This window comes from Pelophylax lessonae (genome assembly GCF_965119305.1).
Source record: "Pelophylax lessonae genome assembly, chromosome: 4".
In the NCBI taxonomy this organism is placed as follows: domain Eukaryota; kingdom Metazoa; phylum Chordata; class Amphibia; order Anura; family Ranidae; genus Pelophylax; species Pelophylax lessonae.
Genome location: NC_138771.1, coordinates 479,338,318 through 479,482,496, shown reverse-complemented (window position 1 = coordinate 479,482,496; position 144,179 = coordinate 479,338,318). Strand labels below are relative to the sequence as shown.

General features: G+C 45.0%; 1 protein-coding gene across 1 annotated transcript; it reads left to right on the top strand.

Moving 5' to 3' along the window:
* The first annotated feature begins 30,651 nt into the window (after nucleotides 1-30,651).
* On the top strand, nucleotides 30,652-95,636 carry CD9 (CD9 molecule). The gene is made up of 8 exons (XM_082254263.1): nucleotides 30,652-30,844; nucleotides 72,134-72,236; nucleotides 73,454-73,551; nucleotides 74,390-74,464; nucleotides 76,097-76,198; nucleotides 76,697-76,774; nucleotides 81,908-81,991; nucleotides 95,461-95,636. The coding sequence occupies exons 1-8, from the start codon at nucleotides 30,779-30,781 to the stop codon at nucleotides 95,524-95,526; spliced, it is 672 nt and encodes a 223-aa protein (XP_082110389.1). The 5' UTR covers nucleotides 30,652-30,778; the 3' UTR covers nucleotides 95,527-95,636.
* Nucleotides 95,637-144,179: the final 48,543 nt, after the last annotated feature.

Sequence of the window (144,179 nt, the reverse complement as noted above, 5' to 3'; positions counted from 1 at the left end):
GCAAGTCTTTTTGGGGATGTCTCTACAAGCTTTGCACATCTAGAGAGTGACATTTTTGCCCATTCATCTTTGCAACATAGCTCAAGCTCTGTCATATTGGATGGAGAGAGTCTGTGAACAGCAATTTTCAAGTCTTGCCACAGATTCTCAGTCGGATTTAGGTCTGGACTTTGACTGGGCCATTCTAACACATAAATATACTTTCATCTAAACCATTCCATTGTAGTCCTGGCTGTATGTTTAGGGTCGTTGTCCTGATGCAAAGTGATCCTCTGCCCCAGTCTCAAGTCTTTTGCAGACTCTAACGGGTTTTCTTCTAAGATTGCCCTGTATTTGGCTCCATCCACCTTCCCATCAACTCTGACCAGTTTCCCTGTCCTTGTTAAAGAAAAGCATCCCCACACTATGGTGCTGCCACCATCATGTGTCACGGTGAAGATGGTGTGTTCAGAATGATGTGCAGGAGTTGTGGCAGGGTGTGTCTTTGGCTTGCATACTTTGTACTAAGGGTCGGTTCACAGAAATGTGCAATTCACATGCAATCCGGTTTACAGTGCGATTTCAGCCTATTCATTTGCATAGGCTGAAATTGCACCGGACCGCACCAAATGTAGTGCATGTACTACTTTATAAAATGCACAGCAACCGGATTGCATGGTCTAGTCTAGTGTACCATGCATTCCAGTGCAGGCAAACATATTGCATTTGTGGCCTGCTTTTGGGTTGTCGTTAAGGTAACTCTGACACCCGCTGCAGAACACAAGTGCAGTGCGTTTTAAACGTGGTGCGGGAAATGCGCACTCATTGTGGGTTTCCCGAACCACGTTCTGTTGTGAACTGCCCACGTTTTCTTTCACATCGCCAGAAGTTGAGGGAATTGTTTTATTAAATAAAGTCAATTGTTTATGATAATATAAGAATTATAGCAAATAAAAAATGAATCCAGTTTGGAGTTAGATCAAATTATAGCGACACTAAACTCTGGTTTAAAGAGAAATAATTATACTCAAATATATAACGTATTCTTAAATAAAAAAAAAGTACCTTCTATTGTTCTCAGCTTCCTCCTAATCTACAAATGTATTTTTTTGCTGAAGTGATCTGACTTTCTTATAGAGCAGAGGTCTCCAAGCTTTCTAAACAAAAGGGCCGGTTTACTTTCCATCAGACTTTAGAAGGGTTGGACTGTGGCCAGTGAGGGAAGAAAATTCCCCATTGTCAGTGGGTGTGGGCATGGTGTTCAGTGGGACTAAAAAAATTATATAGCGCCTGGTCAGTAGGAAGAGGAATGGTGCCCCATCATTGGTGTCAATAGAAAGAGTAATGGTGCCCCATCATTAGTGTCAGAGGGAGGAATGGTGTCCCATCATTGGTGTTAGTAGGAAGAGTAATGGTGCCCCATCGTTAGCGTCAGAGGGAGGAATGGTGTCCCATCATTGGTGTTAGTAGGAAGAGGAATGGTGCCCCATCATTGGTGTCAGTGGAAGGAATGGTGCCCCAACAGTGGTGTTAGTAGGAAGAGGAATGTTGCCCCATCATTGGTGCTAGTAGGAAGATGAGTGGTGCCCCATCATTGGTGTTAGTAGGTAGAGGAATGGTGCCCCATCATTGGTGTTAGTAGGAAGAGGAATGGTGCCCCATCATTGGTGTTAGTAGGAAGAGGAATGGTGCCCCATCATTGGTGTTAGTAGGAAGATGAGTGGTGCCCCATCATTGGTGTTAGTAGGTAGAGGAATGGTGCCCCATCATTGGTGTTAGTAGGAAGATGAGTGGTGCCCCATCATTGGTGTTAGTAGGAAGAGGAATGGTGCCCCATCATTAGTGTTAGTAGGAAGAGGAGTGGTTGCCCATCATTGGTGTTAATAGGAAGAGGAATGGTGCCCCATCATTGGTGTTAGTAGGAAGAGGAATGGTGCCCCATCGTTGGTGTTAATAGGAAGAGGAATGGTGCCCCATCATTGGTGTTAGTAGGAAGAGGAATGGTGCTCCATCATTGGTGTTAGTAGGAAGAGGAATGGTGCCCCATCATTGGTGTTAGTAGGAAGAGGAATGGTGCCCCATCATTGGTGTTAGTAGGAAGAGGAATGGTGCCCCATCATTGGTGTCAGTAGTGGGGACTAGTGACCCATCACTGTGGCAGTGGAAGGATTAGTGCCCCATTATTGGTGTCAGTGGAAGTAAGAATGCCCCATCATTGGTGTCAGTGGAAGCCATAGTGCCTCGTATCAGAGGGGTAACATTGCCCCAAGGGCCGTATACAGGCAAGCAAAGGGCTACATTCAGCCCACAGCCACAGTTTGGAGACCACTGTATTAGAGGGGAGCTATATTTGTTCTCCATGGTCCAACTGTATATTGGAACGTAGCCCCTGAGATGGATTATGGACTATGGGATTTGCAGTGCACATAACCGCAACTAACATGCACTACTTGTTCCAAACAAATGGAAGTGTGGGGGGAAAGCAGAGGTTTGGGAGCTCAGAGAGGACATTATAAGAAGGCAGATTACAGGGTCATTAGATTGGGTGAGTATGGGTTATTTTCGGATATTGAGGATATTAGTCTCACTTAAAGTTCTTCCACTCCGAAAATGAAGATTTTACAATATTGCTGGTACCAGTGCAAATTTTGGACCTGAACCCCTCTTTCTTCCCTTTCTTCTAAGCAGAAAGATGTGATCCTGAAAGCTCCAAAAACCAATAGGGTGTGACCACCCTCCTCCTGCGCTTGGTATCCAAACCCCTCGACCACACTCCTCACGGGACTCACAACTGGCTTCTCAAATGGCTTAAGTCTTGCTGCCCATATCGGACTGGGGTAGTCCACCGGTACTAGAATCAAAGAAAACAAAAAGGGCGCACCGACCTAGCGCATTATCCTCAGTAGAAGGCTTTATTTATGTAACAATAAAAAATGGCTACTCACAGACGTAGATGAAAATACATCATATCAAGCTAGATTGCTCCAATGTCCGGGTGTAGTCCATACAATCGTTCATAATCGATATGATGACGGCTGACGCGTTTCGAGGCCTAGCCTCTTCCTCAGAGCCACTGTGTCATGGCTATCTCCTTGGTTTAAGTAGTGGTGTACTGATCTAGTCCCTACCCCCAGGTGGGAGTGTCCTTCCCCCGGGGGGGTGGCTAGAGCACCACGACACTCCCTCTCATTACATCATTAGTGGTATACAGTGGCATACATCGATCATGTAAGTACAATACAATATTAAAAGTGTATATACGTATAATTAAAACCATATGCATAAAAATAAAAATAAAAACCATATACTTAAAAACAATACAATTAAAACCCATCATAAGCAAATATCAAAGACTGATGAGATTGCTTACTCAGTGCACATAGGGACACTGTGGAAGCTCCTCGGACCGACAATGGAGGGCAGCTAGTATGATCACTGTTTGATAGTGACCCCCATATTTTTCCTTTTTTACCTTTGCCGGTCTAATGTGGTCTGGGCCATGGTCCTGTCCATATATGGTAATCCCCTCTCCATGCCTTTCCCAAATTGCTTCCATCATACAGGAGGGAGGGGGGGGGGCCGTGGGGGGGATCTATACCAGACTGGGGGAGTTAGAGAGGGGGTAGGGAGCCGATCGGTCATAGTTCACCGAACCTCGGCTCCGTGGAGTGCCAATAGAGGGACGTTAGTGGTGGAATATGGAGCCGATCGGTCCCTGTATGCCGATCACCGGCTCCGTGGAACGCACGCTGCTACACAACTTCCGGGTTGTCGCGTCGTGCGTTCCACCTGGCGTCACTTCCGCTGACCTCACTTCCGCTGACGTCACTTCCCGTAGAGAGAGATTCTACGTACAGCGAGCTAGTTTGTTTCCACGGTGACTCTACCTAACCCTCCACTGGTCCGACGAGCACCAACACTGCCCCTATTACACAGCGCCATACCTTACTTATTTGCATATAGGCGATTTCAACGATCTTGTATTCAAACCTCAATTCTATCACTGTCCCTTGTTAGAAGATCTCAACCTACAATTGGGAGCCACTTGGGGCCACAATGTATCATTGATGGACTCAAAAGAGTTGTATACATACATGTGTGTATTTTACTTGCTTATTCTTACTATTGATACCGATGTGGTCATATTGCATACATGCGGGGGCGCACACGCATACATACGCACATAAACCCACAAGGGGAATGTAAGCACATGCACATACGCACTCACGCATGCATGCAACACCACATCTGCACCATATGTATATAAGGTAGACGGAACCCTCCTCTATGTTGATATGGGTCCAAAGATTGTTAATATGGACATCTATTTGCACATGTATATAAATATAAATATGCTGCACTGTATATTTAGATTAATACTCGATCTGGTCACAGTATGAAAGCGACAAATAAAACCAATATAAGGAATAATTAATATATGGAATAATTACTCACCGAGGAGAATGTGCAGGTGTACACTTATGTACGTATATATAAACATTTACATGTAAGCACCTTCTTTTGGAGGTTGACCCAAGGATGGACTATATCGTTCCTCCAGGGGAGAAGAGAACCCCTGTCCTCTAGACTGGGTGAACCGATGTCATCATTCACTGACAGTCGCAGGTTCATGCTGGACCTGCGACTGCACGGCTTTTTGCAAACTGGGTGGGACCATAATTTATAATATAGTTCCGAAACTCTGGAACAACATCCGTGGATGCCGCTCCAGAAATTCGAACTGAAACGTGATCAAAGTACAATTTAGAAGAATTAACATAAACTGTAATCAAAAAGCAGAGAAAGAACAGGCCGAATACAGGGTAGCCACGGCACAAACAGGCCAACGGACCCGGCATCCGACCTGAAAATAGAAAGTGCATGATGGTCAATGGAGCTGACCAAATAGGTGTACCTATTGGCCTTATAGAGCCCCATGGATCTCTAGATCCTCATTTATGCCCCCTGGTGCTAAGGACCCCAGAGTGAATATCCAGTACGATTCTCTCTTGCAGAGTTTCTGGAATCTCACCCCATCATCCTGATCCTTACTGATGGCTTCAATCCCAAACACCCTTAGCCCTGTAGGGTCTCCATCATGGAACTGGCTGAAATGGCGGGGTACCGAGTAGTTGTTACGATCTCTCGGTCCCTCCTTGGTCTTTTTGTTGAGTATGCTGCACTTGTGCTCCCCGAATCTGACTCTCAGGGGTCGTATGGTGCGTCCGATGTATAATAGACCACATGGGCAGATTAAGGCATATATAAGGTAGCTCGTGCCACAATTGATGAACTGTTTGATCACGTGGCTTCGCCCATCTGTGCCAGCTACTTCCTTCTTCCGGTGCCACATGAAGGAGCAGGCTCCACAATTTTTGACCCCACACCTGAAGTTACCCTTCTGGTCAAAGGCTGAGAACCACGGGTTAGATGTTGGTGCCCCTCGAGAGATTTTAAGTTTACGAACCCTACTGGGTGCGATTTGGCTCCTCAAATCCTTTGGCTTCCTAAACACTATTTCTGGTCTTGGTGGCAGCACACTTCCCAAAACTGGATCTTGTTTAAGGATTTTCCAATTGCGCTGAATCACGCGTTGGATATCAAAGGCTTTGTTACTATAAACGGTACTGAACCTGACTGATCCTGTGCTCATAACCTTGGGGGGCTTATTCTTGAAGTTGCTGGTATGCTGGAGGCTATCTATCGGGGATGGATGTTCGACAGAGCTGTCACTCCCATACATTAACCAATATTTAGCATATGCCTCCTCAATATGTTCTACTTTATAGCCCTTCTCCACGAATCTTTCTTTAAGGATTGCACCTTGTTCTTCGTAATCAGTCCTTTTTGTACAGGTCCTGTGCAATCTACAGAACTGTCCAAAGGGGATATTTCTTATCCATCTGGGATGGTGATTACTGGTTGCATGGAGGTAGGCATTGCCCCCACTCGGCTTAAAATGAGTTTTAGAGACTATGTTTCCATCTGAGTCAGCTCGCAGCTCTAGATCTAGAAAGACTAGGCGGGTTTCATCAGTTACTTGAGTAAAGGAGATCCCGAAAGGGTTGTTCGCACAGTGTTGTACAAAGCCCGCCAGATCCTCCTGTGTGCCATCCCAGATAATGAGTATATCATCGATATACCTGGCGTACATGGCTAGATTCGCCCTAAAGGGGTTATTCTTCCAAATGAATAGGTCCTCCCAGTATCCCATAAAAAGATTGGCGTAACTGGGAGCGAATCTCGCCCCCATTGCTGTTCCTCTAATCTGCCTGTAGTATTCCCCTATATATGAAAAATAATTGTGATTCAATACATAACTGATCGAATCAACCAGAAATGTAGTTTGGAGGGGATGCAAGTTGCTGAGGTTCAGATAATGTTCAACCGCCTTCAGGCCATACATGTGTTCAATGGACGTGTACAATGAGGACACGTCCAAAGACAACCATTTGAATCGGGGGGACCATTTCACTGGAGTCAAAATATCCAGCATGTGACTCGAGTCTCTAACATAGGATGGAAGAGTGACCACCAAATCTTGCAAGAAATGGTCTATGTAACAGCCTAGGTTACTAGTTAGGCTGTCAATGCCAGCTATTATCGGCCTACCAGGGGGGTTCTCCAGGTCCTTATGGACCTTGGGCATGTGGTAAAAATGTGGGGTTTTTGGATGTTGCTTAAATAAAAAGTGATATTCATTCTTTGTAATCACTTTATTCCCCAACGCGTTGTCCAACAATAATTTCAATGATGTTGTATACTCCACTAGGGGATCCTTCTTTAGCTTCTCATACGTCTCTTGATCATTCAGAAGTCTATAGGCCTCTGCCAGGTATGCAGATCGATCCTGTATGACCAAGCCCCCTCCCTTGTCGGCCTGCCTGATAATAATCTCCTCATTGTTCTTCAATCTCTTGATTGTGTCCGTCATACTTTCACCAGTTTCGGATCCCTTTGCTTGGTGCTTTTGCTTGTTGGGCATCCCATTCTTATTCTGACAGACCTGTTTGATTTCCTCCAACACCACCTCATAAAAAGTAGGTATGAAGTTGCCCTTTGCCCAATGAGGGAAAAAGCAAGACTTGGGTTTAAAGGGGGTGTGTATCAGGGCTTTATCCATTCCAATTAGTTCCGGATCTACAAAAAGATCATCAGAACCCCCCTCCTCGAAAAGACTCTCGAGGATGGTTAGTGCGTCTTTTTCCCTAACACTATTGTGGGTCAATACATCCGGGATAACGGGTCCAGAGCCAGGGTTCTTTTTAAGGGCATAAAATCTTTTGACCGTAAGTCCTCTGACATATTTATTCAAATCAATGAATAGCTCAAAGAGATTCGGATAACTGGGGGGGGCGAAATTGAGCCCCTTTCTTAGCAGGTCTAACTCTGTTTCCGTAAACACCGTTCCAGAAAGGTTGTAAATTTTAATGGTGGAGTAAGTCCCACCTATCTCCGCCCTCTTTTTGGTCTTTTTTCCTCCTCTTTTCCCTCTCTTTCCCTTTCTCCCCTTTTTCTTGTGGGATATCTCTGAGGGAGGGAGTTGAGATGTCTCGAGGCCGTGGGGGTGAATCCCCCCACAGCCCCCTGCCCTAAAAAAGTGAGGGTTTGGGACTGTGCTCCTTTGCTCTGGGCATCGCTCCCAACCACATCCGCCGCACTGGTTTGTGTGGGAGTGGTGTCCAGAGTTCTACCCTCCACCATTCCACTGTAGGAGGGGTTGGCGGCAGGTTCAGCCCCATCATTTGAACTCCTACTCGGGGGGTCCCTGCAGGGGTTTTTTGAGTTTGATTTAGTTGCTGCATTTATCCCAAACTGCGATCTATCTTTCCTGATGTTATTAGTATGGCTGTTGTTCCTTGGGTTTCCTTTATTTTTATTGTTATAATTATAGAGGCGCTTCTTAGCTCTTCCAGACCTGGCTTCCCCTTGACTGGTATGTCCAGTTCTTGGGGAGTTATTCTGTTCGACCCACCTGGACCCCCTCGTATTCCTGGATAGTGAGCGCGGACTGGGGCCTTTTTTCCAGTTAAATTCCCGTCCCTCTTGATAATCCTGCCTGTCTCTTTCAAATTTGCCCGATTTTCTGCTGATAAGCTCAGTCTCAAAGCTCACCACCTGTTCATTTACATTCCCATCCCATGTGTTAAATGAAGCTATATCTACAAATTCAGCTAGTTGTTCCTGTATGTCTTTAACATCTGTACGAATCTTTTCTAAATATCTCTGTCTCTGCTTTATGATTGATTCTAATAAAAGTTTATTACACTCTCTCATTTTAGCTAACCATTCGGTTTGCAAGTCCTCGTCCAGCCAGAGGCACATTTTAGTGAGTCTCAACCCTCTTGGAATCCGATCGACCTCGAGGTACTTCTCCAAAAGCAGAATGTCCCACCACTGGGTCATCTCTTTTTCCAAGGTTCGTCTCAATCTATAGAAGAGGGACACCATAGTGTCTTCCCTGTCCACAGTGTCTGTCTCATCAATGCGGATGCTGTCTGCAGTGGTCCGCTATTTGTCGCTTTCATACTGTGACCAGATCGAGTATTAATCTAAATATACAGTGCAGCATATTTATATTTATATACATGTGCAAATAGATGTCCATATTAACAATCTTTGGACCCATATCAACATAGAGGAGGGTTCCGTCTACCTTATATACATATGGTGCAGATGTGGTGTTGCATGCATGCGTGAGTGCGTATGTGCATGTGCTTACATTCCCCTTGTGGGTTTATGTGCGTATGTATGCGTGTGCGCCCCCGCATGTATGCAATATGACCACATCGGTATCAATAGTAAGAATAAGCAAGTAAAATACACACATGTATGTATACAACTCTTTTGAGTCCATCAATGATACATTGTGGCCCCAAGTGGCTCCCAATTGTAGGTTGAGATCTTCTAACAAGGGACAGTGATAGAATTGAGGTTTGAATACAAGATCGTTGAAATCGCCTATATGCAAATAAGTAAGGTATGGCGCTGTGTAATAGGGGCAGTGTTGGTGCTCGTCGGACCAGTGGAGGGTTAGGTAGAGTCACCGTGGAAACAAACTAGCTCGCTGTACGTAGAATCTCTCTCTACGGGAAGTGACGTCAGCGGAAGTGAGGTCAGCGGAAGTGACGCCAGGTGGAACGCACGACGCGACAACCCGGAAGTTGTGTAGCAGCGTGCGTTCCACGGAGCCGGTGATCGGCATACAGGGACCGATCGGCTCCATATTCCACCACTAACGTCCCTCTATTGGCACTCCACGGAGCCGAGGTTCGGTGAACTATGACCGATCGGCTCCCTACCCCCTCTCTAACTCCCCCAGTCTGGTATAGATCCCCCCCACGGCCCCCCCCCTCCCTCCTGTATGATGGAAGCAATTTGGGAAAGGCATGGAGAGGGGATTACCATATATGGACAGGACCATGGCCCAGACCACATTAGACCGGCAAAGGTAAAAAAGGAAAAATATGGGGGTCACTATCAAACAGTGATCATACTAGCTGCCCTCCATTGTCGGTCCGAGGAGCTTCCACAGTGTCCCTATGTGCACTGAGTAAGCAATCTCATCAGTCTTTGATATTTGCTTATGATGGGTTTTAATTGTATTGTTTTTAAGTATATGGTTTTTATTTTTATTTTTATGCATATGGTTTTAATTATACGTATATACACTTTTAATATTGTATTGTACTTACATGATCGATGTATGCCACTGTATACCACTAATGATGTAATGAGAGGGAGTGTCGTGGTGCTCTAGCCACCCCCCCGGGGGAAGGACACTCCCACCTGGGGGTAGGGACTAGATCAGTACACCACTACTTAAACCAAGGAGATAGCCATGACACAGTGGCTCTGAGGAAGAGGCTAGGCCTCGAAACGCGTCAGCCGTCATCATATCGATTATGAACGATTGTATGGACTACACCCGGACATTGGAGCAATCTAGCTTGATATGATGTATTTTCATCTACGTCTGTGAGTAGCCATTTTTTATTGTTACATAAATAAAGCCTTCTACTGAGGATAATGCGCTAGGTCGGTGCGCCCTTTTTGTTTTCTTTGATTCTAGTACCGGTGGACTACCCCAGTCCGATATGGGCAGCAAGACTTAAGCCATTTGAGAAGCCAGTTGTGAGTCCCGTGAGGAGTGTGGTCGAGGGGTTTGGATACCAAGCGCAGGAGGAGGGTGGTCACACCCTATTGGTTTTTGGAGCTTTCACAAGTGGGGACTCCAGCAGCAGTGGTAGGACCAGCTCCTGTAAGTGGCTAACTGTGTGTCACGGACCACTTCTAACAAAGGTGAAATTATGGTTTTATCCATTGAAGAGCGGGAACTTAGGAGACTTTCTCTGGCCAAAGGCTTCAGTAACAGTATTGATACGTATGAGCAGCGGACCACTGCAGACAGCATCCGCATTGATGAGACAGACACTGTGGACAGGGAAGACACTATGGTGTCCCTCTTCTATAGATTGAGACGAACCTTGGAAAAAGAGATGACCCAGTGGTGGGACATTCTGCTTTTGGAGAAGTACCTCGAGGTCGATCGGATTCCAAGAGGGTTGAGACTCACTAAAATGTGCCTCTGGCTGGACGAGGACTTGCAAACCGAATGGTTAGCTAAAATGAGAGAGTGTAATAAACTTTTATTAGAATCAATCATAAAGCAGAGACAGAGATATTTAGAAAAGATTCGTACAGATGTTAAAGACATACAGGAACAACTAGCTGAATTTGTAGATATAGCTTCATTTAACACATGGGATGGGAATGTAAATGAACAGGTGGTGAGCTTTGAGACTGAGCTTATCAGCAGAAAATCGGGCAAATTTGAAAGAGACAGGCAGGATTATCAAGAGGGACGGGAATTTAACTGGAAAAAAGGCCCCAGTCCGCGCTCACTATCCAGGAATACGAGGGGGTCCAGGTGGGTCGAACAGAATAACTCCCCAAGAACTGGACATACCAGTCAAGGGGAAGCCAGGTCTGGAAGAGCTAAGAAGCGCCTCTATAATTATAACAATAAAAATAAAGGAAACCCAAGGAACAACAGCCATACTAATAACATCAGGAAAGATAGATCGCAGTTTGGGATAAATGCAGCAACTAAATCAAACTCAAAAAACCCCTGCAGGGACCCCCCGAGTAGGAGTTCAAATGATGGGGCTGAACCTGCCGCCAACCCCTCCTACAGTGGAATGGTGGAGGGTAGAACTCTGGACACCACTCCCACACAAACCAGTGCGGCGGATGTGGTTGGGAGCGATGCCCAGAGCAAAGGAGCACAGTCCCAAACCCTCACTTTTTTAGGGCAGGGGGCTGTGGGGGGATTCACCCCCACGGCCTCGAGACATCTCAACTCCCTCCCTCAGAGATATCCCACAAGAAAAAGGGGAGAAAGGGAAAGAGAGGGAAAAGAGGAGGAAAAAAGACCAAAAAGAGGGCGGAGATAGGTGGGACTTACTCCACCATTAAAATTTACAACCTTTCTGGAACGGTGTTTACGGAAACAGAGTTAGACCTGCTAAGAAAGGGGCTCAATTTCGCCCCCCCCAGTTATCCGAATCTCTTTGAGCTATTCATTGATTTGAATAAATATGTCAGAGGACTTACGGTCAAAAGATTTTATGCCCTTAAAAAGAACCCTGGCTCTGGACCCGTTATCCCGGATGTATTGACCCACAATAGTGTTAGGGAAAAAGACGCACTAACCATCCTCGAGAGTCTTTTCGAGGAGGGGGGTTCTGATGATCTTTTTGTAGATCCGGAACTAATTGGAATGGATAAAGCCCTGATACAAACCCCCTTTAAACCCAAGTCTTGCTTTTTCCCTCATTGGGCAAAGGGCAACTTCATACCTACTTTTTATGAGGTGGTGTTGGAGGAAATCAAACAGGTCTGTCAGAATAAGAATGGGATGCCCAACAAGCAAAAGCACCAAGCAAAGGGATCCGAAACTGGTGAAAGTATGACGGACACAATCAAGAGATTGAAGAACAATGAGGAGATTATTATCAGGCAGGCCGACAAGGGAGGGGGCTTGGTCATACAGGATCGATCTGCATACCTGGCAGAGGCCTATAGACTTCTGAATGATCAAGAGACGTATGAGAAGCTAAAGAAGGATCCCCTAGTGGAGTATACAACATCATTGAAATTATTGTTGGACAACGCGTTGGGGAATAAAGTGATTACAAAGAATGAATATCACTTTTTATTTAAGCAACATCCAAAAACCCCACATTTTTACCACATGCCCAAGGTCCATAAGGACCTGGAGAACCCCCCTGGTAGGCCGATAATAGCTGGCATTGACAGCCTAACTAGTAACCTAGGCTGTTACATAGACCATTTCTTGCAAGATTTGGTGGTCACTCTTCCATCCTATGTTAGAGACTCGAGTCACATGCTGGATATTTTGACTCCAGTGAAATGGTCCCCCCGATTCAAATGGTTGTCTTTGGACGTGTCCTCATTGTACACGTCCATTGAACACATGTATGGCCTGAAGGCGGTTGAACATTATCTGAACCTCAGCAACTTGCATCCCCTCCAAACTACATTTCTGGTTGATTCGATCAGTTATGTATTGAATCACAATTATTTTTCATATATAGGGGAATACTACAGGCAGATTAGAGGAACAGCAATGGGGGCGAGATTCGCTCCCAGTTACGCCAATCTTTTTATGGGATACTGGGAGGACCTATTCATTTGGAAGAATAACCCCTTTAGGGCGAATCTAGCCATGTACGCCAGGTATATCGATGATATACTCATTATCTGGGATGGCACACAGGAGGATCTGGCGGGCTTTGTACAACACTGTGCGAACAACCCTTTCGGGATCTCCTTTACTCAAGTAACTGATGAAACCCGCCTAGTCTTTCTAGATCTAGAGCTGCGAGCTGACTCAGATGGAAACATAGTCTCTAAAACTCATTTTAAGCCGAGTGGGGGCAATGCCTACCTCCATGCAACCAGTAATCACCATCCCAGATGGATAAGAAATATCCCCTTTGGACAGTTCTGTAGATTGCACAGGACCTGTACAAAAAGGACTGATTACGAAGAACAAGGTGCAATCCTTAAAGAAAGATTCGTGGAGAAGGGCTATAAAGTAGAACATATTGAGGAGGCATATGCTAAATATTGGTTAATGTATGGGAGTGACAGCTCTGTCGAACATCCATCCCCGATAGATAGCCTCCAGCATACCAGCAACTTCAAGAATAAGCCCCCCAAGGTTATGAGCACAGGATCAGTCAGGTTCAGTACCGTTTATAGTAACAAAGCCTTTGATATCCAACGCGTGATTCAGCGCAATTGGAAAATCCTTAAACAAGATCCAGTTTTGGGAAGTGTGCTGCCACCAAGACCAGAAATAGTGTTTAGGAAGCCAAAGGATTTGAGGAGCCAAATCGCACCCAGTAGGGTTCGTAAACTTAAAATCTCTCGAGGGGCACCAACATCTAACCCGTGGTTCTCAGCCTTTGACCAGAAGGGTAACTTCAGGTGTGGGGTCAAAAATTGTGGAGCCTGCTCCTTCATGTGGCACCGGAAGAAGGAAGTAGCTGGCACAGATGGGCGAAGCCACGTGATCAAACAGTTCATCAATTGTGGCACGAGCTACCTTATATATGCCTTAATCTGCCCATGTGGTCTATTATACATCGGACGCACCATACGACCCCTGAGAGTCAGATTCGGGGAGCACAAGTGCAGCATACTCAACAAAAAGACCAAGGAGGGACCGAGAGATCGTAACAACTACTCGGTACCCCGCCATTTCAGCCAGTTCCATGATGGAGACCCTACAGGGCTAAGGGTGTTTGGGATTGAAGCCATCAGTAAGGATCAGGATGATGGGGTGAGATTCCAGAAACTCTGCAAGAGAGAATCGTACTGGATATTCACTCTGGGGTCCTTAGCACCAGGGGGCATAAATGAGGATCTAGAGATCCATGGGGCTCTATAAGGCCAATAGGTACACCTATTTGGTCAGCTCCATTGACCATCATGCACTTTCTATTTTCAGGTCGGATGCCGGGTCCGTTGGCCTGTTTGTGCCGTGGCTACCCTGTATTCGGCCTGTTCTTTCTCTGCTTTTTGATTACAGTTTATGTTAATTCTTCTAAATTGTACTTTGATCACGTTTCAGTTCGAATTTCTGGAGCGGCATCCACGGATGTTGTTCCAGAGTTTCGGAACTATATTATAAATTATGGTCCCACCCAGTTTGCAAAAAGCCGTGCAGTCGCAGGTCCAGCATGAACCTGCGACTGTCAGTGAATGATGACATCGGTTCACCCAGTCTAGAGGACAGGGGTTCTCTTCTCCCCTGGAGGAACGATATAGTCCATCCTTGGGTCAACCTCCAAAAGAAGGTGCTTATATGTAAATGTTTATATATACGTACATAAGTGTACACCTGCACATTCTCCTCGGTGAGTAATTATTCCATATATTAATTATTCCTTATATTGGTTTTATTTGTCGCTTTCATACTGTGACCAGATCGAGTATTAATCTAAATATACAGTGCAGCATATTTATATTTATATACATGTGCAAATAGATGTCCATATTAACAATCTTTGGACCCATATCAACATAGAGGAGGGTTCCGTCTACCTTATATACATATGGTGCAGATGTGGTGTTGCATGCATGCGTGAGTGCGTATGTGCATGTGCTTACATTCCCCTTGTGGGTTTATGTGCGTATGTATGCGTGTGCGCCCCCGCATGTATGCAATATGACCACATCGGTATCAATAGTAAGAATAAGCAAGTAAAATACACACATGTATGTATACAACTCTTTTGAGTCCATCAATGATACATTGTGGCCCCAAGTGGCTCCCAATTGTAGGTTGAGATCTTCTAACAAGGGACAGTGATAGAATTGAGGTTTGAATACAAGATCGTTGAAATCGCCTATATGCAAATAAGTAAGGTATGGCGCTGTGTAATAGGGGCAGTGTTGGTGCTCGTCGGACCAGTGGAGGGTTAGGTAGAGTCACCGTGGAAACAAACTAGCTCGCTGTACGTAGAATCTCTCTCTACGGGAAGTGACGTCAGCGGAAGTGAGGTCAGCGGAAGTGACGCCAGGTGGAACGCACGACGCGACAACCCGGAAGTTGTGTAGCAGCGTGCGTTCCACGGAGCCGGTGATCGGCATACAGGGACCGATCGGCTCCATATTCCACCACTAACGTCCCTCTATTGGCACTCCACGGAGCCGAGGTTCGGTGAACTATGACCGATCGGCTCCCTACCCCCTCTCTAACTCCCCCAGTCTGGTATAGATCCCCCCCACGGCCCCCCCCCCTCCCTCCTGTATGATGGAAGCAATTTGGGAAAGGCATGGAGAGGGGATTACCATATATGGACAGGACCATGGCCCAGACCACATTAGACCGGCAAAGGTAAAAAAGGAAAAATATGGGGGTCACTATCAAACAGTGATCATACTAGCTGCCCTCCATTGTCGGTCCGAGGAGCTTCCACAGTGTCCCTATGTGCACTGAGTAAGCAATCTCATCAGTCTTTGATATTTGCTTATGATGGGTTTTAATTGTATTGTTTTTAAGTATATGGTTTTTATTTTTATTTTTATGCATATGGTTTTAATTATACGTATATACACTTTTAATATTGTATTGTACTTACATGATCGATGTATGCCACTGTATACCACTAATGATGTAATGAGAGGGAGTGTCGTGGTGCTCTAGCCACCCCCCCGGGGGAAGGACACTCCCACCTGGGGGTAGGGACTAGATCAGTACACCACTACTTAAACCAAGGAGATAGCCATGACACAGTGGCTCTGAGGAAGAGGCTAGGCCTCGAAACGCGTCAGCCGTCATCATATCGATTATGAACGATTGTATGGACTACACCCGGACATTGGAGCAATCTAGCTTGATATGATGTATTTTCATCTACGTCTGTGAGTAGCCATTTTTTATTGTTACATAAATAAAGCCTTCTACTGAGGATAATGCGCTAGGTCGGTGCGCCCTTTTTGTTTTCTAAGATGTGATCCTGACCCTGCTGAGGCCCAGGGACAACATATGTTCTTTGCTTCAGAAAAATAAACAAATGTGAAGTGTCTGCAAACATTTAGCAGCGTGATATTCCTAAAAAATGTGAACATTTTGGGATTTTGGCAACTCTGTGCCAGAATTCTTCCACAGCAACACCCCGCAGTGTCAGGGAAGTGCCTGAATTTTTTTGGCCTTTGTCTACGATGTGAACACACTGACAACATAGTGCGGGTATGTAAACTGTGTGAACACAGCAAGGATTTTGTTGCTGAGCTATAAACTGTACCAGCAGCCTTTGCAGGAAAGAATTTGGAGGAGATTTATTGAAAAGAGTCGAACAATGTATTCCTCTGGGTCCTATCATCTGAAACTGTTCTGTAAATCTAGAGGTGGAGGGGAGGAGTCTGCGGATTTCCAAGTCGTTTCCTAAACAGCTGCAGCTTCAATCAGACACAGGTTGGTGACCCCCTGCTCTCCTGACCTAAGAATATTGATATTCTGACACAAAGTCATATTTATGCTAAACCCGCAGCTGTAATATAAAGTCTGTAATAAATAAATTGAGAATAGAAAGAAAGACTGACTGAGGCTATGCAATCGTCTCTGGAATATAGAGCAGTGGTTCTCAACCTTCCTAATGCTGCGACCCTTTAATACAGTTCCTCATGTTGTGGTGACCCCCAACCATAAAATTATTGTTGTTGCTACTTCATAACTGTAATTTTGCTACCGTTATGAATCGTAATGTAAATATCTGATATGCAGGATGTATTTTCATTGTTACAAATTGATGCAGGGGCTGCGGGCATGGTACAGGAGATGCAGGGGCTGCAGGCATGGTGTAGGAGATGCAGGGGCTGCAGGCATGGTGCAGGAGAGGCAGGGGCCGCGGGCATGGTGCAGGAGAGGCAGGGGCCGTGGGCATGGTGCAGGAGATGCAGGGGCCGCGGGCATGGTGCAGGAGATGCAGGGGCCTCGGGCATGGTGCAAGAGATGCAGGGGCTGCGGGCATGGTGCAGGGGCTGCAGGCATGGTGTAGGAGATGCAGGGCTGTGGGCATGATGCAGGGCTGTGGACATGGTACATGCAGAGCTGTGGGCATAGTACAGGAGATACAGTGCTGCGGGCATGGTACAGGAGATTCTCCTGGAGCATTTAAAAATGTCCCTGCCCAGCACCAATACGTCACCGCACATGCGTCGTCTGCCCGAGAATAGCCGAGCATTTACAGGCATTCCTAAGCAGCGGCGCGCATGCACATAGTACCTGTCGGGCAGGCCGCGGCAATTTTTTTTAGGTGCCAGTGCCGCAGTGCGTTCCCTGCCTAAGACCATCGGAAATATGTGTTTTTCGATGGTCTTAGGCGACCCCTGTGAAAGTGTCGTTTGACCCCCCCAAAGGGGTCCTGACCCACAGGTTGAGAACTGCTGGGTTAGAGGAATAACAGTTTTTTCAGGAACCCATGTTTATCAGTGCAACATCTCTTTGGCACGGACAGTTCTGGCATTCTTAACGGCCTTGGTTACACCCGCAATTGGAGGAGTGGTAAAAACAGGTAGCTGAGCCGTGTTTTTACCTGCCCCTTAACCACTCCTTCCCCTAATCTGGAAAGGTAGATGTATAGGGGTATACACATGCCATGATACATAGCAGAAAATATTTCCCTCTCTGTTGTGTTTGGCAGGCAGCACTGCCCATCAAATGCTACCCATTCAAGTATACCTACATTCACAAACCAACGGACACTGCTCGACACCTAGAACTGGCCTTTGCTGCAAGGAGCACATGGAAGGGCGACGCATGTCATACAAAACCAAAATAAAATTCCCAGCTCAACTTACTGACCAGCCTGCAACCAGGCTGGCTGGCAAGTTAAGCTGGGAATTTTTTTGGGGTTTTTTTTTTGCATGTGTTGCCCTTCCATGTGCTCCTTGCAGCAAAGGCCAGTTATAAGTGGGTGCAGTGGCCATTTGTTTGCACTGTTGAAATACTGGGGAGGGGACAGACTGGACACCTTTGCTATTTGCTGGGTTTTCAGTGCACCCCTGTGCCTTTAAGGAGGGGTAGGCTCCCTTCAGGCTCACCTGCCCTCTGCATATCCATTATAATGCATGTGCTTCTACTTTGGAGGCTCTCAAAATTTAGAGTCAAGACTGCAGATAATACTGGGGTTCCACGAAGTGGCTCTGCAGCGTACCCATGTATTTGCAAATGTTTGCAAACAAAACCCTTGTTTTTAATGCATACTGTTAGACAGGATAATTTGGTTGGTTGCAGGCTGGTCAGTAATGCCTCGTACACACGCATTGATTATTGGCTGGGAATTTTCGGCCAACGTCCGATCGGTCGATTTTCGGCTTGATAGTATGATGCTTCCGACAACCGACTCTGACTTTTCGGCCGAAAAAAATCTGGTGTGCAGGCTATAAAATTTTTGTTGGCCGTCAACACAACAGCCGATTTTCTGTCAGTCAGTACAGATTTCGGCAGACAAAAATCTGATGAGCAAGACTGGGCATGCTCAGAGAAGAAAAAACACACGGAAAGTAAACCAGCACATGACAGTAGATTTTTGTTGGCCGAGAAAATTCATGTGCAGTCTAGAGCACATTTCAACCAACAAAACACCACTCTGGACAAAAGTCGGCCGATCGGTCGGCCGATAATCGTTGCGTGTGTACGAGGCATAAGTTTAGCTGGGAATTTTTTCTTGGTTTTGTCTACATTCACACCTGTGAATGGGCCAGAATCTGATTACATGCAAGAACCCCAGCAGGGTTTTCGGTAATTAGCTGTTGGAGGCAGCCCCATTAAAAGGAATGGAAGCCTGTTGGATCCTGCAGCTAATCGCTACCCCTCGCATTTAATTGCTCATGCAGAGATCATCTGCAAGTGATTGGCCCCAGATGCAGAGTGCATCCAGAGTGCACCTGTTACACAGTTCTTATGTTTTAGGTCTTGTATTCAGACCATTAGTGTGCTGCTGTTTATAATTTTTTTATTTTTTTTCTTAAAGGTACACTTAGCGCTTGAATTATAATTTTTTTTTTTTTGCAATTACTGTATAAGTATAGCTATGATGTGTATGTGAGACATAATTTATTAAAACAATAACCCGGTGAGAAAAAAAAAAATCTAATTTTATTTAATTTCTCAATTTTCCCCAAAAATGGTGCCAAAAATTTACAAAAAATTTCAAACAAATGCCTCTTAACTGAACATAACATGCTAGGAGGGGCTTGGTGACATCTCATCCACCGAAAGTACTGCTGTGCCCTTTTTAGATTTTCTTCTGCGGACTTTTGTGCCCTTTTATGTACATATGAGTGGCCTTTTAATAAATTCTTTGTTTCTATTTGGAATTGCTACACTTTTGTATGTATCTTTGTGTTCCTCTTCCATTACGTGTGTTTGTGATTACGTGTGTTTGTGAACTCAAACGGGTGTTACTAGATACTACAGGTTGTCAAGGCTGTGTTCATAAGCACATATAGTTTATGATTGTTAGCACAATTTTTTTATAGCTGTTTGGGATTGTTATTAGCGCAACTGTTTCACAATACTTATAATTGCACTGCAAAACACATTCTGCTATGCCTCCTGGTGATGTGAGAACTGTGACTGGTTGCACTATTAAGGCTAGTTAACACATGAGTTTGGCGGCGGTAAATCCTCGCGGTTGAGCCATGGTTTTACCACCCCACGGTTTTACCACCCATAGCCAGCGGCTGGGGGTGTACACATACCACGGCTGCGATGTGATGCTTTACAACTGTTCTTGACCCAATCAAGTGAATAGGGTTGCTTGTGCGGGGTCCAAGGGGTTAAAGCAGGTGGTGAGGAGGTGAGAGCATTTGACAGGCAGAGCCATAATTGGTCAAAGGCAGGGTGTCTTTTTAGCCAATCATGGCTCAGGAGCTAAGTCCACGCCCAACAATATATATGGCTGCTTACACGGCAACCCTGTGTAGTGTGTTAGGAGTGGAGATTAGGCAGGTAGTTAGTGGATTGTAATTTCAGTCAGTTTAATGCAGTAAGTGCAGTGTAGTGTAGGGCTGATTCTTGTGTAACACACTGTAGTGCAGTCCTGTGCTGATTCTTGTGTAACACAGTGTGGTGCAGTCAGTGTAGTGCTGTGCTGATTCTTGTGTAACACAGTGTAGTGGTGCCACTGAAGTGTTGGTGTATACAACACGTCTGTGTCACCCCACTGATCCCATTTTATTAATTTTGTTCATTGATATATATTTTTTAATTTATGTACTTATTTTTTTGCAGCATCGGGTTCTGTTGCTGCAATAAAAGTACTACCCTTTCTTTGTCGCAGGTGCTATTCCTTCTGCATCAGCAGTGATTTTAATATTTAATTTTAATATTCAGGGCTTAATTGCTGTCCCCCCTTCTGCATCGCAGATGCTTCTGAGGCAGCGGTGTGTTTTTTTTTTTTTTTTTTTTACGTAGCACAACAGCACTAATAATATTCAGGGCATAATTGCTGTCCCCCCTTCTGCGTCGCAGGCGCTATTCCTTCTGCATCAGCAGGGTTATTTTTTGTGGCACAGCAGCACTAATAATATTTAGGGCATAATTGCTGTCCTCCCTTCTGCATTGCAGGTGCTATTCCTTCTTAATAAGCAGTGTGGTTTTTTTTTGAGGCACAGCAGTACTAAAAATATTTAGGGCATAATTGCTGTCCCCCCTTCTGCATCGCAGGTGCCATTCCTTCTGCATCAGCAGGGGTTTTCTTTTTTTTCTGTGGCGCAGCAGCACTAATATTATTAAGAGCATAAATGCTGTCTGCCCTTGTGCGTCGCAGGTGCTATTCCTACTGCATCAGCAGGGGTTTTCTTTTTTTTGGCTTTATGAATTTTTCTTTATTAAAAAAAAAAAACTATAATAAAACCAACTGTCAGGGTCCGGACTGGCGGCAGATGAAGACACTAGGGGTGGATCCTCTGTGTCTGTGAGGGAATGGCGTGGACCGCACCAGAAGACCGGTTCTAAGTGGCTACTGGTTTTTTACCAGAGCCCGCCGCAAGGCGGGATGGACTTGCTGCGGCGGTAGCAACCAGATCGTATCCTCCGGTAGCGGCTCAACCTCACAGACAGCTGAAAACCGGCGTGGTACAATAGGACAAGGCAAAGGCAAGGTCAGACGTAGCAGAAGGTCAAGGCAGGCGGCAAAGGTTCGAAGTCAGGGGCAACGGCAGAAGGTCAGATACACAGGCAGGGCAATACACAAACGCTTTTTCAGGGCACTAAGGCAACAAGATCCGGCAAGGACAGGAAGGGGAAGTGGGTTTATATAAGAAACAGGAAACAGGTCACAGGAACAGGAAACAGGTCACAGGAAACAGGTCACAGGAAACAGGTCACAGGAAACAGGAAACAGGTCACAGGAAACAGGAAGGGAGGTTTGGGCCAGACACCAATTACTGGTGCACAGGCCCCTTAAATTTCAAACAACCGGCGCAGGGGCGCACGCGCCGGGAACCACGTGAGCGGGGAGCGGAGGAGGGAGCCGGAGCGGGCACAGGTGAGTGGATCTGGAACGAACGCTGTGAGCGCTCCGGTCCAGAAGCAGGGACCGGAGCGCTCAGCGTTACACCAACCAAACACAAAAGTATTGCACCCTAGCACCATATTCCCTCCCCACACTCTATAATAAAAAGTTATAAAAATCCCATCTAGAAAAAAAAAAAACAATAATAAAACGGTTTATAGTGCACCAAACACAAAAGTATTGCACTCAAACACCATATTTGCATCCCACAATTTAATCTCATCATGTTCAAAAGGCTAACAAGGAGAGGCAGACGCAAACAGGCCACTAAAAGTGGGAAAGCAGCTTCTGTGTCCACAGTGAAAAGTGGTGGTCGCGGACATGGTGCATCCTCTGCAGGCAGGGCACGCTTTTTTCCGGTGCTGGCTATGTTATCGAGTCACAACATTCGGAAGAGTTGGTGGAGTGGATAACTAAGCCATGTTCATCCTCCTCATCCTTTGTCATCCAGGCTAATACTAGTTTGCCTTCCACCGCAGCTGCCAAAACAGCCTATTCCACAGGCTCCTTGTCCACACCTACTCCTTCTGTAGCCCCACCATCATGCACGGAAGAGTCGTAATTTGGATGATTTCGGGGAGGCACTGGGCATTGTTGTTGAAATGTAAAAATCGCATTATCATTTCGTAACGGGTTCTGGGCATCAAAGAGGAGTAGACTGGCATATGATGGCAAGGTAGGGTAGAACAGTAGGAATTGAGTTAATTTTTTTTTGTCAGACCCATGTTGAGGGTCAGTCCAAGGAAAAGTTTAAATTCTTCCACGGTGAGGGGTTTCCAAACAAAAGGGCGGGCATAGGATGAATTAGGATTGCTGGCAATATGTTGGCTGGCGTACAGATTACACTGCTTCACGATATAGTTCAGCAGATCATCCGTGAAAAACAAATGAAAATAATAAAGTGGGGTTACATTATCCGATTGGATTTGAGGGCCTGGCTGTGCTGTAAAAGGGGGAATTACAAGTTCTGCTGAAGTATGGGCAGCCATGTAGGATACAATAGAACATCCGGAAGGCTAGTATGGGCCCTGTCTCGTTGTGGGTGGGACGCCCCACTACCAGCAGCTGGCCTGTCATGTAGGAATAATGCCCTGCTTGAGCTTTCCACTGCACAAGGACTTGCAGAACTGCTGGTGGATGCCTGTGTATAATCGTGGGTGTGGAGTGCTGCGCTGCTGGTGGATGCCTCAGGAGTTGTTGTGCTGCTGGTGGATGCCTCAGGATGTGTTGCGCTGCTGGTGGATGTCTCAGGATGTGTTGCCCTGTTGGTGGAAGCCTGCACCTGCTCAAATCTCCTGAGCCTCTTTGTTAGGATTCTGTCATCCTCCGTATCCATTTCAGAGCCACTGCTTTCTACTGGCTCATACTCGCTATCTGAGTCTGACGGAGAGAGTTCCCCACTACTCTCATCCGACATACTCTGGAGAATATGGAGAGCCTCCTCGCAGCTATAACATTTTTTAGCTATGTGGACAGATGTGCACAGATGATTTCTGGGACAGATGTGTGAAAGACGCTGAACTGAGATGCCGCAGATGTTCACTGGGACAGGTGTGTCAGATCATGGACAGATGTGTCAGATCACAGACAGGTGTGGCAGATCACAGACAGGCTTGGCAGATCAGACAGGTGACGATGTGTGCCAGATGTGTACGGACAGATGTGCGCTGGATGATCAGACAGATATGCGCTGGGTGATCACGGACAGATGTGCGCTGGATGATCACGGACAGATGTGCGCTGGATGATCACGGACAGATGTGCACTGAATGATCACGGACAGATGTGCACTGAATGATCACGGACAGATGTGCGCTGGATGATCACAGACAGATGTGCGCTGGATGATCACAGACAGATGTGCGCCTGATGATCACGGACAGACGTTTATATCGGTGTTGGTGACACTATTTTGGGGACACTGTGTTTGGGAACACTGTGTTTTGGGGACACCAGCAGGGTGATCAGTGTGTAATCAGCAAAAAAAATGCTTCAAACTCACTGATCCCCTGGCTGCAGCACAGATTGTCTCTTCTTCTCCTCACTGACAGGATCTGTGTGAGGAGAAGAAGAGATCAAAGCCATTACAATGGCTGTATTTACATTACATGACGGCTGTGATTGGACACAGCCGTTATGTGATCGGGAGGGCCAATCACAGGGCCCTCCTGCCGCAACTTGTTGCTATGTGTCCGAGGGACACAGGCACATCGAGAAAGTCCGATCAGAAGGACGAGACTCCCACCCTGCCGTATATGTACAGTGGCCGGGTGGGAGGTGGTTAAACATTTCTTTGGTCCTCAGTGCCCAGGGCTGTTAGGTTTAAGCAACCATCAGCAGCGTCTGCATCATATGGTGCAGGATTATCTAGGGGCAAGAGCAGACTTGGAGACCTTTCCAACTGAGCATTCACTGGGTTACTGGGTCTTCAGGATGAACCACTGGCCAGAATAGGGCTGGGCGATATGGCTGAAAACTGTATCACGATATCAGTGTTTCATATCGGTCGATATCGATAATTATTGATATTTTTTATTACCCATTTAAAATAAGGACCAGGAGAAAAATGTTACATTTAAACATTTTTATTTTAAACTTAACCTTCCTCTGATCATAATCCCCTCAGTTCTTAAGACAATAAAATGTCAACACAACCATACTTGCTTCGCGTCCTCTGTTTGCTTCCGACGAAGAAGAAAAAATGAAAACAGAAGTATGCAGCGCTTGATGGAAAACACAAAAACAGACAATCACTGATATATATATATAGATGAATTTCCACAATGTATCAGAGTGTACTGAAAAAACAGTAAAAGGAGAGTCCGCGGAGAGGAAAAAGTCCAATAAGAAGCTCAGGTGATAAGTTGAAAAGATGTGACCTCCACATCCAGGTAAAATCCTGCGGGGATCTCTGAATGGATGGTGCGGTAGCTGCAGCCCGGTCTCCTGCGATGTAAAACAGGAGGACACTACAGGGTATACACAGGGCGGACGATCACCGGTCCCCTACCGGTTTCGTCAAAGTGTGACGTCATCAGGGGGCGGGGTTCAGGACCGCCGATTAAATGGCTGCAAGAGTCGGAAAGGGAGGAGCGGCGTCTGATCCAGCCAAATACCTCCCCCACCGCTAGCGCCAACCGCACATTGCTAAGGACAGAGGAAGCGTACCTCGGATGAACCGGAAATGAATCCAGGACCAATCGAAAAACGCCTCCAAAGTCCCAATGAAAATCAATCAGTACCTAACCACTATCCAATCATAGCCTCCGAGCAAGTAGGCGGCAACTTCCAACTGTAAAAAAGAGAAAAAGCAGGGGGAATAGAAGCCGACTTGCAGCGCTATGAGTGAGACTGCTTTTGTGACGGATAAAAGAGTGCGTCTGTCCACAGACTCCGTTGACCGGCTGACATTTATCAAAATAAAAAAGGAGTATGCAAAGAAAAATGGGTATTGGCGCTGCTCTAATTGTTCTTAAGTATATATATATATATATATATATATATACTGTATAACAAAAAACTGTGCTTATATGAAAAATACATAAATACAAATATATGTCACCCAAAAATACCATGCCGCTTGCCTTCAACATGGAGAGGGTGCTTTGGGGTGCCCCCAAAAGCACCTTGTCTTCATGTTGATGGGAACAAGGGCCTCTTCCCAACAACCCTGGGCTGTGGTTGTGGGGGTCTGCGGGTGGGGAGCTTATCCGAATCTGGAAAGCCCCCTTTAACAAGGGGGCCCCCAGATCCCGGCCCCCCACCCTATGTGAATGGGTATTGTACCCTTACCCTTTCACCCAAAAAGTGTACAAAAAATAAACACACAAGACTGTTTTTGACAAGTCCTTTATTCAAAAATAAAAAAATTGTGTCCCCCAATGTAAATCCATCATCAATGATGCAAGCCGCCGCACCTGCCGACCCGAAAGAAAAAAAAAGCTCCGCTCTTGGTGAATGTTGCCCGCGGACTGCCTATTAGCGGTTTGACAGTTCTTATATAGAGAATAGGTGGAGCCACACTGCTGATGTGACGTCACCTACCCAGCATGCACTGAAACGTGATGTCATGAGGGGTGGGACCACCCAGGTGATGTCACCAGCGTGGCCCCACCCATTCTCTATATAAGAACTGTCAAATGGCAAATAGGCAGACTGCGGGAAGCATTCACCAAGAGCTTTTTTTTTCCGGATAGGCGGGTGCGGCGGATCGTGTGATTGATGATGGATTTACTTCAGGGGACACTATGTTTTTATTTTTATTTTTGAATAAAGGACTTGTCAAAAACTGTCTTATGTTTTTTTTTTTGTACATTTTTTTGGTGAATGGGTACGACGTACCTGATACCCATTCACATGGGGGGAATATGGGGCCCCCCTTGTTAACTCCCTTAGCGGTATCCCTGAGCGTGACTCGGGGTGGTTTTTTCATGCTAGGATTGGTATCCCCGAGTCACGCTCGGGGTAGATGTGCAGAGCCTGCAGCGGTGTTCCTTACCTTCTCCTGGCGATCCAGCGATGATCTCCCATTGCTGTGTTCGCCGCCGAGATCCCCGCCGCTCGTCCGTCGCTCTGATGACTCCCTGGTTCCGTTCCCTGCAGCAGCAATGGTGCATGGGAGCGGAACTGGGAGGGAAATTCAAAAGTTGCACCAACACAAACACGTAAAAAGGAGGTGATACAATGTAATCTGAAATTATATATAATACATTTATATTATATATATATATATATATATATATATAATATATATATATATATATATATATAAATAATATATATATATATATATAATATAAATGTATTATATATAATTTCAGATTACATTGTATCACCTCCTTTTTATATATATATATATATATATATATATATATATATATATATATATATTATATAATAAAATTATATTATTGATTAGATTATAATTCATGCGTTTGTGTTTCAAATTTATCACATCTGGGATGTCTACTAGAGTCTTGTTTTGGTCAGGTTTAAGTCATTACTAAGAATTGTAGGCCTTTAATACATAACGACAAATTTCCATGCAAAAAATTGTACCGCTTTTGGTACATAATTCCTGACATAATCATACCCCCAGGGAGGTTAAAGGGAGCTTCCAGGTTCTGATAAGCCCCCACCCGCAGACCCCAGCAACCATAGCCCAGGGTTGCCAGGAAAAGGCCCTTGTCCCTATCAACATGGGGGCAGGGTGCTTTGGAGTGGGGTGGTCTAGCATGGTTCAGGAGAGGAGGTGCTTGCTCCCCCCCCCTTCCTGACCTGCCAAGCTGCATGCCCAGATAAGGGTCTGGTATGGATTTTGGGGGGCCCTACGCTGTTTTTTAAAAAATTTTGGCGTGGGGTTACCCTTAAAATCTATACCAGACCAGAAGAGCCTGTTATGGACTTGGGGATTGGCCCTGTGAGGTTTTTTCATTTTTTTATCTGTATTGCCAGGACCAGACAACACATTACAGCCGTGAGCAAGTTTAAATTACATTTTTTCCTTTAGAAATGTCAGTATTGCCACAGCAGGCTCCATACATTGTACAGATGCCCCACATCAAGGGAACCCCCCAGGCACGATATTTAAAGGAACTTTTCATTTTTATTGTTTCACATTAAGCATCCTTAAAATCACTGCTCTTTTAAAAGTGATAATTATGAAAAAAAATTTGATATACTGTATGTTCCCCAGGGCAGAACCCGGACCCCATACACTTTTTTATGGCAATAACTTGCATTTAAGCCTTTAAAATGAGGACTTTTGACTTTTCATGTTCGTGTCCCATAGACTTTAATAGAGTTTGCATGTTTGCTAGAACTTTTTACTTGTTTGAGATGTTCTGGTGCGAACAGGAGGGTGTTCGGCCCATCACTAGATGGCAGGAAGGGGCAGTAACGTCAATAATGTAACTATGCTGGAGCAATGTAACGATGCAATTGGGTTCATACCTGGGGTTGAACCTTAAGAAAAATCTTTTTCTGGCTTATAAATTTTGCCAAAATTACTCAATTAATCCTTAGCCTTAACCCTCCTCTTGTGTTGGGGGCAGAACCGACCCGTTTTCAGGTTTTGAATGTCTATAAGTATCACATAAATTTGTTTATTGCATCAAGATTTTTTTACTTTGTCAGGAACCTCTATTTAAACAATGTAATAGAAAAAGAATCCTTTTCACTAAATTATAAAATACTGTGGTGAAAATTAAGACGTTTATGGTGTTAGGGTCAATTCTGACCCAGTTATAATATAGGATAATAGGACGCTAATAAGTGCCAAAACTGAAATCATAAACACTCTCTCTGCTTAGTAACACTGACAGCCAATCACCTCTCAACCCTGTGAGCTGTAGTTAGGGAGGGGCCTATCTCTTTGCCTGCTTGTCTGCTTCTCTAAATAAAGTAAAGAAATATAGGAGCAATACATTTCAAAGTTGCTGGTTTATTTTACCATTTTTTAAATTTGAAAATGAGAGGTATGCTATCAAAAGAAAGGTCTAAGGGGTCACACCAAAAATATTAAAACCAATCTTTTCGAAGGATAAAGAAGCCTAACAAGGTAACCAAGAGGTAAGAAACAAATTGGATGATAAATAATTGTTCAGAGGGTATTTTATGGCTGATTTAAGACACGGATCAAAACCGACCCGTTAACATCATGGATAGTAACAGAAAGCTAACATAAGTGGAGGGTTAAACTCAAGACTCAAGCACAGTGATTGATAGTTCCATTCTTCCCTGCAAAATATTGGTACCATTTTTAGCTTTCTGAACACGATATTTAGAAATTTTTGTTTCATTTGTTCAGGGCCAAGAAGGAAGCATGTATTGTAATTAGTATAACAATCAACTTGTCATATGAACCCTTTATCATTTTCTATACCATTCTTACATCATAGAAACCTCTTTTACTGTTGAAATGAAGAAATACCACCAGTTCTTGTAAATTTGAGACTAGAAACTGAGATAGGAGTGGAGGTGCTACATTCCCGGAAAGAAGACCTATTAGATTTAACAATACTGGTAATCTTAACAGATAAGGCTTTCTGCATCAACATTGTCTAGGACGGATTGAGATTTATTTGCTGCAATTCAGACAATAGAAGAAGTGTACAAATAGCCAAAACTTTACACAAATATCAGTGGGTCTAACAATAGCCATAGAAACCCACAAGGCTGCTATGGGACGTGTGGGTGGAAAAGGACCCCATTAAAGGCTTTTGATGCAAATTAAATACAGAAAATCTGTGTGCATGCAAAGATAAAACAGATGCAGATCTGTATCATTAATCTGAACTTCAAAAGGGAAGTTCCCCTTTTCGTCCTCCTCGCCTACACTTTTTGCCCTTTATTTTGGGGAGGGGGGGGAGCGGGTATCTGGTTTTGACAAGTACCCGCTCCCACTTCGGGTCATGTTGAAGTCAGTGAAGTTCTCATCCCCCCTTCCTGCCTGCAACCTTCCGGGAAATGTGGCTTGTCCATTCACAGAGCACGACGCGGCTCACGCATGCACAGTGGGCAGCTGTCTGTAAAGCCACAAAGAATCACAGCTGGCTGCCCACAGTAACCAGCCACCGCAAAAACTCATACATGGAGGAAGAAAAAAATAATCATAAAACCAGACTGAGCTCTACCTTCATATGGAAAAGTGTAATGTATCCTTACATGGATATATATATATATATATATATATATATATATATATATAATATATATATATATATGTAAGAGATCCAGCAAAATAGCCTGACACATGTAACAATTAGGGAAAAAAACTTTAAACAAAGAAAATGCATTACTCAGAACATTGGAGCCATGGTGTGTGGTTAGAAGCAATGTTCCAGGTGCTGGATTCCATTTACAGGAGGGGGCACGAGCTTACAATAAAGATGATCGGAGACCGGATTTTCTCTGATCACCTCTATGATCTAGGAGAGTGGAAATGATAAGCATTTTTTTTACTTCCGGTTCCCCTGGTTGTAAACAGCACCATTTTTAGATAAGGAAAGCATCTGATCACACTGATCTTAGTGTGATCAGATACTTTTAAGGGCAGAAGAGAAAGAAAGAAAGAAAGAAAGAAAGAAAGAAAGAAAGAAAGAAAGAAAGAAAGAAAGAAAGAAAGAAAGAAAGAAAGAAAGAAAGGAAAAGGAAGGAAGGAAGGAAGGAAGGAAGGAAGGAAGGAAGGAAGGAAGGAAGGAAGGAAGGAAGGAAGGAAGGAAGGAAGGAAGGAAGGAAGGAAGGAAAAGGAGGAAAGAAAGAAAGTGAGGAAGGATGGAAGGAAGAAAAGAAAGAGAAAGAAAGGAAAAGGAGGAAAGAAATAAAGAAAGAACGAGAAAAAGGAAGGAAGGAAAGAAAGAAATGAAAAGGAGGAAATAAAGAAAGAGAGGAAGGAAGGAAAGAAAGGAAAAGGAGGAAGGAAGGAAGGAAAGAAAGGAAAAGGAGGAAGGAAAAAAAGGAAAAGGAGGAAAGAAAGAAAGAAAGAAAGAAAGAAAGAAAGAAAGAAAGAAAGAAAGAAAGAAAGAAAGAAAGAAAGAGAGAAAGAAAGAAAGGAAAAGGAGGAAAGAAAGAAAGAAAGGAAAGAAAGGAAAGAAAGAAAGAAAAAGAAAGAAAGAAAGAAAGAAAGAAAGAAAGAAAGAGGAGGAAAGAAAGAAAGGAAAAGGAGGAAAAGGAAGAAAGAAAGAAAGAAAGAAAGAAAGAAAGAAAGAAAGAAAGAAAGAAAGAAAGAAAGAAAGAAAGAAAAATGATGGGTGGCTGAGTTGCTTTCTCCATGACAACATGAGATAACTATATGATAGCAGGTCACACTTTCAGATTATGATTCAGATAAATTACTATTTATAAACAACTGGGAAAAAGAGCAGCAAATGTGAAGTTTCCAACAGTGACTGCCCAGTGAGGTATAAAAAAAAAAAACTAGCTGAAAGCTGATTGGCCAGCCAACAGCTCCACTTCTGTTCTAACTCTTTTCATAAACAGCCCTGTATAGGTTGGGAGGGGGGAGACAGTAGGTGTGGTGCGTGGCTGCAGTCTAGAGTGTACCGCTAGAGGGCGCTGTGCCGAGCGGTTGATAGGCTGCGAAGGCTGGGCACAGGAGAGTCCGTCACACCCTGTGCGGAGTTGTTCGCTGTGTGTCCAACAAGTTCTTCACTCTTCTCCGCTGTACGAGCTCCGGCACCATGCCTGTCAAAGGAGGGACCAAGTGCATCAAATATCTGCTCTTCGCCTTCAACTTCATTTTCTGGGTGAGTGCGACCCCAGAGACGGAGGGGGTGTGAGGGGGGACACCGAGCTACAGGACTGAGCGGGGCTGGGGCTCAGTGCTGCCCCCATAGAGGGGAGTGGGTCTCTCAGTGCTGCCCCCATAGAGGGGAGTGGGTCTGTCAGTGCTGCCCCCCCTATAGAGGAGAGTGGGTCTGTCAGTGCTGCCCCCCCCCCCTATAGAGGAGAGTGGGTCTGTCAGTGCTGCCCCCCCCCCCCCTATAGAGGAGAGTGGGTCTGTCAGTGCTGCCCCCCCCCCCCCTATAGAGGAGAGTGGGTCTGTCAGTGCTGCCCCCCCCCCTATAGAGGAGAGTGGGTCTGTCAGTGCTGCCCCCCCCCCCCTATAGAGGAGAGTGGGTCTGTCAGTGCTGCCCCCCCCCCCTATAGAGGAGAGTGGGTCTGTCAGTGCTGCCCCCCCTATAGAGGAGAGTGGGGCTCTCAGTGCTGCCCCCCCTTATAGAGGAGAGTGGGGCTCTCAGTGCTGCCCCCCCCTATAGAGGAGAGTGGGGCTCAGTGCTGCCTCCATGGAGAGTGGGTCTGTCAGTGCTCCCCCCCCCCTTATAGAGGAGAGTGGGTCTCTCAGTGTTGCCCCCCCCCCTTATAGAGGAGAGTGAGTCTCTCAGTGTTGCTGCCCCCCCCCCCTTATAGAGGAGAGTGGGTCTCTCAGTGCTGCCCCCCCCCCCCTGTAGAGGAGAGTGGGTCTCTCAGTGCTGCCCCCCCCCCCCCCCCTGTAGAGGAGAGTGGGTGTCTCTGTGCTGCCCCACCCCATAGAGGAGAGTGGGTGTCTCTGTGCTGCCCCCCCTATAGAGAGTGGGTCTCTCAGTGCTGCCCCCCCCCTATAGAGGAGAATGGGTGTCTCTGTGCTGCCCCCCCACCCCATAGAGGAGAGTGGGTGTCTCTGTGCTGCCCCCCCCCTATAGAGGAGAGTGGGGCTCTCAGTGCTGCCCCCCCCCCTTTAGAGGAGAGTGGGGCTCCCAGTGCTGCCCCCTGGAGAGGAGAGTGGGGGGGGGGGGGGGTCAGTGCTGCCTCAATAGAGGGGGTGGGGTGTCAGTGCTACCTCCAGCCACCATAGATCTTATCTTTGTCATATTGGGTTTTGGTAGCAGTTTAATTGTATTAGTAAAACAAAATAAAAACACTTTGTAAACTGTAGGTTTAGGGTCATGGAAACTAAGTGGCAGTGGTTGGGGTTCAGAGAGTGGCAACTGATTTCTCTCTATACGGGGTACCACAAATGAGCAGAGGATGTGAGTTCCTGCAGTGTGGCAGATGGTTTGAAGTATTTGTACATTACAGGTGGAAAAGATTGGACCAAAGGATGGTCCTAGCATTGGTAAAGGTTGGCTGCCTTTCTGTCTTGTTTCAATGGGGATTGCTGAGAACCCCAAAACTTCGCTCTCAAAGTATTTTGGGACCCCAGACATTGAGTCCTATGTATCATCTGGGGACTCCAAAGATTTAATTCTAGCCTGTCCCTTTTTATTGTTTCATAGTCTACTTTAGTGTTTCTGAGCGAGGGTTCCAAAGATGAATAAGAGGACTCTGTGATTTGGAGACTCGGATGTATATTGGGGGGGGGGGGGGGGGGGGTGCGCTCACTATGATGTGAAGTTATCTTCATTATCGCTTCCCATTGATAAGTAACATTTTTGTTTTGCACTGGGTTGCCTTGAGATTTTGCATACTTTTAAAGGGTGTGGCCACAGAAAAAATTGAGACATGCTGGTCTACTTTTTATATCCTTATATTATTACTGTTTACTTAGTATTTTTTTTTTTTTAAGCAAGCCTATCATTAGAAAACTAAAAATACAAAAAATTTGTTTGAATAATATGGATCTGTTCTCCAGTTGAAACATTTTTAAAAGTAGTCTTACCTAGGATTTGACACCATGGGATACGTGTTGTTACAGTTGATTGGCTTTATTACTGGGGCCTCATTTTCACTCACTCAATGGTTAATAACTGCCCTTCCACTTTAAGCTTAGGGGGGACAAGACCTATGTCACCTTGACTTTTAAGGTTTCATTCACACTTGTCATGTGACTTTTGATACAAATTTGCATGACCAGTCCCAGCCCATTGTTTTCAATGGCACCTGATCAGATCTGTACGACTTTTAAAAGGTTCCTGCACTATTTTGGCGCGACGAGTGCCAGAGAGTGTAAAGTTGCATTAATGTCACACTAGAAATTGTGTGACTTTCAATCCTTAGTCTTTTGAAAGCTCACCCATGACCCACTTATACTTGCCTTCAAAGTGCTACCCCATCACTCCATTCCTCCATCAAAGTAGGGAAGTACAGCCCTGTGTAAACTCTATTTCTAATCCTGGTGCTTCCAGAGGTGACAGTGTTCAGTGATTGGCTGCTCGGGTCTGGGAGCTCCATGCCTTTCCATATGGGAGGCATTGGATATTTTCAGGTTTAACAGCGAGAGAGCTCTGCTAGGGGAGTAGAATTGTATCCGAGATTGGGAATGGAAGAGATTGTCCATTTTACCCAGAATAGTATCCGTATTTAATAAGTGAAAATGAGGATTGCTTCTTCCACTTGGTTCAGGAAGTGTCACACCGTGTGCGGACACGGCTCTCGGCAGGGGTCACACCGTGTGCGGACACGGCTCTCGGCAGGGGTCACACCGTGTGCGGACACGGCTCTCGGCAGGGGTCAGGTGCGTCCCTGTTCACCATTTCAGGGACGAATCGGGCCTGAATTTGTCTGAATTGGGACCTGAAACCGAGTGAAAGACGCACTATACACCTGTGCAATGCGCTTTGTGGCCACCCCGGAGATGTGTTAATCGGCTCTATTGAGAGCTGATCAGTCTCCTGATTGGATTCGGGGAAACCCATCATTGTGAGCCCAGCCTAAGGCCCCTTTCACACATACGGTCCGTTCAGTTCATCAGTTCAGTCACGTCAAAATGTATCCGTTTTCCATCTGATCCGTTTTTTTGATGGATGAAAAATAGAGCATTCATCCGTTCAAAAAAACGGACATTGACGGAAGCGGATGAAAATGGATGTTAACTGATGATCATCCGTTGTCATCCGTTTTTACATAGAGATACATTGATGTCCGTTTTTCATCCGTCAACGGATGGATGAAAAACGGACAAATGGACTGTATGTGTGAAAGGGGCCTTAAACTACTTGTTGACCCCACCATTTCAGTACACTTAGGGCTGTTTCAAATCTCTGTGGTGCGAATTTCAAATTGTTTTTGTTTGCGGTTCGAAATTACAGTGCGATCTTATGTCAAGTGCAAATTTGCCACAGCTGCAATTTTATGTCTGGCCAATAGAACCCCCTCCAAAAAAGCTGGATTCACAGCAATGTGAACATAGGATTGTGATTTAAACCTGGACCTATTGAAGTCTATGGACCTGAATTTGCACCAAATCCAAATCACACATGACCCTTATTTTTAGCCGCATCAGAATCGTACCACATTGATGTGAACGGCCTTCATTGAAAGCAATCTTATTTCATATGACATGCCAATCTATGCATTCGGAATGTATCAAAACTGCATCAGAATTCACTTCAGCATGAACCGGGCCTAAAAGTAGCATTTTTCAATAGCTTAGCACTTCCATTTGGATTGACCAATTTTTGCAGGATCAGAACTGAGCTGAAAATTGGACAGATTTTAAAATTCCAGCCAATTTTATAACCAATTTGTGGTGTTTGCTGCAATTGGAGATGATGAGAATTGTTTCAACAGTCCAATTCAACAGAAGTCAATTGTTTAGAATGCCTTTTGTCAAACGGGAACAGCCAAATTCAAATCAAAATTATGAGCTGGCTGATTTGTGATCCACCTATGAGCAGTGTAATTTGAGGTTCTGCACAGGTGTGATTAGAGCCGGAAGTTTCTGGCTGGAGGAAGAACCTACTGTCAGAAAGGTAAGTACAAACCTGGGTTGAGTGGTTCCTGGTTAGATTTGGTTAGGGGCTAGGTGGGTTGGTCATCCTTCTTCCCCCCCCCCCCCCTTTTTTTTTTTTTTTGTTATTGCTTTAAATTTCTTATTTTCCTTGGCTGGCGTCTAATTTCAGAGTTGCCAAATTGTGTAATAGCAAGTAAAAAAAGCTTCTAAAATAGCATTGGGGTTTTTTATGTGGCCATGTTGGATGCAGATGGTCGTCGGAGGAGTGCAGTAATGTGATAGCAAAATGTTTTGGGGAAAATCCTGTTCGCTGTAACACGGAATCGTCACGCTGAGAACGAAGAGCCAAATCAAAACACGTCTGTTGTGCTGGGAAGAAGCAGTGTATCGCACACAACTGCTGAGAAATCCCCGGTGTCTGTGCTCAGCCATGGGATCGGCGCTATTTCTGTCTATTTCACATAATTAGGAGCATTGGTGCTTGGCAGTAATTTGCCAGGGCGTGTTGCTGTTTTGCTGGCCCTCCCACAGGTCTGTTCATTGTTTCGCAAACATTGGCACAAGCGTAACCTCATAAAGGCTGGATTGTGCAGGCAGAACCGGCTGCCTTTTGTGTCTTAAAGGGCAAAGGAGGCTGTACATGTGGCTGATGTGCAGAAACTGGCGTAATGGTGGGGAGGTTGCCCCTAGTAACCAGTCAGGTTGCTCCTTTTTAAGCAGATCTGGAATTGTGTGGGAGGAATTGAAGACCACTAATGGATCTGCATACATGGTTTTTCATGCCTTGTTTATGCATTGTATGTTTTTTTACGTTTGTGCTCCCATTTAGGTATATTTGGCCAAAAAAGCACCAAAGTTGTGTGTTGCATGGGTGTGAATGGACCTCATAAACCATAATGGGGATTTCTATTGTGTGACAGCGCACAGGTGTGAATAGTGAACCAACACCCTTTAGGCCCCTTTCACACGTACGGTCCATTCAGTTCATCAGTTCAGTCACGTCAAAATGTATCAGTTTTTCATCAGTTGTCATCCATTTTTTGTCAGTTTTTCGTCCGCTGTCATCCGTTTTTCGTCCGATCCGTTTTTTTGACGGATGAAAAATAGGGCATTCATATGTTCAAAAAAACGGACATTGAAGGAAGCGGATGAAAACGGATGTTAACTGATGATCATCCGTTGTCATCCGTTTTTACATAGAGATACATTGATGTCCGTTTTTCATTCGTCAACGGATGGATGAAAAACGGACAAACGGACAGCATGTGTGAAAGGGGCCTTACCCTCCCAGTCCCCTTTGCACTTCTGTAGTTGGTACAATTTCACTGTCTGAACAACTCACTAAATTTGTTCGGTGGTCTCAAAAAAAAAAAAAAAAAACTGTAAAGGGTTGGTTAATGTAATGTAAGTACCTAAACCCTGTCTGCATATGATCGTCCTGTACAGCAGGCTGGCTCTCATTGCTGCCTTTTTCCTCTAATCAGTGCTTGTACATGGCAGGAGAGAGCCGAAGGAGTGACTAGTCCTGCTGCTCCCTTCACTGCCCACTTCACTGTATAGATACAGTGATGGCGAACCTTGGCATCCCAGATGCTGTGGAACTACAGTTCTCATGTTCTCTGCAATGTAGTTGAGCATAGCGGGAAGTGTAGTTCTAAAACATCTGGGGTGCCAAGGTTCGCCATCACTGGTATAGGGGAAGCAAGGAGGGGTGACCAGGCTGTATTGCATAACTGCTGTAGAGAAAATCTGACTTCTCTGTCTGGGGCTGCAAGCAGTGATCCTTGTATTTTGATGGCTGGGAAACCTCCCACTGTCAGAACACAATAGCTCAGCAGAAGGGATTCCCCCATCAACACTGACTGTATTGATGGGGGAATCTAGCAATTTTCTCTCCTTCAGCTTATGGCTGAAGTAAGGAAAATTTTGATTAATGCATGGATACGTATTACACATCAGTACAGTTGTCCCAAAAAACAATACAACTTGAATGCAATACATAGTGTGTGCCTGGCATTATTCTTCACCCCCCAGAATTAACAAGCATTTAACCTTTGAAATTTTGGGGGGGAGGGGGGATTTGTTGTAGGCTATCAAAGATCATAATTCCCGGATACATGAGTAGTGATCATCAAGTCGTATGACTGACACAAGGATAACAAAAGCTAAACTGAAAATATGCAGTAGCAGTTCGTATAATGAAAATTGGCCAATCATATAGAATTGGGGAAGCTGAGCCCCAAAGGAAGTGGTGTGTCTGGTTGAAAAGATAAAGAATGAGGTGTCCGGTGTTGGGAAGATGTAGGAGGTGATAAAAGGTTTCATAACCCAAAGTTACATTTTAATTAAAAACATTATGTAAATCATACGCTAGCCCTGATGTAGCTGTACTCAGCCTCTGCTTAGTTGTTATAAGATTTAAGTAGCCAAGAATATACAGTATCTCACAAAAGTGAGTACACCCCTCACATTTTTGTAAATTTTTTATTATATCTTTGCATGTGACATCACTGAGACCCCATTCACACTGGGGCGACCTGATCGCCTGACAGGTCGCCTGCCATAGCGAAGCTGTAGCCCCGTGGCCCCGTTCTAATAGGAGCGACACAAGTCGCTCCGACCTAGAAAAAGGGTCCGGAGCTTCTTTGGGGCGACCCAGAGCGACCTGCATTGACTTCAATGATATGAAGTCCGTGCCGGCCGCTCCAAGGTCGCGCTGTGAGGTCGCCCTGGCAAGTAGCGTCGCCCCAGTGTAAACGGGGTCTGAAGAAATGACATTTTGCTACAATGTAAAGTAGTAAATGGACAGCTTGTATAACAGTGTAAATTTGCTGTCCCCTCAAAATAACTAAATTAAACTAATAAATTACCAGCCATTAATGTCTAAACTGCTGGCAACACCCCTAAATGTCTAAATTGGGCCAAAAAAAATTAATTTTGTGTGGCCACCATTATTTTCCAGCACTGCCTTCACCCTCTTGGGTATGGAGTTCACCAGAGCTTCACAGGTTGCCACTGGAGTCCTCTTCCACTCCTGAGGGGTGTACTCACTTTTGTGATATACTGTACTATACAATAGGATTGTACAGTCTCCTTTCAGTAAGTATGTAGTTGTAGTACAAGATACTGCCTAATGTGTTTACAAATTGAATGGATTGTTTAGGTTTGTCCTCCTACTACAAAAGTTTTGGTAAATTTTATTTGTATGGTGACTTTATGGGAGATTGTACAGTTGGATTGGAACGTATGTGGTCGTCTTTGGCCTAATGAACTTTTTAACGCTATACTACCGGTTTCATCAGGCTTATGTCTGCTCTAGCCTATTTGTCCAAAAACGTTTGTATGCCTTGCAGTATGGTAGATGTTGGGCTTAAGCTAGCCATAGCGGGATCAAAGCTAGGCCAGTTCAGCAGGAACCAGCCAAATTTTGATCCATCTATGACTGTTTGCGTTTGAGAGGAGTTGAGCGTTTATATTTTTGTTTGATCAGCACTTGCAGCAGGTTGGCTGCAGTTTTTACCGACATGGAGTCCCCGCTGTCCAGAATACAATGGCGCAGTGGGGAGGATGTCTTTATCCACCTAGATTGTGTGGATAGGGGAATCTGTTCTTTCTTTCTTTTTCTTTCTTTTTTTCTTTCTTTTTTTCTTTTTCTTTCTTTTTTTCTTTTTCTTTCTTTCTTTCTTTTTCTTTCTTTTTCTTTCTTTTTCTTTCTTTTTCTTTCTTTTTCTTTCTTTTTCTTTCTTTTTCTTTCTTTTTCTTTCTTTTTCTTTCTTTCTTTTTCTTTCTTTCTTTTTCTTTCTTTCTTTTTCTTTCTTTCTTTTTCTTTCTTTCTTTTTCTTTCTTTCTTTTTTTTTTTTTTTACTATTTGTGTACCGTTGTGAAGTTAGAGACAATCTCTGCAAATTAAGGGAATTCCTTTGGGACCCCCAGGTCACCAGAACTAGTGTCCCCATTAGAAGATTTCCCCTCTTACTCTTTTGGGGACAGCCCAAAAGTTTAGTTTTACTTTCACTTTGAATGATAATGGTAATCAGGATAAATAGAGAGGTGAATCTCCTTAACAGGGGCACAGAGGCACAGACAACAATAAAAACTGACAGGCGTTCTAAACCATCTCCATGCTATATCCAAAACCTTTAAAAAAAAAAAAAAATTTGCCTTTGTAGTTCTACTTTTAAAGCAGAGCTCCACCAAAAAGGGGAAGCTCTGCTTGTTCACACCCTAACTGGTTTTGATGGGTACCCGCTTCCATTTCCGGGTAATATCGCCGCAGCTATCTTTAAATATGTCCCCCGCCGCTGCCTTTTCAGACAGGTCCCAAAAGACGGTGGGACCATTCATGCATGCGCAGTAGGAAACTGGCTGTGAAGTCTGAAGGCTTCACTGCCAACTTCCCTTAGTGAAGATGCCGGCTTCTGAAGAATCAGCTCAGGGTGCCGACATTATTTGTAGCTGACTCCTACATTTTTTTTTTTTTAAATTTTTTTTTTTTTTTTTTTTTTTTTACCTAGACTGGAACTCCTCTTTTAAGTCAATCTATCGACCAACCAAAACCAGCCTGATGGTTGTGGGTTTATTTTTTTTTATTTTATTTTTTTTTAACGATCACTGGTACTGGCTATTAAATAATAATTATTGTATCATTGGGGAAATATTCCACTGTACAATAGCGAGAAAATTGCCTAAAAATACATTGCATCCCATAATTTTTCTTCTGTCGTAGGAGAATTTTCATACTTTAGTACCCTCTAAATTTTTGATATGGAGTCTAGCATGCAAAAAAGAGACCACACTGGCCCTCTTGGCCCTCTTTCAGACAATTTTTCAGATAAAGGTGTGAACTCCCAGCCGGTTTTCTTTAAAAAGTAAATATTGGCATAGTCTGACTTGTCGTGGTCTCTGCCCTTCCTTCAGAATACTTGCATTCTTCCTTTGTTGACTTCAAAAGACTATTGTAGTTCAGTAATTACTGGGAGAGGAGGCGTCACAGGATTACCGCACCTTTAAACAGCCTGAATGCCTTTTTATGCAGTTTACACATTCTCTCAAGCCAATGGGTTAGCGCTTGATTTACATTGGCCATAGATGGCTTGAAACTCAGACTGCACAAATTTAGATCTGTGTGGCTGTTCCCATTCAACAGAACTCCCTCAGGAAATTTTTCTCGATCGGAGGCTGCCGCTGCTGATCTGTATTGTGACGGCAGAGTGTACCACTGTCAGAACACAAATGTCCCAGCTACGAGGATTCCTTCATCCCCCTTGTTTGAGTGGATGGAGGAATCCGTTCCCCCTTCTTCTTACCCCCCCCCCCTTTTTTTTTTTTTAGCCCATTGGCTGATTTGAGAGGGGTGGGGGGGGAGGGAATAACTTGACATTTTAGACAAATTGTCATTTGTATACACACTATATTTTCAAAAGTATTAGGACGCCTGCCTTTACACGCACATGAACTTTAATGGCATCCCAGTCTTAGTCTGTAGGGTTCAATATTGAGTTGGCCCACCCTTTGCAGCTATAACAATTTCAACTCTTCTGGAAAGGGTGTCCACAAGGATTAGGAGTGTCTATGGGAATGTTTGACCATTCTTCCAGGAATGCATTTGTGAGGTCAGGCACTGATGTTGGACGAGAAGGCCTGGCTCGCAGTCTTCGCTCTAATTCATCCCCAAGGTGTTCCGTTGGGTTGAGGTCAGGACTCTGCAGGCCAGTCAAAGTTCCTGCACCCATACTCGCTTATCCATGTCTTTATGGACCTTGCTTTGTGTGCTGGTCCAAATTATTCAATGGAGGAGGGATTATGGCGTGGAGTTGTTTTCATGGGTTGGGCTTGGCCCCTTAGTTTAAGTGAAGGGAACTCCTAAGGCGTCGGCATACCAAGACATTTTGGACAATCTCATGCACCCAACTTTGTAGGCTCAGTTTGGGGATGGCCCCTTCCTATTCCAACATGACTGCGCACCACTGCACAAAGCAAGGTCCATAAAGACATGGATGAGCGAGTCGCGTGTCAGTTCGAGACCAGAAGTTTGGATGTATTAGCGTCTTTCTCGTTTGTGTGTGACCCCCGCAGTCTCAATTGATTGCAAACTCGCTCATCCATGTCTTTATGGACCTTGCTTTGTGCACTGGTGTGCAGTCATGGTGGAACAGGAAGGGGCCATCCAGACATGAATGAGTGAGTTTGGGGTGGAAGAACTTGACTGGCCTGCACAGAGTCCTGACCTCAACCCGATGGAACACCTTTGGGATGAATTAAAAAAGAAACTGCGAGCCAGGCCTTCTCATCCAACATCAGTGCCTGACCTCACAAATGTGCTTCTGAAAGAACGGTCAAACATTCCCATAGACTCACTCCTAATCCTTGTAGACAGCCTTCCTAGAATAGTTGAAGCTGTTCTAGCTGCAAAGGGTGGGCCAACTCATCATTGAACCCTACAAACTAAGACTGAGATGCCATTAAAGTTCATGTAAAGGCAGGGGTTCCAATACTTTTGACAATAGTGTACGCTGGCAGACGTTTTACATACAGTACAGAAGAATCCATTACTATGACCTGATCTGTAAGCAGTCACATTTACCACGTACATTGGATCTTTAATAGAGATTCATCATTTTTAATGATTCAGGGCAAAGTGACCAGAACTCCCCCCTAGACTTGTATATTTACCAACCACTCTCCCTCACTGCCTTCCTGCACTACTGACCCCCCCCCCCCCGCCCCGCCCCCAAGTGGCTATTAGTTCTCCTAACCATTAGGAAATGAACCATTTTGAACAAAAGCTTGAGCAGCCAGGCCAGGCCAGAACACTGTAATGTGGGGGGTGTAGTGACCTCATCCCCCGAGTGAAAGCTCTACCAATGGAGTTTATACTGGTGACTATCAGTCACGAGGGGGTGTAGTTGGATAAAGCTGCCCATACACTCAGAAATTTCTCTCATTCGTCTGCTGTTCATTACATTTTGGCTGGTGACTCCTTTGCTGTCAGAATACTCAAACAGTAACGGCATCTGATTGGATGCAGTCGCTGCTTGGCTGACAATTTTCCCCTCCGTTACTTTGGTTTGTAGATAAAAGGATGTTGGCCGACCAAAACCACCCACGGCTTGACTTTCAACCAATTACTGATAAAAGCCTTGCAATTGTTCTCAGAAATATAAGTAAGCTCTTTGTATGTTAGACGATTTCTCTGGCCCCAAGTAATGTAAACACGTGGTGGTACATGCTGCACATGTCCTTTTAATCACCCACCTCCCCACCAACAATGCACGTTTATTGGTATTTTGTTGAGGAGAACTTGGCACTGGCAGGGTTCATAACGACTGTATGTACTCATATTGGAGCTTGTGCCTGGCTCTACTCCCACTGAGCATGTTAAAAGGATACCATCTACAGCCTTCCACTTTGACAACTGCTAAAGAAAAGAGGACCAGTCCTCTGTCTAGCATACCCTTACGCCTCGTACACACGCATCGATTATTGGCTGTGTATTTTCGGCCAACGTCCGATCGGCCGATTGTCGGCTTTTTAGTATGATGCTTCCGACAACCGACTGCGACTTTTCGGCTGAAAAAATCTGGTGCGCATGCTATAAAATTTTGTTGGCCGTCAACACAACGGCCGATTTTTCCATCAGTCAGTACAGATTTCGGCAGACCAAAATCTGATGAGCAAGACTGGGCATGCTCAGAGAAGAAAAAACACACGGAAAGTAAACCAGCACATGACATCACTTCTGAAGTTGGTTTTTGTTGGCCGACAAAATTTGTGTGCAGTCTAGAGCACATTTCAACCAACACAACAACACTGGACAAAAGACGGCCAAACGGTCGGCTGATAATCGTTGCGTGTGTACTAGGCATTAGTCTGTTTGCACTTTTTTGTGTGTGTTCAGTTTTATCATGGTCAGGCTGCGTAATTCTGTGACGCCTGTAGCTCTTAAGCCCCGTACACACGTACCGATCGTCGGCATACAAACGTCGGTGGACGAAGGATCTGCCGATTGTACGCGTGTTAGTATGGTGCCTCCGACAGATGTCTGCGCACAATCCGCGGACAAAAGTCTTTCTTGCAAACATGAAAATTTTTGTATGCCGACACCAGAACGGACGATTGTTCGCCTGTCAGTACACAATTCGGCCGACAGACCGCAGATTTGCAAGACTGGGCATGCTCAGAAAATAGAAAACACAGGGAAAGTTAACCATTACATGACATCACTTCTGCAGTCGGCGGACAAAATTCTTGTGCTGTCCTTGTGCTGTCTTTGCACTTTTCAGCAGACACCGACATCCCGGGGAGAAAAGAGGAACATTTGTATGCCGACCATCGGTACGTGTGTACGGGGCTTTACTCTGATTGGACCACTTCTTTGCTCCTCTCTGATGCCTCTCGTATTCCTCCCCCCAACCTTGTTGTGGCTGTGACTTGAATTTCTGGTTTTCACCAATTAGCCACCATGCTTACATTTTTCTCATCGTCACTAATGCTGGCCATACACGCACAGAATTTCAACCGTTTGCAGACTGAACGATTATTCGGTCGAAAGCGAGTTGGCCACTAACTTGCAGAGTAATCTCTTTTACATAATCGTTTTCATGATCATAATGATCGTTCAATAACATGCACAATATGAGTCAGAATATTATTTTCGTTTCAATTTTACCATACACATAAAAACTTTTTTAGAAACGATAAAAGTTTTCGCTATGGATCCATCGACATTAGCCGGGCACATGATCGAAATGGTCAGTAAACTTGTGTTCACTAACGGCCCGATTTTCGAACGATCTTTCCTAAAACAACCATTTTCGGCCGAAATTCTGTGCGTGTATGGCCAGCATAAGGTATTGGACTGATCCTCGGCTCCCTGAACAGGTCATGGGACTCCAGGAAACGATTCAATTTGTGATCTCAGCTTGGATCACACAGGTTTGCTTTAACATAAATGTAAAAAATGTGTGGGTAGCTTTTGCTGACCGAATGGTTTCAAAAGGAGAGGTCAGCAGCCTACATGTTTTTGTCTCATAAAGTGTGTACCCTGAGGGAATTTTAAAGTAAACTCATCTGCTGAGTGGCTCTTATTTTTATCCAAACATCTCATCACCCCAACCACTAAGTCCCAGCGTGTTCTTCATTTCTGAAAGGGAAAAGTCCTGCATCCATAGCTGCTAAAATGGGTGTTCTCTGGTTCTCACATGTACTTCTGCTTCATACTGAGGGCGGCTGCTCCAATGGGGATCTGACATTCTATCAGACAGGTAAGTGGAACTCTCAAGCAGGAAAACAGAACGAAAAAAAGGTTTTAGTACAGGGGGTAGGCAACCAGAGGTTGAGATCTACCTTGACAACATGGTGGAAATGTAAAGATCTGGGGGGGAGGGGGAGGATCAAGCTCCAGAATGAAAAGACAGCATGAAGAACACAGTGTCCCAGTAATAACCTCTGTCCCATTCACATCCACACCACTGCCCCCTCCCCCACCCAAATCCAACAGTGTCCTCTCTCCCCTTCCTGTCATTTCTCCCCACCCCCAAACACACACAGCACTGAATAGAATAGGTAGCACTCTCCTACCTGACAGCCTGTGTACTGCAGAACAGAGAGCGGGAGGCAGCATAGTGCTGAATGCAGGGCAGGAGCTGCCAGAGTTATTTTTCATAATAAGCTGGTGGTGATTATGAAAGACTAGATTGTTATGAAGATTGCCTGACATCCAGCACCCAGTCATCTGCTGGGTAACTGAGGCAGATCCTGCCCCTGCCCTCCATTCCAGCACAATGCTGACTCCCGCTCTCCAATCTGCAGTGAACATGAAAGCGGTTAGGGGAAGCAGAGCCGCGTTCACGATGTACATGACGGCTGCCTGTTGTCAACCAGTTGCTTGCCGATCCCCAGTTTAGTGGAATGGGGGAGGCTGGAACTCCTTGTCAGATTTGTTTTTTGTCTTTGTTGCTGTTGCAGACTTTTCTCCACTTCCTGTCTGGTAAAACCGTTGTCAGAGTGTAAAAACCGTTGTCAGAGTGTAATCTATTAAATGGAGACTTGGATAGCAGTAAAAACCTGACTGAAGTTCTAATTCTTCCCCACTGTTCCCAAAAGTTTACAAAATGTTTTGGACTAAACCTCCAGTAAACTAGTGAAAACTGACTGGTAAGAAGTAAATTATTTTATTTTCAAAGTATTATGCCTCCTTCACAAGGGCTGTTACTACGGGCTGTTTTTGCCCGCACGGGGATTTGCAGGTGTTCCATGCAGGCAGTCCCATTCATGTCAAATGGGATGCAGTGATTGAATGTATTTTTGTGTTTATCAGTTTAGGCCAATTTGTATTCTGCTACATAGTTTTGGTAAAAAAAAAAAATCCCAAAAAGCGTATTTTTAATGGATTTGCGCAAAAAGTTATAGTTTACAAACTATGAAATAGATTTTTGGACTTTATTTTTTTTTTTATTAGTAAGGCGGCGATCAGTGATTTTTTTTTTTTTTTTTTTTTTTTAAATCAGGCAAAAACTTTATTAAAGATGTCAAACAGAACATCAACACACAAAAAAAAAGAACAGAAATACAGAGTCCAGAACACGTACAGTACTCAAGTGCATGAAAAAGCTTGCAGTAATAGCATACATATTTACCAACATAAATCCCCATATGTGACAGGAAAATATACAATAGTCCGACCCATCTGCCCCGCACCCCCACCAGATACAACAACCACAAGCAGAGCAGACAGTGATCTCTCGTGTAACAATGGTCCCCGGGCCTCACCTCACCCCTGCCAGAAGATTGTTCAGGACCAACTCCACCGGGGCAAGCCCCGGCACAGCCAGCCACGGAGCCCACAGGCAGTCAAATTTACCCACGCTGCCCCTATGTTGATATATATACTTCTCTAATCTAAGTGTGTCACCCATAGCCGCAACCCATTCCTTAACCAGTGGGGCCCTTGGTGAAATCCATCGCCTCAGTATCAATTTCCTTGCCTGAAACAGAGCTCGCCCGATGGCCCGCAGGACCAGCTCCGGGGCCTGAACTCCACCAAGAACACCCAACAGACAAACCTTAGGGTCCTCCGGTATCGTAACCCCGAAGGCCCCCGAGAGCGTCGAGAGTACTCCCCTCCAATAGACATGAAGTTTGGGGCAGCGCCATAGAAGATGCATTAAGTCTCCGTGGTCCCGCATACATCGACCACAGGTGGGAGAGTCTCTCCTCCCCATCCTGAACAGCCGGGCTGGTGTGTAATGAGTCCTGTACAAAATGTAGAGTTGAGACAATCTCTGAGCCACATTCAGAGAGCTCAGCTGCACAGCCTGTAGAGCCTCCTCCCATTGTTCATCCTCAAATACCCCCACATCCGCCTCCCACCGGGGAACCACTCGAAGAGGGTGCCGATCCATGAAGGAGCTCATTAGGAGGGAATAGCAATGGGAAATAAACCCCTTAAAATCAGAAACCGTAGACATAAAGTGAAATATCGGGGCGGGAAAGTGAGTCCAAAGATCATCCCCCCCCCCGGGCCTTAACGGCATGCGCCAACTGTACATAATAAAAGTGCATGGACCTGGGGAGACGAAATTCCTCCCGAAGTGCAGCAAAAGGTCTGAGCACCCCACCGTTGAATATATGGGTCATATGAGAGATGCCATGTCCCAGCCACTTAGCCCCGTACGGCAATCCAGCCAGCTCCGGGTATCTGGCATTCTTCCAGATAGGGCTATAGTCCGTATATCCCAGTACCTGCTGCAGCTGACGAGCCTTGTTCCAGGTCTTTTGCATAAGGACATAGGTTGGATAGCGCTTACTAGACTTCCCGAATCGCAAGGATTCCAATTGGGCCGCCACATCTCCCCTGCCCACAATGTGGGCCACAAGGCCTGCAATTGACCCCTCTCCCTTCTCACTCATAACCCGTGCAATATGCTGAAGTTGGGAGGCTAAGTAGTACAGCCAGGGATTTGGAACTGCTAGACCCCCAAGCTCCTTAGGTCGCTGAAGGTGCTCCAACTTTATACGAGGGCTCTTGCTCAGCCACAGAAATGATCTAAAAATGGTGTTGACAATCTGGAACAGCCTCAGGGGGACCACGACCGGGGAGTTGTGAAGGGCGTAGAGCAGCTGGGGCATGAGAATCATTTTTATGAGGTTGGCCCTGCCCACCAGTGACATGCGCAACCTCGACCAGACCTTTATCTTATCCCTAAAGCGGGCGAGGAGGGGAGATAGGTTAAGACGGGCAAAGTCTAAGGGCTGTGGGGTCACCTGCACCCCCAAGTAACGAAACTCAGTGGAGACAGGAATCCCCGTTACCCCCACTTCCTGGGAACCCTCGGGATCATCGAGCAGCATCAAGGAGGATTTGGACCAATTAATAAGCAGGCCCGAAAACGAGCCAAACGTAGTAATAACCTCCATAGCCTCCTTCAGAGAACCAGAGGTATCACCTAACAGAAGCATGGTATCATCCGCGTATAGCATGATCTTTTCCTCCAAGGGGCCGTATCGGAATCCCACTATGTTCTGATTGGACCTAATCAGGGCAGCTAGAGGCTCTATCGCCAGGGCAAAGATTAAGGGGGACAGGGGGCACCCCTGCCTAGTTCCCCTAAACAGGGAGAAGGGATGGGACACCCTACCACCCTCCCGGATAGCGGCCACCGGGGCCTGGTACAACAGTTTTACCCATGAAATAAAGTTCTCACCAAAGCCAAACTTGGACATGACCACCCACAAGTAGTCCCACTCTACACTGTCAAATGCCTTTTGCGCATCGAGTGATAGCAATGCCCTACTGCCCCCATTGTCCGCCGGGGATTGTATGTTCAGGAATAAGCGGCGCAGGTTAATGGACGTCGACTTGTGCGGCATAAAGCCCGATTGATCAGCATGTACAATGGAAGCAACTACCCGGTTGAGTCGTAGCGCAAGAGCCTTCGCCAGGATCTTAATGTCACTCTGCAGGAGCGAGATAGGACGGTAGGACCCGGGGTCCAGACCGTCCTTCCCCGGCTTCAAGAGGAGGATAACATTAGCCCTACACATAGAAGGCGGCAACCTCATATTCCGCTTGGCCTCCAAAAAGGCCTCCAGAAGATGCGGCAACGTCTCCCCTGCATACTCCTTGTATACCTCCATTGGCAGCCCATCCTCCCCCGGAGCTTTACAGTTAGGGAAGGAAGCCGACGCAGTCTGAAGCTCCTTCAGGGTAAGGGGAGCCTCCAGTTCAGCTCTCTCCAGATCTGACAGGCAGGGCAGGGAGATGGCATCTACATACTCCGAGAGTTCAGCAGCAGTGTGTCCCTGTCTAGACTGGTATAGGGTAGCGTAAAATGCCCTCAACACCTCCATAACCCGATCCGGGGTGTTCACAACCCGGCCCCCATCACCCATGAGTGCCCCAATGGACGGCGACGTTTGATGAGAGTGGGCAATCCTGGCCAACAACCTGCCCGTGGTTTCCCCCTCCTCATAGTACGCCTGCCGTTGAAAGAACCTCCTACGTTCAGCCCCAGAGGAATTAATACGAACCAGAGCCTCCTGAGCAGCCAGCCAGCCCTCTCGGTTAGTCTCAGATGGGTCCGCAATATAGCGGGCCTCCAGCTGAGTCGCCAAACCCTCAGCCTGCTCCCCCAGAGCCGCCGTGTTCCTCTTGATGGCCTGTACCTCCCTGATGAATAAACCCCGTAGATAGGCCTTAAAAGCTTCCCACTGTACACCCCGCCCCCCCGCAGCATCATGTACCTGCCAGAACTCCCGCATAGCCTCTCTAAGCCTATCATGTGAGGGGAACAAGTGCAACCAGAAGGCATTAAGTTTCCACGGCGCCCTCTGCAGGGTAGCGTAGGGGCGCACAGCTAGACACAGCACCAGAGGGGAATGATCTGAGACACCCCTGGGGGCATATTCAACCTTGTCAACATATCTAATGGCAGAGGAGGAGCAGAGGCACAAATCGATACGTGATAAAGAGGTGTGGGTTTTGGAAAAGCAGGAGAAGACCCTGGTCCCCTGGTTGCGGAGTCGCCAGATGTCCGTCCAACCCACTTCCTCAGCGAATTTCGCCAAGGCCGATCGGCCCATGCCTCCACTCCCCAGTGCAGAAGAATGTCGGTCCAGCTGAGCGTCCAATACACAGTTAAAGTCCCCCAGTACATAGACCGGAACCTCCGGGTGGCTCAGAGTATAGGATACAAGCTGGCGAAGGACCTCCCCATGGAACGGGGGAGGAATATAAATAAAGGCCAGAATACAGTGTAAGGTATACAATTTACAGTATATAAATACAAACCGTCCCTCCGTCAACTAGACTATGATGTTCCTGAAAGTCAAGGGACCGATGGACTAACACACTCACCCCACGAGAGTAAGAGGTGTGCGTGGAGTGGTATTCCCAGCCCGCCCAGGCATAATGCAACCAGGATCGCGACTCAGCATCCAAGTGAGTCTCCTGTAACGAACAGATGGCTGGAAAATGCCTGCGCAGGGTCGAGGAAACCATGGAACGCTTAAGTGGGTCCCTCAGCCCCCTAACATTCCAGGAAATAACCGGGACAGCCGTCATGGTGGGCGACAGAGCAGCACAAGCCCTGGTGGGGCTGGGACACCGATCAGCGTACATCGCACAAGATAGGGTACAAAACAGGGATCTTGGCTGTCACCAGGTAAACATACAGTAAAGGTACAATTCGGACTCCAATTCAGGGAGGTCAACAGGACCATCCAACTAAACAGTGCAAAAAACCGAGCACCGTGCCGAGGGCGCCCCAACCAGCCACACAGAGTCCAACTGCCAAGGCCCTCGGACACCGGTGTCGCAGACATAGTCCCTGGGGAGCACCCCAGCTCAGCCTCCCCTCCCGTGTAGAGGACAACAGGTCTCATCCACACTGGTGAGGAAGTCAAATACTGTCCAAGAGGGGATGAGAAAAATTACCCCCCACAGAAAAATAAAGGGAGGTGAGGGAGAAGGAAAAAAAAAAAAACATCCAAAAAGGGGGAAAGAAGTCACAAGTACTTACAGGAACCCAAGTTTCTGCGGAATGGACAGAACCTTACAGCTCCAAGCTAGCAAACAGTAGTTCGAGTCCCAACGGTCTCCAGGATATTAGCACCTGCAAAACAGGGGTAGAACAGGGGAAGGAAAAAACAAAAACAGGGGGTAGCAGGAGAGAGGAAAAAATCACAGGTACTTCCATCTCCAGGCTGGGGGCAGGGCCCCCCAAACAGCATCCACCGGGTCATCATCGCAAAAGGGCACCGGAGAAGAATCCTCAGGCCACACATCTTCCGGAGGCAGCTGACGAGGACGAAGGGAATGCTCATTGTGGTCAATCCACGAGGAAGCCTCCGACGGATCCTCAAAGAAATGATGTTGACCCCCAGCAATAATTCGGAGCTTCGCAGGATACAGCATGGCATAAGAGGCATGTAGTTTCTGCAGACGCTGTTTGACCGCGAAGAATTTCGCCCTGCTCCTCTGCACTTCAGCGGAGAAATCCGGGTAAAACGAGACCCGCACCCCATTGTACTGTATATCCCGCCGCTCTCTCGCCAGTCTCAGGATAGTCTCCTTGTCTCTATAATTAAGCAAGCGGGCCAGCATGGTCCTTGGCGGGCGGCCCGGTTGTAGGGGACGAGGGGGAACCCTGTGGGCCCTCTCAACGGCATAAAGAGGGGAGAAGGCATCCCCACCAAAGGTTTCTTTGAGCCAAGAGTCCACAAAGTCCGTGGGGTCTCTCCCCTCCACTTTCTCAGGCAGACCCACAATGCGAACATTGTTCCGCCGAAGGCGGTTCTCAACATCCTCAGCCCGCTGTTCTAGGGCCCTGGTCATGCCAGCAGTATGGCGGGACTCCCTGGTCAGGGGGGGTAGCTGGTCCTCCAAGTCACTCACTCTCCCCTCCACAGCCGTGGTGCGCTCCCTGACCTTCTGGAGGTCTTGCCGAAGAAGGGACACCGCTTCTGTCAGGCCCCCAAATTGCTTTTTGAGGTGGTCTACATTGTTGTTGCATCTGTTAACTGCCCGCAGGATATCTGCAAGGGTGGGCTGCTCCTCCACTTCCCCGTCACCCTGCTCCATCTCCTCCTCACCCTCAACAGCACAGTCTTCCACTCCAGGGCCGCCCACACCCGGGCTGACAGGGCCAGAAGCACCCGCACTGGTACTGGCGTCCGGGGGTCTCCCTTTCCCCACCGAGCCAGGGGACTTCTGTGCATAGTAGCGCATATCGCGTTGCGGCTCTTTGGGTGGATTTTTCGGGGGCTTGGTGGACTTACTGGAGGTGGCGGGCTTCTCGGAGCCTCTCGTCCGCTGCGGCAGGCCGTGCGCGGCGCCATCTTGGGGCCCAGACATCCCGGAGTTCTCCCGCAATTTGCGGCGGTGCATCGCCCGAAGGCCAGCCGGAGGGATCACAGGCGTGTGCCCGACGGTACAAGGATGCTGTCGGTACCCGGCGAGCAGCTTAGGAGACCGGGGAAAGGATCGGTGTACGGATCAGAGCGGGAGCTCAGTGAGATGCGTCCTCTCACATGCCGTTCCTGGCCACGCCCCCGCGATCAGTGATTTTTAGTGGGACTGCGACATTGCGGCCGAAAAATCTGACACTAAGTGACACTTTTTGGGGACCAGGGACATTAATACAGTAATTGGTGCTAAATAATATGCACGGTTACTGTATAAATGACACTGGCAGGGAAGGAGTTAATGCTGGGGGTGATCAAGGGGTTAAGTGTGAGCCTAATTGTGCTTGCTAACTGTGGTGGGGGGAGGGCTCTGTGAAAGGCACACAGATCGGTGTTTCAGCTTAGCTGAGACACGCAATCTCACTGTGCCTGTCTGACAGGAGAGATGTCTGCTTTGTTTACATAGGCAGGCGGCTCTGCTGTCAGTTTCTCTGAAGATCACGGGAGGCCAGCAGCGTGCCGCCGAGACCCCTTGCACATAATCATGTAGATCTACATGATTATGCGTAGCTGATGCCGCCCTGCCACAGTAAATCTGCGTGGGGAGGTCGACAAGTGGTTAAGGCCTCATATACACTGCTGCTGATAAACGGACGTTCAGGAGCAGTTTTTTTTTCAGGACCCTCTGTACTCTCCTCTGTTATCTTAGCTGCACATTATAGTCATTTAGAACCAGTTTAGTGGCATTTTTAAAAGCAAAAAAAAAAAAAAAATGCGTTCAGACAGAAGTTTTTATTGGCATTTGAAACGCCAATGCTTGTAACAGCGTGTAAACATGGTAACTTGCGTTATAAGCGTTTCGTTTATAGGTATACATTATAGAGATACATTTTTGACCATTTTACAATATAAAAATGCTTCTAAATGCAAATGCTGCTAAACGCACATAAACGTGGCATGTAAACGCAGCAAAACGAATGGTTTTTAACCGTCGGTTACTAGCTGTCAAGTTCCAGCGTTCAGAAGAGGTTTTCAAACATCCCATTTTATATGAAGCCTAAGGCCCCTTTCACACAAGGGAGTCCATCGGCGGACTCTGTTTATCTCGGCGGGGGAACGATCCGCCAATCCCCTGCTGAGCAGGTGGGTGGCAGCTGTGTCTCCACGCTGTGTGCGGAGACAGAGCTGTCAGGTCCCCGCTCTTCTCTATGGGGGAATCATGTGAGAACAGACCATTTGTCCGTTCTCATCTGATCCTCTGGACAGATGGAAAATAGGGTTTCCATCCATCCAGATTTGACGGATCGGATGTCAACGGACATGTCTCCGCTGACATCCGATGCCCCATAGAGATGCATGGGGCATCCGTTCAGATCTGCCTGAAAAACTGAGTGTCGGTTCACACTGATCCAACACGACTTCGGGCGACTAATGCCGTCGCCCGTGCACCGCGACTTTGGCGCGGCTTGCAACAACTTCACATAATGGAAGTCAATGCAAGTCGCTCTGACTTTGCAAAAAAAAGGTACAGGAACCTTTTTCTAAATCGGAGCGACTGGAGTCGCTCCTATTAGGACGGGAACCATTGCACAGCATGGACCGCTACTTGTCAGGCGACCTGACAAGTCGGAACAGTGTGGACCGGCAGTGACAGATCTGAACGGTCCCCCAAGTGTGAAAGGGGCCTTAGAGATACAAAAGTGAAACTTAGAATGTGTGAAATGACTTTGTAAACAGGAACCTTGAACCAACCAGGTTATCTACAGAGTGAAAGCTATGTCTAGGTCACCGCTGTTTGTTTTGTGTCCAAAGTTCAGATTTGTATTTCTCTTCCTGTTTAGATATAAGTAAAATAATAAATAAAGTGCATTACTTTACAGTGGTCTTTAGTCTGTTGTAATAGATTCGGACAAAGCCACGTCATTTAACTCCATACCTCACAGCGGTTCCTGGTATAATGAAGGACCTTATTTTTGGACCCTGAAATAGGCTGACATTGAAATATATTCATGTGTTAACTAAATAGTGCCATGTTTCAATGTCTGGAGCAAGGCTGAAAGAGTATTTAACCCCAGCATTTTATTTTCCTGATATGTGACTGCTGTACCATGTACTTGTATGAAAAAGTATCTTGTTCTTGCATTGCTTCCTTTGTGTGAAATCTCTGGTGTTCCTGCCAGTTGCTCAGCTTTCGTTTTAAAAACTGACTACACTAAGCACGAGAGCACGACATGGTCAGTTCTCTAGTTGTGTTGGGAAGGCCCCTTTCACACGGGGTGGACTCCGCTAGAAGTCAGCCTGGGAATCTGTCTGCTGATCCCTGCTGAGCAGGCGGATGACAGGTCCACGCTCTTCGTCTTTGCAGGGCAGACACAGCCCACTAGTCTCTATGGGCAGACGAATGGAAATGAACTGCTTGTCCATTTACATCCGATGGCCGCTAGATGGACAGGGAATGGATCCTCATCTGTGTTTTTAGCATACAGGATCGGATGTTTAGGAGGGGGGGGGGGGTAAATAGACAGATGTTTAACACCCGCCACTCAAAAACATTTTCTGATTGGGTCTGACTGCAAAAACTGGTTGGCCCGTGTGAGAGGGCCAAACTCTGCCTGATCTCCTCCAGTGATCAAACTCAATCAAAGGGATGAAAAAAGTTTATTTTCTTTGTCGTGTTTTTTTTTTTTTTTTTTTTTTCATGGTGTGTGTTTTTGTTTTTATTCTAGACCCAGTAATATTTTCACTGGGTCTCTGTGCTTCTCTATGCAATGCAGACAGATTGTGGCTGGTGAAAGCTTTTACATAGTTACCTGAAAAAGTCACCTTGCATCAGTACTCCTTTCAAGCCATTAGTTCTGATGCGGGCAGTTTTGGGGAGAGAGAGAGAGAGAGAGAGAGGGCGAATAGGATCTTCTGCTACTGTAGCTGGTCCTCGGCAAGGTTCATTGCTTCCAGAGAAGGCCTCCCGCATACTTCTTCTGTAAGGCCTCATGCTCCCATGCTCTGCTCTTCTCTTCTGAATGCTTTTTTTCTGAACGCCTGCACGGACGGTAGAAGTCGCATATTGCACAGGCATTTATGTGCTGCATTCTGTTGGCCAGAATTTACATTTATTCTGCCCATTAGAATGCATTAAAGTGGTTGTAGCCCTAAAAAAAATATCCTGTTTCTTGAAAGCAGGATGTTCTAAATAACCTTGTTGATCCTGCCTGTTCCTGCATCCCCCTATGTAAACTGACCACGGTAATCATGGCTTGCAATCCATGATATCGTGGTTAGTTTTTGTGCCTCTGTCATCTTGCTGCTCTCCCTCCTTTCCTGCCTGTCGGTTCCTGTGTCTCAGCCGATAAACACACAAATCTGACGATTTTAGTAGCGGGCAATAAAATCATAGAAGGGTTATTGCCAGCCCCTCTATTCTACAAAGCTTTACAACACGGTTTACATTTTTGTTTAAAATGCATGCCTCTAACTACCTTTTTGATCAGTTCTTTTCGATCACGTGACCTTACGGCTGATGCCAGGGGGATCTCCACCCCCCCCCCCCCCCCCCGAGATTACGGCAGTATTGCCAACTGCCAGGCCGGGAGTGACGTCATGTCACGCCCGGGCCTCTGAGAGCCATAGAGACTGCCAGGGACCATCTGGTCCTCGGTATTTTCTATGGCGGAATCTGGCGGCGGCAGAAGTACTTCTCCAGCTCGCCGATTGCACAGTAGAAGCACTGAGGGGCTGGCGGCAGGGGGGGGGGGGGTGTCACCTGTAAGAACGATCAAGCGGTTATGATTGTTCTTGCTGTGCAGGGAATCGCCGGCTAAAAAAATATCTGAATGATGCCTGCGGCTGAAGGCATCATTCAGATAGCCGCCCTTAAAGCCCAGGACATCATATGAAGTCAAATAAACAAGTACAGCATGTTGTATAGCCTTGAAGAACAGAGGGACTAGAAATAATCTCTCTTTGACTTTACAGCCACTTTAGGAAACATACACATTAAGCATTTTATCCCCAATTACTCCTCTAATGAAGGCACTGCTGGTGCGTTTTTTGCTTTATTTTGTTTATTTTTTTACACTCTAAATGCTACTCTTCTAATACACCTGTAAACGCCTATGTGTGTATGGTCACATAGACTAACCTAGAGGTGCGTTTTACTGGCTGTAAAAAAAAAAGTGACATCCGGAACAACTGTAGATGTCTGTTAACTTGAAATAGTCTAGTGACTCTTCTATAACCAGGTGTTCTACAGTTGAGTACTCGACTTTTTGTCTTTAACCACTTGCCGTCTGCGTACGGTAATAGTACTGCGGCAAAGTGGCTCGTTATCGTCTGACGACATAGATCTACGTCGTCAGACACTAACTCCCCTTTCTCGGCGGCGCTTGTGCGCCGCCGGAGGCTCGATTGTCGGGAATCGAGTGTGGAGATCCGCCTGCTTGTGTAAACACAAGCGGGCAGATCTCCCAAGTGACAGGCAGGGTCAGATTGCAGGGTTCAGCGTAGCTGAACCCTGGATCTGTCCTTGTCACATAGTCACCTCCCCCCACACACGTCAGTAAGCACCAGGCATACATTAACCCCTCCCTCTCCAATAAAAGTAACCCCTTCCCTGCCAGTGTCATGTTTACAGTAACAGTGCATATTTATAGCACTGATTACTGCAGTAATGTCACTGGTACCCCCAAAAGTGTCAAAAATGTCAGTCAAGGGTCCGATCTGTCCGCCCGAATGTCGCAGTCCCGCAAAAAAAAATCGCAGATCGCCGCCATTACGCGTTAAAAAAAAAACACCAAAAATGACAGAAATCTTTCCCTTTGTTAGTAAACGCAATAACTTTTGCGCAAACCAATCAAAATATCAAATACCAAACATAGCAGAAAACAAATTGGCCAAAAATTTTAAAAAATTTTGATTTTTTTTACATTTTTTGGGGGGGAATTTCATTTAAAAAAAAAAAATTTGAAAAATATTGTTGTTTTTCAAAATTTACGCTCTTTTTTTTTTGTTTATAGCGCAAAAAGTAAAAATCGCACAGGTGATCAAATACCACCAAAAGAAAGCTCTGTTTGTGAAAAAAAAAGGACGTAAATTTCATTTGGGTATGGCGTCGCACGACCGCGCACTTGTCAGTTAGTCGCACAGCGCAGAATCGCAAAAAGTGGCCCAGACGTAAGACAGCAAAATCTTCCGGTGGTAAAGTGGTTAAGCTCCTTAGACAGCAGTCTGAGTACCCCAGGAGGGTAACACTTTGAGATTCTGGTCTCCTCAATCATTGTGTTGTCAAGGTTGCTTAGATGGAACATCATACCCATTCTGATCGTTGAATAAAAACTGAACCAGTTAACCATATTTGCATGCTTAATGCAATGTTTTGCAGCCTCAGAATTTGTTTCCTGTTTTAGTGTCGTAGCTAACAAAGCGGCCACTGAGCATATATGCAATTGTGTAGGTTGCAGTTCTGGTCTATCTATCGCCACTACCAGTGTATTTCCATGTTACCATTCTAATGTTGTGTTGTAGATACTGAAGGACAATTGTGCTTTACGCAGACGTTACTTAGTAGGTCCCTTTTTAGGAGGTTATAATTATCTGCGCTCCAATGCTTGTTGGTCTTCTACCCATTGCTAAGTATGCAGTAAGTGGTGTAAAAAAAAAAAAAAGATGGCCTAGCGGTCTGCCTGTTGCCACCCTCTGTTTCATACCACAAAAACCGCACTCCAGATGCATTTCTGTATGCGCATTTTTAAATAAATTTCCAGATGCATTCCAGATGCTGCTGCTTCTTCCTTTTTTTTTTTTTTTTTTTTTTTTTTTTTTTTTTTTTTGGTGCTTGTGGTGCGACCTGGCCTAAAAAGCCAATCCTTCGATTGGGTGGCTGCATTAAAGGAAAACTCCAGTCAAAAAATAATTTTTTCATTTTCTGGCTAGCTGCTTGTGTAGCTTAGAAAGTCTTTTCTAAACTAGACCAACAGCTTCTTCCTGTTCTTCACCGACAATGCGATCTCCCTTTTATCAGAATTTGCTAAGCTGACTTCCTGAAAAGGTTGTTGGTCTTTCTTAGACAGGCATGCCTAGACCTTTCCAGCCCCATCCCTCCTATCCTTCACAGAACATGATCTTCCCCTCTCTGCATAGGCTCGTTTAGGCCAGCAGCTTCTCCTGAGGGGGCGGGGGGGGGGGGGGGGGACCATTGCAATATATGAAAGAAATGGGTATAAACATCTGTGAAAGTTTAGAAGGATAGAGATCCATTTCTATTGCTCATGACATGTGAGTAATGAGTTTTAGGCTTTGTTTTTACTAGTGCGACTTTGGACGCAGTCGCATGACAAGTCACAGCCCATTGGTTTCAATAGCACCCGTTCCCATCTGTGCGACTTTGAAAAGGTGCCTTCATTACTTTGATGTGACTTTGATCCAGAGTGTAAAGTTATATCAAAGTTGCACTCGAGTCGCACTAGTGGAAACTTCGCCGCTAGGCTGGAGTGTGGCTTTGAAGTGCAGCATCAAAGTAGCTCATAACAAGTCCCATTAGTGGAAACCTAGACTAAGAGCCGGTTCACACTTATGCGGCTGCGGCGTTCGCATGTAATGTCGGAAGCGCACTTCTCCTTCATTACATGCGATCGGCTGTGCGGTGCGAGTTTAGCCATATACTTTGTATGGCTAAATTTGCACTGCAGCCACAGCAAACACGCACAGGACCCTTTTTTGCAGCCGCATCAGGATCGGATCGCACAGCGGTTCACACTTGTGCGATCCGATCCTGTGCGAACTGCAAGATCGCACTGCGATATGCGATCAAACTGGGGGTGTCGTTAAGATTACATTGACACCCCCAGCGTATCGCATATGGCAGTGTGAACTGCCGGGGGTGCGTTTGCGATGCGGGAACAGGCTGCGGATTCGCAGCCTTCCCGCATCGCATAAGTGTGAACCGGGGCTTAGTGTGGTTGCCTGTGCTTATTTCTTTATTTTCTCATTAAATTAGAATGTACAGTGCATCCTTACTGATGAGAACACTGGGCAGAAACCTATAATCAGCTCCTCCCATTCTGTATACGCCCACTGGCTAGAAAGGAACAGTGTCCCTCCCTGAAAGTGATGTCACTAGCTTTCAGTAACCACACCCACTTGCTGTTCTTGGACTCAGCAGGAAGAGGAATTAAAAATTCCTTGGGGTGTCTACTGCCCTGCCATTTTAGCACTTCAAGAAATGAGATAGGCAGTCAAAGTAAAAGCTGTGTAAATTCCAGTATATACAGCATATTTTGTAGCTGCTATAAATTTTGCGCAAGCAAATATAAACTTAAGGTTTTATTATCAGACATGTTGCTAAATACATTTTGACCTAAATGTATGACAAAAATTGAGTTTGTTGGATATTTTTAATAAGCAAGTAGAAAATTGTGTTTTTTTTTTTTATCAAAGTTTTCGGTCTTTTTTCGTTTTATCGCAAAAAATAAAAATCAGTATCGTATACCACCAAAAGAAAGCTCTATTTGTTGGGGGGAAAAAAGGACATAAATTTCATTTGGGTACAGCATTGCATGCATGCGCAATTACCAGGTAAAGTCACGCAGTGCCAAATTGCATAAAATGGCTTGGTCATTAAGGGGGTAAAACCTTCTGGTCATTAAGGTCCTGTTTACACCTGAGCGTTTTTCAGTTTGTAAAACGCTCCTCTCTGAATTCTCAAAATGCCCAACAAGCAAAATCCCATTCATTTCAATGGCCCCTGTTCACATATGAGCGCTTTGTCACCTGAAGCAAAACGCCTGAAGCTCAAAAAAGTACATGAGCTTCTTTTGTTGGCAGATTACAGGCGTTTTTGTTAGATGTCAATGCCTGCCTCCAAACACCTGCAAAAAACGCCTGAAAAAAGTCAGAAAAAACGCCTGAAAACCTTACGCTCAGGTGTGAATGGAGCCTAAGTGGTTACCTGATGCATTCTGCTAGAGCGCTTGTTCTTTTGAAAAACAGACTTGGCTGGCTGTATCACCAGATTGAGGGGGGGGGGGGACAAAGAGCCTAAAATAGGGGGAAAGAAATCACTTCTAAGAAATGAATTGGTAAGCTGCAATAAGTTTGCTTTTGCGTTTTTAATACTGCTACAATTCTTGGGAAAGGTAGGCCAATTGATTTGAGACCCTTCTTTTGGGGGGAGGGAAGTATCGCCTACTTTGATATTAGGACAGCCTTCCAATCGCTTCCACCTTATAGCTTATGAGATTTGTGAGTGTGTTAAGAAAAGACAAAACCCTGAATTATGGCCTTATGTTTGCGGCAGCAAAAGGGTTAAAGCATAGCTAAAGTCCGGATAGTGTCTTTAACGAGGGAAAAAAAATTGTAGCACCTATACAACTTAGGCCCCTTTCACACTTGTCATGCAACTTTGCAGTCCCAAGTCACTGGACAAGTTGCACAAGTCATGCTCCATGATTTACGAGTACCATTCATATCTGTGGGACATCAAAGTAGTCACTGCACTACTTTGGTCTGAATGTGATTGGTTTTGAGGTCCATAGACCTCAATATTACACAGGCATTGCTTCAAGTCAAAATTGTGTAACTTTTAGGTCGCACAGTGTGAATGGGGCCTAAAGCAGTGTGTGTTTGAGAGATTTCCCTTCATTTCTTGTTCTTTACCAGTGATGGCGAACCTTGGCACCCCCCAGATGTTTTGGAACTACATTTCCCATGATGTTAATGCACTCTGCAGTGTAGTTGGGCATCATGGGAAATATAGTTCCAATCTGGCGTGCCAAGGTTCACTATTACTGCTCTATACAGACAACAAGAAGTGAGAGGGAATCTCTCCCAAAGTTAGGAAGATACCCTCTTGGACTGGATCACTGGAACAGGTGTCCCCATTGGAAGATTTCCACTCCGTTTTTTTTTTTTTTTTCTATTTTTGTTGGCTCAAAATGTTGGTTCCTCCCTCAACGTCATTCCTAGTGATGGGTGTCTCCAGGAGAAATGGAGTGAAATCCTCTATAAAAATTAACCCTTTTGTCTGATACACACTAGAAAGTTGCTTCCTGGATACAAATTCTCAGTTGTCCTCGGAGTGAACTAATTTCTTATGTGTCACGGTTGCCATAATCGAACGGCTGTGTTTATAAATGGCACTTAGATACGGCGCAAATTATTTTAACAGCAAACAGGTGTGGCTGCAAAACCTCCACACCCAAAATAGACTATTTTCCTTAGCAGGTCATTTTATGCAGTTGTCTGGGGCCAGAAAATGATTTATGGAGGCCGTTTTAAAGAGAATTTGTGTTTTCAAGGCCGGCCAACAGCTGTGTTGTGTTTGTGAGCAGATAGGATTGCAGAGGGGGCAGACAAGTATGATGGAGTGACTTGAAGCAATCCTACAGAGCTGTTCAGGTGCCTCGTCCTTCCTTAGAGGAACAAAAGGGACAGCGCTTTCCTCCCTGGTGTATTGAGAATTAAGCTGCTCATACACTAGCAGATTTTTGAGCGTTTTGTATAAAAATGCTCAGTACATTCAATGAGTTGACGAATGTCGTTCTAAGATACTCTAAAATTCTGTTTTTAAAATTTTGATTGACTTTCCGAGGTGAAAACCACAAACGCTGTTAAATTCATTTGAAAGTTGTGAAATTTTCTTATCACTGTGGTCAAAAACGAACTGTATGCTGTGCTGGAACGACGACCAGTAACTACTATCTTTCGCAATATTGGTCACATGCACAATATCAGGGCAACATAATTTCTTGGGAGATGAGGCTGCCCACAAAAACCGCTGAGGGGCTCATGAAAGATGGCACTAGATCCAGGAACAGAGGGTATACATTGTCTAAAGGGTTTTTTTTTTAATTTTTATGCAATTTAAACTAAATTGGAGACCTTTTTTTATAGTTAACTTTCATTAATAGGTTGGGTAATAACTTAAAGTGGACCTTTCGCGATTGATGTCTTTTCCTCATTTCAGATTTTCCCTCTCCCCTCTAAAGCTGATCACTCTACAATCTGATTGTACATTCTCCTTTAGAACTACCATCAACTATAGTTTTGGTAACTTTAAGGCTGGCCATAGATGGTGCAAATTTATTTCCTGCAGCCAAAGGAAAGAAACTCCCGTGATTTCCCCCCCATCAGCACAGACAGTGTTGACAGGGGAATCGCTCCCTGCTGAGCTGTTGTTTATTGTAAACCCTCGCCTATGCTCAGCGATTGTAAACCCTCGCCTATGCTCAGCGATTGTAAACCCTCGCATTTATATCCATTGAAGTGACTGGCCTGTGATACACAGGGATGAAACCAATCTTCCTACATAAGTAGTAGTCTGCTGTCTTCTATTCTCTACATCTATTCAAAGTGCTGAATTTTTTTAAAGCTTGTCTGAGAGTTCAGAAAAAGGAGCAGAGATCTAAAGTTCCACTCTGCAGAGCTCAGTGAGGAGAGCTCTGAGAGCTGATTGGAAGGAAGGGACATCGCCCGCGGCCCCCCCCACCCTTCACACAGCACACGGGAACAGAGCTGAGGCTGTCCAGCTGCTGGAGATCCCTCCCCTGTCACCTTTTTTCTCTGGGTGTCAGGAAAACTTGTGAGAAGTGATTCATGCTGATGGCAAAGGATGGAGGATGCAGACAGAAATGGCACAAAATGCTCTGTATTGGAACAAGTACACACTATAGAGGGATTTGCTTTGTTCATAGTTCATGTCTGAGGTTTACAACCACTTTAAGCCTAATTCTAGCTTTTCTCTCATTTTAAATAGTTTTAAAGTGATAGTTTGGCCTATTTCCTTAACTAAACAAGGCAGCTGCTGTCAGCGCTGTATAAACCATATGTCGCATCCGCTATATACAGTATACAGCTCTGTGTGCCGACCGCAGTATGGGGACACTCTGTCCTGTTCCTGGAACAAAATGGAGTCGGGCTGCACGCCACTGCTATTTTTATCAGTCAATACAAGGCTTCCTCTGAATGGCTGAGGTGGAGAGGTGGTTGGATGACTACATGACCTTCACCATTCAGGGATTTTCCACCCCTACCTTATGCGTTGGTTACAGTGTTCACCAGGACAAGTTGGGTGCATCTCTCCAATGGGGGAGACAGTTTGCATCATAGTTCTGGGCTTCTGAGCCCTCGGCAGTTCATTCAGAATATTTTTTTTTGGGGGGGGGGGGGGGGGAAGGTGTGTTTTGTTTGTTTGTTTTTTTATGAAATCCAGTCAGACGTGTGTGCAATTTCCTGTGAGCGGGTGTGTTCGGCACAGCACCAGGCTGTGACCTGCCAACAACCATTGCTTGACACCTATGCCAATCTTGTCTGCACAGCACTGTCCCCCCCCCCCCCCCCCCCCCCATAGCACAGCTCTGGTCACATATATTACATGGTTTTCCCCATTAAATTATGGTAAATGTATTGGTTATTTCCCCCTGTGGATATAATGTATAGCATTAACTTACAGTACATCCTGCCCCCTGGATCCTGGGAGCAAAGCATTTTTTCAGTGGTGCTGCTATAACCAGGATTACAACCTTTTCATTGAAAAGAAAAAATTCCCCCAAAAAATAACCAATAAACAAAGTGCGGGGCATAAAATCAAAATGTATATCTAAATCTCGTTAGTATGTGACAATAAGGCTCCATTCACATATAGGTGTCTCAAATCGCAGGCAGAATTGCCGCGATTCTGCCCACAATCCCCAAATTATTGCAAATCGCGGGACACCTGTGTGATTCCCGTGAATTGCAATGGCACCCCAAACACGGCGTGGTTTTGCTGTGATTGTCGCTCAAAAAAATCACCCAAACAGAATCGCGGGACGCCTGTCGCCCAAAAAAAGTACAAGGTGACTCTACCCATGTATAATAATATATATGTATAATATATAACCATATTCATTGCATCAGCAAAATCTAACATTGAAGTTCAATTTGGATATAACACATACATATTGGAAAGAACGAATATAAACTAATGGAGCTCTATAATCTATATTGGCATAGCTGCTACCATTAAGAGAGACACACAGCATTTGCATTTTGGTTTTGTACTAGGCACATTTATTTACACACCTGCACTTTTCTTTTTATTATTGATCAACTGAATTTCACATTTTATTTATTTTATCACATATAAAATCAGTTATATTTTTTAGGAGTCCAGTACTCATGCCGCACTAATAACATAGAGCATGGATTAACCTACGGAAATTGCGCTAATTTTATTTATAAATGATTCTACCCATTTTCTGGGACACCTATATGTGAATGGAGCCTAATAGTGATCCTATATTAAGTGAGTAATGTCCATAAATCCAAAAAAGTACCCTGCGAAATGTACTAATATCTGCTCCTCAAAAAATATTGTGAAGTATATAAAAGAACAGTCCCAAATGAAATTCCGTGCTAGAATGGGAAGTGATCCAAAGAAACCACGGAATATCCACACAGAATGCCAATGACCCCCTTACTCAGGGTGGTCAGAAAATGCTCAGCCAGATGAGGATAAACTCTGTGTCAGGAACCAGGACGTCCACCTCGGTAACATCTGGCAAACTATGAGACGAATCCCCTGCCCGCACTCAGTAGATCATATAGATCAGATATACAAAATAAGGACTTGGCATAGCGAAGTATTGTAAAGCATATGAGTTTATTAAAAGGTATCACACTTACTTTTTATAAAAGATGCAAGACAGCATATAAAAAAACGCCAAGATAAGATTTTATTTTTTTTTTGCCAGAAACCAAGATGGCCGACACTCGACTGCGCATGCGAGATCGGTTGTGCGCATGGCTCCACCCAAAAAACCAGTGTTTAATTGAGCATGAGGAGCGAGATCAAGGAGTACAAGATGGACAGAGTCCTAGAGTTCAGGGTTAAAGAGGAAGAAAACTCTCCTCAAAAAAAGAAAACCCTGTAAGTCAAAGGCATAATGAGCTAGTATGCATTGCATACTGGCTCATTATGAAATACTTTCCTTAGAACAAAGCCCCCGCAGTGCCGCCCACTCAGCGACAGGATGGTCGACATGTTCAGCCTTCCTGGTTCGTGTCCTCCTGCCATCTGATTGGCCGGAGGCGTTATTGCGTCACGGCACAGGGCTCTGAAGGAACGGCACGGGGGGCTGTTCCTTCAGAGCGCATGCGCCAATGACGTCATCAGCTGCATTAAAAGTAAATATCTCCTAAACAGTGCAAGTTTAGGAGATATTTACAGTACCTATAGGTAAGCCTTATTAAAGGCTGACCTATAGGTACAAGTTCAAAGAGAGGGTTTACAACCTCTTTAAAGTGGAGCTAAACCTTTTTAATACTTCCCCCTACAGTGATGCAACATCTTATCCCTGGCTTCTCCTAGGGTACTTCTAGCAACCTGCATTAGTGCCCTTGCACAGCCCTTCTGCAGGCAGCCTGTCAAGTCTATGGTGGGCTTCAGCTAGGGATCAACCGATTATCGGTGGGGCCGATACTCACTTTTTTTGAAGCATCGGTATCAGCCACTAACTTGCCAATATGACCGATATTTCTTCAAGTAGTTATACAGGAGTGATGCCTACAGCTAGGGGCATCACCCCAATACAGTCATTCAGAGCCGACAGTCAACTTTCTTGTAATGACAAGTCGCTCGGGAGGGGGGCGTTCCCCCCCCTCCCGCCGCCTTCAAGTTGGCACGTCCGCTGGCTGGCCAAAGACCCGAACAAAGCCGCATTCAGCTCTGATCGGGTCTCCGATGTAAAAACCCAGAAGTGATGTCATGACATCACTTCCAGGTACTGGAGCCTTAAAGGAGCCAGATTTATAAAAAAAAAAAAAAAACTTGGCGTTGTGAATGCTTTTAAGTGCAGAGAAGGGGTTTGGGGTATTTTAGACCCGAGATCCCTCCATAAAGGGCACTTGTCACTGCCTATTACTGTCACAAGGGAGGTTTACATTTCTTGTGACTGCAATAAAAGTGATAAAAGAAAAAAAATCTTTAAATGTGCAGAATATCGGCACCTAATATAGGCTATCGGCCTAAAGGGTGGCCGGAAAATTGGTATCTGCCTTTAAAAAAAAATAGCCGGTCCCTAGCTTCAGCTGGTGGGAGCTGGATGCTGTTCTGCATTTTACCTTTTTGTTAGGGCCCTTTTGTTAGGCCTTCTGTGTTCCAGAACCTCATCCCTGAAAGGACAGGTCCTAAAGGCCAGTACCATGTTGACAGGCTGCCTGCAGCGGGGCTGAATGGTGCACTGCAGCTGGGACAGTCCCATGTGCAAGTGGCCTTAGGCAACCTATACATTTTTATTTTTTTCGTTCAACCGTCGGGTTAAATGAAAAATTAAATTACCCGAATCGCCCATCAATGTAGTAGGGGAGGAATCCTTCCTGCTGAGTAATTGTATTCTGACAACGAGGATCAGAACTGCCAGCTTTAGCTGGTGGTAGTGCTCGATTGGGGAAAAACCCAAAAGAGTGGTTGTAAAGAAGTCGATCGATTTTTCCGTACAACCAGCCTTGCCCACACATGCATTGGTCCATGCTGATCCGGCTGAATTTTAATCCATGTCTGACCAGCTTTAAAATTTTCTAAATCCAAAATGTGTGTGTGTATATGTGTGTGTGTGTGTGTGTGTATGTATGTATGTATGTATATATGTGTATATATATATATATATATATATATATATATATATATATATATATATATATATATATATATATATATATATATATATATATATATATACAAAAATCACCTGAATACAGTATATGCAAAACAAGTTAATTAATAACAACATGTAAGCAGTCCCCACCTAGTCCACAAACAAGCTGATAGTGAAGAACTGAAAAGTCAAACACTGTAGTTCTGAAATTTAGGGTGCTGCCTATAGCAATCAGATAAAAGCAAGGATTTTCTAATATTCTCTGCAATCTGTTCAGTGGTAGTGCGTGCAGAAAGGTTTGAAGTTTCTAAACTGACTTTTGTGAGTTTCGGCTCCCTATAAAACATTTTCCCATAAACAGATCAGACGTGTGTTTTTATCCAAGTTACGAGCTTGGCAATAATAAAAGGCTGTACTGATGGTAATAATACAGCTGCTGTTGTATACTCTAATGGGCCTTACGTAAACTGTGGCAAAATGTTCCAAGGCTTGTTCAGGCTAGATGGCGGTGATATAAAAAAAAAAAAAAAAAATGATTATATCCACTTTTCCCAACTCTAGTATGGGTCATGTCTTTTGTAGCATTCCGACATTGGTAGGAAAAAATTGTTACTTTGTTTAAAAAAAAAAAAAAAAGTACAGTTAGCAGTCACAATTGTATAAATTGACACCTGGCCTTTAGATCACTTTGCTGTATGGTCTGTTGTGTGTTGGTTGCCATTTTAGGCACAATGGGGGATTTACTAAAACTGGAGCAGCTGTGCATTGTAACCAATCCGCTTTTAGCTTCAGACTGTTCAGTCAAGCTTTAGGCTCCTTTCACACACTCCGTCCGTCGGATGGACTCAGTTTTTCTCAGCGGGGGATCGATCCGCCGATCCCCCGCTGAGCAGGAGGATGACAGCTGTGTCTCCGTTCTGTGTGTGGAGACACAGCTGTCAGTTCCCCATGCATCTCTATGGGGGAAATCGGATGGGAACGGACCGTCTGTCCGTTCTCATCCGATCCGCTGGACGAATGGAAAATAGGGTTTCCATCCGTCCAGATTTGACGGATCGGATCGGATGTCAGCGGACATGTCTCCGCTGACATCCGATGCCCCATAGGAATGCATGGGGGGGACCGTTCAGATCCGCCAAAAAAAAAATGATAGGCGGATCTGAACGATCCGCCTGTGTGAAAGGGGCCTTAAGGGGTGATCTAGCAGCCATTTTGAGTAAGGAAATAAGTTGCAGCAGTAACGTATATACATAAGGCATATGGTGGGCATTTCATTATAACCATTGATTACATCCATTACAACAGATGAAATGCATATCTTAACTGGAGTTCAGATGTAATACTTTGTTTCCCCACTGGCTCTTAAGCCCCGGAAGATTTTACCCCCATTCCGACCAGGGGGTAATTTGCGATTCGGCACTGCATGACTTTAACGGACAATTGAGCGGTCGTGCGACGCTGTACCTAAACGAATTTGGCGTCCTTTTTTTCCCACAAACAGAGCTTTCTTTTGGCGGTATTTGATCACCTGTGCGATTTTTTGATCACGCGCTATAAACAAAAAAAGAGCGTCAATTTTGCAAAAATAACAATATTTTTCACATTTTTTTATATGAAATTCCCCCCAAAAAAAATGTAAAAATCAAAATTTTTTTAATATTTTCGGCCAATTTGTTTTATGCTACCTATGTTTGGTAAAAAAAATCGCAAAAAGCGTATTTTGATTGGTTTGCGCAAAAGTTATCGCGTTTACTAACAAAGGGAAAGATTTTTGTCATTTTTGTTGTTTTTTTTTTTTAACGCGTAATGGCAGCGATCTGCGATTTTTTTTTTTTTTTTTTTTTTTTGCGGTACTGCGACATTGCGGCGGACAGATCGGACCCTTGACTGACACTTTTGGGGTTACCAGTGACATTTCTACAGTAATCAGTGCTATATATATGCACTGTTACTGTAAAAATACACTGGTAGTGAAGGGGTTAACTTTATTTGGGAGGGAGGGGCTGTGTGTGTCCCTAGGGGCGTGCTTTCTACTGTGATTGGCTGTGGCTTCAGCTGTAAGGACACTGATCAACGGATCTACATAGTAGATCCATGTGATCAGTGTCTTTGCAGCGAGGAGAATGACAGGCAGCTTGTTTACACAAGCTGCCTGACATTCTCCCTCTCCCCCGCCGATCGCCGAGTGGGCGGCGGACATCGGGTCCGCTGGTCACACGCGCGGGGGGGGTCCGTGACCACGCGGGAGCGGGAGCGCGCCTCCGGGGGCGCGCGCTCGCTCCCTAGACCCTCACAAGCAAGCAACGTAGCCCTACGTTAGTTTGCCTGTGAGGGGCTGACCGCCGACGTAGATAGTCGTGCGGCGGTCGGCAAGTGGTTAAGATTGGATCAGTGGTGGATGTAGTCAGGGTAGGGCCCCTGTTTAGAAATACACCGCTTCCAATGAGTTCCTGGTGAAGTTAACAGTATGTTGTACTGTCACGCCCCTTCAAACAAATAAATGTCAGGCACTCCCTGAAATTTAAAATCTGGCGGCGTAGATAATGATTTGAGTGGTTTGATATTATATTGTTTTTTACTGTGTAACCATGTATGACTGTGGTGAGGATAATAAAGTGTGAGCCGTTCTGGTGCAGAGAATGTCAGTGGATTAGTTCTCTGTATAGCACGGCGGGATATCAGAGTTATGTTTATTAAAAAAGATGATACAGTAAACCTCCCTCCATTGCGGGGGTTACGTTCCGGACCCAGCCGCGAAAAGTGAAAATCCGCGAAATAGAAAAACCCTATTAAAATGCATTGTAGGCATGTTTGTTTTTTTTACTGTCACTGTACGTGTAAAAGCATTTTAGTGCCGGTTCACACTAGGGCGACCTGTGAGGCGACCTGGTCACCTCACAGGTCGCCGCAGGTCGCCTCCCATAGGGAAGCTACGGACCCGTTCTAATAGGAGCGACACAAGTCGCTCCGACCTAGAAAAAGGGTCCGGAGCTTCTTTGGGGCGACCAGGAGGCGACCGCCATAGACTTCAATGTTATGAAGTCCGTGGTGGCCGCTCCGAGGTCGCGGCGCGCTACTCACAACGCGACCTCGGAGGTCGCCACCTAAAGTAGCGTTGCGGTAGTGTGAACCGGCGCTTAAGGTCTTTTAAACACACTTTTAAAACAATAGAAACTCATTTTAAACACATAAAATACTGAGAGACATAGCAAGAGCTATGGAAAACACAAAAATATTTCATTTTTAATGATTTATATAGTAAAATAACATTATAAAAAAAAAAAAAACGCAATATACCGGGACCGCAAAAACTGAACCGCGATGGAGCGGGGGTTTACTGTATATGGATTTAAATTTTGTGGCTTTGTGGGTGGTACTCTTTAAGGAAACTTGCACTGGTGGAGACACATTACCATGCCATCCAGGCAGTCAGAACTTTCAGAATTTAAGATCAACAGAGGCAGCTTATTTCCGCAGTATGGGTTGCCTTTAAGCCCACAGGGTGTATTGGAATCTGTCAGGCAGTGGTGGTATGTTTAGTAACAATGACAAAGGAGATCTGTTTCCCACAGGCCCAGCATGAACCTGTTGAATGAAAGTGAGTAGAACCAGTTTGTACAGTGATCTGTCCTAACCTTGTAAGAGGAACGTAAGACAGAGAGACATGGCTCCCTTTGTTAAACTGGAGAGTGATGAGTCATCTAGATGGAAAATCTGGGTGGAGAACAGCAATTTGACTCATTGAAACCTCTCCAGCTTGCTCTGGTGTCCTAAGATCCAGCAGCAATCTGAATAATTTCAGTTCACTAGCTTTATATACTTTAACCAAAAATAATGGACCTCCCTTTTTTTTCCTTTATTTTTTTTCCAGCCTTCCTTTTTGTACCTTTCTTCCCTATAATGTAGTGGGGGGTTGCATCTGCATAGCAGGCAGGCTTAGTATAACCTTACACAAGGTGAGGAGGTACGTTCATGGTCTGTGTCCACAGCAGTTTTGGCAGTGAGGCTCTTACCGGGAGCTTCTGTCAATCAACACAGAAGGGCTGGACAGAGTGTGGCTGCAAATTGGACCAATACTGGTACACTTTGCATCAGCATGGGGTCCTGTAACTTCTTGCAGCAATCCCAGAGATGTAGACTAATTACGCCAGCAAAGATCTGCTTCTGTGCTTGGGATGGCTAGTTTAAAAACACCTGATGATCCCACAAATTCCCCTAGGTTACAGTTTCAAAGGATAGGGGTCACCTTTTAGGAATATGGTACTGCGCAGCAGCCCCCTAAGCCTGTGACAGCACCTGGTGGTTCCTCTCTCCCACAGCTGCTATCTCATTTTAAAATCTGCGTGGCTGTTTGCCCGCACAGCCGCATCATTCATTCAGAGATCTATGAATGAAGAAACTATAACAATGTCTACCAACAAAGCAGAAGGCGGCTTGTCTTTTTTCAATTGACAGCAAAGGCGCATATATGCGCCTTTTTGTAGTCCATACACTCTCCCTGCGGCTCTGAAACTGACAACCTGTACAAAGGTATGGGAACAGAGCTGTAGGAAGAGAATGTGGGAGTCTGACACTGATCCCAGACTCGGCGGCCATGTTTTTGGAGTTTCCCATTGGAGTCAATGCGGCATCCATTTTCTTGTAGCCTGTGGTGGGCCTCTACTGACAGTGGCTGCGCTTCCCCCTTCCTTTTTCTGATTTAAGCATGGCAAGCAGCTTGGCGCTCCTGTATCCAGCTCTGAATAGGTGGTGGCGTGTCCCTGCGGGTATACAGCTTCTTCTGCTATAGCAGCACCGCTGGTGCGCTGGGTCTTGCAGTCTCACAGCAGTAGCAGTGGGGGGATTTTTAGTAAAGGGGGAAAACATTTTTTTTTCTCCTTGCAGCGGTCTCCAAATTAACCATGGAGTCTCTGGAGCAGGTATCACCACCTGACCCACTCTCACACTGCAGGACCCTCTGGGTCTCAGTCTGTCCTTGGGACCTTGACAGCGGTCCTACAGTCACTTGTATCAAGGGTTGATATGGCTTTTCAAAAGCGGCCTAGCAAGAAACGCCCTCGCCTGTATTCTGTCTCCTCAGAGTCTGGGGTGGATTTGGCCGCTGCGGACGCGAGCCAACCAACTGGGTCTGCGTCCATGCACCCTAAGTGGTCTGATAGGCTATTAACAGGTTTGGGCTATTCGGGTGTACCTGGCAGCTACGGAGTCTTTAGGAAGTCAAGTCCCTATTTTGTGCATACGGATGGGCCTCGTAAAGGGTTGTCTGCTTCCTCTGCAACCATTTGAATCAGACAGACTGTTACTCGGGCCTATTCGATTAAGGGTCAGGTTCCTCCTTTCCCTATGAAGGCGCACTCTACCTGGGCGTTCAGTGCTTCTTGGGCCTTTCGGCATCAGGCATCAGTAACGCAGGTGTGCAAAGCGGCTATTTTTTCGTCTGTGCACACTTTCACAAAATGTTATAAAGTGGTGTGTTGGTCTCTGTGAATGCCTCTTTTGGCCGAAAGGTTTTGCAGGCTGCTGTTTAGGGGGCTTGTTCCCTCTTTGGGGGTGTAATGTTTTTCAGGTGGGCCCTAGTTGTTTTCGTTGAGCTCCTGTTACCTGGCTGGCTACAGTTTAGCCTTGAGAATTTGTTATTGCAGTTCCCACCCCCCCATGTTTGACACTGCTTTGGGACGTCCCAATGGTCAAGATCAGGAGCTGTCTGTCAATGAATGAAAAAGAAAATGGGATTTTTGACTTACCGTAAAATCAATTCCTCTGCTCTTCATTGATGGACACACCACCCACCCCTCTATGGTGTTTTATTACCGGTACTTCTGACACTGCATGTAACAAAACTGAGTACCTATAGCTGAGAGTGCCGAGTATACCTTCTGGGACTGCTCATATGCGTAGTCCAAGTCCTTTTTCGGCCTAATGTCCTACTCTTCCTGTAGGGGCAGTATAACCCAATGGTCAAGAAGATCAGGAGCTGTGTCCGTCAATGAACACGAGAAAAATATAGATCATATATAAATACATTTTTGCAGGCGTGGCAATGTAGGATAGTCCATATCCATATTACCTACCATGTTCCCTTATTCATGTTATCAAAAACCCTATTTGAAATTTTGCAGTTAGTGTACAACTTTCTATATTTACTCTTGGCCATAGATTATTTGCATGAAAAAACTGTAGGTGGCATTTAGAAAATTCAAACACAGGGTCCTTTTTTTTTCTTCAGATTTGTTTTGGAAAAGTACATCTTTTGTGGCCTTCCTTTTATTGTTTGCCATTTTGTGTGTGGTTTGGTTTTTTTTCTTAAGCAATGAAGAATCAAATCTGATCAAATTTATCTCTCCTTTCCACAGCTGGCGGGCACAGCAGTTCTGGCAATAGGACTATGGCTCCGATTCGATGGCCAGACCAAGCCCATATTTGACGCAGATTCCAGCGCCAGTTCATTTTACACTGGTAAGATTGAATCCAGGACTCCTAGCACGCATTACTTGGCTCAACACTTTCTAGTTATCTAAGGAAGTATGCCTGTTCTGGAGCTTTAGTCAATAACTAACTCCTAATGGGGATACCTGTATAGTACATGCATCCCAAGATTAAGCTTTTCTGATACTTGGACTAACTGAAAGATTCTGAAAGTTGACCACATTCATTAAGTCGGCTTGTGCAGTCTCCTTTGATCTGCCAATAACCATGTGGTAAATGATCCATTCAATTTATAGCCAGTCAGGCTAACCCTCCACTACATAATTATTGGTGGATTTAAAGATTATACAGTCAAATTAAATTGTACATTGCCAAATCTAGAGTGGCTATAAATGGGTAGGCAGCTGTAGATGGGTGGAAATAGACCTTATGTGGGAGATTTACTTAAACTGGTGCACATAGAATCTGCTGCAGCTGTGCATAGTAACCAATCAGCTTGTTCAATTGAGCTTTGACCATAAAATCTAGAAGCTGGTTGGTTACTATGCACAGCTCCACCAGATCCACCCCCACTGTTATATCTAGCGGTTTGGGATAAATGGTTTCAGGGCACTAGGTGAGAAGGACAAAGTGACGCAGTTTGAAGTTGAACAACAATTTGAAAAATCTATGCCATGGTTGGAAATACTCGTCATTGACTTGGGTGGCCCTATACAGTCTCTAGTTCTCACCTGGGTTTCTTGATCCATTATATCGGAACGGGAGGGGAATCAGCCCATAAATGGGAGTCAAGAATCTAAGGCAGTGGTCTTCAACTCCGGTCCTCGGGGCCCACTAACAGGCCAGGTTTGCAAGATAACTAAATTGCATCACAGGTCATCTCATTTGCTGCTCAGTGATTGCAGTATTCTAGTCTGCATCTCCCCAAGGTAATACTTAAAATCTGGCCTCTTAGTGGGCCTCGAGGACCAGAGTTGAGGACCACTGCCCTAAGGGACATATTAGGCCTTATTCTGTAGTGGAATACATTTAGAAGCTATGAATGCAGTAAGCATCCTCTGCTGTTTGCAGTCCGCCTGAATATTTTCACAGTAGGTGGGGCTGTTATTGCTAGTAGGACAAAATGCAAGTTGTATGCTCATAGTAACATTATATATATATATATATATATATATATATATATATATATATATATATATATATATATATATATATATATATATATAATTTTCTTTTTATTCTTACAGGAGTCTACATCCTAATTGGTGCAGGGGCTCTTATGATGTTGGTTGGCTTTCTCGGTTGCTGTGGTGCAATTCAGGAGTCTGAGTGCATGCTGGGATTGGTAATATTTTTATGTTATAAGCAGTGTAAAAATACGGCTTTACCGATTCCCATAGTAGTACATAAAGAGCTTTAAAGTGTTACTAAATCTACAATAGTAAAGTCTGTATATGCAGTAAAGCCTAAGGGGTTAATCCTCAGCACTGTGTAAAATGGCTGTTTGATCCTGTCTTGTCTGATCCTCCCCTTCTTCCAAGTCCCCAATCCATCTGCTGATTGTACAGAGCCTTGGAGGCACTCTGCATATGCCCAGTTTGGTATTTATTGAATGTTATCAGCACTAACCAGACAGAGGGTCAGGGGTCATGCAGTCTCATAGGACAGTCAGAGGAGAATAAAAAGACTACACGCTTTAACCAGTGCTTGGCCAGCCACTGATAGAAGTCACAAGACTGCTATTTACTGCTAATGAGAGGGTATTTAGCAGCTTTTATTTACTAAAATAATGTAATTTCTGTGTACTGTGGGAGACCAGATATAGTGAATGTAGGGTCCTGTGTAGCAAATGTTAGTGTAACTCCTACCAAAGCGGTGTGTGTTTTTTGTTTTTTTTTTGGGGGGGGGGGGGGGTTGTTTTTTGTGCCTTTTTGCTTTTGTCACTGAGGCAGGAAATGCTTAGCAGGCATGTGCAGTATGTCTTTTAGTTTCTCAAGATCCCCTAATGGAAGGCAAGAAGGCACTTTGTCAGGGCTAATCATCACCTGTCCAATACAAGCAAAGCTGTCTGTCAAGGAGGACTACCATGAAAAAATCACTTTGTTAGAACTATAGAGCACATATCGGGCTTATATTAATACCCAAACAATGAAAGACATGTCATATATTTTTCCCCCCCACAGTTCTTTGCTTTCCTCCTGGTTATTTTTGCCATTGAGATTGCTGCTGGAATCTGGGGTTTTGCCAATAAGGACAAGGTATGTACTTGCAATTTTAATTAATATTAGTAATTACGTGGAATGTTAAGAATTGCTAATTAATGTTGGCTTTCATTGCTGTAAATAGAAGGTAGGCAATATGACATGCATATGCCTTCCTTACCTTGTCTCTAGTAGGACTGCCATTTAAAATTCACATAAATAAGAGAACACATTTATTATTGTAGAAAAACCTGCGACTGTTTCTTCCTCATGTGACCTAAATAAAGCCTAGGCAAAGATCATTTTTTTGGCATTCAGGAGGCCGTTTCAAACTGTAGAGTGTTTCGTCTTCAAATGAGACAGACCCTTTCTGCTGAGATAGGAGGAATAGGCCACAATTGGGAACCAAAGCCTACGTATGTAACAAGCCGATATAGCTGCCCCATGATCAAATTGTTTTACATAAAGGTGGAACACCTTTAAGAGCTTTGGTTAGGAAAATGTTAGAGCCTTTGTCTAGTGTTTATTGCTGTCTGTGGAGAGATTTTTATTTCCTCAGTGGCTAGTGAAATTAAAGGAAACTGAAAATCTCTGCAACAAACAGGTAGCAGCAAATATGAAATAGTTTGTAACATTCACCAATTTGTCCAAAACTGAGAACAACATTTTTGCAAGAGTTCACATTAATACATGTGTAAATCTAAAAAAAAAAAAAAGGGGTATTCTTAATTGATTACCAAGGGCTCATTCAGATTGCACTGTTACTACAATATCATGTACAGTATTTTTCACTGTCTTTTTATTTTTCCAGTGCAGCTCACCACAGATGATGTACATTATGAATGCATTAAAATGAATGTATTTTAACCACTTCAGTTCTCACACCCGTCTATCCCGTATGGACCAGACCATATTTTCACAATATTTTTATGATACAGAACTGATGCATATCATTTTTTGGGGGACGAATGGGGCTTCCTTGTGATCCTAAAGTCTTCTGAGATTTGTTATAATTGTTTTGCATTTTTAGGGGAAAAAGGGAAAAAAAATTAGATATAAAAAAACTTGGAAAAAAATATATTTTTAAGCAATATTTATTTATTAGCAAGTCGCATTACAGGGCAGAAAACATAAGTTTTATTCTGCTACTTGTCCTAGTTACCCTAAAGCGGATCCCCCCAGAGCAGGCGGATCCCGCTTAGATGGATCTACGCCACTGTGATTGACTGTCAGTGATCATTCACTTTGGGTGCATTCTGATTGGCTCCCGATCGTAGGGGAGCTTATCTCTCTTCTGACAGTGGGTCTCACGGGGCACGCAGGGGAAGCGAGACAGTACAGGCAGTCTCCTGGACATACAGGAGATGCCTTGTGTACTGTGAAGGGGTTTTTATAGGTGTGTCCAACATGCTTAAAGTAGGCAACTGGGTAAAGTGCACTTGTGTAGCCACACTGGGGTGTCATTCAAAGTAACACCACAATACATGGTAAATGCACATTTTCCAGTGCCTCACTAAAATATGAATGGGGCATGAAGAATTACCCCTATACCAGTTATTCCAGTGGTGGGGGTAAGCCTTTCTGCCATGGCCCTGAAAACTGTGAATAAGAAAAAAATCTTTCCTCCCTTTTTTTTGTGTTCTCCAGATTAGCATGTTTTCACTTTTTCTTTTTGTTTTTAATCTCCAGATTGTACAAGAACTGCAGACTTTTTACAGAGAAACTTACGCCAAGTACTCAGAAAGTAAAGAGCCAGCTTTGAAGGAGACCATAAAGACCATCCAATTTGCTGTATGATTTTTATTTTATTTTTTTTGATTTGCCAGAGATTAACACAAATGATAGAACACACTCTTGATACAGCAATACAATGTGTACATATTGAACTAGTGTGTCTGATCTGGGCAATAACAATGGCCGACTAGGCCTGGAAAAGTGCTTACAGCAGTTGCAAAGGAATTTGGGACATAACGCATAAATAGAGCATTACTCCAGTCAAGATTTGTATGTATTTTTTTTTCCCTTGCATTGGATAGACAATCGTGTTTGTCAAGTTTTTTATATTCCTTCCTTCCGTCCGTCCTTCCTTCCTTCCTTCCTTCCTTCCTTCCTTCCTTCCTTTTTTTTTTTTTTTTTTTTTTATGGCCAGATTTAGAAACTAGGAAGCATCCTAAAATCTCCACACTTTTTTTCAATATTCCCTGTTAATACACAATAGGTAAATGTATTCACTCATATTATGTGTATGGTCTGTATGAAATCAATTATGTTTCCTATTTTATTTTACAGTTGAACTGTTGTGGACTCACTGGGGCTGTGGAAGCTCTTTTTTCAGAAACTTGCCCTACCGCCTCCTTGACTATGGAGGTAATGTACTCCTCATTGTCATAACCTTGCCAGCAAGCAGTAACTTATCTATCTGGATGCCAGTATCTGTACACTTTAAAACATGAACTCCAGGGAAGTTATGAATATGAACTCCAGGGAGTCCAACTTATTTCATGTAAAAATAAACCTGTCCCAAATCTAAGTGGTTTAAATGGAGTATAAGCAAAGGATACAGTGAGTTGATTCAGACATTTGAGCATTTTTCATTAATCCTTGCCAGAGACAGGAAACCCCACCCAAGCAAAACCCCTCCTAGCTCAGCTGAGCCTTTGTTTTTTAGCTAGCTTCCTTAGGTGATTGATATGCCTACTGCTGTCTCTCTGAAGACTTCCTATGGAAGGGCTTAGTTCCAGATCCCCTGGCCCGTTTTGTAACACTCTTGCTTGGGTAGAGGAGGGCCTCATCTGGATCACTACGACCTAGAGGGTCTGTACCCAGACTTGTCGAGCAAGAGCGGGGTCAGACTGTAATGTTGCCAGTCAATTTTGAATTAGCGATATACAGGGTATATTGTATCTGGTGACCATGCTAGCGGTATGCTCTACAGGCCCAGGGAAGTGATCCCTCTGGAGAGGAGTCAGGTCTCTGAAGGTCCTCTGGGGATGTGATCATCTTGATGGGTGTAGATTGGGCCTTCTGGCTTTGCGACTATGGACTGGGGAGTGCCTCTGATATTGGTGGAACATGTGGCAATCCTCTTTGGCAGTGTTCCCTATGCGGGGTCCCGCTTATGGCAGTTTTTCTATGTGTGCTGCATATGGCAGTTTCAGAGCTCAAAAGGAGAAGTACAGCACACTTATGAAATGTCATTACAAACACCATTTTTACTTGCCTCAGGCACACAAATGGATGCATTCAGAGCTCCTGGTAATTCTCCACTAGTTGTACCGCATAGCAGAACAACTTGCCAATCCAGTGGCATACTGCCTCAGCTCTGCACACCTGCAGCTGCCTATACATAAGAATAGCCAGTATTGGGGCACTCAGGTGATTTGGCTAAAGCTGACACTTCTCTCAGATGAGCGGCCACTCCCTTCTGAGTTCTCAGGCATATTATCTCTGAGAACCATGGCTTCTAGCAGGCAGAGAGGTGGTGTTGGCTTCTACCAAATCCCTCAATTAGGTAGCAAGGACCCCTGCACAGCACACCCTGTGCGATTTCCACTGTTTTAGGGGCACAACCCTCCATTTTCTTTCGGTCGCAAATTTTCTGGATTGCATGACGAGCTCTCAGGGGTTCTTACTGGTTTGCACGCCTGAGGCGCAAACATTGGCACACTCTTCTCCACAAAACTTTGTGGAAAGATAAGACATCCAGAGGAAAAAAAGCTGTTGAGGATCAGTAATCCTCTATGGATGAGTCCTCCGAGGTGGAATCTCAAAGTCTGGGCTATGTCCGACAAAAAGACTACAGTGGGCTTCCAGGCAAATGTGGTGCGCACTAACCTAAAGTTGCCTCTACTATAATCCAGTTCTCCAAAGCCTTTGGTTTTGGATCAAAGCAGCCGCCTAGAAGTCTCAAGTCCTTTCCAGTGCACACTCACCAGCAGGAGAGAAGGGTTTTTTTTTTTCACCACCAACGCGTTTCGCTTAGCAGAGGAAAACTACAAGAAGTGGGTGCTCTGGCTTTTGACCTGGCCATTTCTGACTTAAAGTGGAGCTCTACCTCCATGCCACATTTGGCACTTTTTGGGGGATGAGCCGAGTACCTGTTTTTCACAGGTACCTGCTCCCACTTCCATGTAAGATCAGCGATCTATGAGCATTTCTGACCCCCCCCCCCCCCCCAATCCTACCCCGTGCCTGCGCCTATAGGCTTCACTGCCGGTTTCCCCTACTTACGATGTCGACAGCTGATTGACGAATCTGCTCGGGGTGCTGACATCGCGGGATCCCTAGACAGGCAAGTATGCTCATATGAAATCATCAGCTACAGTATTTATAGCTGCTGACTTTTCACTCCCCCCTGACGGTCTCAGTGGATGAAGTCCTGGTCTATAAGGATGCCACTGTTCAAAAGGTTAGAGCCTCTCCTTAAGGTATCTTCTTTAGTAGGCTCTGCAGCCTGTGGTCACTGAGGTTGGTGTTAGCCAAGCCCTTTTTAAAGTTTCGGCAAATGTATGCTCAGTTCACACCTGTGCAGTTTGCTTTGGCAGTTCGTTTTGCGTTTTTGGCACACTCAATCTGTACCACAATTTTTGCCATGATTTGCGTTTTTTTGCATTTGGCGCAATTTCTTGTTGGGCAGACTAAATGCAAATCGCAGCAAAAGCACACTACATGCTTTTCTGCAGCTTTTCCATTGAAGTCCTTTTGAACAAAAAAAGACCCATTTTGCATTTAAAGTCCCTGACCATTTCCAAAAACGCAGCGGCTGAAAAAAGCATAGTTGTGAACGTGTCCCGTAGGACAGTGGTCCTCAACCCTGGCCTACAGGGCCCACCAACAGGCCAGATTTGCAAGATAACTAAAATACATCCCAGGTGATATCATTTGCTGCTCAGTGATTGCAGTACTCTAGGTCTGCATCTCCCCAAGGTAATGCCTAAAATCTGGCCTGTTAGTGGGCCCTGTAGGCCAGGGTTGAGGACCACTGCCGTAGGAGATCATGTTAAACGAACTGTAGTTTGTTTCTGCAAAAAGCACCAAAAAATGCATAGGTGTGAACCAGGCCTTAGTGTCTGACCTAGAGTATCCTACCATCTGGCAGTTCCTGGAAGATTTTCCGAGAGCCTTTAGCTGGATACACACTATACAACTTTTGTTGGTAGATTTACCTTCATCTATGTTGTGCAAGGGCCTGCCTGATTGCATACAAATTGAAAGTGTTTATGTCTGACCTCCAATACGGTTTGGAAAAAAACGTATAGTGTGTATCCAGCTTTAGATTCCATTTTGACAGTTTTTGTTTTGCTTTTTGCAGGGCTGGGCACTATGTCTGTCCACATGAGAAGGATCCTGTGGCTCAAGTGTTAGTCTGCAAAGGTTTTCTGCAAGAAGAAAATTAAAAGCCTGTCCTTTTTAAAAGCAAGTTCCGCAGGCTCCCCTAGACTAAGTAAAACTCAGACGACTGGGTCTGCAGCATGGTGTCCAAAGGCTTTAAGCTGGAGTTTCATTGCTTTCCCCCTTTATGCATACAAAGGGTGTCTTTGGGTCAACACACACGAGTGGTTTGGTTTTCTTTTATAGTCATCGCACCAGATGGGTCATCGCACCAGATGGGTCATCGCACCTGTTTCAGAAGAGTATAGGTCTCATGCCTTCTATTCCAATCTGTTCAGTTCCAAGGGCAAACATATGTAAAGCTTGTTCTTGACCTCAACTGTGTCCAAAACTTCCTGACTGTTGGGAAATTTTCCAGCCTCACTAATGGTTTATGATTTGCAGTGGAATATGTTCACTATCAGTTTATGATTTTGCCCTTTGGCCTATCCAAGGCCCCCAGGAAGTTTACCAAGGTGTTGGCTCCTGTCCTGGGGCTGTTGAGGACCCAGGCTATCCCCATTGTTGGGGTACCTAGGTGGCCTGCCTCTTAGGGAGCAATTGGCTGACGTGACATTGCTTTTATAGCTGATGGTACAGGTCCTGGAACAATTTGTTTGGATGCCGAAACCTTCAAAAGTCACCCTTGGCGCCAACTCCACATTTGAAGTACTTGAGTCCTAGACACCGCACAACAGGTGAAGGGTACTGCTCCTGCAGGAGAAATTACTGTCTCTTCAATCCCAGGTGAAGTCCTTGAGGTAATTGGGAAATGCCTTCTTTTGGGCCGGTGTGAAGATGCTGGGGAAGATGGTAGCTCCCTTTTTGATGTGGTCTCTCCAGAGCTCTTCAGCTCAATGTCCTGTCATCATGGGACAAACATTGGAAGTCCTTGACTTTGACAATGCATTTGACTCACACGACCTGGTCAGCTTTGCTTTCCTTCTGATAAATTGGAAGGACTTGACAATGGATACCAGCCTGGACGGCTGGGGATATGTCTTGGAGAACATCGGTTCAGTAAACGTGGTTGTCAGACGAGCCTAAGTTGCCCATCAACATCCTAGAACTTCAGGTGATTAGGCTCATAATATCACAGGATAGAGAGACTCCTCTTCCTTTCATGTCTGTTTCACAAGGTTTGCTATAAAACTGAGGCTAAGCTGAGCTGGGATGGGTTATGCCTGGGCCGAGTTGTCGTTTTGTCGTTTGTTTTTTTTTTTTGTTTTTTGTTTTTTGTTTTTTTCCTGGGGGGGGGGGGGGGGTCAGGTCAGTGTTCATATTTTTTTTTTTTTTTTTTTTAAGCTGACAGCATTAACCCAAGTTGTCATGAATACGTTCTCTATTATGATGCACTCAAAGAGAATGATTTTAAGGGTGAACAAAAGATCTTAATTTTCCCCTGTAAAAAGTTTGTCCCATCCCTGTCATTTGCTGAGTCTTTTTATTGGTCAGTGAAGTTACCTTTGAAATGAAATGACCAGTAGTGAAGATTGTATGTAGTCAGTACAAAGTTTAAATTGTGTGCGGTTTGTAGGGAATTCATCTTGGAAGAACATGATCGTAGAAAAGTTATCTTCAGGTTTGGCACATTTCTGGCCACTAAATGTGAAACAGTAGCATGTTGGAAGACCTCAGCAAAACAGGACAGACTGGGTTAGGGTGTGGTGTTTCTTCAGATCTACGTGTGTGTTTTGGCAGGGGTGCATTAAAGGGCAAGTTTACATTAAAGTAGCCCAGGAGGTGCAGGGCCAGAGCTGTAGGGAGAGTCTGCAGAAGCCTGACATTGCACCCATATTCCACGGATCACAGGTTTAATGCTCTCAGGCTTCTGAGGAAAACATTTTTTAAATGCACTCCCCCCCCCCCCCCCACCCCCCTGAAAAAAACGTGCATTTATTAATGTTTATATAAGTGAACGTATCCTTTTAACTGTCCGGGTCCTTAATGATATTCCCTTAGCAGGCACTTAGTTAGGACCCTGCCTATGGTAAGATGTGATAGGTGCGCCCTCAAGCAGTTGCTAACAAGCATGTGAAATATCATCATAAGAATTTTGGCACACTGTTTGCATAAAAAAATACTGTATGCAGAAAATTGTTTTTAATTAACTCTTTGTTTTTCTACCAGTCCTGTCCAAAAGCAATCGAAACAGTCTTCAACAGCAAATTTCACATCATTGGAGCTGTTGGAATTGGAATTGCTGCCATCATGGTGAGTAATAAAGTTGACCATACTTTTAAAAAAGGGAAAAAAAAAAAAACATTCTAATTGTATTATTCAGACATTTCAGCTTTTAAAGTATTCAAAGTATAGCAAAATGTTTTTTTGAATTTCTGCGAGTGATGTCAAGCATCTACTTTTTCCACGGTTGGGCTGCATATAACCCGGGAGAAAAAAATGGGCACATTCCTAGTGTAATAAACCCAAATAATAGAGACTAATAAGTAATTGTACTCCCAAAATTATTTGTAACAGATATGCCCGTTAGTGATCGATATCGGTTTTTCGTTGCCGATACCGATATTTGACCAATGCATATCGGGATCGGCTGATATTTTCATACATTTAAATTTTTTTTTTTTTTTTTTTTTTTTAACTTGACAGGTACTCTTGTGGAGGGATATGGGGGTTTAAAATACCCCAAACCCCTCCTCTGCACTTAAAGGCATTCAAAACGCCAAGTTTGGCTCTTTTAAATGCTTTCATTTTTTTAAATCTGGGGACAGTACCCGGAAGTGATGTCATGACATCACTTCCGGGTTTTTGCGGCTTTAATCGGGTCTCCGGCAGCTGTGCAGGCTGGTTGTCCAGGTCTCCCGTTGGGACAAGAGACCCGGGCAAGTCTCGGAAGGCGGCGGGAGGGGAGGGAGTGGGGAACGCCCCCTCCCGCTCCTTGTAATGACAGCTGAGTGGCTTCTCAGCCACATCGGTTGTCATTACAAGACAGCTGACCATCAGGCATCACTCCAGTACATGCACTTTCCCGAAATATCGGCAATATTGGTAACCTCTGGGGCCGATTTCGATATATATGGGGGAAAGTGCATATTGGCCCTCGATATATTGGCTTTGGCGATAATTGGTCGATTCCAAATGCCCATCATAAATAGAAACCTCATTCAACAGGGACCACATCCAGGGCCAGTTCATTATGGTCATTTACCTGGTTGCTATGAAAAACCACATCTGGGTTACTCACGAATGAGATCACTTGGAGTTGCTTCTAACGCGCAATGCACATATGCTACATTAGTGTATTAAATTTTTATTAAAATTTACACAGATTTAGTCATGGTGAAAAGTGGCAGTCTATAGATCGTTGTCATACTGCAGTGAAGAAAAACGGTGCTATTTAACACTACTGGGTAAATATTAATGCATGTCCTTTTGAAAGCCGCCAGTGAACACTTTTTGTAAAGCTGCTGGCTCTCCACATCTGCTGTCACAGATGCCTTCAGTTCCCACTGATGACCAAAAACTATAAAGTGGTTCCCGATCATGTGAACATTGTCAACTGTGAAAACTAGCCAAGAAATCTTAAATTCTGCCAACGTATGTAAACTTATGAGCACAACTGTATGCAGGGCTTTGCTTTTTGAACCAAGCTATAGAACAGGAATGTCCAACCTGCGACCCGCAACCTCAGGTAATTCGGCCCACTGCCCCCTGACAGTTTTTTTTTTTTTTTTGCTGGGAAGGAAGTCAGGTCGGGGGCACGGCCACAGCAGCTGCCAACTAACAGTAGGCAGAGGCTGCCTCAGAGGGGGGGGGGGGGGGGGGAGGGAAGCATGTGCAGTGTTTCTGACTCCTACCACCATGACCACTTCAAATCACTGAAGTGTTCATGGTGGTTAGAGTGTTCCTTTAATATCTCTCAGAACAAGTAAACCTCTGTAAACTGTTTCCATTTAATTTGATCATCCTCTAGTTGTTTTAAATTAATGCGGGGGGCGTGGCGGTGTGGGAAGGGCGCAGCGGCATTTTATTACTTGTATACCTTAACTATAGTATATATTTTATATGTGTCCCGAGAAAATTTCTCTACACTCAATGTGGCCCAGAGAAGCCAAAAGGTTGGACACCCATGCTATAGAAGAAAGTGTAGAACAAGACATCAGCTTATGGCTACCCAGTCATATTTATGTAAATATCATGTATCAAAAAGTAAAACTGCATAATATAATATGTGGCACTCTGTATCCATGCCACATCCGTTTACTTAACCCTCCCTCAGAAAAAAGAAAAACCTCCTGACGCCTCTATACATCCACTCCACCCTAACAGAGCTGTATAAGGTGGTCCTAACGTGACCTACGTGTGTATCCTACGCCACTGATAAAGCACACAAAAATACCATAAACCTTTCCCTAACCCTCCCTCGGGGGGGGGGGGGGGGACACCTCCTGACGCCCCTATATATCCACTCCACCCTAACAAAAATACACCCTAACAAAAATACCTTAAGCCATAATAGACTTTATGCACATCAGGTCTAGGACCATATAAATACTGTATATATGTGTGCTGACACTACACAGACGAAAAAATAAAGAAAATGAAAATAACCGGTTCAGAAAATGCCAAAATGTGTATTTCCCTCCTTGATGCGAGTCCAAGTAAATGGCCTGTGATCCACTAATGATTTGAGGGGGCTGATTCCAACATGCCGGGACTTAATTCACATGTAATGCAATCGTAGAACCCTTGTAAAACAATTTTAAATCCTAATGCAGCACTTTTAAGATCAATCAAAATATACATCTAAACCACTAAATCCACTCCATATCCCTGTATCAAAAACTCATGTGGATTGAGCATATAAATATGTGACCTTGCAATTGTATATAAAACCTACATGCATAAATCAACTGGTAAAAATAAAATGAAACCTGAGTACCAGCAGAATTTTTTTAAACGCTCACCAAAAAATTAACGTGTTTAAAAATGTCAACACCCAGTGAAAAATTCACCCCGCAATAAGCGATTGGTGTCACTACAATGACTTCACTCCTTGCTAAATGGTCAGTGCACACTAATAATACACTTGTGCATAAATAAATTCTTCCCTTTTATGTGTCACACACTCTTCTATCTGTATAGCCTCCCAACTGCCTGTGCTTTAATAGGTGGACGTTCACCTCATCTGATTGGCCCTTGTACTTATAGGCGGTCAAATAAGGCATATGTATAACAACCCAATTCCACATATCTCTTCCACAATCCCCGCAGTGCTAACATCCACATGGTAAAGATAAAGCTCAAAGAACAAACCCTACATAGTGCTCTCCTTCATTCATTTATTATAATAAGCAGTAAAAACACTCACATGTACAAACATTCAATCAAAACAAATCCCCGGGACAGATGTCTGTCATAAATCTCTGTTCAGCATAAGACAAGTGGTACTCGGAAGCTCTGTACTATGTGATGATGTCGCCGGACATGCCCCATCTGCTGCTTTGTGTTCTGATTAGAGTAGACTTAAGTTTAAACATTCCGTTGGTACTTATGTTTCATGTAATCAGTAACAATTGATATTTTATTTATGCATGTCTTGTATATTTATGTAAAATTGCATGGTCACATATTTATGTAAAAACTAATTTCTCTATCGTTCATTGATGGACGCAGTCTATGATCTTCATATCAGTAGGGTTATGCTGCCCCCTACAGGAGTAGGCCACTAGGCAGAATAAAGTTCTGGCTACGCCTATGAGCACTCCCAGGGGTTATACCCTCTCTCTCCCTGCTATAGGATGTCAGTTTTACTCTGCCTAGTCAGGAGTAAGGACCTAGTTCCTTGCTGGGATCTGGCAAAGTTGTTTTTTTTTTTTCTAGATAGCGTTTTTCTCCGGATTTTTTTCCTATGAGAGCTACAAGCAACTATGCTGGATCTGGGCATTGTGCTAGATGTATAGATCCAGTGGTCACCTCAGCCGGCCAACGAGCACGCGCAGACCTTGGCTCCGCACTGGGTCGGCTGCGACATGGTCCCACTGGACAGGGACTGACCCCGCAAGTTAAATGCCTCGCTAGGTTGTGGCTGACAGCCCCCCCCCCCCCCCCCCCCCACTTCGGCAGAGGGAGTTTGTCAGGAGATGGCCGCCTGTTCCGGTATGGTGAGTAAATGTTCCTCTTTCTTCCCCTGGTGTATTTTGGGGTGGACGCGGGCCCCTCCCTGGAATGGTTGGACCCTCACAATCCCTCTGTCCTGTCACGCACCCCACACCTACCTGCCCCCCCCACTACTGGGAATATTAAGAGGTTGGTGACTACTTCTGGGGGCTGGGTCTGAGCTTCAGGCCACAGGTGGGGGGCAGGGGGGGGCGTCCTACCTGTCACTCCAGGGCCCACCTGAATGAGTTCCTGGAGGCATTCTTTGTGTGGGAAGCCCTTCCCTATACCTTGGTGCTGATCTTCAGATCTTTCTTCCTGGATCGAGATCGCTGCTGACACGTGCTGTGCAGACGTTCTGGGCCCCTTTTGTGTAGGGTGGGGAGTCTGGGGGGGGGTCTCTCTCTCTCTCTCTCTCTCTCTCTCTCTCTCTCTCTCTCTCTCTCTCTCTCTCTCTGTCTCTCTCTCTCTCTCTCTGTCTCTGTCTCTCTCTCTGTCTGTCTCTCTCTGTCTCGTTAAGGGATAGAGGTTTCTCTGCTTCGGTAATTCCTACCCTTTTGGGGGGCTATCAAGGGCCAGGTGTCGGCCTTGGCTATTTACTTCCAATGTCCGTTGGCTACTCATAGTTTGGCTCGCACCTTCATTCAGTGGGATCTTAATCTGTTTTTTTTCTGATCAAAAGCCTCCTTTTGAGAATATTAGGGAGATTTCTCTGCTTTCTTTGTTGCAGAAGGTTGCCTTCCTAGTGGCTATCACTTCTGGCCGCAAAGTCTCTTGAGTTGGCATTGTCCTGTCTGCCTTATTTCATGGTCCACAGGGATAAAGTGGTCCTCCATCCTAATCTGTCTTTTCTTCCTAAGGTGTCGGATTTTCACCTGAATGAAGACATTGTGTTGCCTTCCTTATGTCCTAAGCCTACACATCACAAAGAGGTTGCATTGCGCACTCTGTATGTGGTTCGGGCAATAAGAATTTTATCTGTCGGTTACTGAGTCCTTCAGGAAGTCGGACTCTTTTTCTTTTTGTCCTTCCAGACGGTCCTCGCAAAGGTTTGGCCTGCGTCCACTGTGACCATTTCGAGATGGATCAGGCAGACGGTGGTTCAGGCTTATTCAATCAAGGGTCAGGTTCCTCCTTTCCCTGTGAAGGCACATTCTACTAGAGCGCTGAGTGCCTCGTGGGCTTTTTGCCATCAGGCCTCTGTTGTACAAAGTACAAGTTTGCAAGGCAGCGACTTGGTTGTCTGTACACCCCTTTACCAAATTTTACAAGGTGGATTTGTTGGCATCTTCGGATGCCTCTTTTGGCTGCAAGGTTTGGCAGACTGCTGTTTCATAAGGGAATGTGGGGTTGTACATCTCTTCGGGGTCTTTTTTCTGGGTGAGCTCATGTTGCCCAGTTGGCTAAGTTTAGCCTGTTGGAGTTGACGTTACTATCTGGTTGCGTTTTTATCCCACCCCTCATACCTACACTGCTTTGAGACATCCCACTTAACTCCCTATACTACTCCATTGCAGTGGGTCATTTTACCCCGGAGCCTAGAGAAGCCTTTACCAGCCCATAGGACCACAAAAGGGGTATCTATTTGGCCCAGGGGGCCATTAAAGCCTGAATGGTCCTAATGCCATATGGCATATAGGACCCACGAGATCTGGTAAGTGATCCAATTTATTCATTCACTCGGGACAAGAAATCAATGTTATAGCCAATCAAGCCTGAGCACTTGCACCTTCGAATTGTGAAGACTCGCTTTCACTAAGGACATTATCCTGAGCACAAAGTCACCGTTTTATTTTGGACTGTTTTTTAATTCATTATTCAATATTGCCAATTGTAATATTATACCTATTACTTTTATATGTCATACACCAAGTCACTTATGCACTTTATGGCACATATTTAACTATTTATTGGGAATCCTTGGAAATTCATATGTTTATTTATTCATTTTTTTTACATATTTATTTGATTATTTATTTATACCTATCACCGAGATTGGCATGGATATTGCTATATGGTAGATATTCTAACTAGCAAGCGCTGTATTTGGCCTTTCTTAAAGACCGTTCCTTTGTCAGTATACCTTTTAGTGTACAGCAGCTGCTTTATCCATAACTTTCATCCACAATTTATATCTGAGTAACTCATCGGCATATAGGTTGTTTGCATACAATCATACACCTTATCCTTGGCGCGTGGAATATACTTTGTATATATTTTTTTTTACACAAAACTGACATCCTATAGCAGGGAGAGAGAGGGTATACCCCCTGGGACTGCCCATTTGCATAGCCAGAACTTTTTTCTGCCTAGTGTTCCTGTAGGGGGCAGCATAACCCTACTGATATGAAGATTAGAGACTGCGTCCATCAATGAGCTTCAGAGAAAAGGATTTTACGGTAAGACGAAAATCCAATTATTGTGTTGCGCTTTCATTCGTGCATAAGATCATTGTAATGATCATACAATCAAGTGAAAAAGAAATTTGGTGTAAAACCTGTGCAAGTAACAAAATTAATAAATGCTTCAGTGCAAGAAAGGTTCATATATACAAAATCCAGTGCTCCAAAAGTGCGTTAAGGATTCTTCACACCAAGACAATGCACATCCCAATCACTAGCCATTTACCAGCTATTCAGACCCCAGGAGAAGGGTCAGGCTGCGCCTTCTCCCAATATCCCTATAGGATGGATGCAAAAACCCAAGTAAATGGGATGATCCTCAATCAACCGCTGGGTCCCCGGGGTGGCAGTATAACTGCGCCTCAACACAATATCCCTATGGAAGGGATGAATGGATGCAAAGAGCAAAGGTTCCAAGATGGATAGACCATGCAGTCAAAAACTGTCCAGCAGTGCACTCAATGAGCAGGGGAAACAGAGAGAAGGAACTCATAGTGTAGTATTAAAAGACCCAATCCCAAGTTTTTAATAAAAGCTACTTACAACAAGCAGGAGTGAACTCTCATAAAATACAGTTAAACACCTGAAGCACCCTGGCAGGTGTGATGGCATCACTGCTGTAGCTCCTTCCGATGCGTTTCGCTCAAAAGAGCGTTATCAAGGGGTAAAGGCTTTACACGCTCTTGTCACGTGTGTGTTTTTGATATGGCGATATTAGGTGTGATATGGCGATATTAGGTGGTTTATATGTACATTTTGGTTGATATTAGGATTGCAGCACTAGTGGTGTGTTTTTTTTTTTTGTTTTTTTTTAACTCCATTTTCAGTGAGTGAATGACATGTAGTTTGGGGAAGCTCTATGCACAGGGATCCTCAAACTACGGCGGAACTACACATCCCATAAGGCATTGTAAAACTGACATTCTCAGACATGACTAGGCATGATGGGAATTGTAGTTCCTGAACAACTGGAGGGCTGTAGTTGAAGACCCCGGTCTAAGCACATATTTTGGACTCGGTGGTAGTGCAGTGTCTATATATATATATATATATATATATATATATATATAATATATATATATATATATATATATATAATATATATATATATATATATATATATATATATATAATATATATATATATATATATATATATATATACATTTTTCTGTATGTATCTATATATCATTCATGTTTATTGTTTTTTTTTTTTTTTTGTATATTTTCTTTAATAAATATTTAAGTGTATGTCACAAAACAGAGCCTATTGGGCATACCCAGGCTTAGGTAACTGCATACAAAAAACAACCTAAGGGCTCTTTCACACGGCCGCTCCGTGTGAAAGCTCCGCTGCGGTCCTTATTTTTTTTTTTTCCACGGAGCGGATGACATTTCTGTCATCCGCTCCGTATGCCCGCATATCATCCCATCCGTTTGCGGATGATATGCGGACATAATGTAAGTCTATGGGGGTTTGCGGATGACACCGCTGACATCCGATTTTCCTTCCTTTCCGTTTTTTGAACGGAACAAAAATAGGGTTTTCTCTAGCGCTCATTGACAGACGTAGTCCTCGGTGATACACCACCTTCGGGTTATGTTGCCTCCACAGGAGCAGGACTAGACAGGAAATTAAAAAGCTCTGGCCACACCCTAGGGGCAGTCCCAGAGGGTATATCCTCTCTCTCTCTGCCTCAGCAAATCAGTTATTTTCTGTCTAGTTAGGAGTAAGGACCTAGATACCTTGCTGGGATCTTAGGTCCTGGCAAGAATTTTTTTCTTAAAGGATTTTTTAGACAGCTTTTTTTCTCCAGTGTTCCTGTGAGATCTTCAAGCAAGAAAGCTGAACTGGGCGACGGGCTGGATGTTGAGATCCGGTGGTCACCCCAGTTCAGCCTACGAGCGCGTGCAGGCCATAGCTCCGCGCTGGGTCGGCCGCGACAAAGTCCCATTAAAAGGACTGAACCCGCGAGTTAAACGTCTCGCTGAAACGCCAAAGACCATGAGTCACGGCGTCCGTATCGGTCGACAGCCCTCCCGCCCCGGTGGAGAGGGGTACTGTCAGGAGTTGGTGCCCGCCTGGTTCCGGTATGGTGAGTAGTATGTTCCCCCTTTTCCCCTGACGGGTTTTGTGGTGAACGCGGGCCCCTCTCTGTATGGTAAGAAAGAGTCCTTTCTATCCTATAACATGTCACAGATCCTCCTACTTTGAGTGTGATTTTATGTGTGCAAAAGCCAGGAGGCTTGGTTTGGGAGCTAACAATCTATTGTATACATGTTTAAAAGATGTAATCTGTGGCATTCTGGGAATCTTATGGGTTAAGTATAAGCTACCTACCAGTCAGAAGCCACGGACATTTAGACTGCCTTCCAAATCAGATCTCCAGCTATTAGCAGGCCTCCCGAACGGCCATGCGGTCCGCCAGGGCCGGTACCGCCAACCACGCCATATCCCCATGCAGAGAGAGTGTTGTGTGCCCTGCAGCACACCGCTATTCAGTACAGGCCGCCGCCATTTTTTTTGCTGGATCGCACGAGCCGCCATTTTGGCGTAGCCTCGTGTCTCCAGCATGGGGGCGGCCATGTTTGAGGTGATCCTACACCTCGTGGAGCTTGGGGGAGGCGCCGGAAGGCGTGCAGAGGGGCGGAGCCGCCTCCTTTCTTCCTGGGCAGCCAGCCAAAAGACTTCCTGTTTGTCAAGACAGCGCTGTAACCTGTTGCAGTTTAACTCTGAGCATCAAGTGGTGAGCCTGGGGGTCTATCTCTCTCTCTCTCGATCGATAGGGATCCCTAGCAGGTAACACTAAGGGGCTTTTTGTGGCGCTGGGGGTCAGAAAAAAAAAAAAAAAAAGTTTTTTTCTTTACTTTTGAATTATATTATCCAGGAAGTAACTGGAGTTATCATGGACCCTGCCACACAGATTCCCCCACCTGTTTCCCTCGAGGGGGCCTCGGGACCCGCCGGTGCACAGAGTATAGAGTCATTTACAGCAATTTTGGAGTCTATGGTGGCTCGGGTGGAGGCGGCCTGTCAAGGAAGCGACCCCCGCCTACCCCTATACCATCTGACACCTCTGACTCAGATTCAGAGATGGTCACGGCAGTTGCAGGTTCCTCTGCAAGGGCTGTTATCCCAGGTAAAGCCCCCTCAGACAGTGAGGAGGACGCTTCTTCTCCTGCTATAATTCAGGAAGAAGCATTGGTGGACGCACTAGTTGTGGCAGTGCAGGAAACCTTAAAACTTGAGGCTTTACCGGCAGAGGCAACTGAAACAGAGATGCCTTTTGGTACTAATAAGCCCATCAAGACGGCGAAGGCTTTTCCTGTACCTAAATGTTTTGGTAATCAGATTAAAGGAGAATGGGAGCATTCTAAACGTACCTTTACTATTTCCAAGCGTATTGCTAGACGCTATCCGTTTGAGGAATCCATCATTAAGAAATGGACGGTACCACCAGTCGTGGATCCGCCTATTTCCAGGCTGAATAGAGCCACGGTTATTCCAGTGGAGGACACTTCGTCCTTTAAGGATCCGGTGGATCGAAAGATAGAAGCAGAGTCCCGCACTATCTTCTCTCTGATAGGGTCAGCATTTAGACCAGTAATTGTTATTGGTCTAGTTTCCCAGACACTTACGGAATGGGCGAAAATGGTACGCCAAGATCTAGGGGAAAAGATATTCCCCAGGAGACATCTGATTTGATGGAACAGATCATACAAGGGCTACGGTTTATCTGTGACGCAGCCTTGGACACTACTCCCTTATTAGGGCATGCATCTAAGTTAGCAGTGATCCTCAGACGTGTGCTGTGGTTAAAATGCTGGTCAGCTGACCTAGGTTCCAAAAAGACCTTGACCAATCTCCCTTTTCAGGGGAATCGTCTATTTGGGGCCAACCTAGATGAAATCATTAAGGATGCCACTGGGGGCAAGAGCACTTTTTTGCCACAGGCTGCAAAAGCTAAGGGACCTCGCAACAAGCGAGGACCTTTCTTTACCGCCCATAAAGGGCGCCCGGCTGGTACTAGCGGGAAAGGCAAGACTCCTCCAGGAGGGTTCAAGAAGGGCTGGTCGGACAAGCAGAGGACCAACCCAGCCAAACCCGAAGTAAAGGAGTACACAGCCTGAAGGTGCGCCCCCACCCGGTTTCAGGGTGGGGGGACGTTTTCACCGGTATTCAGGACATTAGATCGAGCATCAACCACTACTACCGGTGCGATTCTTCCCTTCCAACATTTAAGTACCACAGGAAGCGGTAGTTACCGTTCCCTGAATAGATCTTTTCCTTTACCTTTTCCTAAGATTAGTCCCGATACCTCACAGGAATCGGATCTGGTTGACCAGATAGGCCAAGTAGCCTCTAGTCGGGTGACTTCGGTCCCTGAGGTTCAACCAGAAAAGATCACCTTTCCTGATAACAATCAGGTATCTGATAAATGTGTGGGAACAGAAAACGACCAGACTTTCTCGGATGGTCGGGGCCAGATAGCTCTAGGGATGCCTGGTTCAGATCCAATCAGCGCCAGTGGTCCTAGAAATTCTAGGCTGGCCTCCTCAAGCCGGCCTGGCCGACTTGGACATGTTAGTCGCAGACGTTCCGTGGGAACTTCGTCTCAGGGACTGTCTGTGGTCTCAAGGACCAATTTACCTTCGTGCTTTACAGTCGCTGGTTTTAATGGCCTGGCCATTGAGACCCAAGTACTGAAGGACAGAGGTTTGTCTACTTCAGTCATTCCTACCCTTATTAAAGCAAGGAAAGCGACTTCCAGCAAAGTCTATTATCACACATGGAAAACTTATATTGCGTGGTGCGAATCTTTAGGATTTCCTCCACGTACCTATTCGGTGTCTCGAATATTGGCCTTTTTGCAACAGGGGGTTGAGCAGAAGCTAGCCTTGAGCACCATCAAGGGTCAAGTTTCAGCATTAGCAATCTTCTTTCAGAAACCTTTAGCTACCAAGTCCTTGGTGCGGAATTTCATCCAGGGGGTGCGGCACCTGGCTCCTCCAGTCCGCGCGCCCTTACCGCCCTGGGATCTTAATTTGGTTTTGTCGGTTCTACAGAAACCTCCTTTTGAAAACATCAGGGAGATTCCCTTGCTCACTTTATCCCAGAAGGTGGCCTTCTTGGTGGCTATTACTTCTGCTCGCAGGGTGTCAGAACTGGCTGCATTATCATGCCAGTCCCCATACCTAGTGATTCATAGGGATAAGGTAGTACTTCATCCTAAGCCATCTTTTCTTCCTAAGGTGGTTTCAGATTTTCATCTGAATGAAGATATTGTACTACCTTCCTTGTGTCCTCAGCCCAAGCATCATCGGGAACATGCGTTGCATTCCTTAGATGTGGTTCGGGCAATCAGGGTATACCTGAAAGCTACGGAATCATTCCGTAAGACGGATTCACTTTTTGTGATCACGGATGGCCCCAGAAAGGGTTTGCCTGCATCTGCCGCGACCATTGCCAAATGGATTAGACAGACGGTGGTACAGGCTTATTCTATTAAGGGTCAGAGTCCTCCGTTCCCTGTTAGGGCGCACTCCACTCGAGCGCTCAGTACTTCCTGGGCCTTTCGCCATCAGGCGTCAGTGGTCCAGGTATGTAAGGCGGCCACTTGGTCGTCGGTACATACCTTTACAAAATTCTATAAAATTGATGTGACGGCATCGGCGGATGCCTCATTTGGCCGCAAGGTTTTGCAGGCCGCAATTTGAGGAGACCGGTGGTCTACCTCGAGGGTTTTTTTCTGTTTGGAAAAAAAAAAAAAAAAAAAAGAGAAATTTTTTTCTCTCTTTTGTTGAGTCTCATCATTAAGGATGAGCATTGTAAACTTCTAGTTGGCACCGGTTGGGCCTTCTAGATTGGGATTTGATTTCATTTTCCCACCCCTCAGTTGTGATACTGCTCTGGGACGTCCCGAAGGTGGTGTATCACCGAGGACTACGTCTGTCAATGAGCGCTAGAGAAAAATGGATTTTTGTAAGATCTTACCGTAAAATCCTTTTCTCTTAGCTCATTGACAGACGTAGTCCCCGCCCCTCTGTTTTTTTGAGTTGGGTTAAAATCTCTAAAGACTGCTTTTTCACATAACTGATTTGCTGAGGCAGAGAGAGAGAGGATATACCCTCTGGGACTGCCCCTAGGGTGTGGCCAGAGCTTTTTAATTTCCTGTCTAGTCCTGCTCCTGTGGAGGCAACATAACCCGAAGGTGGTGTATCACCGAGGACTACGTCTGTCAATGAGCTAAGAGAAAAGGATTTTACGGTAAGATCTTACAAAAATCCATTTTTGTTCAGTTAAAAAAAATGGAACAGAACTGACAGGAAGAAAATCGGATGTCAGCGGATGGTATCCCGCTGACATCCGCAATGCCATTCACTTACACATTTTGTCCGCAAATCATCTGCAAAAAAATAGGATGATTTGCGGACATACGGAGCGCCCGTGTGAAAGGGCCCTAATACAGGGCAACCCTTACCCTCAAACATGCAGTGAATTTTTAGTAATGAGAAAAAGGGAAAATGTCATAGATAAAATGACAAAACTTCCAACAGGAAAATACCAGCCGTCCTGAATTAATCTGGTGTATCATTAGATGCCCACCATTGAACATTTCTTTGTGTCCTGTTAATATCATGTGTTTAAGGGTGTCAGGAAAAACATAGCTGAACATGGTGAGAAACCGGACTAAGAGCTTGTTCAAACAGCTTAGACACGCCTGCTATGTGTTTTACATTAGAAACCTGTCCTGCCAAGATCGGTTCTCACAGAAAAAAGCTAGAATTTCAATGCCTGGAATTTAAAATTTTAAACTAATTTCTTCAAAATCTTTATAGAAATATTTAAAACAAATCAAGTTGCTTTTGCTGCTTGTTCAGAGTATGTAACTACTTTACTGTGCATTATCCAGACACAGGTTTAGTTTAAGTTGGGCCCGGCCCCTGGGTGATGATGACCCCCTGGCCACGAAAGGGTACAATTTGAGATTTTGGACAACAAATTTAGGCCCAAATGATACCGAAATGTAATAATGTGAGGTAAAAGTGTATTTCCTTTATACTGTAAGGACTTGTAGTTCTGTGGATTTGAGTGATCGGATATAGACAATGGTAGATGTTAACCTTTTTGAATTTTTTTTTTTTTTTTTTTTCTCTTTTGCAGATTTTTGGAATGATCTTTAGCATGGTCCTTTGTTGTGCAATCCGAAACAACAGGGAGATGGTATAATATTGGACTTAGTCCATAAAGGGTGGGGCAGGGGATCGATGTCAAACTATTTTAGTGTTTAAACAGCCTTTTCTAAAATAAAGTTGTGCTATATTTTCTGTATATTTTTTTTTTTTTTTTTTTTAATGCCAAGCAGTTTTTTAAAGGTTACTGTATGTTTGAAATGTAAAACCAATGATACAAGGTACACAATTTTGTTGATTGGTTAAATTCATATATATATATTGTAATATCAAATGGTAATACTATGAAGGGCTTTGTTTATTGTATGTTTAGACTTGTCTTTTCGCTTTCTTAAAATATTAATCGAAGTATAACTTATGTTGAACATAATTTGGTACTTAATTAAAAAAAATACACCCATACAAATTATTGTCTCTTATTTATTTATTTTACCACTTGCCGACAAGTCGGCTCTGTCCCGCGAAACAACGTACCTGTCCGGCGCCCGCGAATGCCGCGGGGCACCCGCGATCGCTCCTGGTGGAGACAGAACGGCGGTCTGCCATTGTAAACACGGCAGACCGCTGTCCTGTCAGTTATGAACACAGGGATACGGTGTTCCTTTTAGGAACACAGGTCTCTGTGTTCATGCAGAAAGCCTCCCCCCCCCCCCCCATACACACACAGTTAGAAAGCACCCTCTGGGGCACCTTTAACCCTTTGGATAGAAGATTTGCCTGGAAAAATAACTCAAAGGCACCTCATCCCAATTGTAAAAATAGGAAAACTCAACCACCCATGCTTAATGGGAGGAAGAGAAAATTGGGTAGGGGATTTTTAAGGTGCCAATAAATAAAAATTATATTTTAAAATCTTTGATGTTAAATTTAAAATAAGAAAGACACAAATGTGAAAGACCTATAGTGAACATACAGTTTTAAAATCAATTTATGAGCCGCAAATACACTCAATTCATAAGCAGAATATATATGTATTGGTATCACGGAGTATCAATTCCGACATGTTTCACCAAAAAGGTTACCTCAGGGGACAGTTTGAGCTATTTATACAATAAGACACATACAGTCAGGTCCATAAATATTGGGACAGCGACACAATTCTAATCTCTTTTTGGCTCTATACACCAACACAATGGATTTGAAATGAAACAAACGAGATGTGCTTTAACTGCAGACTTTCAGCTTTAATTTGAGGGTATTTACATCCAAATCAGGTGAAAGGTGTAGGAAGTACAACAGTTTGTATATGTGCCTCCCACTTTTTAAGGGACCAAAAGTAATGGGACAATTGGCTGCTCAGCTGTTCCATGGCCAGGTGTGTATTTCCTCATTATCCCATTTACAAGGAGCAGATAAAAGGTCCAGAGTAAATTTCAAGTGTGCTATTTGCATTTGGAATCTGTTGTTGTCAACTCTCAATATGAGATCAAAAGAGCTGTCGCTATCAGTGAAGCAAGCCATCATTAGGCTAAAAAAAAAAAAAAACCCCATCAGAGAGATGGCAAAAACATTACGTGTGGCCAAATCAACTGTTTGGAACATCCTTAAAGAACGCACGCCTGTGAGCTTAGCAACACCAAAAGACCCGGAAGACCACGGAAAACAACTGTGTTGGATGACCAAAGAATTCTTTCCCTGGTGAGGAAAACACCCTTCACAGCAGTTGGCCAGATCAAGAACACTCTCCAGGAGGTAGGTGTATGTGTTTCAAGGTCGACAATCAAGAGAAGACTTCACCAGAGTGAATACAGAGGGTTCACCACAAGATGAGACCAACAAGGAATCTCTTTCAATATAGTACCATACATTAAGTTGGTTATAAACGGATCAAGGGGTGCACACATAGGGCAATAGGTCAACCGTAGGAGGAGTATTAATTAAATTAATATTAACTGGCAAAAAAAAGGGGGTAAAAAAACTACATACATGCGCGTGTATGTGTGTATGTATGTATGTGTGTATGTATGTGTGTGTGTGTGTGTATATATATAATATATATATATAGTTAGCTTCAAAAATTTAGTTTCTGTAGGGAAAGTCTTAAGTGTAAGGGGACTGTAGTGTAGGGTTAACTGGCAGTGACTGCTATGGAAGGGTGACAAAACCCTTCCATAGCAGGGTGACCGCTATAGAGAAATGATCATTTCTCTGAATAGCTTCGGCACACCCATATGGCTTCTCACCAGCCAAGCATTTTTTTATGCTGCAGGGGCTGCCACTGCCAGTGCTTTTTTGAGGACATGTTTGATGTCAGACATGACATCTGAACATGTGTATAGGGGGTATATATAGACATATATGTCTGAATATATACCCCTAGACATATATAGGTGTGATAGTAGCAGAAATAAATGCTTGCGCTAATGAAATCATTTACAGTAATATATTTCTGCTACTATCACACCTATATATGTCTAGGGGTATATATTCAGACATATATGTGTATATATAATAAAGAAAATTGCTGCGCTAACTGAAATTCAAAGCTTCAAACATACAAACTTCAGAAGTTGGTAATAAAATCCAAATAGAAAAGCTGCTACACAGAATCTGGAATAAAAAACAGATCTAAAAGCAATATAAGAACAATGTAGCGCTAATCATCAGTAAAAAGTTCTTAGAAAGATTAAAAGTCCATGTAAAGTCCCAATATGATCAGATGAAAAATGTAGCGAATCCGTGATACCACCACCAGACACCCAGTTCACACTGACCCTTACCACATAACGATGATCCCCATGACAGAGATCCCAAATGCCAAAAATAGACTCAGTAGGACTCGATATGTATCCTGGATAATATGCGTCCTTCTCTGGAAGTCTCAGGTCAGTAGTCACAGGTATGTAGGGAATGAAGCACAAAGCAGTATCATAGCGCAGACCATTTATTAACCAGATCAAAATAATAGATTAAAAACACTTACAAGGATCCAATCATAACGAGCATGTAAAGCAGTCCAAATTGTTTCCAAGCATGTTCCGCCACGGCATTCCACCAAAATGATGGCCGCCACGTCTCCTCACTGTGGGCGAGCGTGTCTACATTTTTCATCTGATCATATTGGGACTTTACATGGACTTTTTAATCTTTCTGAGAACTTTTTACTGATGATTAGCGCTACATTGTTCTTATATATGTGTATATATACCCCCTATACACATGTTCAGATGTTTTGCCTGCCTCAAAGGAACCCAAAAAAAACGCTAGCGTCAAAAAAAAAAAATGCCCAGGTGTGTTTTTGCTGGCATTTTTTGGGGGGTTTTGGAGGCAGGCAAAACATCTGAACTTGTGTATAGTGGTGTATATATACACACATCCATATATTTATATACACACCTAGACATATATAGGTGTGATAGTAGCAGAAATATAAGCTTGCGCTAATGAAATCATTTACAGTAATATATGTCTAGGTGTGTATATAAATATATGTATGTCTGTATATATACCACTATACACAAGTTCAGATGTTTTGCCTGCCTCAAAAGAACCCAAAAAAATGCCAAAAAAACGCTAGCGTCAAAAAAAAAATGCCCAGGTGTGTTTTTGCTGGCATTTTTTGGGGGGTTTTGGAGGCAGGCAAAACATCTGAACTTGTGCACAGTACCACTATACACAAGTTCAGATGTTTTTCCTGACTCCAAAGAACCCAAAAAAATGCCTGCTTTGAAACCGGCAAGGTGTGGAGAGAAGCTAACCCCCTGAGCTGAAAGTTTTCTAATACATACAATCCTTTTTTTTTTTTTTCTGGTTCTGGACATGCTACAGAGCTGAAACTTCATAGGTACACCTTTTAGACCCCCCAGACACAAAATCACACAAAAAAAGTTCTTAAAAATTGTCATTTTTGATTAAAAAAGCCAATTATTGAAAAAATTAAAAAAAAAAAAAGAGATTTTTTGATTTTTACTTTGGATTTCAGATCTGGGGGGTCTAAAAAGTGTACATGTGAAGTTTCAGCTCTGTAGCATGTCCAGAACCATAAAAAAAAAGATTGTTTGTATTAGAAAACTTTCTGACAGGGGATTGGCTTCACTGCTGTAACACCTTGCCGGTTTAATAGAACTTTTGGGAAATTCGGGTGTTCTGCTCGAACCAAACTTTTCAAAAGTTCGATCATCCTTAATCATTATCAGTTTTATTCAACCCCCAAGTGACACTTGTGCACTGCAACTGCTTTCTTTAAGTCCCACCAGAGGTTCTCAATCGGATTTAAATCTGGTGACTGTGATGGCCACTCCAAAATGTTCCAGCCTTTAATCTGCAACCATGCTCTAGTGGACTTGGAGGTATGCTTGGGATCATTGTCCTGTTGAAAGGTCCAACGTCTCCCAAGCCTCAGGTTTGTGACGGACTGCATCACATTGTCATCCAATATCTCCTGGTACTGAAGAGAATTCATGGTACCTTGGACACGCTGAAGCTTCCCTGTACCTGCAGAAGCAAAACAGCCCCAAAGCATGATTGACCCCCCCCCCCCCGCCATGCTTCACAGTAGGCAAGGTGTTCTTTTCTTCATAGGCCTTGTTCTTCCTCCTCCAAACATAGCGTTGATCCATGGGCCCAAACAGTTCTAATTTTGTTTCATTAGTCCAATACCTGATTGAAAACACTTCAATGAACCTCTTTCTTCAGAGTGGTAGTCTGTAAGGGGTTGAATAATTGTGTCAATGAAGAATTCACAAAAGAAACATTTACTACTGTATTACAAAACCAATCTATGTCATTTTAGTTGCATATGGTTCTTTAAGAAGTCCTTGTAGGACAGTGTTAATTTCGTCGACTAAAACCGACTAAAACGTTTTCGTCGACTAAATTAACACAATTTTAGTCGACTAAAATACAACTAAAACTACAAAAATTCAGATGACTAAAATATGACTAAAACTAAAATGGCATTTTAGTCAAAAGACTATAACTAAAACTAAATCGAAATTTGCTGCCAAAATTAACACTGGTGCATGCTCAAAGCTTAATACCATAAATAATATTCGATTTTTCACTCCAGGACCAGCAGTAGTATATAATGAGTTTGGAAATTGTAGAGAAATGCTTAAATAATGCATTACAAATTACAATTGAACTACACCCATTCGATTATAGATGACTAAAATGAGTTAAAGTCGACTAAAATGTAGGACGTTTTAGTCGACTAAAATGTAGGACGTTTTAGTCGACTAAAATGTACTGGAGTTTTAGTCGACTAAATACGACTAAAAAATAAAACTAAAACACTTGCAGAAGACTAAAATGGGACTAAAACTAAAATGCCATTTTAGTCCTAAGACTAAGACTAAAACTAAATTGAAATTTGCTGCCAAAATGAACACTGTTGTAGGATTTCATTCTGAATACAGTTACAAATGTACACTAAATTCCCTAAAACCCTTTACAGCATTGGGGGGGTTAAATAATTTTGAATACAACTGTATGTGTGTGTGTGTGTGTGTGTGTGTGTGTGTGTGTGTGTGTGTGTGTGTGTGTATGTATATATATATATATATATATATATATATATATATATATATATATATATATATATATAGTGCCTTGTGAAAGTATTCAGCCCCCTTGAACTTTTTGACCTTTTGCCGCATTTCAGGCTTCAAACATAAAGATATAAAACTAATTTTTTTGTGAAGAATCAACAACAAGTGGGACACGATCATGATGTGGAACGAAATTTATTGGATATTTCAAACTTTTTTAACAAATAAAAAACTGAAAAATTGGGCGTGCAAAATTATTCAGCCCCCTTAAGTTAATACTTTGTAGCGCCACCTTTTGCTGTGATTACAGCTGTAAGTCGCTTGGGGTATGTCTCGATCAGTTTTGCACATCGAGAGACTGAAATTTCTGCCCATTCCTCCTTGCAAAACCGCTCAAGCTCAGTGAGGTTAGATGGAGAGCGTTTGTGAACAGCAGTTTCCAGTTCTTTCCACAGATTCTCAATTGGATTCAGGTCTGGACTTTGACTTGGCCATTCTAACACCTGGATATGTTTATTTGTGAACCATTCCATTGTAGATTTTACTTTGTTTTGGATCATTGTCTTGTCTGAAGACAAATCTCTGTCCCATTCTCAGGTCTTTTGCAGACTCCATCAGGTTTTCTTCCAGAATGGTCCTGTATTTGGCTCCATCCATCTTCCCATCAATTTTAACCATCTTCCCTGTCCCTGCTGAAGAAAAGCAGGCCCAAGCCATGATGCTGCCACCACCATGTTTGACAGTGGGGATGGTGTGTTCAGGGTGATGAGCTTTGTTGCTTTTACGCCAAACATTTGCATTGTTGCCAAAAAGTTCGATTTTGGTTTCATCTGACCAGAGCACCTTCTTCCACATGTTTGGTGTGTCTCCCAGGTGGCTTGTGGCAAACTTTAAATGACACTTTTTATGGATATCTTTAACCACTTTACCGCTATGTACCGGAGTACTACTGCGGCAAAGTGGCACGATCCGTCTAAAGACGTAGACCTACGTCGCCAGACTCCTCCCCCTGTAGGCGGCGCGCTCCCGCTGTTTTCATTCACAGCGGGAGTCGGGCCAGGGGAGGAGCGACAGCGATCGCCGCTGCTCTGCCCTGATCGTCGGGGAATCCAGTTTGGAGATCCGCCCGCCTGTGTAAACAGAGCGGGCGGATCTCCTCAGTGACAGGGAGTGACAGATCGGAGTGTTCAGCATAGCTGGACATCCGATCTGTCTCTGTCTCACACAGTCACCTCCCCCCCCCCCCCACACACGTCAGTAAGCACCAGGCATACATTAATCCCTCCCTCTCCAATAAAATTAACCCCTTCCCTGCCAGTGTCATTTTTACAGTAACAGTACATATTTATAGCACTGATTACTGCAGTAATGTCACTGGTACCCCCAAAAGTGTCAAAAATGTCAGTCAAGGGTCCGATCTGTCTGCCGCAATGTCGCAGTCCCGCAAAAAAAATCGCAGATCGCCGCCATTACTCGTTAAAAAAAAAAAACACCAAAAATGACATAAAGCTTTCCCTTTGTTAGTAAACGCAATAACTTTTGCGCAAACCAATCAAAATACGCTTATTGCTATTTTTTTTTTTTTTTTTTTACCAAACATGGGTAGCAGAAAACAAATTGGCCAAAAATTTAAAAAAAAATTGGTTTTTACATCTTTTTTGGGGGGAATTTCATATAAAAAAATGTTAAAAATATTGTTATTTTTTTCAAAATAAATGCTCTTTTTTTGTTTATAGCGCAAAAAGTAAAAATCGCACAGGTGATCAAATACCACCAAAAGAAAACTCTGTGGGAAAAAAAAGTACGTAAATTTCGTTTGGGTACGGCGTCGCATGACCGCGCAATTGTCAGTTAAAGTTGCACAGCGCCGAATCGCAAAAAGTGGCCCAGATGTAAGACAGCAAAATGCTCTAGTGGTAAAGTGGTTAATAAATGGCTTTCTTCTTGCCACTCTTCCATAAAGGCCAGATTTGTGCAGTATACGACTGATTGTTGTCCTATGGACAGAGTCTCCCACCTCAGCTGTAGATCTCTGCAGTTCATCCAGAGTGATCATGGGCCTCTTGGCTGCATCTCTGATCAGTCTTCTCCTTGTATGAGCTGAAAGTTTAGAGGGACGGCCAGGTCTTCGTAGATTTGCCGTGGTCTGATACTCCTTCCATTTCAATATTATCACTTGCACAGTGCTCCTTGGGATGTTTAAAGCTTGGGAAATCTTTTTGTATCCAAATCCGGCTTTAAACTTCTCCACAACAGTATCTCGGACCTGCCTGGTGTGTTCCTTGTTCTTCATGATGCTCTCTGCGCTTTAAACGGCCCTCTAATACTATCACGGTGCAGGTGCATTTATACAAAGACTTGATTACACACAGGTGGATTCTATTTATCATCCTTGGTCATTTAGGTCAACATTGGATCATTCAGAAATCCTCACTGAACTTCTGGAGAGAGTTTGCTGCACTGAAAGTAAAGGGGCTAAATAATTTTGCACGCCCAATTTTTCAGTTTTTTATTTGTTAAAGTTTGAAATATCCAATAAATTTCGTTCCACTTCATGATTCTGTCCCACTTGTTGATTCTAAACAAAAAAATTACAGTTTTATATCTTTATGTTTTGAAGCCTGAAATGTGGCAAAAGGTCGCAAAGTTCAAGGAGGGCCGAATACTTTCGCAAGGCACTGTAGATCCAGTGGTCACCCCAGCCGGCCAGCGAGCGCGTGCAAACCCCAGCTCCGCGCTAGGTCGGACGCAACATAGTCCCACTGGGCGGGCACTGGCCCTGCGAGTTAACCGTGCCACCAGGTCACATACGGCTGGGTCTAGGCCCGAGTCACAGCGTTCCTATTGGCCAACAGCCCCCCCCCCCACTTCGGCGAGGGGTTCTGTCAGGAGATGGGGCGCCCGCCTGTTCTTGGTATGGTGAGTAAACTGTTCCCCCCCCCCCCTCTCCCCCTGGCGAGTTTTGGGGTGGATGCAAGCCCCTCCTTGGGACGGTCGGACCCTCACGTTCACGGGTTCCGCTTTGTCCAATCACGAACCCCCCCCCACACACTACTGGGGCTATGGGGCAACTGGAGCAACTTCTGGGGGCTGGAACCAGGCGTGGGCCGACGGTGCGGACGATCGATCGTGCGCGGGGGGGGATTTACCTGTCTCCCGCGGCCCTCTTCCTGTCGATCCCGTCCAGGAGGCTGAGGGGTCACCTCAAAGCTCCGTAGGCCTTCTGGGGCTGACATTTTTTGTAGCCTACATGTGCTGAGGAGATCCGCAGCCATATTGGTACACCCGGCACGGCCATTTTGCGGTGGATCCCATTGTAAATTGATGGTGGCCATGTTCTTGGAGTGACTAGAGGCGTTTTTTGGTGGTGGAGCCCCTCCCTATACACTAGTGCTGACACTCAGATTTTTCTATGAGGATCGAGATCGCTTCAGACACGTGCTGTGCAGACGTTCTGGGCCTTCCTGGTGCATCTTTAGTGTAGTGGTGAGTCTTGGGGGTCTCTCTCTCTGCTGGGGGCCTCTGCTTTTTTCCTTACATCTTGGGGGCGCTATAACATGGTGGGACGCTTTAAAAAAAAGTTTTTTTTTTTTTTTTTCAACTTTTTGCTGCGGGGTCCCCCTGATGCAACATGGACCCTGCAGAACATTTTTTCCCCATCTGACCCCCCCCCCCTCCCCCTTAAGGAGGCCGCAGGGCCCTCAGGATCCCAGCTATCCATAGATGCACTGTCGGCGGTCATAGAATCCTTTGTGTCCCGGGTGGAGGTGGCCTGTAAAGGACGGGGTACTAAAAAATGCCCCCCTCCTACCCCTGCCTCGTCTGATGTCAGATTCTGAATCTGATTAAGCCAATGCAGACATGGGTCTCCCTGCCAGGTCTACTAGCTCGCGCTCTGTCTCTTCTGTAAGGATGACACCTCTCCCTCTGCCACCATGCAAGAAAAGGCGCTGGTGGACGCACTGATTGTATCTGTGCGTGAGACCCTGAAAGTGGAGGACGCAACTTCGACCTGAAGCGCAGGTTACTTTTGACACATTTACAAGCCATCCAGAGCGGTTAAGGTTTTCCCCCTTCACAGCCTGATCAGAGTGGGACCGCCCAAAATGTCCCCCTGGGTGCCTAAGCAGATTGCTAGGTGCTACCTCTTTGAGGAGTCTATTGTTAAAAAGTGGACTGTGCCACGGTGGACCCTCCGGTCTCCAGACTGAATAAAGCTACCATGATTCCAGTGGAGGATTCCCCGTCCTTTAAGGATCCGGTGGATAGAAAGGCAGAGTCTGTGGCCTGCAATATGTACTCCCTGGCGGGGTCTGCGCTCAGACTGGTGTTTACTATTGCCCTTGTGTTGCAAACTGAATGGTCTAAGTTACTACGCCGTGACCTGGAGGGGGTACAACTTCCCCCTGCCTTTCAGGAGCTTATGGACCAGTTGATCCAGGGGCTGCATTTTGTTTGCGATTCTTTGCTGGATGTGGCTCCAATATTGGCACGACTGTCGGTGTTGGCAGTGGTCCTCCGGTGTATACTTTGGCTAAAATGCGGGTCTGCGAATCAGGCTTCTAAGAAGGCTTTGACTGATCTACCCTTTCAGGGTGATCGCTTGTTTGGGGCTACCCTTAATGACGTTATTAAAGGTCTTACAGGGGTTAAGAATATTTTTCTCCCACATGCTAACAAGGGTAGTGAGTGGGCTACTCTTTTGCTTCATGGTCTGGGGGGTGAGCAGGTTTCCCCTGCTTTTGTTGAATGAATGGACCAGTTGGCCCGGGGGCTGCAATTTGCCTGCAATGCCTCTCTGGACATGGCCCCTTGATTTCTAAGCTCTTTGTTTCAGCAGTGGTGCTTTGGCATGTGTTGTGGCTTAAGTGTTGGTCTGTGGACCAAACCTCTAAAAAACAAAAAAAAAACAAAAAAAAATAAACCTCTGATTTGCCCTTACAAGGCAATTGCCTGTTTGGGACTACCCTGGATGACCTCATCAAGAGTCTTACAGAGCGGGAAGATTACTTTTTCACAGTCTGGGAAGGAGCCTCATTGTAGACGCAGTCCTTCCTTCTCGGCACTCACACAAAGTTTTTCCATCCATCAGGGTCCACTGTCAAGGGTTCAAAAACTTTCCTTGGGAAGTTCCAAGCGGCCCTGGTCTGGCAAGCCGAGAGTTGCTTTCTTTAGACCGGTGGGCGGGGGGGTTGCGACGTGACGTCTTTGTTAGTTTCCGGGACTGTGGACCTCCTTGGTGAACGGCAAATGGGTCTATGAAGTAATTCTGTCCGGTTACAGGATAGTTTCATTCTTTCCCTCTAATATGTGGCTGTACCGAGGTTGGCTGCAAGCTCTCTTTGGGGCGGTGCAGGACCTGTTACTTCAGGGAGTGATTGTCTCGGTTTCTGTATTGGAACAGTTTCAAGGTTTTATTCAAACCTGTTTACAGTCCCAAAGAAGGAGGGCAAGGTTCGTCTGATTCTGGACCTCAAGGCCCTATACTGTACAGGAATTCAGAATGGAGTCTGTTCACATGGTGGTGGCATCCCTACATCAGGGGGATTTCCTAGCCTTCATCAACATCAAAGATGCTAACTTGCACATTCCGCTATGTGCCCCGACACCAGAGTTTCCTCTGCTTTGCTGTGGGAGAGGAGCACTATCAGTTTGTGGCGTAACCCTTTTGGTCTCCCTTCCGCTCCTAAGGTCTTCACAAAGGTGTTGGCCCTGGTTTTGGCATTGCTACATCAGCGGGGGTTTGCTGTGATGGGCTACTTGTGACCTTCTCTTGCAAGCGGAGCCCTCATTGGCATTGGCATTGACAGATGGCGTGGAAATCACTATCCAGACTTTGAAGGAGTTTGGTTGGCTTCTGAACAACCAGAAGTCTGATCTCGGCCAGGAAGTCGAATTACCTGGGTTTTACTCTGGATTCAGCTCTGGCCAGTGTGTTTCTTTCTCTGGACAAATTCTAGAAGTTGCATGCTGCGATTCATTTGTTTCTGTCCCACAGGAGGTCTTTCCTCTGGACTTGCATGCGAATGCTGGGCCTGATGGTGTCTACCTTTTTTGAGGTGGTCCCAATTGCACTGTTACAGACGAGGTCTCTTCAATGGGAGATCCTGGTGAAATGCGACAAGTGTCCAAAGTCTCTAGACAATCCGATTCGGCTTTGCCAGGAAACCAGGGGTTCTCTGGTCTGGTGGTTTTGTTCTGACTCTTCAGCAGGGTTAGTCTTTTCTCGCCTTGTATTGGACGGCGGTTACAACAAATGCGAGTCTGTCTGGGTGGGGAGGTGTCCTGGGGCTGAGCTCTGCCCAGGGCTGTTGGACGCTGGAAGAATCCAGACTACCGATCAATGTCTTGGAACTTCAGGGATCAGGCTGTGCCTGGATCACTGGACGAATCGACTTCGGGCTCCCGGTACGGATCCAGCCACGGCGATGGCATGTCAATCATCGGGGTGGAACAAAAAGTGTGCTGGCAGCGCTGGAGGTATTCAGCATTCTTCGGTGGGCAGGACACTTCGTTCCAGCCCACTCTTCTATGCATATTCCAGGCTTGGGAAATTGGCAGGTGTTGGACCAAGGGGAGTGGTCCCTTCATCCGGCCATTTCATCTATGTCTGGGGCACTCCTGTGGTGGACCTGTTGGTTTCTTAGCTCAACAGAAAAGTACCAAGGATTGTGGCAAGATCACCAGAGCCTCTACAGATGCTCGTATCGTCTGATTCATGCCTTTCCCTCCCCTCCCCTCAAGCTTCTTCTGCAGCTTCGGTGCAGGATCGAGGCCAAAGGAGTTCCGGTCATTCTGGTGGCCCTGGACAGGCCTCGCTGGTCCTGGTATGCTGACCTAGTGCGATTGTTCACCGACGTTCCTTGGACGCTGCCTTGCAGGGAGGACCTGCTATCCCAAGGGCCGATCTTGCATCTTGCTTTACAATCGCAGGCTTTAACAGCCTGGCTGTTGAAAGCCAGGTGCTGTGGGCTAGAGGTTTGCCTGGGTTGGGGATCCTGATGGCTAGGAAGTCTATCTCCTAGAAACATTTACCATCGTATGTGGAAAGTGTACATATTTTGGTGAGTCGATCGGAGTTCACCCTCGTTCCTTTTCTGTGGCTTGGATTTTGACCTTCTTTGAAGAGCTGTTGAGCAGAAGTTGGCCTTGAGTACCATTAAGGGCCAGGTGTTTGTCTTGGCAGTCTTCTTTCAGTGACCCTTGGCCAGGGGCGGACTGGCCTATCGGGATACCGGGAGATTTCCCGGTGGGCCGCCAGCCCTGGGGCAGCTTTAAGGTGCGGCCGCTTTAAGCATTGGGGCCGCTCGGCCGCTTTAAACATTGGGGCCGCCTGGCCACTTTAAGCATTGGCCGCTGTGATGGCCGCTGCAGCCCCGGCCCCCGCTGTGCTCCAATGACGGACGGATACACTCCACTCTTCTTTCCTACGTCAGCCGCTATGAGCGGCATCAGAGCCGATACAAGGGGGCGGAAGGGATGGATGCCCTGGGCGGAACAATTCATTGGAGGTTGGGGGGGGGGGCGCAGTGAAGAGTACTTGTAAAAAATGGCTGGGCTGGACTGGACAACTGCTGAGTGATCGCCCCAGCCGCTAATACCTGTACTTGCAACGATGTGCCGAGTGTGCTCCTGCACACCCGGCACAAGCCTACTGCAGATCAGCCTTTTGCCTTGCCTGAGTGTCAGGGGAGATTCTCCCCTCTGACAAACGCTCCATAGTTTCCGGCCCTACGTTGCGTGATGTCACTCACTTAGAGTCAGCAGGCGGGCGGCGTGATGGGAGGAGAAGAGAGCGCAGCTTGAGCAGCAACCTAGAGGAGCCGAGTAGGAGGGACTAAGATCCGCAGAGTGAAATGTTCCAACTTACAAGTAAGCCCATAGTAACGAAGATGTAATAATCTAACTACTTTGCAGGGGTTTGTTGGGGGGGGGGGGGGGTAGGGGAGTGGCGGTCATCAGCAGCGGGGGGGGGGGGGGTTGTGTTGTCTGGCTGAGAGGAGGAGGTTAGGTTATATATTTAATGTCTGAAATATGCAGCAGGGTACGTTGTGTTTATCACTGGAGTTTGTCTCAATTTGTAATATACAGCATGAAGGGGTTAATGTATTGCCACTGATCAGCTTCATTTTCAGGTAAATTGAATGCATTAAACCTAATTGTGTTTGTATTGTTTTAAGTAGATTCCTGTTTTGAAATGACATTGATTCTTTCATAAAACGGGGGGGGGGGGGGGGGGCGCAGTTTGCCATCTTCGCCCTGGGCACCAACTGACCTTGTCCCAGCACTGAGCGGCATGACGTCACATCCGGCTGGAGCGGCGGTGGAACATCTGACTGCAAGCAAGATGGTCACGGCACCGATCCCTCCCACAAAGACGCCACTCCACTCCAGCTGCAGCAGCATGATCGATCACAGGTCACAAGTCTGTCTGAGACTGACTGAAGGAGCGGAGCAGAGCCTGACAGCCAGGTAAGAGCAAATGGGCTGCTGCTAACCTACCCCCTCCCCCTAATACAATGCGGACCCGCCCCCCCTCTCATACAATGCTTATCTGCCACCCCCCCTGGGGCCCCCTCCCCTCAATACAATGCTGATCCCCCCCCCCCCAATCTAGGGGGGGGGATCTGGGACACACAATGGTAGACTGGGGACAAAGTCAGGGGGATTTTACTGTTGGAAGACATATTGAACTCCATAGGCTGACCCCACTAAGCCTTCATGGTCACATTACTGGGTTCATTTTAGGGTGGTCAAAGCTGAACCTCCTGGCCTGCAGAGCTGTGGGGTTTGCATTATACATTTACCAGCAGTTCATGCATGTATATATTGTGTATATTGTACACCGATTGAGCTCCCGCAAGCAATGACAAGTACTTTTGCTCCAATGTTGTGAGGAGGTCCCGGAGAGCCCTGGCTGTGCAAAAACAACCCAGGGCCGCACATGGTGCCAGCTTGGTGACAGCTCATCTTGGAATTTTGTGGTTGAAAGGTTTCACATTCCAGCAGTTTAACAGCCCAGATGTGGCATTGTTGACTCTGTTGATATAACCTCAATCTTCCCGATATAAATAGTCCTCATACATTGTAATCTAATCTTCGGAGAGGAGAAATTAGTGAGATTGTTCACCCAAGAGTGCACAACACAACCGCCGCAACAAAGGTGCGAAGGACCTGCACTGTGCGGTCCGTGATAAATAGATACACTCCAGTCTTTCACAGTTGTACCGGCTCCTTTCCTCCACTGAGATTGCTTAGGCTGGCTACACACTATGTACCATGTCCGCACAGCCCCTGACATCTCCTGTACCATGTCCGCACAGCCCCTGACATCTCCTGTACCATGTCCGCACAGCCCCTGACATCTCCTGTACCATGTCCACACAGCCCCTGACATCTCCTGTACCATGTCCGCAAAGTCCCTGACATCTCCTGTTCCATTCAATACGCAGCCTCTGACCACCTGTCCTGTGTTGCTATCCTGTAGCATATTTTGCCAGAACATATTGGTCTTATCTATATATAATACACTTTTCAAATGTGCTTTAAAATGCATGGTTTTCCCTTTTATGAACAAGAAAATAATGACGCTATGCTGTTGGGCCGGTATAATAATGCTATGGGACTGGTATGAAATTATTTCCAGGGCTGGTTTTTATTCCCAGTCCGGCCCTGCCCTTGGCCTTGCATTCTTTGGTGTGTACTTTCATTCAGTCAGGGGTTTGCCACCTGACTCTGCCAGTGTGTTCTCCTCCACCGCTGTGGGCTTTGAACTTTTGGTGCTCTCAATTCTCTAGAAAACTCCCTTTGAAAATATTCGGGAGATCTCCCTGCCTACGCTGTCTCTTAAAGGCAGCCTGCCTGGCCTTAAAGGTACTGCCAAATTGGAGCATAGTATGATTGTTTGCTAGTTACTCTACTTTAAAAGAGCTGGTCATCAGCCTAAAACATTTGCAGGTAAAAATAAAAAAAATAATTGTATTTGAAATGTTTAGTTTGCCATAATTTATTACAGGTATTTATATAGTGCTGCCAGTTTAGGCATCCATTACCATACTGTACATTCACGTCAGTCCCTGTCCTCAAGAAGCCTAAAATATCCCCTCATACACACTATGACACAATTAGAAAGGAGTCCATAAACTTACCAACATGTCTTTAACATGTGAGTGCTTGTGTGGGTTTCCTTTATCAGAATATGCATTCCCCATGCAGCAATTGTCTTGGCTTTAATTTGAGCCAGAGCTTCCTGTGCTGCAAGGTAAAAGTGCTAACCACTAAGCCACTGTGCTGCCAACGAATGTGACTTCTAAAGGAAGAGTCAGTTTCCTTGTCTCTCCTTGTATGCCACGGCCCTCTCAGCTAGGCATACCTAACTACTGTCTGTGCTGGCTAATTTCATGCATATTTACATTAGACTCATTCCAGTTTCTTATTTTTGCACAGGCATACTCTCCCATGCTCCTGATGAGTGGGCAACTAGGACCCACGAAACGCGTCGAGCTTACACTCCACTTATGAGTTTATGCGTGTTGTTCATTTTTGGGATGGAGGTGGTTTGCAATTGATAGTGTTTTGACCATTTTCCTTTATTCAATGTTTCAATTCGGGTGGAAGACACTCATTGCCCTTCAATGGTCTCACACTGTCCCAGCCATACCTATGTTGTGTATTGGCTTTATATATGATTTTCACCCATATTATATATATACAATTCCTATCTTCATGGTGGATGTGCTGTTCCCTCTGACGGTGGTTACTTGTCTTAGTCCGGGGGCTGCGATATACTATTAAGGGAAGTGTTCCCTTGCTGTCCCCTCCCCTTTGGGGGCGGGGCCACCTGTATATTGGTGCCATGTCTCCTGTCCACCACGTGAGACGCCGGTCCCGGTGTCAGCACGCTACGGCAGTGTTTTCACATCATAGTGGTTGTGGTTACCAGCGATGCTGGTTACCCTCTCTGGACGGACAGGTGCTGCCTTGCGCCTGCCTGTCCCATGCACCACGCATATGGCGCTCTGGGACTGGATCTACCTGCTCACCTTGGAGGCTACCAGGTTTGAATCACTCCTATCACCCACCTCTACTTACCCTCTCCTTCCCCTCATTTCCTTGTCAATTCTCATACTTGTTATTCATCTCTCACCCTTTTTCTTGGAGGTTACTTTCTCTTTCACTCCTTTCAGCCCATTCATGGCTTGTGGGTCTTTCCTTGATCACCACTATCACCTCTTTCAATTGTATGCTTTTCATCGTTTGGGCTTCACATTGCTACAATTGGTACACCAGATATACATATATTTTTATCATATATACACTATTTTCATATATTTATATCACCTGGTTGTCACCATTTTGGTGATCTAGCCCATACTATTCTCACACATTTGCACTGACTTTGATAGTGCCTCCTGCCATTAATCCTCACTTCACTTTCTCTATCCCTGCTTCTTCCACTTCACCTTTTGGTTTCATGGTCTGCACACCTCAGCACCCCCCTTTTGGGTCCACGGTTCTTCTCTCCCTGCTTGTACTTTTTTGCCCTTACTGGCATAGATTCATTCATATTGCTACTACATATGGAATTTTATATCTATATGAGATATTCTGATATTCATACACATATATACTTATATTTTTCCAGTAATTACTATACCATCAAGCAGGATGTGGTACCCATCACTCACGATTTCTCACCTGGCCCTCCATCCTGTTGCCGTGCATCCATGTCCCGTCAGCTCCCGGATCAGACTCGATTTTCCACCCTGGGACAGCGGTCATCCACTATTTCTTACTCTTTACCTAGCCGCATGTAAGTGCGACTCCCCCACTTGGGGTATACATACTTATGTTGCAGTCCCACAACTGCTGGCTAATTTCATGCATATTTACATTAGACTCATTCCAGTTTCTTATTTTTGCACAGGCATACTCTCCCATGCTCCTGATAAGTGGGCAACTAGGACCCACGAAACGCGTCGAGCTTACACTCCACTTATGAGTTTATGCGTGTTGTTCATTTTACTCATGCTATTTATGCCATTACGCTTTTATGCTATGTATTGATGTCTTTTGTTAATATGCATTTTTGAGATGTAATACATGTACTAAATAAACTTGTCATTGTATACTTATGTTTTTTAATCATTTTTTGCATCCACCTCACTCAAAGTCCCACTGGGCTTCCTTTTTTGCTTTTCTAAGATATCCAAGGACAACATCTGTCATCTCATTGGGAACATGCCCCTATGTGGTCAGGCATGCATACAAGCACGTGGAGGCCACACGAACTACTGAGTACCATTTTAAGTTGCTGCAATGAAATTTCAGCAAAATGGACAAGCCTGCTGCATCATTTTTCACTTTGATTTTCGGGAGGTCCTTGAATTCAGCCCTCTGTAGGTTGATAAATTTCCACCAAACGATGTGGCATCCTTTCCTTCCTAACACATTACCCAGTCCATATCAGTATAGATATCCAGTATTATATTTTGTCCCTTTGAGATCTGATGTGTTTTCAAAGTGTTCCTTTAATTTTTTTTTGAGCAGCGTATAAAGTACATATCTGAAGTGTAAGGGAGAAAAATAAAAGGAATTTCACTTTAAAGTAAACTTTTGCATCTACAAGTGAGCGACTTCCAGTGGTGGTTGGAAAATGCCTTTGAAACTTTTTTTTCCTCCACAACATCCAACAACTCTTTAGAAGAATGGAAATGATGACTAAATGCTAGGAGTAACCTACAAAACAGATTGGAAACACATGTCCCCTGCTTCCCTCCAGGAAGCCTCCTAAGCCATACATGTCGAAGTCGGAGACACACCTGTTTCTGGTTAAAATGTTAAAAAGTCCACCAAAGTTTAAAAAAAAAAAATGTTTGGAGGTTTCTTTTTGTTTTCAAGATTAATACATTGCTGCATTGCAATTTATGCTTTTAAGGGGCATTGTTAGGAAATCATTAATTACGGATGTAGACGATTAAAAAATCTAGTTTACTGTGTGTGCATTTGTGCTTTTATAGAAAAAAAATGTCTAACTACTTTGTACACTATAGCTTCATTCATACAGGCATATGTGTATTTTCTGCATGGAATGCAGGGTCACGTATAGATGCATACAGCATTTATATACAGGTGCATCTTCTAAAATTAGAATATCATCAAAAAGTTAATTTATTTCAGAAGTTAAATTCAAAGAGTGAAACTCATATATTTTATATAGATGCGTTACACACAGAGTGATATATTTGATATATTTCAAGTATTTCTTTCTTTTAATTTTGATGATTATGGCTCACAGCTAGTGAAAACCCAAAAAATCAGTATCTCAGAGAATTAGAATATTACATAAGACCAAAAATTATAAAAAGTATTTTTAATACAGAAATGTTGACTTCTTGAAAAGAATGTCTATGAAATATATCTCTCTGTGTGTAACACAGCTATATAAAATAAAATTGTTTCACTTTTTGAATTGAATTACTGAAATTAATTAACTTTTTGATGATATTCAAATTGTATGAGATGCACCTTTTATGTAAGATTATTCTGTAATATCTTTGTGTGTATATGCATTTACATGTGTACAGCCCTGGATGCAGCTGCCTCCTATTTTCCGTACACCGATAAACCATAAGAACATTTTTGTTCATAGACACAACTTTGCATATGACCCCACTGATTCCTATAGTGCTACATTTAGATGCGTACGCATTTAACCACTTCCTGCCCGCCCACCCACAGTGTACTGCGGGTGAGCAGCCGGTGCAGGCAAATCGACATACCCGTACGTCGCTGATAACTTCTAGGCTTAGGGTGCACACATGCGCACCACCCCACCCAGCGCCTGCTGTGAGTGTACACAGCAGGACTCGGAGCCTGTCAGCGAGTCTTGGCTAATGATTCATGGGCAGGACTTGCTGATCGGCTGTGTACAATCACAGCCTTGAGTGCTGATAAACAACATGGAGCTCTGTACAGAGAGAGCTATCTGTCAGTTTCTCATCCCAGCAAAGCAAGGAGAAATCTGTTAGTAAAAGCAGTATAATTTACACATAGGTACACACTTAACCCATTGATCGCCCTAGATGTTAACCCCTTCCCAGCCAGTGTCATTAGTACAGTGACAGTGTATATTATTATCACTGATCACTGTACTAATGCCACTGGTGAGGTCAGCGGCAGTTAGTATCCCCCAGCTTCAGTTAGTGTCAGATTTCACGCCGCAGTATTGCAGTCCAATTATAAGTCACTGATTGCCCCTGTTAGTAGTATAAAAAATAAAATAAAGATTCCAGTATATCTACCATAGTTTGTAGGCACTTTAACTTTCATGCAAACAAATTAATATACACTTATTGGGATCTTTTTTTATAATCAAAGACATCTAGCAGAATACACTTTGGCCCAAATTTATGGAGAAATTCGAATTTTACATTTTTTTTTTATTGGATGTGTTTTATAGCAAAAAGTAACAAATATTGGGGGTTTTTTTCCCACAATTTTCATTCTTTTTTTGTTTATATCGCAAACCATGAAAAAACCAGTGCTGATCAAATACCTCAAAAGAAAGCTCTATTTGTGTGAAAAAAAATGGTATATATTGATATTTCATGAAAATGACTTTCAAACAGAACAATCAACATTACTCCCACTCAGCTTTGGAATACAATTAAAAAAGAGAATTCCCTGTTCTGATATAAGAGCCCATCCCTGCCCAATCCATATTGCTGTAATTAAAGTTTATGTATAGTCAAAAACATTTTTTCTCTTTCCTTCACTGGCAGACACAGCTCCATGTCTTCTAGACCATTGTGCTTATTCTGCTCTCTCCTCAGGAGTAGGACTAAGCGAAACAATTTTGACTACGCCCCTGAGGCAGTCCCAGGGGGCATACCATCACTTCTTGCTATGGAACTTCAAGTTTTTTTGCCTAGTCAGGAATAAGGACCTGGCTCTCTGCTGGGATCTGCGGTCCTGGCATTTTTTGCTTTGTGAATGGAATTTTTTCCTTTTTTCTTTATTATTTTTGTTCCTTTGTGAACTACAATCAACAGCTGGACTAGGCTGCGCACTGGATATCCTAGATCCTTATGGTTTTCCCAGTCTAGCCTGCAAGCATGACCCAACTATTAGTTCCGTGCTAGATTGGCCACGACATAGCCCCACCGGACGGGGGCTGGCTGGCTTGTGAAACACCTCGCGAGGTCGCATAGCCCTGGTCACGACAGCAGTCATGATCAGAGTTGCAGCGTACCTCAGGATGCTACACCCCCATTCCAAGATGGTGTGGTGGACTGGTGGGAGTAATGCTCACCTGATGCCATGGTGTGGTGAGTAGTGTCCTCCCTCCTTTCTTTTAGAATTGCTGGGGTGGTCATGGGCCCTCCCTGGAGATGGTAGGCCCCCTTCTGTGTCCTCCCTCTCCTCACATTTTCCCCCCTCTCCCTAGCGGGGTTCCCCTGCGTCGGTCGCCCTCACCTGCCCCCTGTCTCCCCCTTAGCCCCCGGTTGGGGGCAACAGGTGTATTTTTGGGTGGGGGGCTTCACTGATGTTGGGCCAGAGAGTGGTGGGTGTCGCTGTCTGCCCCACTTTTGGGAGTGCCTGTACCTTGGTGCTGGGGGGGTTCCTGGGGGGGTTTCTTCCTCCTGGTGGATGCTTTCTTCCCTGCGGTCCAGTGGGGTCCCAGGTCCCGTGCACCGCCATTTTGTCGTGGATGCTGTTTCCCGGTTTCAATGGCCATGTTTGTGTAGTCCGGCGGCCATGTTTTTGGCTTCCCATTGCAAATAGTGGCGGCCATTTTCTTGTAGTTCGAGTGCAGTGATGTGCTGCGGGGGCCTCTAGTGACAATGTCGGCGCTTCTTCTTCCTCTTTCCTCACAGTGTGGCAGGCTGTTTGGAACTCTCCAGCTCTAGGGTGGTGAGTCTCTGTGGGTATACGATCCTTCGTCTGCCATACAGTGCCGCAGGTGCGCTGATTCTTTTGGTGCTCCAGCGGTGTACAGGGGAGGGTTCTTTAAAAAAAAAAAAAAAAAACTTTCTTCTTGTGCACAGCGCTGCTTCGATTAACCATGGAGACCCTGGAGCGTATGTCACCACCTGACTCACTCCTTGAAGCTGTGGGACCCTCGGCCATGACGGCAGCCCTGCAGTCACTTGTCTCTAAGGTAGATATGGCCCTGCAAAGGTGGCCTAGCAAGAAGCACCCCCCCGCCTTCACCTGTATCCTCTGCCTCCTCAGAGTCTGAGGTGGATTTGGCCGCTGCGGACAAGTGTCGGCCCACTGGGTCTGCGTTCACGCACGCTGAGTGCTCTAATAGTAAGGACGAATCCTCCTCCACCGTGCATGAAAAAGCGCTGGTGGAGGCCTTAATTGTGTCAGTGCGGAAAACCTTAAAGTTGGAGGACTCAGATGATGCTGAGTCAGCGACGCTGGTGCAGTTTGGCACCCGCAAATCTTCCAAGGTGACAAAGGTGTTCCCCTTTCCTGCCTATTTTGACAAGATTGTCACTAGTCAGTGGGGTTCCCCGAAACGCATGGTTGGAATACCTGTGTTTTGCTAGGAGATATACCTTTGAGGAGTCTCTCCTGAAGAAACTTGCGGTTCCACCGTCGGTTGACTCTCAGGTTTCCAGGTAAAATAAGGCCACACTTTTGCCGGTGGAGGATTCTCCATAATTTACGGATCCTTTGGGCAAGAGAGCTGAGGCTCTGGTCTGGTACTTTTTCACTGTGGCAGGTTTAATGTTGATGCCGGTGTTTGCTATCACTTTGGTATACCAGACCTTAACAGAATGGGCAAAAATTTAATGCCAGGATTTGGAAGGGGGTCAACACCCTTCTGAGCTGGCGGATCAGTTGATCCAGGGGCTACAGTACATTTGTGATGCCCCTTTGGATGCGTCTCCCTTGGCCCGCAGGATATCTGTGTCAGTGGTGATTCTTTGCCGCATGATTTGGTTGAAGTATTAGTCAGCCAACCAGGCTTTTAAAAAGGTGCTGACTGATCTACCTTTTGTAGGTGACTGTTTGTTCGGTGCCTCTATGAAAGAGATCATTAAGGGCCTTACTTGTATTGGACTGTGATTACCACAGATGCCAGTCTGTCCGGGTGGGGAGGTGTCTCGGGAGTGTACTCAGCCAAAGGTGTTTGGACTCGAGAGGAGTCCAGTCTGCCGATCAACATCCTAGAGATTCGGGTGATCAGGCTTTGTCTGTCTCAATGGACGGATAATCTGCAGGGACGCCACATGAGGATTCAATCAGACAATGCTACGGCTGTGGCATATGTCAATCATCAAGGGGGCACAAGGGGTGCCCTGGCGGCCCGGGAAGTAGCCGGTATCTTGAGGTGGGCAGAATGATATGTTCCGACCCTCTCTGCTGTGCACATTCAGGGGGTAGAAAATTGGCAAGCTAACTATCTGAGTCGGCAGACGTTGGATCCGGGAGAATGTTCTTTTCACCCTTAGGGGTTTCATCAGCTGTGCCTTCAGTGGGGAACCCCTGATGTGGACCTGTTGGCCTCCCATCTCAACAGGAAGGTGCAGAGGTTCATGTCAGGGTCTCGGGATCCTCCTGCCGACGCCGCAGATGTCCTGGTTGCCCCTTAGGGTCAGTATCGTCTGATTTGGGTCTTTCCTCCAATACAACTTCTGTCGAGACTGCTATGCAGAATCGAGATAGAAGGGATTCCAGTCATTCTGGGGGCACCAGACAGGGCTCGCCGGTCTTGATATGCAGGTCTGGTAAGGCTGGTATCAGACGTTCCTTGGAAACTTTCTCTCAGGGAAGATCTACTGTCTCAGGGACCAATCTTCCATCCTGCTTTACAGTCACTGACTTTAACGGCTTGGCGAGTTAACTAGCTGTAGACCAGCGTTTGGCTCTGGGCACCATCAAGGGCCAGATCTCCGCTTTGACCATATTTTTCCAAAGATCGTGAAGTCCTTGGTTCACCGGTGCAATCCCTGGTACCTCCGTGGGATCTCAATTTGGTACTGTTGGTGCTTCAAAAGCCTCCTTTTGAAAACATTTGTGAATTCCCTGTGCTCACTCTATCGCAGAAGGTGGCCTTTCTAGATGCTATTACCTGTGCACGGGTGTCGGATTTGAATGCGTTGTCCTGTCGATCACCTTACCTGGTGATTCATAGGGACAAAGTGGTATTGCGACCCGGTCAGGCATTCCTTCCTAAGGTTGTCTCGGGGTTTCATTTGAATGAAGATATTGTGTTACTGTCTTTATGTCCTAAGCCGAAACATCCTAAGGAAATTGCTTTACATTCCTTGGATGTGGTCAGGGAGATTCGGGTGTACCTGGCGGTGACTGAACCGAATTTGAAATCCGATTCTTTGTTTACTCTTAGGGATGGACCTCGTAAGGGGCAGGCCGCATCTGCTGTGACCATTTCCAGATGGATCAGGCAGACGGTGGTGCAGGCCTATTCCATTAGGATGAGGTTCCTCCTTTCCCGGTCAAGGTGCATTCTACAAGGGCGCTTAGTGCCTTCTGGGCCTTCCGTCATCAGGCATCACTGGTTCAGGTGTGGAAGTTGGCTACGTGGTCGTCTTTTCACACATTCACAAAATTTATAAGGGTGATGTACAAACCCGATTCCAAAAAAGTTGGGACACTGTACAAATTGTGAATAAAAACTGAATGCAATGATGTGGAAGTTTCAAATTTTAATATTTTATTCAGAATACAACATAGGTGACATATCAAATGTTTAAACTGAGAAAATGTATAATTTTAAAGGAAAAATATGTTTATTTTAAAATTCATGGCATCAACACATCTCAAAAAAGTTGGGACAAGGCCATGTTTACCATTGTGTGGCATCCCCTCTACTTTTTATAACAGTCTGCTAAGGTCTTGGGACTGAGGAGACAAGTTGCTCAAGTTTAGGAATAGGAATGTTGCCCCATTCTTGTCTAATACAGGCTTCTAGTTGCTCAACTGTCTTAGGTCTTCTTTGTTGCATCTTCCTCTTTATAATGCGTCAAATGTTTTCTATGGGTGAAAGGACTGGAGGCTGGCCATTTCAGTACCCGGATCCTTCTACGCAGTCATGATGTTGTAATTGATGCAGTATGTGGTCTGGCATTGTCATGTTGGAAAATGCAAGGTCTTCCCTGAAATAGACGACATCTGGATGGAAGAATATGTTGTTTTAGAACTTGGATATACCTTTCAGCATTGATGGTGCCTTTCCAGATGTGTAAGCTGCCCATGCCACACGCACTCATGCAATCCCATACCATCAGAGATGCAGGCTTCTGAAATGAGCGCTGATAACTTGGGTTGTCCTTGTCCTCTTTAGTCCGGATGACATGATTAGATTGTAAGCTCTTCTGAGCAGGGCCCTCTAAATCCTCTTGTATTTTATTGTATTGTATATGTACTGTCTCCCTCTATTATTGTAAAGCGCTGCGTAAATTGCTGGCGCTATAGAAATCCTTAATAATAATAATAATAATAATAATAATAATAATGTCCCAGTTTTCCAAAAAGAATATCAAATTTTGATTTGTCTGACCACAGAACAGTTTTCCACTTTGCCACAGTCCATTTTAAATGACCTTGGCCCAGAGAAAACGCCTGCGCTTCTGGACCATATTTAGATATGGCTTCTTTTTTAGCCTTCGGCCAAAATGGCAACGGCGAATGGCACGGTGGATTGTGTTCACCGACAATGTTTTCTGGAAGTATTCCTGAGCCCATGTTGTGATTTCCATTACAGTAGCATTCCTGTATGTGATGCAGTGCCGTCTAAGGGCCCGAAGATCACGGGCATCCAGTATGGTTTTCCGCCCTTGACCCTTACGCACAGAGATTGTTCCAGATTCTCTGAATCTTTGGATGATATTATGCACTGTAGATGATGGTAACTTCAAACTTGTTGAAATTTTTCTCTGAGAAACTCCTTTCTGATATTCCACAATTTTTCACTGCATCATTGATTTATGAGAGACACTGCCACACTGAGAGGCTCCTTTTATACCCAATCATGTTGCCAATTGACCTAATAAGTTGCAAATTGGTCCTCCAGCTGTTCCTTATATGTACATTTAACTTTTCCGGCCTCTTATTGCTACCTGTCCCAACTTTTTTGGAATGTGTAGCTCTTATAAAATCCAAAATGAGCCAATATTTGGCATAACATTTCAAAATGTCTCACTTTCAACATTTGATATGTTATCTATATTATATTGTGAATAAAATATAAGTTTATGAGATTTGTAAATTAGTCCATTCCTTTTTTACCCACGATTTGTACAGTGTCCTAACTTTTTTGGAATTGGGTTTGTACTTGCATCTCTAGATGCGGCGTTCATCCGCAAAATCTTGCAGGCTGCGGTAGCTGAGGCTCCCGCCTCTTGAGGGTGTAATTTTTTCCTGGTGGTGAGCTCCAGTTGTTCCTGGTTGGCTATGTTTAACCTTGTTGGGAATTATATCTCTTGCTGTGTTTTTCCCACCCCTCATGCTGACACTGCTTTGGGACATCCCAATGGTCTAGAAGACATGGAGCTGTGTCCGTCAGTGAACGAAAGAGAAAACTGGATTTTTGTCTTACCATAAAATCCTTTTCTCTGTGGTTCACTGGCGGACACAGCACCTGCCCCTCTGTTGATTTGAATTATGTATTCTTCTGACACTGCTTATTACACACTGAAGCCTTATAGCAGTAAGTGATGGTATACCCCCTGGGACTGCCTCATGGGCATAGCCAAAATTGTTTCTGCCTACTCCTACTCCTGAAGAGAGAGCAACATGATCCCAATGGTTTAGAAGACATGAAGCTGTGTCCATCCGTGAACCTCAGAGAAAAGGATTTTACGGCAAGACAAAAATCCAGTTTTTCCTTTAGGCTGGATTGGGAAATGTTTAGAACACCACCAGGTTTTTAATGCTGTCTGTATTTCTGCTGGGGGGGATTCATCCTCTATATTTGCACTGGTGACCTTTCTCACTAAGCTAGAAATGAATGGGAAATCCAACATTTCTCTTTCATTCATTGACGGACACAGCTCCTGATTCTTCTTAACCATTAGGCTATACTGCCCCCTACAGGAGTAGGACACTAGGCAGGAAAATGCTTGACTACGCCTATGGGCAGTCCCAGGGGGTGTACACCCACAATCATCTTGCTGGGATCTCTGGTCCTTGCTGGATTTTTTCCCTATCTTATGGGTCAGGTTCCTTAGTCCCTGTTAAGGCACACTCTACTCGGGTACTTAGTGCCTCCTTGGCCTTCTGTCATCAGGCATCAGTGGTGCAGGTTTGCAGGCAGCCATCTGGTTGTCTATGCACAATTTTACAAAGTTGTGATAAATGGACGTGTTGGCATCTGCTTCTTTTGGCCGCAAGGTTTTGCAGGCTGCTGTATAGAGGACCTAGTCCTCTTTGAGGGTGTTTTGATATTTATAGGTGGGTTCCAGTTGTTATGGTTGAGCTCCATGTTAATTGGCTATGGTTAGCCTTGAGAATTTTTTTCTGCTGTTTTCCCACCCCTAATGTTTGACACTGCTTTGGGACGTCCCAGTGGTTAAGAAGAATCAGGAGCTGTGTCTGTCAATGAATAAAAGAGAAAATGGGATTTTTGACTTACCGTAAAATCCATTTCTCTGATGTTCATTGACGGACACAGCATCCACCCCGCTGTGGATTTGGCTTTCTTCTGACACTGCTTTTAACAAAACTGAGTGCCTATGGAGTGTGGGTGTTCACCCCCTGGGACTGCCAATAGGCGTAGTCAAGCTTTTTCCTGCCTAGTACCATACTCCTGAAGGGGAAAGTATAACCGAATGGTTAAGAAGAGTCAGGAGCTGTGTCTGTCAATGAACATCAGAGAAATGGATTTTACGTTAGGTCAAAAAATCCCATTTTTACAGTTCTCCCCAGCACGGGAGGTAAGGGAAGATCTTCCAGTGGGGACACTTGTTCTAGGGACAACTGTCTAAGACAGGAATCCTCAAACTACAGCCCTCCAGCTGTTGCGGAACTACACATCTAATGAGACGTTGTAAAACTCTGACACTTACAGACATGACTAGGCATGATGGAAATTGTAGTTCCCGAACAACTGGAGGGCCAAGGTTTGAAGACCCCTAGTCTAGGAGATATTTTCCCTTGACCTTGGGGAGATTTCTATTTGCTGCTGTGTCACCAGATTTTTTTTATAACAAAGTAGCTTAACCTCTTTCCGCCCATATAAAGCATATATGCGGTGGCACAGAGGTTGGGCTTTACCAGTCACATACCGCACATATGCATTTATGTATCTGTGCTGACAGTGTGTTCATCAGCAAGCTATCATAGACATCCAATCACCATGGTCAAATGATCGGTCAAGACCCATTTAAAGGGACACTGGGGCTGTGTGGGAATGAGTTAAAGTTTAACTGGACTCTTGGTCTTTACACCCCCCTGGAGAGTTACTTAATTGATCCAGTGATCTTCACACATGCTATCCTGCCCGGGGCCATTTATTCTTGATTAAAAAAATAAATTTACCTTTCGTTCATTGACGGACACAGCTTCTGATCTCCATAACTGTTGGGTTTTACTGCCCCCCTACAGAAGTAGGACACTAGGCAGAAAAGTCTGGCTATGCCCGTGGACAGTCCCAGGGGGAATACTCCCTCTCTCTGCTATAGGCGCTCAGTTTTTTTCTGCCTAGTCAGGAGTAAGGACCTGGTTCCTTGCTGGGATCTTTGGTCCTGGCAAATATTTTCTTTTTAGATAGAAATTTTTTCTCCTGGTTTTTTTCCTGTGAGATCTACAATCTACTGCAGGACTGGGCGACAGATTGGATAATCTAGATCTGGAGTGGTGCCCGCCTGGTATGGTGAGTAGCTGTCCCCCCTGGAGGGTTTTGGGTTAGACGTGGACCCCTCCTTGGGACGGTTAGACCCTCGGATTCTCCTGTTTCCCATCCCCTTTTTCATCTGTCCCCCATCCTACCCCCACTTCCACATATGTTGGGGTTATTTGGGTGGTCTGGTCCACCTCCTGGGTTTGGGACAGGGCACTATGCTGGCAATTGGGGCCGGGAGGGGGTGCCCCGTCGGCAACCAGAAGATCGACTATGTGGGGGGGTTTTACCTGGTGGGGGCTCCTGCCAGAGCCCCCCGTCCTGCCTGGATCTGTCCTTAAAGCCTGGGTTCCCTGGGTAGGCCCCTGTAAGCGCCACAGTGCCACCATTTTTTGTAGCCTGTGAGTTTCTATGCATGGCGGCCATGTTTGTGTAGTCGGACGGCCATTTTGCGGTGGTTTGCCATTGAAAATAGCAGCGGGCATGACAGTGGAGCCCTGTGGGTGGCGATTTCGGTGTTGGGAGCCCCTCCACATGCCCTACTGCTGACTTTTGGATCCTTTCACTTCCTGATCGCTGCACGTGGAGTGCAGATTATCCTGGTGGCTGCAGGTGCCTGTTTCTGCTGGGTGGTGAGTCTAGTGGGGTTCTCTCACTCTCTACTGAGGATCTCTTGGTGCTTGTGTCTGTCGACTGGGTGGTACTGCCAGCGCGGTGGGGGTTGCCCCTTGCAGTGTTTTACACTTTGTGGGGTCCTCCTGGTGACTCATGGAGTCCTTGGAGCACATCTCCCCACCTGATCCCCTCTCTGAGGCTGCAGGGCCCTCTGGTTCCCAACATCCTTCGATGCACTGATGGCGGTTCTGGAGTCCTTTGTGGCCCGGGTGGAGGTTGCTTTCAGGCGATGGGCTAGCAAAAAGCGCCCCCGCCTTCCCCTGCCTTATCTGTCTCATCAGATCCTGAATCTGATTTGGCCGCCATGGACGTGGGTCACCCTGCTGGGTCTGCAACCACACGTCTGGAATCCTCATATAGTGAGGTTGATTCCTCCACGTCTGCAACTGTGCACGAAAAGGTGCTGCTGGAAGCACTGATTGTATTTGTATTTGTGCATGAGACCTTGAAGATGGAGGATGCAGCTGCGATGGAGGCGCAAGTTCCCTTTGGCACTCACAAGCCATCCAGAGCGTCAAAGGTGCTTCCTTTACACGCCTATTGTGACAGAATTGTTGCTAAAGAGTGGGGACGACCAAACCGTCCCCTTGGGGTCCCTTTAGCGCTTTACTAGGCGTTACCCCTTTGAGGAGTCCCTTATTAAGAAGTGAACAAGGCAACCATGATTCCGGTTGAAGAGTCCCCGCCCTTTAAGGATCCGGCTGCGAGGAAGGCGGAGGCTGTGGCCCGCAATATGTACACTCTGTCTGGTTCGGCACAGAGGCTGGTATTCACCATTGCTCTGGTGTCGCAAACTCTGACTGAGTGGGCTAAGCTTTTACGCCGTGACCTGGAGGGAGAACAGTTCCCCCCTGCCTTTGCTAATCTGGCAGACCAGCTGGTCCATGGGCTGCAGTTTATCTGCGATGCCTCTTTGGATGCGGCTCCCCTAGTGGCTTTCTGTTTCCGTAGTGGTTCTTTGGTGTGTCTTTTGGCTCAAATGCTGGTCTATGGACCAGACTTATAAAAAGGCCTTGGCTGATCTTTCCTTTCAAGGAGATCACCTGTTTGGAGCTACCCTGGATGACATCATAAAAGGTCTCACAGGGGGGAAGAGTACCTTTCTTCCACAGGTGACTAAGGGCAAGGAACCTGGTTGTAGATGTGGGCCTTCCTTCTTGGCTCCTAGGACATTTTTTTCGTTCCTCAGGGTCGACTGACAAGGGCTCCAAGCCTTTCTGGGCCTCCTCTAGAGGATCCAAGCTAACCTGGTCTGGCAAACCGAAAGTGGGCTTCTCCAGACACGTTGCCAAGGCTCCATCAGCATTAAGGTGCAACCTCACCACGATCGGGGGTGGGGGAGTTTGGACATTTTTGCTGGTTTCCAGACCCATGGACTTCCCTGGTACAAGACAAGTGCGTCGATGAAGTAAGTCACTCCGGCTACAAGAGTTTCGCTCTTGTCCCCAGGCAAGGTTCTTTCCTTCCAACTTGCGCCTGTCCCCAGATCGCTTACAGGGTTTGTTTGGGGTGGTACAAGACCTGTTGCTTCAAGGGATTATTGTCTCAGTTCTGACTACGGAACGTTTTTAGGGTTTTTACTCAAACCTGTTTACAGTCGCCAGGAAGGAAGGCAAGGTGCGTATCGCATACCTGGTGCTGGAGGCCAATAGAGAGAGGGCTTCCCTTGTGGCTAAGTTTCAGACTCCCCTGAAAGTGAGAACAGGAGGAGTCAGGCTCAAAGTAGCACAGGTTGTCTGTGATGCAGTTTGCGGAGGAACTCCAAAGGGTTTCTGATGTGCGAAGTAGAGGCTGCAGACAGGTGGCGCCTATGAGACGTTGCGGGTCTGTGGTTGCGCTAAGACAATGGAAGTCAGTTTAAGCCGGTGTTCTGAGCAAGGAGGATAACAGAGCAGGCAAGGTCGTATAGGAAAGCCAAGGTCAGACACAGGAGAGCAGAAGAGGAAATCTGTGGACAAGCCGTGTCAGGTCAGGAGACAGGCAGGAGAATAGTAAGGACAAGCTGGGTCAGTAGCAGAGAACCAGGAACACGGTACAAACTGAAGATCAATCAGCAACTTAAATCACTGACTAACGTCCTTATAAAGGCCCATGTGACGAGCTGGCTGAGACGCTGGGTCCTAGAGCCCTTCTCCTGCCATTGGTGTCCTGACAGATGCTGAGTCCTAGAACCTACTCTACCACTGAAGCCCTGACAGTGCATCCAATTCTGGACCTCAAGGCGCTGAACTGCTTTGTGCGGGTGCAGAAGTTCAGAATGGAGTCCATTCGCCCGGTGGTGGCATTCCTGCATCAGGGGGATTTCCTTGCCTCTATCGACATCAAGGATGCCTACCTTCACATTCCAATATGTGCCAGTCATCAGCGCTTTCTTCACTTTGCCATGGGAGAGGAGTATTATCAGTTTGTGGCATTACCCTTTGGTCTCGCCTCCACTCCTCGGGTCTTCACAAAAGTGTTAGCCCCGGAGCTAGCTTTGTTACGCCAATGGGGGATCGTCGTGCTGGGCTACTTGAACGATCTCCTTCTGCGAGCGGAGTCTCCTACTGCTCTGGTGAAAAACCTGGAGATCACTATAAAAACTATGCGGGAGTTCGGCTGGATTCTGAAATTTCATAAGTCTGCTCTGGTTCCGGCCGTGAAGCTGGATTAACTCTGGACTTGGCCTTAGCCAGAGTGCTTCTTCCTCTGGACAAACTCCAGAAATTGCAGGCTGCAATTCATCTCCTGCTGTCCAGCAGATGATCATCCCTCTGGACTTGCATGTGGGTGCTGGGCCTGATGGTGTCTATCTTTTGAGTCGGTTCCGTTTGCACGGTTCCATACAAGGTCCCTGCAAAGGGAGATTCTGGCTTAATGGGACAAGTCTCCGCAGTCTCCAGACAATCAGATCCGGATGAGTCTGGGAATTAAGTAGTCCCTGATATGGTGACTTTGTTCTCCGGTGCTTCGGCTGGGCAAATCCTTCCTCCCCTTGTATTGGACAGTGGTCACCACGGATGCCAGTCTGTAGTCTGTCCGGCTGGGGAGGCGTCCTCGGCAAGCATTCTGCTCAGGGGATCTGGACACTGGAAGAGTCCAGACTACCGATCAATGTCTTGGAACTCTGAGTGATCAAACTGTATCTGGACCATTGAATGGATCGTCTTTAGGGTTGTCCAGTGTGCATTCAATTGGACAATGCCACGGCCATGGCTTATGTCATCACCAAGGGGGCACAAGAAGTGTCCTGGTGGCTCTGGAGGTAGCCAGCATTCTAAGGTGGGAAGAACGGTTCGTTCCTGCCCTCTTCACCGTTCACATTACTGGGGTGGAAAACTGTCAGGCGTATTGTAACAAAAGGGACCTCGTGCTTATGGATAAATTAATAAAGTGTAGAGTGCATGTACGAAAAAAAGCTTACTGAATATGAGCTGCTGCTAACAAAAAAGTGCCTGTGCCTTTAAATAATGAATGCCAAAACATGTCAGCGCTGCTATACATGTAATTAATGTGCCAATAGTGCTGAATCTTAGTAGTGCAAAAAACAGTGCATCCTCTAGAACATACAATATAAATATCAGTGTAAATATATGAATAAAGATCAATCAATGATCAACTGCAATAATAAAAGTCCATATAAAAGTGCTCTTGTGCTTTAAGTGCTGAATAAACTCTTATTTAGGTGCTGCAAACGTGCTCCAGTTGGTGCTCCCCTGTGGTGACCCTACTCACCAGAAAGGTGAAGATCATAAGCCTGGGATTGAATATTGGTCCTGGTTCCATATGCGTGGCAGCTGGCGGGGATATGTCGCTTCTATTTAGAATGCTTAGTTTGTCAAGTGGCACCGTGACTCAAAAGTATCTCCATGGTAAAGTATATTAAAACAATTTTTTGAACAAATAATATCCACTCACATTGAAAATTGCTGCTATTCTCCTACTAATGTGCTGTGCAGTGGTTCCGGTGTACTTCCGACGTGCGGTCCAACGACCGGAAGTGACGTGGTATGCTTTGGATTGACTAGACACATTTCGCCCTCCCACAGGGTGTTATCAATAGCTAGTGTCAGGCGGATTACCTCAGTCGGCAGGTGTTGGACCAAGGGGAGTGGTCCCTTCATCCAGAGGTGTTTCATCAGTTGTGTCTCCGGTGGGGCTTCCCTGAGGTGGATCTGTTGGCATCTCGGCTCAACAGAAAGGTTCAGAGGTTTGTGGCTCGGTCAAGGGATCCCCTGGGGGATGCCACAGTTGCACCGGTGGCCCAGTGGGGTAAGTATCATCTGATTTACGCCTTCCCTCCTCTCAAGCTTCTGCCAAGACCGAGGTAGAAGGGATTCCGGTCATCTTAGTGGCTCCAGACTGGCCTCGACGGGCTTGGTACGCCGATCTGGTGCAGCTGGTCGCCGACGTTCTTTGAAAGCTGCTGCTGTCCCAAGGACCGATCTTCTATCTTGCTTTACAGTACTTGGCTTTTGAATGCCAGGTGCTGAAGGAAAGAGGTTTATCTGAGTCGGGGATTCCTACACTGTTAAAAACTAGGAAATCTACTTCTAGGAAGATCAACCATCGTATGTGGAATACATACATTGGGTGGTGTGAGTCTCTTGGGGTTCATCCTCACTGCTTCTCAGTGGCTCAGATCTTGACCTTCTTTCAACAGGGGGTTAAACAGAAATTGGCCTTGAGTACCATTAAGGGCCAGCTTACGGCTTTGGCAGTCTTCCAACGACTTTTGGCCACACACTCCCTGCTGTGTACCTTTCTTCAGGGTGTCCGACATTTGGATCCTCCAATGTTGTCTCCGTTACCGCCTTGGGACCTCAATTTGGTGCTTTCTGCCCCCCAGAAGCCTCCCTTTGAGAATCTTCAGGAGATTCCCCTGCTTACACTATATCAGAAGGTGGCCTTTTTGGTGGCTATCACCTCTGTGCAGCATTATCCTTTTGTTCACGCTACCTGGTGATTCACAGAGATAATGGTTCTTCGCTCTTGTCCTTTGTTCCTTCCAAAGGTTGGCTCCGATTTTCATTTGAATGAAGACATTGTGTTGCCTTCCTTGTGTCCCAGGCCTAAACATACAAAGGAAATTGCCCTGCATGCCTTGGATGTTGTCTGAACAGTTAGGGTGTACCTGGCAGCTACGGAGTCTTTCAGGAAGTCAGACTCTCGGATGGGCCTCGTAAAGGGTTGTCCGCTTCCTCTGCGACCATTTCCAGATGGATCAGACAGACAGTGATTCGAGCCTATTGCATCAAGGGTCAGGTTTCTCCTTTCCCTGTTAAGGCACACTCTAACTAGGGCGGTTAGTGCCTCCTGGGCCTTCCGTCATCAGCTGTAAGTGACGCAGGTTTGCAAGGCGGCAGAGTTGTATAAAGTACTCGAAACACGTACTTGAGTAAAAGTACAAGTGCTCGATCAAAAAGTGACTTGAGTAGAAGTGGAAGTGCTCGATCAAAAAGTGACTTGAGTAGAAGTACTAAAGTATTCAACATTTTTTGTACTTAAGTATTGCAAGTCGTTTTTTAAAAAATTTGGCTACTCAAGTACTGAAAGTAAAAGTACCAGTAGTTTTGAAAAAAAAATTGCTACTCAAGTACTGAAAGTAAAAGTACAAGTACTGTGTTATGTAGTTATTAAAGAAAGGAGTCAAAAGTTTGAACATCATATTGTTTTTTATTATTTCAAATGCAGCTTTTATTTATACATACAGTAGCATTTATTTTCGTGTGCACTGATAATACACATGTTTTGCGCTTCATGAAACCTGCCATCTACTGTTCTGGCAGTGGTAATTTTTATAATAGTAACAAGTAACTATGCAGCACAAAACAAATATATCAGAGTAGAAGTATTGAAATCATCGAAAAAATGTAGTGAAGTAAAAGTGGAAGTAGGAGAAAAAAATTCTAGTCTAGGAAAGTACAGATACCGCCTTTTAGCACTTAAGTACAGTAGTGAAGTAGTTCTACTTAGTTACTATACATCTCTGCAAGGCGGCCACCTGGTCGTCGGTGCACACTTTCACAAAGTTTTATAAAGTGGATGTGTTGGCATCTGCGGATGCTTCTTTTGGCCGTAAGGTTTTGCAGGCTGCTGTTGAGAGGATCTGATCCTCTTTGAGCGTGTATTGTTTTTTTTTCAGATAGGCTCTAGTTGTTTTGGTTGAGCTCCTGTTGCCTGGTTGGCTACTGTTTAGCCTTGGGAATTTTTTTGCTGTTCCCACTCCTCATGTTTAACACTGTTTTGGGACGTCGCAACGGTTATGGAGATCAAAAGCTGTGTCTGTCAATGAACAAAAGAGAAAATGGGATTTTTGATTTACCAAAAAAATCAATTTCTCTGATGTTTATTGATGGACACAGGGCCCACCCCTCTGTGGAGTTGTAATTCTTCTGTCACTGCTTGTTACTAAACTGAGTGCCTATAGCAGAGAGAGGGAGTATACCCCCTGGAACTGCCCATGGGCATAGCCAGACTGTTTCTGCCTAGTGTCCTTCTCCTGCAGGGGGCAGTATAACCCAATGGTTATGGGGATCAGAAGCTGTGTGCGTCAATGAACATTAGAGAAATGGATTTTACGGTAAGTCAAAAATCCAATTTCCACTGGGTCCCATTTATCTGCATCACCTATTTAATCCCATAGGTAGAGCCATACTCTGCAGCACCACAGCAGGCCTCCATGAGTATGGCTCCCAACAGGAAAGAATGGGGCTGCGGTGCACATGCACAGGATAAAGAGAACCCAGTGGTTGTGCTTTCTCAAGTATCGCGGTGTTGTTCTGGGCAGAATCACAGAGGACACAGTGAAGATCGATGGACTGGGCTCAAAGGTTAGTATCTGACCAAGTGGGCTGATCTTGGGAGGGAAGGTAGCCATGCCTTAAAGAGACCCTATCATCAATGCAAAAAAAAAATGCACAGAAAAGCACCAAATAATCAAATATTTTAATTGCTTACATGCGATTATTTTTTATTCACTTGCAATGTGCCTCTGAAGTTCCTAGAAAATTAGACTACTTGAGGAAGAGTGAATTCTTAAGCACAGCCCCTCCCTTCTTGCACATCAACGCCTACTCCTCCTCTTTGAGTGTCTAATTTCTGCTTGTGATGGCCCAGCTCCTCTGCCTCTCCCGTCACCTCCCCATTAAAAAGGCTAAGTTCGCCTTTGGAACATTTTACATGCCTCATCCCCCCTCTGAAAGCGGGCGGGGGATACTCTCCCCGAAACCCCTGCCACAATTTAAAAACAGCTGCGCCTACACAGCCATATCATTCTGTGAATAAATGAACTACAAGTACTGTCGTCCTCTGTGGCTTGTGGCTATGGCTTGTAGTTCTTAATGAACTGCAAGGATGCTGGTAAGTGCTCTCATCGTCCATTGATTCTTCCTGTAATTCATTTGTTGAAATGAATGGTATAGTGACAGAATCTCTTTAAAATACAACTTGAACCTTAGGTAAAGTTGTCCTTCAAGAGTCCCAGGAAAACATGAAAAGAAACCTAGAGCTCCTCCTACCGGCTGGATGTACATATACATAATACTGATTTGAAATAATACATAATTATCTAATATATTAGTTTTTTAGCTCTGCCAATTACAAGGTAACTGTGTAAAAACTCTATATATTACTTTTAAAAGAGGAAAAAAAAGTCAGACTCTCTACTGGACAGAAAAAAAACCTTAATTCTTTCTTGATAATGTAATTTTCATTAAGAAAATCAAATCAGGTTTCAGAGATGAGCAGCCTGCATCTACTGAGCAATGCAGGAATGCAGAAATGACTTCCGCATAATGAGACTTTCCCCTTACTCTAATGGTTACTGCATCTCTAATACACTACATGATGCTGCTAATTGGCTTCTGGTGATGAATGTTTGAATAGCTGTTTGTATTTTGAAGGATGTTCTTAGAGGGTAGCAGCAGCCATTGAAATAATCAGCATTTAATGACTGGTAAAAAAAATAAGACTGTATGCTTTACACAGTAACCTTCGTTAATGTGTGCGCTCTGCTAATATTTTTAAGGATTAGCAACAGGTAAAAATTGGTTAGCGAACTGTTAACAGTATCCTGGAAATAGTTCCAATACCTCTAATTAGTGTTTGACATAAACCATTGCAGACAGATTCACCCATTCCTAATGCTTCTGGAAATAACTATGTGCTTTCATTACATGATTATTTTGCTGTGCTATCTTTACCTTGCTGTGTATTGGTGTGTGTGTGTATTTTAAATCTTAACTCCCAGCAGTTTATGAAGCAAAAACATTGTAACGCAGTGCAGGGCTCAGGAGCACGGAGCGCACATAGTGCAGGGCTCAGGAGCACGTAGCGCACAGAGTGCAGGGCTCAGGAGCACGTAGCGCACAGAGTTCAGGGGTCCCTACTGTGACATACAAGCCGGCAGGAGGAAACGCTGCAGCCTGCAGTGGGATCTAGATTCAACTCATTTAACGGTTGAATCCTTGCAGTCCTCTAGCCAAGGATTAGAAAAGCCAAGGATTGGAAAAGTGAGAGCTAGGGAAGAGGTAAGTAGTGTACACTGCTCAAAAAAATTAAAGGAACACGTTTTAGTCAATTAAACGCCTGGGATATTGATCTAGTCAGTTAAGTTGCAGAGGGGGTTGTTAATCAGTTTCAGCTGCTTTGGTGTTACTAAAATTAACAACAGGATCACTAGATGGGAAATAATGAGAAAACCTCCAAAACAGAATGGTTTTACAGGGGGAAGTCACAAAAATTTTCCAGGTTTTCCAGTTTTGCATTTGGTTAGGGTCAGTGTCACTACTGGTAGCATTAAGCGATACCTGGACCCTATAGAGGTTGCACAGGCATTCCAACTCCTGCAGGATGACACATTAATGCATGCCTTTGCCAGAAGGTTTGCTGTGTCTCCCACCACAGTCTCAAGAGCATGGAGGAGATTCCAGGAGACAGGCAGTTACTCTAGGAGAGCTGGCCAGGCCATAGAAGGTCCTTAGCCCATCAGTAGGAATGGTATCTGCTCCTTTGTGCAAGGAGGAACAGGATGAGCACTACCAGAGCCCTACAAAAGGACCTCCAGCAGGCCACTAGTGTGAATATCTCTGACCAAACCATCAGAAACAGAATTCATGAGGGTGGCCTAAGGGCCCAACATACGCTAGTGTGCCCTGTGCTCACTGCCTGGCACCGTGGAGCTCTATTGGTATTTGCCATCGAACACCACAATTGGTAGGTCTGCCACTGGCACCCTGTGCTTTTCACAGAGGAGAGCAGGTTCGCCCTGAGCACATGTGACAGATGTAAAAGGGTCTGGAGAACCCTTGGAGAGCGTTATGCTGCCTGTAACATTGTTCAGCATGACCGGTTTGGTGGTGGGTCAGTGATGGTCTGGGGAGGCATATCCATGGAGGGATGCACAGACCTCTAAAGGCTAGACAATGACACTCTGACTGCCATTAGGTATTGGTATGAAATCTTTGGACCCATTGTCAGACCCCACGCTGATGCAGTGGGTCCTAAGTTCCACCTGGTGCACGACAATGTCCGGCCTCATGTGGCAAGAGTATGCAGCCAGTTCCTGGAGGATGAAGGAATTATTACTATAAAATGGCCCCTACGCTCACCTCACCTAAATCCAATGGAACACCTCTGGGACATTATGTTTTAGTCCATCTGACGCAACCCGGTTGCACCTCAGTCTGTTAAGGGGCTCAGGTCTGGGAGGAAATACCCCAGGACACCATCCGTCATCTCATTGGGAGCATGCCCCGCCATTGTCAGGCATGCATACAAGCACGTGGGGGCCATACAAACTACTGAGTACCACTTTGAGTTTCTGCAATGAAATTTCAGCAAATTGGACTAGCCTGCTGCATAATTTTTTCACTTTGATTTTCAGGGTGTCTTTGAATTCAGCCCTCTGTAGGTTGATCATTTTTATTTCCATTAAACAACGTGGCATCCTTTCATTCCAAACACATTACCCAGTCCATATCAGTATAAATCTCCAGTATGATATTTTCCCCATTGAGATCTGATGTGTTTTCAAAGTGTTCCTTAAATTTTTTTGAGCAGTGTATATTAAGGCTTCTTTTACATGGGGAAGAATGTTCTATAGAAGTGAATCTGTGATAAAAAGGCCATTAAAAAAAAAAGGCAGTGCTTAGTGTTAGGTTAATGTTAGATTGTGGATGTCTGTCGATGCAGGGATTTTAGTGTTAGGGTGGACTTACACTTTAAGATATGGACCTAGGAATGGAGGTTTTACACCACCCAGAACAAAACTTTTTTTTCTTCTCCATACCACATGTAGGAATCCTGCCAGCCATTGCCACATATATATATACTGGTCACTGGAAGTTCAACATGGCACCTCATGGCAAAAAACTCTCTGAGGACCCAAAAAAAAAGAATTGTTGCTCTACATAAAGATGGCCTAGACTATAAGAAGATTGCAAAGACCCTCAAACTGAGCTGCAGCACAGTGGCCAAGACCATACAGCGTAAGACCAAGGCCTGGCCATGGTCGACCAAAGAAGTCAAGAGCACGTGCTCAGCATCATAACTAGAGGTTGTCTTTGGGAAATAGATGTATGAGTGCTGCCAGCATTGCTGCAAAGGTTGAAGGGGTGGGGAGTCAGCCTATCAATGCTCAGACCATACGCTGCACACTGCATCAAATGGGTCTGCTTGGCTGTCATCCCAGAAGAAAGCCTCTTCTAACGATGATGCAAAGGAAGGTCTGCAAACAGTTTGCTGAAGACAAGCAGACTAAGGACATGGATTACTGGAACCATGTCCCGTGGTCTGATAAGACCAAGATAAACTTATTTGGTTCAGATGGTGTAAAGTGTGTGTGGTGGCAACCAGGTGAGGAGTACAAAGACAAGTGTGTCTTGCCTACAGTCAGGCATGGTGGTGAGAATGTCATGGTCTGGGGCTGCATGAGTGCTGCCAGCACTGGGGAGCTATAGTTCCTTGAGGGAACCATGAATGCTGAAATGTACTGTGACATACTGATAGAGAGCATGATCCCCTCCCTTCAGAGACTGGGCCGCAGGGCAGTATTCCAACATGATAATGACCCCAAACACACCTCCAAAATGGCCGCTGCCTTGTTAAAGAAGCTGAGGGTAAAGGTGATGGAATGGTCAAGCATGTCTCCAGACCTAAACCCTATTGAGCACCTGTGGGGCATCCCTTAAACGGAAGGTGGAGGAGCGCAAGGTATCTAACATCCACCAGCTCCGGGATGTTGTCTTGGAGGAGTGGAAGAGAGCTCCAGTGGCAACCTGTGAGGCTCTGGTGAACTCCATGCCCAAGAAGGTTAAGGCAGTGCTGGAAAATAATGGTGGCCACACAAAATATTGACACTTTGGGCCCAATTTGGACATTTTCACCTAGGGGTGTACTCACTTTTGTTGCCAGCAGTTTAGACATTAATGGCTTTGTGTTCCGTTATTTTGAGGAGACAGCAAATATACATTGTTATACAGAGGCGTAACTAGAACCTTCAGGGCCGCGGTGCAAGAAACCATGAAGGGACCCCTGGCCGGGGCCCTTCTCTTCAAGCCTGGGGCTCTTCCCACTGATCCTGGGGCCCTTTACTCTCGTTGTGAGGCCCTTTATTACAGTCCTACAACTGGATCCTTCCTGCCATCTTGGGGCCTCCCCACGGTGGTGGAATGCCAGGGCCCAGTCACAAGTGTGACCTTTGTGATCCTGGAAGTTCACCCACTGGTGTCAGTAGTTTTTATTTTTTAGTACTTTAACTGTATTATTTTTTATCATTTGACTCTGTCCATTCAGAAAAGGAAGGAGCTGATAAATTACATATTTACCGACCCCTTCCTTTTTTCTCTTTTGTGACACATCCCCTGCAGCAGCCGTCAGGAGAGGGGAGGGAGCACAGTGGGGGGGGGGGGGGGCACACAGGGGCCCAGAGACAGCAGAACACAAGTGAACTGGATAGGTGTGGTGGGGGCAGCATACAGAAGAACCAATCTCCTCCATTTTCCTCCTGCAGCTACAGGAGGAAAAAGGAGGACAGTAATTTCTCTACATGCTGCCCCCGCCGCCCCTCTTATCCAGGTGTACAGGGGAGCCACACAGGCCCCCTGGAGCATGGGGCCCAGTTGCGATTGCAACCCCTGTAGTTACACCCCTGCTGTTATACAAGCTGTACACTCCCTACTTTACTTAGTAGCAAAGTGTCATTTCTTCAGTGTTTTCTATTTGAAAAGATATAATAAAATATTTACAAAAATGTGAGGGGTGTACTCACTTTTGTGAGATACTGTATACAGATACATACAGTGTGTGTGTGTGTATATATATATATATATATATATATATATATATTATACATTTCATTTTATATTATGAATTTTATGAAGAATGCTGGGGGAGTGAGAGTGCAGCTGGAAGGGGTGAAGTTGGGTAGCAAAAAAAAAGAAGAAACAGCTGAGTAGACCACTTCATTCCAACCACAATTATGTAATCACATTTTTGACAAATTAAGAATTTAAAGATGCATTTTATATCTAACAGAGCTGTTAAATAAAACATGAAATGTTTCTCCTCTCTTTCTGAAAATGCTAGTTCCTAACTGTTGTGGTGACCCTCATTTAAAGAAGTTATAAATAATTTAAAACTTTATTATCTAGGTACTTGCTCTGACTCAGACACTTAGAAAGCACTGTCAGTATAACAGCCAGGTATCTAGCATTTTCAGAATCAGGGCAATAACGGTAGCCCCATATTTCACTCATGAAAGGCTTTTATGAATGAGGTTTTTTCCAAAGAGGCATTTTAATGTAAGGAAGTGTTGACGCTGGTCTTATACTCAGGCGCTTGCATTATCCTAGGGTTTCTGAGTGTTGGAGTAGATCTCTGCATCTATAATTGACTGTAAGAGAGTCAGCCAGTGTTCACATTCAAGCCTTACACAGTTCACACCATCAGCATACGTTATGGGAGGGGGAGATCTTTTTCTAGAGGTCAGATTGAGTACAAGCTATATGAATTAATTTATTTGGGCTAAAAAAGGGTCCTTGTCCATTAAAATTGGCTTTGCAGCTGTGTCAGTGGGACCTGAGTAGTAAGAGGGCCACCTATTGAGGTACAGAGACCCTGGAAAGACTGGCCTACTGTCTACAGTCCTGCACCCCCAGATGTAGTGTACAACTTTGTATTTGAAAAAAAATGGTGGTGCACTTTGCGTGCCACCTGCCAAAGCAACGTGTGTAATGCCCTGCAGGAGTGGGTGGGAAATGTTGCAAAACAGGAAACTACTTGCTATTTAGCCATATAGCACATTTAAGGTGGGTAATTATCAAGAGTTGCTGCTCTACTTTTGGCATATACCAAGTGTTGGTGCCTTAAAGTGAACCTGTCACATAAATCATTTTGTCCGGAGTGACAATCAAGCCAAAGCCCGTCCTCAATCCCTAACTGGGGGGTCAACCTGGTTGTTCTGTCTAGGTGACCATGGCTAAAGTTTATTAATGCACACAACACCAACAGACCAGAAGCAAAACAAAAGTGAAAAATAAATGTTACAGTGAAGCAAAACCAAACCAGCAACCCAACTGTATGCAATACGTACAAATGAAGGAAAGCTGACATGAACAGGGCATGACCAGGACTGGAACAAAGGGAGCAGAGATGCGGTAACAGGATACAGGGTACTGAGTACAAGTTGCAGGATAAGGCACGGATCAGCACACAGGTATATGGCTAATAGGCAAAACACTGATGCACTGATGGAAATCAAAGGAAGGGTAGTATACCTTCCCATCCGCCAGCATCAAGTGGAGCCTAACTACTGGAATCTGCTGGCTGCTGGGAGACGCCCACTATTGACCACCGGAACTGCGCCCTTCTGCCCTCTGAACCACTGTGCCACCAGCAGGTGATGACAGCAGGTGAGCAAACCCAGAAAATCACCCTGATGTTCACATTTTTTTTCTCCTAAATTCCAGCTCTCTTATGTACCAATATACTGCATTAACCTACTTCTTTTGCAGAAATGAAAAAAAAAACTATGTCTCCGTTACTTCCTGGACAGACATTAGGATGTGAAACGGGAAGTAGTTCATCAGCTGACCTCAGTAGTACACACAATGCATCTACCCTTCTACTCCAGGAGATCACTAGCACCCACCTCTGCAGGTGCACATTTTCAGAATGCAATCAGTGATCACTGTTCTCACTAAATACACAGGCATCATTTTTTTTTTATTTCATCTTGCATAGATCGTTCATTTGGCAGAGTGTGCAGAAGCTGAGCGATCAGATAACAGTCGATGTGGATAGAGCTGTAGTATTAAAAGCAGGAGAAGTATGTCATGGGTTTTGTAAAGCTCACCTAATACTATACAATCTAATTGTACAATCTCCTTTATATCTACCATCAACTAGGCAGTGCAAGGATATGCCTGACTGGAAAAAGAGTAATTGGATAGATGGTGTGTCCTCAGATTCCATAGTTTTAGTAAATCTAATAGAGATCATAAATTTCTGCAAAAGAAGTATATTATTGCTATATTGGTACATAGGGGAGCTGGAATTTAGAAAAAAAAAGTGAATTAAGCCTTTAAGAAACTGTTAGGTGGTTTAAAGTTTTATTAAACCCTCCATAAGAGCTACTGCACACCAGCAGTCATGGGATGAACTTGGACTGCAGGGAGACTGGAGCAGTGGAGAGACTGTTTGCAGGGAGACTGGGAATGTGAGGGCACACCCGTGCACAGTATCCTGGAGCTTCAAAGGTCCTTAGAGCACACATACACACACAATGTTTTCAGGCTGTGGTTAGAGTGGATCCGTGGGAAGGCGTTCTTAGGGCATGCATGCATACTATGTTCCCAGGATGCGAGGAGGTATCCTTAGAGCATGCATGCACGCGTGCACACTATAATCTTGGCAGCAGGGATACTGGTGATGTGAGGAGACAACTGTAGCACACGCATTACAGTATACTCTCAGCAGTGGAGAGGTTGGAGCTGCAAGGAGACACCCTTAGGGCATGTGGGGAAACTGTGGCTACAAGGAGACATCCTTAGAGCATACATGTGTACTATGTTCTTAGCAGTGGGTAGACTTAGGGTGTGAGAAGATGTGCTTTGGGCATATATGCATACTATGTTACCAGCTGTGGGAAGAAAGGGACTGTGAGGAGACATCCTTAGGACACTCATGTGCACTATGTTCCGGGGCTGCTGGGAGACGGGCTGTGAGTAGATGTCTTTAGAGCATTCATTCGCATTATGTTCTTGGCTGCGGTAAACTGGGGTTGGGAGGTCACATCATTAGGGCACACGTGTACTATGTTCCAGTGGGACTGGAGCTCCAAGGAGATGTCCATAGAGCACACATGTGCACTATGTTCTCCGGTGGTGGTTAGACTGGAGCTGTGAGTAGACATTTTTTTTATGGCACACATGGCATATTATTATGGCATACTATGTTCTTGGGCTGCGAGGAGACTGTGGCTGCAAAAGAGACATCCCTAGAGCATATATTTGCTCTATAATCTTTGCAATGGGGAGAATGGAGCTGTGAGGAGACACCCTTACAGCATGTATGTGCAGGGCCGCCATTAGGGGGGGACAGCTGATACACATGTAAGGGGCCCCGGTTCTATGAGGGGCCCGGCAGCGTTATTGCTTCTAAATACATACACTGCTGGGCAGTGTATGTATTTAGAAGATCTGAGTTTTTCTTTCAAAATCCTGTGTTATCCAAACTTTGTACAGTGAAAAGTGTTAGCTCACCACATAAATTAAACATTCTATATACAAAATAACAATCCTCAATAAACAGCAGTGTTCAAACCTATTTGCAAGGTAGCACTATTTTATGAACACTTATTATTTGGAGAGTCATTTATGTCTATGGAGGATTGTTATTTTGTGTTTACACACAGGCTCAATTCACACATATGGGTGCGATCAAGCATAGGCTTATTTTTCACACATCACATGTAGGGCAGCCCATTCATTTCAATGGGCTCCCCTACGTGCAAGTGACTAAAATCGTATACCTCTTGACTCCCCTTAAAAAGTAGAAGGGGCTGGTCTCCATCACAGCTGTGCCAATGTCTAAATGCATTGCCATGATGTGGATCTTGCATGTGCAAAGCCCATGAGCCATGCATGCATGGTAAGCAGTACCATCAGGTGAAATACAGCAGGACAGGCATCGTCCCACCCTAGTAGCTATAGACAGAGGAGACCTTTGTATATAAAAGATAACTTTTCTAAACTGCCAGGATTAGTGCTCTGTACTTTATATGCTCCTGCTATGGGTGAAGAAACTGTGCAAACCATTAAAACGCTCCTGAATCATAAAGTCCTGGGACTGGATGGACTTCCCTATGAATACTATAAATCTTATAAATCCTATAGGATACTATAAATCCTCCTGTTTTTTCTCCAATGTCTTTGCTGAATATATAGGGATCTCTTTTTTCTAAATACTGTATATGGGGCTGTCTCTTTCCTGCTTTTTGGCCAAAATATAATTCATTTCTGTTAAATCTTGAAAACACTGATGACTTGTAATAAACTTTTTTCTTTTTCATATATTAAGTTGTATGAGCATTAAAATAAAAGTGGATGCCCTGAAGGAGTTGGTGGGATGGCCAGTGGGCAGATTCAGTGGGATAGCTAGTGAGTGGGTCCTGGGTAATGTCGGTGGTTCAGGCTCAGGAGGCCCAGGCCTAAAGCTGTGTAAGGGGCCCTAGAATTTTTGATGGCTGCCCTGTGTATGCACATTCTTTTCCTAGGCTGTGGGGAGACTGGGGCTGCAAGGAGGGCATGCATGCTTACTTTGTTCTCAGGCTGAAGAGAGAATGTGGCTGCAAGGAGATATGTTCCCAGTCTGCGGGAAGACAGGGGCTGCATGATTACATCCTTGGGGCATGCATGTGAATAGGTATTTGCTGAACACCTTCCTGTTCAGTTCACACAAGAACATCTCGAACAGGTAAAAAGTTCTACCGAACATGTTAACTCCATTAAAGTCTATGGGACACAAACATGAAAAATCAAAAGTCCTCATTTTAAAGGCTTATATGCAAGTTATTGCCATAAAAAGTGTATGGGGACCTGGTTACTGCCCTAGGGGACATGTATCAATGCAAAACATTTTTTTTAAAACAATTGTTTTTAAAGGAGAAGTGATTTTATTGATGCTTAAAATGAAACAATAAAAATGAAAAATTCCTTTAAATATCATGCTTGTCCCCTTAATGTGCCTGTAAAGTGGCGCATCTGTACGATGTATGGAGCCTGCTGCAGCAATACTGACATTTCTAAATGAAAAAATTGCAAATTAAACTTGCTCGCGGCTGTAATGTATTGTCGGCTCCCGGCAATACAGATAAAAAAAAATGAAAAAAAACACAGAATTAAAAAAAAAATAAAAAAAAAGGCGTGGGGTCCCCCTCCCAAATCCATACCAGACCCTTATCCAAGCATGCAGCCTGGCTGGTAAGGAAAGGGGGGGGGCAAGCGACCTCCCCCCATGAACCGTACCAGGCCACATGCCCTCAACATGGGGGGTGGGTGTTTTGGAGGCTTTTGATAGCTCTTATATAGGCAATGGACGGGGCCACCCGGTTACGTCACCCGGTGGCATCGCTCCGCCTGACGTCACATCACACTACGTGACATCAGAAGGGGCGATGCCATCGGGTGACGTAGCCGGGTGGCCCCGCCCCTTTCCTATAAAAGAATTGTCAAAGATGAAGATCGGGCAGACAGCGAGAAGCCTCTTTTTTTTTTCTATTTATTTATTTATTTATTTTTTATTTAATTCATTTATTTTTGTATAGGTACAAAACATAGCCTTTGGGCATTCCCCGGCTAATACATAAAACATAGAACTACTAATAACACCTCCTATTATAGAACTCAAAAAAAAGGGGGGGGGGAAACAACACACCTTCCATACACATTGCTCTGTCATTCTTTTATAAAATCACTTCAAGGGTTGATGAATTATAAGGAGATTCCGGTTCCCTCTCAACCATCAGGATAATGTATCAGAGGAATATTAACTTGTGTTTAGAATCCTACCTGAACAAATGTAATGTGAGTCCCTGCAGAGGAATACATTTGTTCATATCATATACTAAACCTTATCAGGGGGAATTAATTCAGTCTGTGGACTCCTGATCATCTGTTGTACACCCTAAATCTGTCCACAAGTGCCAAACCTTCTCAAATTTCCTAGGGCAACCCCCGGGACAATTAAGTACCTTTGTATAGGGGTACAACCTTACTGTATTGATTAAACATTTCCAGAAGGACAGATTAGGGGCTGTGTCTGATTTCCACTTAAGCACTATCATAAAATAATAAGAGACCCCAGAGAGTACGCATCTCCCTACTAATGGCCAGAGAGTCAACTAACCCCAGGAGGCAAACACTAACTTTTACAGGGACCTGTAGAGTAGTTTGCGAAGATGTAAACTGGGTCACTTCCCACCAGTAGCTACTAATCTTAGGACACTCCAAAAAGATATCGACAAATCCAGCAGGGTCACTAGAGCATCTCCAACAGCATGAAGAGAAATTAAGGTATATACGATGTAGTCGTTGTGGTGTAAAATAAATTCTGTGCACTATTTTAAATTGGATCAGCCTGTCTTTAGTCGATATTAGTGCTTGAAATGGGCTATCGCAAAGATCTTCCCAGTCTTCATTGTCCAAGTACTGCTCCTCCGAATGCCACGCAGTTAGCATGACATCTAGTTCCACATGAACGGATCGAAGTAATGACTTGTAGTTGTAGATCACAAAAAGTGTTTTTTTGAGAGCGTAATCCTGGAAAAGAACCTCCAAAATCGTCCTTCTCCAATCTAAACAAGGAGGACCCAAATTGCGCTGTATTGACGTGTCAGAGTTACAGGAATTGGAAAAAGAATGCATTAGGTAGTGTAAATTTATCTTTCATTCTATCAAACATAAATAGTGCACTCTCATCACAAATATCTGAAATGTATCTCATTCCTTTAGCAGCCCAAAGACGGGGGTCTGGTAAGGAATGAAATTCTGGTAGTATGGGATTGAACCAAAGCAGAGTTGATGGGGACCTTTTACCTCTCACGATATTGGGTTTAGTAATGACAGCATACCAGGCCTTAATAACTGCCCTCATATCGGCTGTAAGGGGTGGGTAAAAGAGACTCTCAGACCCCTGTAGAGGAGATTACGGAAGGCCTCAAAGTATCCTGAATGCGCAGCTTCTAATACTACTGAGGCATTTGTGTCATCAGAGATAAACCAGTTATGAGCATGGGTAAGCATGGCCGCCATATAGTAGGTATAAAAGTCTGGGCAAGCCAAGCCCCTTTGCGTCCAAGGTCTGCATAAAACTTTCCTGCTAAATCTAGCTGGTTGGGATTGCCATAAGAAGGAGCCTATAAGTGAATCTAATGGTTTAAAAATGGATTTCTCTGGGGTGTGCCTAAAGCCCCGTACACACGCACAGATTGTTGGCCGACCAATCGGCCGTCTTTTGTCCAGTGTTGTTTGTTGGCTGAAATGTGCTCTAGACTTGCACTGGACTTTTGTTGGCCAACAAAAACCAACTTCAGAAGTGATGTCATGTGATGGTTGACTTTCCGTGTGTTTTTTCTTCTCTGAGCATGCCCAGTCTTGCTCATCTGATTTTTGTCTGCCGAAATCTGTACTGACTGAGGAACAATCGGCTGTTCTGTTGTTGGCCAACAAA

Coding starts and splice junctions, on each gene's coding strand:
- CD9 (XM_082254263.1), top strand. CDS start 30,779: ATGCCTGTCAAAGGAGGGACCAAGTGCATCAAATATCTGCTCTTCGCC. Junction 72,237..73,453: donor CGCCAGTTCATTTTACACTG/GTAAGATTGAAT, acceptor TTATTCTTACAG/GAGTCTACATCCTAATTGGT. Junction 74,465..76,096: donor GTTTTGCCAATAAGGACAAG/GTATGTACTTGC, acceptor TTTAATCTCCAG/ATTGTACAAGAACTGCAGAC.